General features: G+C 49.6%; 1 protein-coding gene across 2 annotated transcripts; it reads right to left on the reverse strand.

The window, feature by feature from the left end:
- Positions 1–50951: 50951 nt before the first annotated feature.
- LRRN2 (leucine rich repeat neuronal 2) lies at positions 50952–114214 on the reverse strand. Of its 2 annotated transcripts, none has more exons than XM_036834050.1 (2): positions 113900–114214; positions 50952–54007 (listed from the first exon to the last, which is right to left on the reverse strand). In XM_036834050.1, the coding sequence occupies exon 2, from the start codon at positions 53768–53770 to the stop codon at positions 51632–51634; it is 2139 nt and encodes a 712-aa protein (XP_036689945.1). In that variant the 5' UTR covers positions 53771–54007; positions 113900–114214; the 3' UTR covers positions 50952–51631. The 2 variants fall into 2 exon arrangements, with proteins under 2 accessions (XP_036689945.1, XP_036689937.1); XM_036834042.1 differs by lacking the exon at positions 113900–114214 and adding an exon at positions 60539–60674.
- Between the last annotated feature and the right edge of the window lie 28950 nt (positions 114215–143164).

Here is a 143164-nt window from a genome sequence, read left to right on the forward strand (position 1 = left end):
TTGGCTAGTAGCTACAACTGCCTTGCTGTGGTCTTGGTATAAAAAATTCTGTCTTACATGCACTTGAGTAGATGGCATAAAATGCAGTCGGTATACAGAAAGCATGCAATTTTCCAAATAACATATCTGATTAGGTAGTCATAATTAATAGGAGTAGGAAATGTGGTTTCATAAAATGGGAAGAAAAAGGCAATTTAAAATAACTGAATAGTGACCAGCCCACCAAATGAGAAAAGGAGATATTTTCATGAGTTCTTGCCTAATCTTTATAAGCACCACTAAGTTAATAGCTCTGTATCTTTTTGGTGTTTGCACTATGTAATGCTTTTAATATCTGTTGATTCTGTTGTGCTTTTTTTGTGTATTAAATATTTTTCATTTTGCCATTTAATGGTGTCATTATTGGGGAAATATGTAATTGTTTTTGTATGTAGCAAAATCTTGTCTTCTGTCTTTATATAGTCTTTGGTCTGACAGGAATGAAGAGAATAAATAGAAGTTATTGTACTCAAAAACAACAACTTTTAATCACCCCCCACCTCCAATCAACATACACACAGTTAACTATTAGAGTAATTGCTGTATTTCGTTTTTAGGCTCCCAATCTTGAAGGAAACCTCAAAATTTTGCAGAGTACTTTTAGCATTGAGCTAAGGCAGTGAGTTGTGGAGTTTCCCCCACTAGAGCCCTTGACAATTAGAGCAGATACAGTAGCACCTGCATGTCTAGAATGATTTAAGGCAAGCCCTCTTCTTGTCCCAAGACTGCCAAACTCTTCTGAACCCATGAATATATCAACCTGTCCACCACCCTCTTTGCTACTGAAGAGATTTCAAATGGTGACAATGGATTTGCCTCTATTGAGTTTATGAAGAGGTGCCAAGTGCAGAGTTCTATTTTGTTGTGTTTTTGAATTGGGGCTAGTGTGAAAGGTACTGAGGGCTTGTCACAAAGTACACAATGATTACTTGTATGCCTAGCATGTGCTAGGGTCTCTAGCAGTGGATCCTAAACTTTGGGAATATAGCCCTCCTTGAAAAGCTAATGAAACTTATGAAATCTCATTAAAAAAGTACAACATTTTATATTCATTTTCAGGAGCTTCATTGAAACTGGTCGGTGAACCCCAGGTTCTGTTCTTTGGAGGGATATCAAAGAAAAGCGAACCTTCCCATAAAGAGTTTGGCTAGCCCACATGCTTTTCAAAAGATCATTCCCTGGTAGCTGAGGCCATTAAGGTGGGTAAAGCATCTGGTCAGTTGTCCTGAGCTTACGGCTGTCACACAGTAGGCACAGATTGGTGCTCACTGCACAACTTTTGGGCGCACCTTTCATACGCTGCCATACAAATGATATCCCCCTAGAGGTAAGTAGTATACACCTGTATGAGGAGGCCTGGGGGTGGGGTGGGAGAGAGAGTGGAAAGAGTAGGGATGGCATTTTAAAAATGATAACAAAGCAAGAGGAGCATTAGAGACAAGGATGAGGCCAGCTTCTGTGTCCACACAACCATTCCCATGTTTTGTGACTTCTTAATAAAAGTTATTATTTTTTTTTAGTTTATTTTTTGGCTGCGTTGGGTCTTTGTTGCTGCACATGGGCTTCCTCTAGTTGTGGGGAGCAGCGGCTACTCTTTGTTGCGGTGCGCAGGCTTCTCATTGCGGTGGCTTCTATAGTGGCGGAGCACAGGCTTTAGGCACGCAGGCTTCAGTAGTTGTGGCTGACGGCTTTAGAGCGCAGGCTCAGTAGTTGTGGCGCTCAGGCTTAGTTGCTCTGCAGCATGTGGGATCTTCCTGGACCAGGGATCGAACCCGTGTCCCCTGCATTGGCAGGCGGCTTCTTAACCGCTGCGCCACCAGGGAAGTCCCAAAAGTTACTTTTTAATAATAACAACTGCATACCATGTTTTGTTTCCTGGGTTTTGTATCCTACTCACCTTGATTCCTGGTACTGCAGATTTATCATCCTTATTGAATGTAGTCTTGAGGCTAGAAGAAGGCAAGCTGAAACTAGTAACTGAGCTAATCTGTCATTAGCAGACGAATGCCTAGCCAGTGCTTGTTTGCTAGAATTTGCTCAAATCCAACCTCTAAAGATATAAAAAGCATTAGTGCTATTAGAAAGATTTCAGGTCATTACAAGTTTGGGGATACAGGGATAATCTTGCTATGTACATCTCCAACCCTAAATTCATTTGATTAATGTTTTCCTTTTGCTTTCTTTTCAAAATAAAGAATAAGAGTTAAATTCGTTCAATAAAGTTATTAAGGGTTAATAGGAGCCAGAGCCTGCCTGGTACTGGGAATACCACAGTGAATAAGGAAGCTCCCTCAAGTTGCCTAACAGTCTACCAGTCAAGTTAGGGACAGAAGACAGTTTCCACATGGGCTGAGGAAGCAGTAATGAAAGTACTGCAGGTAAGAGAATGGCTTGTTTGGGAACATAAAGTTGTTCCGCATAACTGGAGCGAACGATGTGACTGGAGAAGTGACGAGAGATGGGACTGGAGTGTTGCAGGGGCTGGGTAATGGGACTGGAAGATGTGATAAGCCAAGCTAACAAGTTTGAACCTTATCCTGAAGGCAGTGGATAGCCATCAAAGGATTTTAAGCAGGAGTGTGACCTGATCTCATTTGCATTTTTGAAAGATCATTCTGGCTACATTGTTGATAAGAGACTGGAGTGCTGGCTAGATCAGAGGCAGGGAGAACAATTAGGCTGTGGCAGCAATCTGGGCTGGAAATGATGATACTCCGAAGCCAATGGCAGTGGAACTGGAAAGAATAATAGGTAACATTTACTGAACACTTAGTATGTGCTGACTTGGCATCTATTATCCCAGGAGGTATTTAAGGCTTAGCAAAATTAATCTGTCCAAGGCAACTAAGAAGTGAAGAGTCAGCAGTTAAAACCATTGTGTCTGAGACAAAAACCCAAAAGAAGTGCACGGATTTGAGAGAAGTCAAGGTGGAAGTGACAGACTTCATGAATGAATGTGGATGTGAGGGAAAGGGAGGTGTCAAGGTTGGTTTGGACAGTTGGTGGATGGTGGTGCCATTCATTGAGATAAAGAATATGGGTAAAAGTGTAGGTTTTTGGTGGTGGTGATGAGGTAGGAAAAAAATCATGAGTTGGATGTGTTGATTTTGTGCATTGAGGAGATTCAAATGGAAAAGGAGCTCAGGAAAGCCCTGGGCTGTAAATATTAGGTATCTATTATGTATCTTATACTTTCTAGGTACTGGGGATACAGTGGTGAAGATGATGAATGTGGACCCTGCTCTCATGGCTTAGGGAAACTAACTAGTTAAGCACATACTATTATGTGAAGAATTATGTTGGAAAAATACATGCTGCTATGAGAAATATAGAAGAGGGGCCTCATTTAATCAAGGGTTTAGGAACAACCTCCTTGAAGAAATGAGAAACATCTAAAGGCAGGATAGGAATTTGAAGAGGTGGGGAAGAATGCCACAGATAAGAGGAGACATGCAAGGGCCTTTAGGTGAGGAAACAATGGCATCTGAGAAGACTGTAGCTGAAAGCATGGAAGGAGAGAGTTGAGTATGATAGAGGATGTAGTTGGGATAAGAATTTGAAGAGAATGGAGAAGGTCTGAAACCGATACTCTGGAGAACAGGAGAGAGAACAGAGTAGGAAACTTTTGCAAGACAAGTGCCTGAGACTACCCCATCTCTAGACGTGGGTTTCTCAACCTCAGCACGACTGACATTTTGGGTTGGAAAATTCTTTGTTGTGGGGAGGGGTGTCCTGTGCACTGGAGGATGTTGAACAGCATCCTTGGCCTCTACTCACTAGATGCCAGCAGCCAGTAGCACTCCCTGCCCAACCAATTATGATCATCAAAAATGTCTCCAGACATTGGCAAATGTCACTTAAGGAGCGAATCGCCCCTGGTTGAGAACCAGTAGGTCCAGCTGCTGAGTGCTTCAGGAGGAAAATCACACAACTTGCAGACTGCTGTTACTACACATTCATGTGTCCCACCTGGGCTTGCAATTCTGCGTGGTCCTTCGGTTTCCCTAATAGTTGAAGTGATGGTTCTAATCTATTAGACAATCATGAGAAGAAAGTGAAGACAGGTTATGTAACTTCTCTAAGCCCCAGATACCTCATGGGATAACAGATGTCAAGTCAGCACTGACTAAGTGTTCAGGGTATCTACTCTCACTATTTCCAGGAGGGGGCTGATAGGAAATGGAAAGCCTTAATGAAATTGGAAGAATGGCATAGTAGGAGTGGACCGAGAGCAGAAGAGACAGGTTGCCACGTTCTGAGAGAGATTGATGTCCTAGTAAGACTTCAAAGACGTCTGCCTCTTCTCTCCACCAGGCCTTGGAGAGGACTGTGCTTCCTGCCTTTCTCGCAGCAGACTTGTCAGTGAAATGTGAGTGGAAATGAAGCCTGTTACTTCTGAGGAGAGATTTGGGGACCATTGAGGGGGCCAGTCTGCTCCTTTCTCTCAGCACAAGGCTAGTGCACCCCAGAATGGGGGCTGCTTCTTCAACCTGCCTCCAAGATTGGCGAGAACAGGGAGTAGAGCTGCAGCTGTCCTGCATTGGGCAGAGAAACAAACGTTTTATTGGAAACCACCAAGATTTGGGGGTTTGTTACCACACTGTAACTCAGCCTTAGCCATCTGGTACAATCCCAGGTAAGGGCAAGTCCTAGGCCTGGCACAGTGAGTGGTTGAAGTGTTATGGGGGTGAAATTCTTTGATGTTGATGTGTCAATGACAGTCCTGTGAAGCTAGGGTGTTGGATGAATCATTCATTCATATGATGTTGATATCACCCAGGATGATGGCAGGACTGTAGGAACCCAAAGTCTATAATGAATGAGGGAAGGTATCTGGAAGGTCAGCAGATGACATAATAAAGGAGGAGAAAAGAGAAGAATACGTTGAAGTCTTAAAAGAGCAGAGACTTATGTGCAGAGGGATAATGGTCGGGGTGCAGTACAGGGGAGGCCCATCTCCTGTACTGAAGGTAGATGAGGTGTGGGAAAATGACCACTAAGATTCTTTGGGGTAAAGCCAGGTATCTTTTAAGGTAAAGAAGTGGAGGAAAGAGAAGAGTTTGTGGGTGCAAGCAGGAGGATGTTTACCATGAAACAGAGTTATAGGGTCGTAAGTAGTCCATAACTTGTTCGGGGTCAAGAGGTGGCTGCTCTGGATCCTCTCTCCAGAGGAAGGGTAAATACATATGTAAAATTTTACATGCAAACCCAAGGAACTTTTAGACCCCCTAACACTCTCTGTGGACCCTAGGTTAAGAACCCTGTTCTCGAGCAGTAGCTCTCAATCCTTAGCAAGCATCATAATCACCTGGAGGGCTTTGCCAGCAGATTGCTAGGCCTCGTTCCAGAGGTTCCGACCAGTATGTGTGGGTGGGCCCAAGCCCCTGCATTTGTCAGGTTCCCAAGTGATGCTGGTTTTGCTGGTCTAGGAACCACATTCTGAGAATCACTGCTGTAGTCTATAATTACAATAGGAAGTTTTGGGAGGGAGAGGAACAGTGGGCAATTGCTGGGGACAAGGTCATGAGGATAAGAATGGATTTTTTGCTTTGTCCTACTAGACTCCTAGATTTCAGTTAGATACTCAAATGTCTCTGCCACACACATACACACACACAGAAAACCTTTCAGGGGTGGAGAAAAGAAGGGAGAGAGGAGTAAGCAGTCATTTCAGGTTTAGGGCAAGGTGTGCAAAAAAAATCTTTTAGGTTAACGTGTCCTTAAAGATCATTTTCTTCAACACCCAAAGAGGGGGAGTGATATGAAGCATTGCTTGGCTAATTAACACATTTGGTCTGGGTAGCCCCATCTTGCTTCCTCTCCCTCTGCGGCTCTTTTCCCTTCATCATTAACCTTTAAAAGAAAAAGTGGGAAATAAGCCATGTATTCAAATCAATTTAAAGAAACATGAAACTTCTGGTGCACTGTGTTGAAAAACCTTAATTCAAACTCCAGCGAAGTACACTGCTTAAAACTGGATAAAGCTGTTACCTAAATATGGGACACATTCTGGGGATAACTGCATCTGTGTTCTTTTTCTTCTGTGTGTGTGTGTTGTCTGTATTTAAAACATTTGTGACCATCAGGATTTCTGGAATCCTTGGCATTGAATTAGGATTGCCAGTTAGCTATTTAGCAGGTGACCTCAGACAGTTCGCTTAGGGTCTTTGAGCCTCAGCTCCCTGATCTAGAAAACAGAGCGTTAAGGGACAAATGAAGTAATGCCTGTGAGATACTTAGCACCTGATATTTCCTCTTTCTCTTGCTTACCTCAGAACTGGGGGCTGCAGCTTCCTCAAACGTGAGTGACCAATCAAATCTGTGGCCTTTAACCAGCAGATGTAACCTTTATCTTCCACCAGGGGGCCCCAGCAATCTATAAAATCTAAGAGGAAGGTCCCTTTGCCATTAAAACAGCATACTTGAATCTGCCTGAGGATAACCCCCTAGGTTCCAGCCTTATTTGAATATTCTTCTTCCTGGTGCTTGGAGGAATCATTTGTAAGATTCCTCAAATATCCAGGAGGGAAATCTGAAGTAAGAAATTTGGAGTAAATGGTACTCTAACTCCACACCAGGCACGAAGAAGATTATATTTCTGATTTTTATTTTGTTAATTTCTACCATCCATGCTCCATCTCCTCATACTGTATGTAACCTAGGTACGAATTATTCTCTCAATAATAAGCGATTGCAGTTCCTTTCTTCCTGGTTTATTCAAATGAGCTGAACCGCTGTTTTTTCCCTTTGATGTCCTCTTGCCTCCAATCATGGTCAGCCTTCCTTCTAGCAGGCGGGAAGGGAGGGTGGGGGGATCTATTTCTGAGCCTCTGCCTCACTGCTGAGCCTCAGAAGCTGCTTCCCTGAATCCCTTTGTGGTGAGAGTCCAGTGATCAGCACAAAAGGATGTTTTCTGGAGAGAAAGCTCTTTCTCCATTTGAGGAAGGGAGACAACTGGAAAAAGTTGAGGCCACCAGCCAACACAGCCTCCCTCAAAATATCACAGACTTCAGGGAAGAAATGATATCCTGTGTGTATCTGTCCTGTACACACTGTTTCTTCTTTACCTGTCTTCTTTGTCCTTTAATCTGATGTAGGAGGAAATATAGCCTCAGGTCAGCTTTCAACATTGTTCCTGGGAGTGCTGGCCCAGGCTAGGAAAGCCTGAAAGAAAATCAAAAGGGTATGTCATGCATCATATTAGTAACACAGAACCATAGCATATTTGGGAAGAACAGGTCTCCAGAAATCTAGAACAACCCCTCATTGTTTGGAGAGGAGAAATGCCATGGTCAGAATTACATGGTTGGTTAATGGCAGACTAGCTATTCTAGTAGGACTAGACTCCAGATCCATGGGTAGACACACCTGTTCTTGTCTCACCACTCAATTTTGTAAAATCAGCCATCATCACTAACATTTATTATGTTCTCAGATGTGTCATGCATCTGTTTTGTTTTATCTTGTGTAATCTTCACAACAACCCTATGAAAGAAATGTAGTGTTATGCGAATGAAATAAGTTATCCCCATTTTAAAGGGGCATAGAGAAAGAAGTTAAATAAAAGATATAGGAAAAAAATTAAGCTAGTTCCATTTAAATCAGTGTTTCTCCAAGAGGGTTAGTGGCTTTTTTTTTTTTTTAATGGGACTATCCCTTGCACAGCAGGATACTTAGCATCTCTGGCCCCCAAGCATTAATTGCCCCAGTCATTATGATAACACCCCCGGTTTCCCCAAATCCCAGAAGGTAGGGTAGAGGTGATACTGCTGCTGATTGGAACCACTGACTTAAATGCACGTGCACAGGAAAAGGAATAGTAAAATTGCTCTGCTGGTTTGGTTGGTTTTATATTGATAAAGGTCGCAAGATGGAGATAAGAGCAGGACAAGAGGAAGGAAATCCCTGGGGTGAGTGTAGCTCTGGAAGGGAAGAGGCTAATTTATAAAGGAAGGGAATGAACACTAGACCAAGGAAGCTCTTCATATAGGGTCACTGCAAAAACCCAGAGTGTACCTCTGGAGACCAGCCGGGTCTCACAGACAAGGAAAGTGGCTGGGCCAGGGGACAACAGGGAGTGCAGGGGCTGGAGTAAATATTGGATTTAACAAAGGAGTTTTAAGCACTAGTTAGGCCAAGAAAAAAACGCCTGCAGGTGAATTTGAGTAGTCTGTGACCTGTGGGTCAGGTCATCTGAGGGGCCATTCCCATTTAAGGGATATACCCACCATGCTGGTTGGTGGAAGGGATGTGGGTTTCAGCACACACAAGAAGGAAATTTACTACCCATCTGAGCTGGCAAACATCGGGGCAGAGGAGTTGTGAGCATTCCCTGCGGCACTGGGCATCTGTGCTAGGGGACCATCTGTCCAGGGAGCTGAAGCGGGCATTCTGTGCCATCTCTGGTCCCCTCTGGATCTGAGATTCTGGAATTCTCGGGCTGTGATTCCTTAAAGGCAGAGCTGGGAACAGGAAAACTCTAGAGCAGGGCCACTGCCTGTCGTGCTGCCAGCCCAGGCCCCTGGCAATGGTTCCTTAGCTCAGTGCTGTCATTCCCCCTGATGTGTGGAAATGGGGAAAAGAGGTCGCTGAGTCCCCGCTCCCTAGAGGCCCTTTGCCTTGGTTCATAGCATTGGCAGTTTACAAACTCAAACAGCTTTTATTCTCTCTCAGCCAGTGGGCCCTGACACCGACTGCAGAGCTAAACAACCAATTTTCCAATCCAGCTGTTCAGCTGCACTATAGTCTTAAGTTTAAATGCACTTTTTAAGAAAACCTTCGGGAGCTATCTCCTTCCCTCTGCTTTCTTTCTCTGCCGTGAGTCCAACAGAAAGCAGGCACTCGGAAGAGCAGTGCTTGACACACAGAATGCTTGTGCCTGTGGATCCTCTTTCGGACTCAACCCGCCTTCCCCTCTGGACGGTGATGGGAATGAAACCCCAAACTCCAGCGCCTGCCCTCCCTGATCTTTGGAAAGGGGCCGCCAGGGCATCTTGCTCTCTGGCGGGCAGCACTGTGCCTTTAAAAGCAGTGGACATATATACATTACCAAACGTAAAATAGATAGCTAGTGGGAAGCAGCCACATAGCACAGGGAGATCAGCTCGGTGGTTTGTGACCACCTAGAGGGGTGGGATAGGGAGGGTGGGAGGGAGGGAGATGCAAGAGGGAAGAGATATGGGAACGTATGTATATGTATAACTGATTCACTTTGTTATAAAGCAGAAACTAACACCATTGTAAAGCAATTATACTCCAATAAAGATGTTAAAAAAAAAAAAAGCAGCGCCTCTGCTGTTTCCGACTTGTAGCAGCGGGGCAGGCAAATGTGGGGGAGGCAGCAGGGTTTTGCCAACGAAACTCCTGATATGGAGGAGTTGAAAACCAGGCTGCAAATGTTAATATCTAACATGCCAGGAAATCTCTGTTCCAGTCCTCCAGGTCTAGTCAGTCGTTGGCTTCAGAAGTCTGTAACCCCTCTCCTTCCTGACTTTGCTTACATCCCTATACCCTAGGCCTTAGGGTGGGCTCTCAGAAGGGAGGTGGTCCCAAGCCCTGTTGCCTATCCTTCCTGGACCACATCCAGCATAGGCCAGGTTTTATTGAGCCTCAAAAATTTCTCTGCTACGGGCAGGGAGGATGGTGTAGGTAGAGGCTGTTGACAGGCCTGCAGCACGACGCACAGAATGAATTCCGAGGCCAGCACCAGGGAAGGTGACTTTCTAGCTCTACTCCATCTTAACCTCCCTCTGGCATCCCTGGGAGTCAAACCATGGGTCATCATTTTCTTCTTCCTTCTCTATTCAGCCTCATATCTGGATGCCCTGTCCAAATCAGCTTCCCATCCTCCACTACAAGGAGAACTCTGATGGGCTAGGGGACCTCGGTAGTATTGCTCAGGAATCATCCTTTAAGGAATTTACCTACAGCACAAAATTTCAGAATTGTGAACAGGATCAGCGTTTCCAGAATTTTGGCTATTGCAGATGAATGGAATTAAAAATAAAACACAGCAATAAAAATGACGTTTTTTTTTTAAGATGGGGACTTACATAGGGTTGCCAGCCTTTATTTCATCAAACACGTACATTAAAAAAAGGACAACTACTCGGGACTTCCCTGGTGGTCCAGTGGTTAAGACTCCGCACTCCCAATGCAGGGGGCCAGGGTTCGATCCTTGGTCAGGGAACTAGATCCCACATGCATGCCACAACTAAGAGCCCGCATGCCGCAACTAAAAGATCCTGCATGCTGCAACGAAGATCCCGTGTGCCGTAACTAAGACACAGCGCAGCCAAATAAATAAATTGAAGAAAAAAAAAGAACAACTACTGCTACCATATATTACCGCCATCCTTTCATACAGGAAAGTACATTTTAATGCCACAGAAGTGTGAAGGAGATAATCTCTAATAAAGGACGGTCCTTTGAAACAAATCTTATAGCTTTATGAGAAAGTTATCTCATTCTTATTTTCCTAATTTCATCCCACATGTGACATCTTTGTCATGGACTTCCTCAGCACTCCGATGGGGCTGGCACTAGATGGCTTTTCCCTTTCCACTTTCTGTGCCCGTCTCTGTCGTTTCTGCTTTGTCATGAAAGGAGGATAGTCATCATGTTAGGAAAAGTTGTAAAAGACTTTGAAATGGGCAAAAAAGGTTATTGGGTGTCCTGTCTAGTTTCTCTTTGGATTATCTTTGCCTTTCATTGTCTTTGAGCTCTTTTACCACTCTGTAAATTGTAGAAAACTGATCATAGTGCAAATGATTTTGCCAATAAAAATACAAATTGTATCCAGTGGAGATGCAGTCAATTATTGCCCTGTGGATATTGACCAGTGTTGTGTCTGTTAAGTAAATTAATTGCAGCATTCCTGATGGCTTCCCGTACATCTGCTTTTTGGATTCTCTTTTGAGCAGTTGTAACATCTTACTAGATCCCTCATTAATTGATGAGTTAAATGATATCATTGACATGTGTTAATTTTATATTTGTACAAAGATCTTAATGTTACCTTTAAAAAAAATTACCGTTTTACAATAACTACCTCTGAGAGTTGTCGCCTGGCACATAATGTGCCTTCCATAGCTGGGGCAATCCTTGCTTCTTCTGGATTCTGAGCTGCAGGGCACCCTGTGTTTTCTCAAATGAAATAAACAAAATCATCTGATTAAACTTCTCACGTTACAGTATTAGTGACTTTGACTTCCCAAGGATTTTCACATTTCAAAAGAGGACCCTAGGGGAACAATAATGCTTACCCTGAAAAATGACTATAATGGTGAAAATCCAGAGGGGTGCTGTGCTATAGATATTTGGGGCCAAGTACCTTTAAAATAACCTGCCCTCCTGGCATTCAGCTTCAGAGGACAATTTGATTCACCTCCCCTCACCCCCTCTCCAATGCCAGAAGCACTAGCCTTACCATGCAAAGGGGAACAGTTTCAAACTTGTACCAGGTTCTTAAAATAAACATTTATTAAATCCTCTCCTTGATCTGTGAGGTGCGTATGTTTGTACCTGTTACTGATGAGGAACTAGAAGAGGTTAGATGACTGGCCCAAGGTTGTACAGCTAGGAAGTTCTTGTGCCAGATTGAAATCCAGGGTCTGAATCCAGAGCTGTGGATTTGAACCATGAACCAGCCCTTATAGTCAAGACTATTTCCTCCCCCAAACCGTCACCACTGCTGAGATCCGCTGCCAAGTGTCACATCTGGGCAAAGACAGTGCTCCCCTTCAAATGGAAATGCCCTTTAAGGCTTAACACACTTGCCACGAAAATAATGTCAGAAACAAATTGATCTGAACCTGGGAACCAAGAGATTTGACCAAGAGGTTAGGGCACAGCCAGAGAGGAGCCGGGGAAGGTAGGCAAGGAGCTCCCTCCAGCAGGGTCCTCTGTGCTCTGCGGGACTGAGGGGTAGGGATGGACCTGACAGGAGAAGGAGGAAGCTGGGAAGATCAGCAGAGTGAGTTGGTGGGAGAGCAGTGGGCAATGTGCCCTCTCTCCCTGCCACGTGACAACCAGGAAGATACAAGGTGTAGCAAGAGGAGGATGCAGACTTCGGGAGCTGAGGAGGGCCAAACCCCAAAACGGCTTCCTAAAGGTTTACTGGCCAAAGCCATGCCCTCCTCTGCACTGTGCTGGCCAAGGGGACCCCGTGGCCTGTGCCAGGTGTGGCAGGGCATGTGGATGCTGGGATGGCCCCGAGGATCAAGGACAATGAGCCAGGTCAGAGCAGCATCTCTGCTGAGCCAGAAACAGGAGGCCTGGGCACATGGAAGCCAGGTATGTGGGTGTCTTGGTGATGCATGGAGCAAGTGTGACCTTTCCCTCTGTCAAGTCCAGCTGGACAGACCCAGTGGCTCCAGGGCCCCTTGTCATCCACTGATTGCTTTGTGATTAATGCACAAATCACTTATTCCCACTTCCTGTCCCTGCTCTGTGCTCTCCTAGCTCCCATGTTAGACCCTCTGCACTTAGGTAATTTACTCAGAAATTATTGTCCCTAGAATCTCCCAGCATGCTCGATGTACAAGTAGTAACCAGGATGTGCGTGTGATTCCCCTGTGGAACCAAGGACAGACAGACCGGTCACAGCACTAGGGAGAGCCTGAAATATCTGTAATGAGTAAAGCAGGGCCCAACTGTGGCCAGAACGTGTCCTGCCCGAATCTCCCCTTCTTTCCTGCACACTTCTGTGCTCAGCTGGAATGAGGTCCCACATCGCGGTCATTCACTGGAGCTGCCTGTAGGGTCCCACATAAGGATGGGTGGCCTAACCCTGGTTTGTCTGGAAACCAGGAAACTGCATGTGGAGGAGAGGGAGGCCACCCTTCAGTTCCCAACACCAAGCCAGGTAGACCCTCCCCCTACCAAACACAGACAGTGAATGAACATTCTCACCTCTTTTCAACAAATATTTTCTTCACCTTGGCCTGGGGTCCCAAAACAAAAACTGCATATAAACTAGGTTTACTGCTGACTTGGCTGCATGGACTTTATGACTTATCAGAGCAAGGAAAGACAGTCATTCTGTCTTATTTACTGAGTACCAGATAGGAGAGAGGGATTGTTTGTGTTAATTCACTGGGAAAAGCAGCACATTAAAAATGCTTTATGGGGGCTTCCCTGGTGGCGCAGTGGTTGAGAATCTGCCTGCCAATGCAGGGGACACGGGTTCGAGCCCTGGACCGGGAGGATCCCACATGCTGCGGAGCAACTGGGCCCGTGAGCCACACCTACTGAGCCTGTGCGTCTGGAGCTTGTGCTCCGCAACAAGAGAGGCCGCGATGGTGAGAGGCCCGCGCATCGCGATGAAGAGTGGCCCCTGCTCGCCGCAACTGGAGAGAGCCCTCACACAGAAACGAAGACCCAACACAGCCAAAAATAAATAAATAAAATTTATTAAAAAAAAAAAAATGCTTTATGGGACTTCCCTGGTGGTGCAGTGGTTAAGAATCTGCCTGCCAAAGCAGGGGACACGGGTTCAAGCTGTGGTCCAGGAAGATTCCCACATGCTGCAGAGCAACTAAGCCCATGGGCCACAACTACTGAGCCTGCGCTTTAGAGCCCGCGAGCCACAACTACTGAGGCCTGAGCGCCTAGAGCCCGTGCTCTGCAACAAGTGAAGCCACTGCAATGATAAGCCTGCGCACTGCACAGAGTAGCCCCCACTGGCCACAACTAGAGAAAGCCCACGCACAGCAACGAAGACCCAATGCAGCCAAAATAAATAAATAAATTTTTAAAAAAAACTTTATGCTGTTCCTTCTTTCACGTTGTAGCAGAATGTATTTAATTATCCCTCACCCTACCCCATTCTCTTGTCCAGCATTCCTCAAACACTCCCTCACTCCCAACTCTCCTCTCTTTCCTCATCTATTTTTTTGGTTCTCCAAGTTTTTTTTTTTGCTTCTGGCTCCCCTGGAGAGTGTGTGCTCCACAGATGGAGCTTTGATCTGTTTCAGCCCTCCAGGAGGGGCAGTCTCTGGTGCAGATTAATTATGTAGCTTGACACCCGTCCCCATGTAAGTCTGGTTCTTTTAATCAAAGATTCAGTAGGAGGGGGTGTTGTGTCAGGCTCTGGGAGCTGGCAGGGGGCCGGGGGCGTGTATCAGTGGGTCTGAAGCCTCCTTTCTTTAGGGTGTGTGGTCTTTGATTTATCTTTTCCCCCTTTGCCACTCCTCACTGGCAGTTTTGAAATTTGAGTTCTCCCTGAATCCGCACAGCAAACTGAGTTACAAGACAGAGTTCTCCTCCCCCATATCTACCCAACCACCATACTGGGTGAGGCTATGGCGGGGGTGGGGTGGGTACAGGGGAGGCCTGGTGTCCTGGCCAAGTGCCTACCAGGCACTGAGTGAGCGGCTTCCTCCTCCTGCTCCTACCCTGAACTTGAGCAAGCCGTTGAACGTTCCTGGGCTTCTGCATCATCCTTAATGTGTCAGGCAAGGTGACTTGTGACTGCTCCTACCAACCTCGTGCACAGGGACAAATGGAACAGAGAGGAGACCCAGTAAGCAGAGGCCCAAGTCGTCTTCTCCCTGAGATGTGCAGGTCAGAGGGCTCCCATCCCCCCAGCAAAGGGTCCAGCTGCAAGGAGCTGTTGACCTGGGAATTTGTTAGGCTCCTGCGGTTGGGGCATGGGGTGCAGGGAGGAGAGGGGTGACTGGAGATGATACAGTTGCAGAGTGAATGGGGAGGGTGGGGGTATCTATCTACTTGGTAGATACAGGCAAGGCTGTTATGAATCCGGCCTCTTCCTTCCCTCCTCGCCAGCCAGCTGCAGCACTGACAACCAGGGGACTAGGGACAGATCCATCTGGGAAGCAGGAGGCAGGGGAAGAGGGTGGGGCCGGAAGTAGGATGAATGGCCAGATATTCCTAAGGCTTGTGTCCTTTGAAAGACAATGAGGTCAAGGCTGGAGATTTGGCCTTACACCCCCTCTGAATGCTGGGAGCCCCTGAGAGTCAGGGGACAAGGCATCTTGGGGACTTCAAGGAAGATTGCCTCATTCCACAAGGAGGAAGGGGGGGGGACCAGGAGAGGGAAAGGGACATGCTCAAGGTCTCAGGGCTTTAAGTTGCAGAGCTAAGAGCTAGATCTATTTGCTGAGGGTTTTAGACATTTCTGATTAGCTCCCAGAAGTATCTCCCCCAAACCTAACCAATCCCTGAGTTAGGTAAGGTGGCTCTAGGTGTGACTTGTGTTTGCTGGGGCCTTCAGCCCTGGCATCAAGCCTGTTAGATAGTAACTCTACGTGGTAGAAGCAGGAGTAGATTTGGTTTGGACTCCGCTGAAAGCTCCCTGTGTGACCTTGGCCAAGTCATTTCCCTTCTCCAGACCTGGTTTCCTCATCTGGGGTAATTCCGCCTGCCCTCTTGTGTTTCACAGGGTCAGAGGCTCAGATGGGACCATTCTCTCTTTTCAGACATCTACAGTTTAATTACAGGCTAATTCTTGACCCAGCTGATGGCAGAGATTCTTAAATGTACCCGTAAAATTTAGGAGGTCTGGGCTTTACTAGCCTGCATCATTTTCCTGGGATCCCAGGAAAAACCTGAAGACCAGAGGGAGGGGCAGGGCCTGTAAGATGTCTGAGTGACACACCCATTAGGCCCAGAGACCCACCCTGGCTGAGAAGTACTGCAGTTTGATGGATCCTAGAGGTAAAAAGATGTTACATTTATAGAGGTTTTTTTTTAATGTTCCAGGTTCTTTATATGTATTGTTTCATTTGTGTCACCATCTCACCAGTTACAATTGTTGTCCTCATCTTATGCATGAGGAAACTGAGCCTTGGGTAAAGTCAACATGTCAGGCCACACAGCGGTGAGTGAGTGGCAGGGCCAGGGTTTGGTATCGCCAAAGCCTTATTCCACCACCTTCTGCCTCTGCTGGCCTTGAGGCCCTGGCCAGAGGGGGCGCTTCAGAGGTCTCAGGCGAGGGCTCCCTGTGGTCCCGGGGTGGCCTCCCTCAGGGAGGCAGGGCCAGGCTGTGAGACTGAATGGGCCAGGGCTGGGGGAGGGTTGGGTCCTGCCACAGGCTTTGCCGAGGCTCCTTGACAGGCAGCGCTCAAGCCACCCCCTCCTTCAGAAAGCCTTCCTGAAACCCCCCCCCATCCCCCTGCAGAGCTGTTCCTCACTGTACTTCCACATGTCGCCTGGGCCTGTTTCATAACACATCTTTATGCTAATATATATATGCTATTGTAGTTTGTAGGGAATAAAGTTACACTAAGGCTTCTCCCACATTCCCCTGCAAACTCCTTGAGGGCAGGGACTCATGTGCATCGCCTAAGGCACCTAGTAGAGGTCTTGCAAAGAATAGCAGGTGATCAATGAGTATTTGTGGAATGAACTATTAAAAATAATCATTCTTAAGACTGTCAAGAATGATTTCATATACATTACATTATTTACCCATTCATTCAAATACATACACATTTGCTGAGCCTACAATCATATGCCTAGACTTCACCAGATTCCAGGGACACAAAGACACACTGGACACCTGTCTGTGCACGGGGAGCTCATAGTGGTGGGGTCGGGAGAGGGGAGGGGAGGGGAGGGGAACTGGTGAGGGCAAGAGACTAAAAAAAACACAAAACAAAACAAAAGGTGAAAACAGAAAATTACAGCATGTTCAGCTAAGAGCACAGGTGCTGGCAAAGCCCAGAGAAAGAGCCCCTGGCCCAGTCTGGGGGTGTCAGGGAAGGCTTCCAGGGCAGAGGAAGCAGAGCGGGGCTTCGTGGGCCAGGCAGGAGCAAGTCAGCCAGGGTGAGGGGGTCTGAGCCAGCCAGGGTGAGGGGGTCTGAGTCAGCCAGGTGAAGGGGTGGTCAGATTAGGGAGAACATGGGGCAGGGGGGAGCTCAAGGCAGGTTTTGGGGTGATTGTACTGGTCAGTAATGCAGCTGCCTGGTGTGGAGAGGGACTTTTTTTTTTTTTTTTTAATTTTTATTTATTTATTTATTTATTTTTAATTTATGGCTATGTTGGGTCTTCGTTTCTGTGCGAGGGCTTTCTCTAGTTGTGGCAAGTGGGAGCCACTCTTCATCGCTGTGCGCGGGCCTCTCACTATCGCGGCCTCTCTTGTTGCGGAGCACAGGCTCCAGACACGCAGGCTCAGTAATTGTGGCTCACGGGCCCAGCTGCTCCGCAGCATGTGGGATCTTCCCAGACCAGGGCTCGAACTCGTGTCCCCTGCATTAGCAGGCAGATTCTCAACCACTGCGCCACCAGGGAAGCCCAAGAGAGGGACGTTTTGAGGACCCAGGTGGGAAGAAGGAAGAATGGAAATAACACCTTTTATTTGAACATGGAGTGCTTTGTGTTTCTCAAAGTACTTCCACATCTATCTCAAATTAGCCTAAAAACAGCAGCAGCAGCAGCAAAGTCCCTCTGCGCCAGGCTTTTTCTCAGGGCGGGTGTTATGTGTTACTTCGGGAGAAGGAGGTGCTGTTATCACCTCCCCTGTACAGAAGGGGACACTAAGGCCCCAAGAGAACTGGCTTCTTCGGGAGGGGCAGGGAGGGCTCTGTGATTCTCTGTCTGCAGTTGAGGACAAGAGCGCTCAGGGGGTTATGTGACAAGGTCTGGTCCTTTGACATGAGGTCCACCTGGGGTTCCAACTCAGGCCTCTGGGTTCCTAGCCTGGGGGTTTTTCCTGGAAGTTTCTCTGCCTCTCAGGACAAAATATCTGAACCAAGGAGCCAGACTGTGATTGGAGATCAGCTCAGGCTGCCTGGTATTTCTCCACTTCTGCCTCTGCCACCGAAGGCGCCAGGACGCCCCCGCCAACCGCAGTGACCTGGGCTTTGAGGGGAGTGTTTTACCCGGTCAGCCAGCTGTTGGAAGTGCAGATACCGTCCCCTCTGTCCTGGGCACAAACCAACCAAGTTGCTCCACTCCAGGCATCCACTCTTGTTACTTAATTCAGTTCACAAAGTTAACCCAGTGATCCCAAGCCAGCAGCTTCACTGCTGGGGCTTCCCAGTCTCTGCACTCCCACCTGTCCTGAGCTTCTCCATCACCAAGGAAGAGGGAGATGTTCATCCTTCCTTCCCATGGGATGCTTCAAGCACCACTGTGACAGTGTTGCTGACCCCTGGCTCTGCCGCCTTCCCTGACACTACAAACACCTGACCCTTGGCCCTTTAGCCTGATACCTGGTCTGTGGCCTACTTTGCATGTCCCTTTCTAAAATCTCCTTGGGGACCCCCATTTGCCACCTCACCTGGTTCAGGCTCACAAATGCTCAGTCACTGAGGAAGGGAGCAGAGTAGACAGGTAATTTGTTTACAGCATAAATGGGTCTGGTTTGAATCCTGGCCACTGCCAACAGCCACGTGACCTTGACCAAGACTTGACCATATTTCTCTGGGGTGTTGTGCAGAGATCATGAGATCCAAACTGTAAGACATCTAGTACTTCCACAATAATCTCTCAATAAATGGTAGATATTTAACTATTAATAATGAAGTCTTTTTAAAGGATTTCTATGAGGGTGAATTTGAAAGTGGTTGGAAACTCCAGGCTGCTTCCCCTTCTCTACTAGAAACCCAACAATGGCAGGGGCCTTGTCTTTTGTTCACGATGTCTGGTACATGGAAGGTTCTTGATGTATATATTTATTTTTGGATAACGGAATAAATCTACGCTGTCCTCAATTCTGACTTTAGGATTCATTTTTGGTATTAATTTTTCCTAATTATAAAAGTAATGCATGTTTCATTGTAGAAAAATTGGAAACTATTTCTTAAAATTAAGAAAACAAAACCTAGCTGTGATCCTACTCTCTAGATATAACCATGATTAATGTTTTGATACATTTCCCTGCAGCATATATGTATCAAAATTTTTATATTCTTGTTTTTCAGTTAACATAATGAGCATTTCCCTGTTATTAAATAATCTTTACAAACATAATTTTCAGTGCTACATATATAATCCTGTGATAAGAATGTATCATAATTTATGTAACCAATATGCAATGGTTGGATATTTAAGTTGTTTCCATTTTTCACCATTATAAAGCTGCAATAAACATCCTTCCGTATAAATATTTGTGTATATCTCTGAATTAAGATTTTCTACCACAAATAAATTCTACAAAGGCAATTACTGGATCTAAGAGTGAACATTTTAAGGACCTTGATATACATATCGTTAAATGATTCTTCTGAGAGGTTGCACTAACCCACACTCCTCTCACTCTCAATGCTTGAGAATTCTCACCACCAGAATTACCATTTAAACTGAGACACAGAACTTACTTTTATAGGATGATGCTCTTGCCTTAGACATACATGGTACATTCAGTCACACCAGGGTTTCTCCACCTTGCTACTATCAACTTTTGTGCTGGAAAACTCTTTGTTGTGGGAGCTGTCCTGTGCATTGTAGGATGAGTAGTTGCAGTTATGATAACCAAAAATGTCTCCAGATATTGCCAATGTTCCCTGAGGAACAAAATCACCCCTGGTTGAGAACAACTGAGTTGTACTATATTAACTTTTTATTGGTTGCAATTAACAGAAACCAACTGTGAGCAAAATGGTGCCTTTGTTAGAAGAATCTTAGGGTATCAGAGAACCCAAGGGTATAAATGCTACTGGGCCTTCTCTTTTCATTTTCAGGTCTGACTCATTCTTTTCTCCTGATGCAGACTGGCTTCCTCTGTATCCTTGCCTATATGGAGGAAAATGGCCAGCACCAACATTCTTGAAGTTTATATCCCTCTTGTTTATGAGAAAAGCAGACCTTGCTGGGATCTCTCGGTTCTAAATCCAAATTCTCAGGGAAGAACTCTGATTGGCCCAACTCAGATGGGCTTCCACTGCTGGTCCAATCATGCAGCTGGAAGTGGGGGCTGGGGAGAAAGGCACATGACCCCTGGGACACTCGCTGTAACCATGTGGATGTGCAGTTTCTAGAAAAGGAGCTGCTGGGCGGCCAACCCTCTAGGATTCACCTACATCTGGTGGGGGTTTCCCAAGTGTGCACATGCACAACTGTACAGACATCCCAACTGCACATTTTCCTGAGAGGGCAGGGACTGTCTGTCTCATTCTGTGCCCCCTCCCAGCTCAGCCTGGACTTACAGGCGTGGCGGTAAGGCTGCTGTGCCACCCAGGCTCTGGTTTCAGCCACATTCTGGGTGGAGGGGCCAGTTTCTCTATGACAGATTGACAGAGTTACTCAGGCAGGTCCCACCGAGCAAGCCCACTTCAGGGTCTGGTGTTTGCAAGTGTTTTAGGTGGGTAATAACTGCTGGTCCTCCTTCATAAAGCCGGCTTTGCAGGGTGCAGCCACTGAGGCAAAGGAGGCCTGTGCCAACCTGGCACCATTCTGAGTGCTGGCAATTTAGCCTCTGCCTCCAAGAAGGGAGCAGGCTGGTGCACGGGCAGTGCCGGGCCTGAGACCTGGGCCCTGAGCGCAGAGGCGTCAAGCCAATGGCAAATGGCAGAAGGAGGGCTTCTTCCCCAAGTAAAGACGGGTGCCATCCCATTCTGAAAGGCTTTCCAGCTCACGGATGCCGTTCCTGCCCTCACCATGCTGTGACCTTGGATAAGTCCCCTCTCTCGGGGCTTCGGGTTCTTTACAGAAATAGAAAGGACGCCTGCCCTGCCTTCTTCACAGAACATAAAAAGAGATTTGATAGGAAAGTGCTTTCAAAAGTTTATGTAAAAGCAGTGCAAGTCCTATTGTAATAAAGGTATTTATAATCATTATTTCACCTCTGGGGAAATTCTAAATCCTTTGAGGCCATCTGTTGCTCAACAGAGGCAGAGCTGGGGGCAATGTTTCCTCTGAGCCATCCCTTCCAGACCTGGAGCTGGCTCCAGATTTCTGCTGCTATATGAATGTTTCAGGGAAGTTTCACCTAGAAACTCAGGAGCCTGAAAATGAGTTGGGTCTCTCTTACCCATATAACTGTGGGCACGTTAATTAACCTCTCTGGGCTTCAGTCTCAGCATCAGTAAAATGGGCATACTAGTGGCTTACCTCTTAGGTTATTAATGTGTGTAAGGCACTTGTGCCTGGCAGAGAGCAAGTGCTCCCTTCGTGTTTGCTCTGTGTATTCATATCACAACGTGCCCGGGACTGAGCTGAGGGCTGGGCAGAGAGATGAGGAGAACATGGCCGGCCCTTAGGGTCCTCGTGGTGACCAGAGGAGGGAGGATCCTGAGGCATGCTATAAAGCACTGTGGCAAATCCAGCGGTAGTGATCCAAGTGTCCCTGGGACTGAGACCCTCTCCAAGGCTTCCCCTGGGGCTACAGGGAAATAGGTTAGATAAGGCAGGACACGGGTCAACCCCACTGTCTCGGGCTTTCCACAGAGCAGACAGTTCTAGGGTGTAACTGCCCAAGGATCGCGAGAAGCGCGCCCCTCCCCATCTCTCAGGCTCATAGGGAACGCTTTCGAGGGGAAAACCCTCCCTTTTTGAAAAAAAGTAGTTGCCCAACATTTCCAACCCTAGGCAATGGTTAGGTAGAGGACATGCAGTCAGTAAAACTGATACCATACCACACAGATTGCACATGACATGGGAAAGCGCTTACATGAGACATTGTAGAGTCGCTGGCTTTCCCAGCTGCTCAGAGCAGGAAGGCAGAGCAGGCATTGCAAAGGAACCATCAGCTGTGGAAAAACCTGCCCGCTACCTCGGATGGAGGAACCTAGGGCTGGGGGAGGCAATGCAGTGCTGGGGAGGAGTGAGTGACTGGAGCCTGGGGGGAGCAGTGGACACTCAGAGGAGGAAGGATGGGGAAACTCAAAGCCGAGGCCAGGACAAACGCAGAGCGGCCCAGCTTGGAGTGGGGTTGGGGCTGGGGTGGGGGCGTTAGGAGGGGGAGGGGACTTGCCAGGAGGAGATGACACCAGGAGGAATTTGCTTTCTGGTGTCCAGGACTTTGCTGGGTGAGGCACAGCTTTGCTTCCCTCAGCTGGTAATTGACTCTAATGTTAGAGTCTGAAACATTTGGCCAAAGCAGATGACTGCTGAGGGGCTTGCCTCTCAGGTGTGTGTACACGTGGGGGGGAGCAGAAGGGAGAATTCCGTCTTCATTAAGATTGCAGGGAGGTAAAATCTTATGCACACATGTATATGGACAGGGAAGGCACACAAGGAAATGAAAACAGATTTGTTAGGACGGTAGACTGGCGGTTTGCTTATTTTTAGCCCTTTTCCCCAGTGCTCTTTTCGTCGTCAGGATGCGTACGACATCCACGCGTCCCCATCTCCATTTACATCTGCATCCACATCCATTTCTATGTCCGTTGCTATCCATATTCATACCTGCACTTACACTCGTACCTGCATTCATATATTTGCTAAGAAGCTTCCTTTCCCACTATAGGTAAATGCTAGCTTCCAGGAGATTTTTTTTTAAAAAGCTATTTATGCTGGTGGGTTTGGTCTTGTCTTTCCTTCTCACCTTAGCCCATCCTTTCCTTCCCCTCAACCACCTCTTTCCCTTTCTGTTTGTTCTTCTCCCCTCCCTCCCAGCTGGGGCCACATTTCCCTTGTCCCTCAAGCATCTCCTCTCCTCCATCCCCACTCTCAGTTGGTCAAACCCACTCCGCCTAAACTTTGGGCCCTGAAGTCTGACCAGATTTCTTTTCTAGAGATGGGGGAGCCCCAGCTGCCTGTGCTTTGATGGGGACTGGTAATAAGGCACAATTTTGGGGTTCAGGGTGTGGCTTGGACGCATAAGAAGGGCCATGCGTAACCTCTGCAGAAATCAGGCCTCCTGTTTTTCTGTCTTTTCATGTTGCCCTGGGCAATCTCTCCACTCTCCACTCTCCTGGCTTAAACCATCTTTTATATGTAGATGCCTCCCTCATCTCTGAACTTCAGAGCCATAAATTTTTTAATTAAAAAAATTTCTTTTTAATTAAGTATAGTTGATTTACAATGTTGTGTTAATTTCTGCTGTATAGCAAAGTGATTCAGTTATATATATATATATATACACACACATCCTTTTTTAAAAAATATTCTTTTCCATTATGGTTTATCATAGGATACTGAATGTAGATCTCTGTGCTATACAGTAGGACCTTGTTGTTTTGAGCTATAAATTGATTAATTAATTTTCCTCTTTATTGGAGTATAATTGCTTTACAATGTTGTGTTAGTTTCTGCCGTACAACACAGAGCCATAAATTTAAATGCCTGCTGGACACCCCTGCCTGGGTGTTTCACACACTTTCCAAACCCAGCATGTCTAAGGCAGAAATGATCCCATCACACTCCCAGGCTGGCTCTTCCCCCAACAGACCCTCACCAAACCCCCAGGGCCTGGGACCAAACGAGGGAGTCACCCTCAAGCCTCTTCTCTCCCTTAACCCCAGTTCATCATTCACATATTTCATTTGGCTCCCTCTCACTTTCCCTCTCCACTGTTGCTGCCTTGGTTGACATTTTTCTCCTTTTTCTTTTTTTAAAAAATATTCATTTATTTATTTGGCTGCGTCAGGTCTTAGTTGCGTCACGTGGGATCTTTGTTGCAGCGCGTGCAGTCTTCTCTCTAGTTGTGGTGTGTGGACTCCAGGGCACGTGGGTTCAGTAGTTGTGGCACATGGGCTCTAGAGCACAGGCTCAGTTGCCCCGAAGCATGTGGGATCTTAATTTCCGGACCAGGGATCGAACATGCGTCCCCTGCATTGGAAGGCAGATTCTTAACCACTGGACCACCAGGGAAGTCCCCTCCTTTTTCTTTTTTAATAGACTATTTTTTAGAGCAATTTTAGGTTTACAGCAAAACTGAACAGAAAGTACAGAGATTTTTCCAAATCCCCCCTACCCACACATAGGCATAGCCTCCCCACTATCAACATCTCTGACCAGAGTAGTGATTTGTTACAACTGAGGAACTTAACTTGATACATCTTAATCACCCAAAGTCCATAGTTTACATTAGGGTTCCTTCCCTCTTGGTGTTGTACATCCTGTGGGTTTGGACAAATGTATAATGAGATGTAGCCACCATTGTGGTGTCACACAGAGTAGTTTCACTGCTCCCCAGATCCTCTGTGCTCCACATATTCCTCCCTCCCTTCCCACTAACTGCTGGCAAGCTCTGATCTTTTTACTGTTTCCATAGTTTTGCCTTTTCTAGAATGTCATATAGTTGGAGTCATACAGTATGTAGCCTTTTCAGATTCACTTCTTGCACTTAGTTATATGGATCTGTTTCCTCCATATCTTTTCATGTCTTGATAGCTCTTTTTTTTTTTTAAACATCTTTATTGAAGTATAATTGCCTTACAATGGTGTGTTAGCTTCTGCTTTATAACAAAGTGAATCAGTTATACATATACAATATGTTCCCATATCTCTTCCCTCTTGCATCTCCCTCCCTCCCACCCTCCCCATCCCACCCCTCTAGGTGGTCACAAAACACCGAGCTGATCTCCCTGTGCTATGCGGCTGCTTCCCACTAGCTATCTATTTTACATTTGGTAGTGTATATATGTCCATGACACTCTCTTACCCTGTCACATCTCACCCCACCCCCTCCCCATATCCTCAAGTCCATTCTCTAGTAGGTCTGTGTCTTTATTCTCGTCTTGCCACTAGGTTCTTCATGGCCTTTTTTTTTTTTTTTCCTTAGATTCCATATATATGTGTTAGCATACTGTATTTGTTTTTCTCTTTCTGACTTACTTCACTCTGTATGACAGATTCTAACTCCATCCACCTTATTACAAATACCTCCATTTCATTTCTTTTTATGGCTGAGCAATATTCCATTGTATATATGTGCCACATCTTCTTTATCCATTCATCTGTCGATGGACATTTAGGTTGCTTCCATGTCCTGGCTATTGTAAATAGAGCTGCAATGAACATTTTGGTACATGACTCTTTTTGAACTATGGTTTTCTCAGGGTATATGCCCAGTAGTGGGATTGCTGGGTCGTATGGTAGTTCTATTTGTAGTTTTTTAAGGAACCTCCATACTGTTCTCCATAGTGGCTGTATCAATTTACATTCCCACCAACAGTGCAAGAGTGTTCCCTTTCCTCCACACCCTCTCCAGCATTTATTGTTTCTAGATTTTTTGATGATGGCCATTCTGACCGGTGTGAGATGACATCTCATTGTAGTTTTGATTTGCATTTCTCTAATGATTAATGATGTTGAGCATTCTTTCATGTGTCTGTTGGCCATCTGTATATCTTCTTTGGAGAAATGTCTATTTAGGTCTTCTGCCCATTTTTGGATTGGGTTGTTCGTTTTTATGTTATTGAGCTGCATGAGCTGCTTGTAAATCTTGGAGATTAATCCTTTGTCAGTTGCTTCATTTGCAAATATTTTCTCCCATTCTGATGGTTGTCTTTTGGTCTTGTTTATGGTTTCCTTTGCTGTGCAAAAGCTTTTAAGTTTCATTAGGTCCCATTTGTTTATTTGTGTTCTTATTTCCATTTCTCTGGGAGCTGGGTCAAAAAGAATCTTGCTGTGATGTATGTCATAGAGTGTTCTGCCTATGTTTTCCTCTAAGAGTTTGATAGTGTCTGGCCTTACACTTAGGTCTTTAATCCATTTTGAGTTTATTTTTGTGCATGGTGTCAGGGAGTGTTCTAATTTCATCCTTTTACATGTAGCTGTCCAGTTTTCCCAGCACCACTTATTGAAGAGGCTGTCTTTTCTCCACTGTATATGCTTGCCTCCTTTATCAAAGATAAGGTGACCATATGTGTGTGGGTTTATCTCTGGGCTTTCTATCCTGTTCCATTGATCTATATTTCTGTTTTTGTGCCAGTACCGAACTGTCTTGATTACTGTAGCTTTGTAATATAGTCTGAAGTCAGGGAGCCTGATTCCTCCAGCTCCATTTTTCGTTCTCAAGATTGCTTTGGCTATTCGGGGTCTTTTGTGTTTCCATACAAATTGTGAAATTTTTTGTTCTAGTTCTGTGAAAAATGCCAGTGGTAGTTTGATAGGGATTGCATTGAATCTGTAGATTGCTTTGGGTAGTAGAGTCATTTTCACAATGTTGATTCTTCCAATCCAGGAACATGGTATATCTCTCCATCTATTTGTGATAGCTCTTTTTTTAAAAAAATTAATTAATTAACTTATTTTTTGGCTGTGTTGGGTCTTCGTTTCTGTGCAAGGGCTTTCTCTAGTTGTGGCAAGCGGGGGCCACTCTTCATCACAGTGCGTGGGCCTCTCACTATCACGGCCTCTCTTGTTGCAGAGCGCAGGCTCCAGATGTGCAGGCTCAGTAATTGTGGCTCACGGGCCCAGTTGCTCCGAGGTATGTGGGATCTTCCCAGACCAGGGCTCGAACCCGTGTCCCCTGCATTGGCAGGCAGATTCTCAACCACTGCGCCACCAGCGAAGCTCTCTTTTTTTTTTTTAAAGCACTGATTTATATTCCAGTGTCTGGTTGGACCACAATTTATCCATTCACCTATTGAAGGACATCTTATTTGCTTCCAAGTTTTGGCAATTATGAATAAAGCTGCTATAAACATCCGTGTGCAAATTTCTGTGTAAATGTAAGTTTTTAACTCTTTTGGGTACCAAGTAGTGCGATTGCTGGATCATATGGTAAGAATAAATTTAGTTTTGTGGGAAACTGCCGACTGTCTTCCAAAGCGGCTACACCATTTTGCATTCCTACCAGCAATGAATGAGAGTTCCTATTGCTTCACATCCTTGCCAGTATTTGGTGTTGTCAGAATTTTCCATTCTAATGTGTAGTGTGTAGTGGTATTTCATTGTTTTAATTAGCATTTTCCTGATGACATATGACATAGAGTATCTTTTTTAAAAAATTATTTATTTATTTATTTATTTGGCTGTGTGGCGCGGCATGTGGGGTCTTAGTTCCCCGACCAGGGACTGAACCCGTGCCCTCTGCAGTGGAAGCACAGAGTCTTAACCACTGGACCGCCAGGGAATTCCCTAGAGTAATTTTTAATGTGCTTCTTTGTCATCTGTATATCTTCTTTGGTAAAGTGTCTGTTCAGATCTTTTGCCCATCTTTCAATTAGATTATTTATTTTCTTATTGTTGAGTTTTAAGAGTTCTGTGTATATTTTGGATAACAGTCCATTATCAGATACATCCTTTGCAAATAGTTTCTTCCAGTTTGTGGCTTGTATTCTCATCCTCTTGATTTGCCTTTCACAGGGCAGAAGTTTTTATTTTTAGTGAAGTCTAGCTTATCAATTATTTCTTTTGTGATTCATGTCTTTGGTGTTGACTCTAATTTTACGTGGCCCACACCAAGGTCTCCTGACTCCTGACTCCCTCAGGTTCTTCATCTCCTCCCTGCCCTGCTCTTTGAGAACTCCATTAACATAGGCCTTTCACTTCCTCAGATGCTCCTCCCCACCTCAGGCCCCCCAACTGTTTGTCCAGCCAACTCCCACCATCCTCTGAAGTCAATTCAATGAGGCTTCCTTGGGGAGGGGAGAGCTCAGCTCAGGTGCCACCCTAATTACATCTCTCCCAGCCCGTGTACTTCTACTTCCTTTCACTTGTCACAATCATAAGATGCGGCTCCCTGCTAAAGATGTAAGGTCCATGAGGGCAGGTGGAATTTCTTTGTTGGTCACTGTTTATCTCCAGAGGTAGTGCTATGCTTGGAATATAGTAATGATTATTATAATAGCAAATACATCTACAGTGCTATGTGCCAGAAACCCTCCAAAGCAGGTTACATATTTAACTCATCTGCTCTCTGCAATAACTCCATGAGTGGGTAATTGATTCCGAGGTACAGTTTGCCCAAGATCACAGAACTAGTAAGTGGAAGAGCTGGGGTCAAACCCAGAAAATCGGGCTCCAAAGTCATCTTTGTTGAATGAATGACTCAGAGAGAAAGAAAAGGAGACAACTAGGAAATAGTATGAGAGAGAAGGTGGTTAAAGATCAGAGTGAATGAAATAGGCATTTGCCTCAGAAGGGCTCCTTAATGGTTGTTGACTGACTGATGAACGGACTCTGGAAGAGAGATGCTATTCAGCCCCAGCCCCTCCTTCCTTCTGGGTTGAGCAGCACAGGCAGATAATTGGCGGGACAAAGCCTGAGTTCTTTGCGAGGGGCTGTTGGAAGGCTGCCACAGGGCACATTAATACTGAGCTGCCTTGGGTAGAGACAGCCTAAGCTGGAGATAATTACTGCTGAGATGTCTAGGACGTCAGTTTGAAAGATTCAATCCCTCATCCCCAGCAGCTCTGGCTCAGCCACAGCCCTTTTTAGGGGAAGACAGTGGAGCATCCAAGAGGCCCCAAGGTCATTGCCCCCATTCCTCATCTGACCCAGTCCTGACCACATCTGGGGTCTCTGTAGTTGTAGACACTTGGGGAATCCATCCCCCCCACAACCGGCCCTGCCTTTCCCAGTCACCCTGTATCAGAAAATGTTGCTATCCAGTTGTCACGTATAAAAGTAATTTTTCCAGATGGTGAAAATATAATCGAGCAGCTTTGGGGCATGTTCTGCTTCTCCCTGGGGAACACCTGGATGTCATACCCACAATCAACAGGGCTGGTTCCCTGAGCTAACTTGTTCTGTCCATGAGTCAAGCCATTTCTGTGGTCCCTGCTCTTTAAGGGAGGCACTGTTCACATGGCAAACGGGGACCTGGTGAGCCTCCAGAAAGAGAACACAGCTTTGATGGAGACTAGAGGCACGAGGCAAGTTCCCACTCACAGAGAAGCTGATGTGATGCCAGGAGCCCCTTGAAAAGACGGCATCCACTGTAGAGGCTGCTTGGCACCTAGAAAGCTGGAACCAAGATGGCGCCCAGAACCTCTAGGGAGAGGGTGGGAATCCCTGAAACAGTCTGGATTCCTGCTTCATGGAGACACGAGGAAGGTGTGGCCAGGCAAGTACAGGACAGCCTAAAATGCAGGGAAGGAATCTGGAGGCCAGATAGGAATGAGCCCTTCTTACCCAGGAAGCTGGGGTGACTGCTGAGGCCCAGGGCAGAAGAAGAGCAGATGGTCAGCACAGCCCAAGTGCGCCCCAGGTGCTTGCACCTTAAGAAGAGGTAAGAGGACAGGCCCAGGAGGGTCAGAGGCTCCCAGAATGTTGGGGGCCTGACCGCTGAACTTCTGTGGTTAATACCCACCCTGCAGACGATTGAGGCAAGCAAATGGAACTAGGGATTTTGAGTGGCCTGGGCAGTGCCAACCAATCTAGCCTTTTCTGCAGTTCAGTCAGAACTTGGTAATATGTCACTTCATTGTGTTGGATATTTCTGAGGGATTCCCCTTAACTCCTTTAAAAAGTCCCTTTTTAAAACTTTCTCTTATTATGCTAAGGGAAAGAAGCCATTTATACATTTAAGTCCATTTATATGAAGTTCAAGAACTGGCAAAATCAATTTATGGTGAGAGAAATTAAAACAGTGGTGGCTGCTGGGAGGAACTTTCTGGGGTGTTGGGAATATTTTATATCTTGATTTAGGTATTGGTTACATGGTTGTATACATCTGTCTAAGCTTATTGAACTGTACACTTGAGATCTGTGCATTTTACTGAATATAAATTATATCTCAAGTAAATAAACAATATAAACTTGTCTTGCTGTTCTTAGTGGGAGGAGATTTTCCCACTCTCCTTCACTGTAGATGGGTGGCTGGCTAGGCCCCCTGGAAAGCAGTGAGTGTAGTAGAAAGTGCATTGGCTTTGGAGTCAGGCAGTCTCTGGTTCTAATTCTATTCTGTCACTACCACTGTGATCTTGGACAAGCTGATCTCTGATTTCCTAATCTTTAAGATGGTCTGGGGGATTGTTATGATAAGTAAAAAAGCCATACAGCAAATTACCTGACATATAGATGGTGCCTAAACATCACCTCCTACAGGAAGGCTTCCCTGCTTGCTTCTCCAGACCATTTCGGGTACCTTCTTTGTTCCCATACACCAGCCTCAGGGCATGTGTAATTCTAATCTGTGTCTCAGCAACAGTGCACATCTCTGACAGTCACAGACATTTGTGGTTGTTTATTGAATAGTCAAACTGCAAGTATGGAATCTGCAAATGCCAGGAGTCTACTATATTGCCATATTTTTATCTTTCTGGTCTCCACCCATCCCCCAAAACTAGGTTCTCAGATCTTGAGGGTGAGGACTGAGTCTTGCTTAGCTCCGTATCTCCCCAGCTATAACAAGTGCTCAATAAATGTTTGACCAGTGAGTGAGTAACTAATAAGTAAATTAGTGTATGCATGAGTAACTGAATAAATGTGTGAAAGAATGCACAAACTAGTGAATGTATGAATAAATGAATGAGTCTATTAAGGAATAGTGGGGGGGATAGGTGAATGGTGAATTAGTGGTTAGGGAGAGAATTGAATGAATGAAGGGGTGCAGGCTTCCTTCCTTCTGAAGGGTTGTGTGGTGGTGACAGCCCAAATGGTCCAGTTCCAGAGCCTCAGGAAGAGTCAGGGCTGGGGTAGCTTGAGGGACAACGATCCTGGAGACTATTCACTCTCCCTGTCCTTCCGGCCACCATACGCCGCCCCTTCATGGACACAGTGGCACTGAGGGAGTGTGAGGCAGGGCACACCTCTGGGAGGAAGGGAGCTAAGTCCATGCTGTCCTCTCCCCTGACACCCCTGCCACAGGCAGGAAGGGCCTCTCCCTCCCCCGACACCATGTCCCCGAACAGATATCTCTCCTGTCTTGTCAGCAATAGAGCTGCTGTCAGGAGTTTGCATTATGTATGTGCTCGGTAACATCTACTGGGATTTAGTATTTAATAACTGCCACTTCAATATATCTTTTCTTAATCCCTTCAGATCTGCTGCTGTAGCAATTTAAAATATTTATCAACACTGTTCCTGTGTTCACTGGTTGGGTTGCAATTTTCTTGTAATTAAAGATTTAGAAGACATTGCTCAAGATTTACCAAGGATTGGTAGAGATCAAAGGGGGAGGGGAAGAGAGATCTGGTCTTGGAATCTGCTGCTCAGAGTCCGAATCTGACTCAAAGGTGGGAGGTCACTCAGTGGTTCCCATGGCCCTCTCCTGCCCCCTTTCACACAGCCCGGAGCTGGCGGTCCAGCCAGTGGGCCTCGGGGCCTGGCAGTGAGACACAGGCCGCAGTGTGGCCCTGCCTTCCTCTGGAGTCCCTGCCTGCGCCAGCCTCAGCCTCGGGCTAGGTGCTGGGGGACAGCAGGGAGCAAGACAGAAAAGGCTCCTCCTGACATGGAGCTTACATTCTAGTGGCGGAGACAGACGATAAACATGTCAACACATTTTAAAAAATCATTTTGGATTTTGAAAAATGCTATAAGAGGAATAAACAGGTAATGACTGAGGATGGGACACTAGTATCAGGGTTCTTTACTGTGAGCAGTAGAAGCTGACTCAGCAAAAGGAAATTTCTGGAAGGATAAGAATATTTCACAGGATCAAGGGAAAGAGTAAAAGAGAGAAAGAATAACGGAAAGCACAGGAACCAGGGTTATTTTGTGGCACCAATAGACAGTCTCTTCAGGGGTAGCCTTTGGGAGAGAGGTCCCCCAACAGTGTTCTCTTGTGAGTCCAGGGACAGAAAGTCCTCAACTCTTTGGCCAGGGGAGACCAAGCCACCTTGATTGATAGCTTCACCAGGACTGGATCCACTGGGGGAGGGGTGGTTATCCAAAACAAAATCCCAGTGATGATACTAAAAGATGGGGTTAGAGATAACGGGCACAGAAGGCCCTTCTGAGGATACGAACTGAAACCAAAACGGTGAGAAAGAGTCAGACACAGGAAGAGCCGGGGGAAGAGGGAACAGCAGGTACAAAAGCCCTGTGGTGGGAAAGAGCTTGGTGGGTTTTCAAGGGTCAGTGTGGCTGGCTCTGTCTTGCCTCACAGACTTGGCTTGGGAATGGGCCCATTGCCAGTCCTCAGAGGCTCCCTGGGCCATGTTATGGGGCCAGAATTTTGTTTATTCCAGGTGGAACAGAATAGAAGGCCTAGGTCCAGAGGCATTCTCCTAGCTCCCGTGACAGGGAGACCAGTGAGGGTGGAGTTTTGGTCAAGTCATGTTTCTGGAGGCCTGTGGTGGACCAGGCGCTGTGTTAGGGTCGGTAGACTAAGGATGGATACGATACATGATGCAGTCCTCAGAGCACCTACTCTTGTGGGGCAGATACCGGCAGATCACGTGATAGAAGTAAGCTTGGAGCATGGATTTAAAACCTTTCTTCTTTTTTTTTTTTCATTCTGAGTTTTTTTATTTTTTTATTTTTTAGGCCGCATCGTGTGGCATGTGGGATCTTAGTTCCCTGACCAGGGATCAAACCCGCGCCTCCTGCAGTGGAAGCTTGGAGTCTTAACCAGTGGACCACAGGGGAAGTCCCCAGCCTTTCTTCTTTTCTGAGCTATGTGTTTAGTGCTGTATATTCCCCCGTAATACTGCTTTAGCAGCACCACAATGATTATTTTTAGTTTCTCTAAGCCTTTGTTTCTTCATGTATAAAAATAGGAAGAATAATAGTACCCTAGTAATATGAACTTTTTATAGGGATTAAATGAGATAATATATGTAAAGTTCTTACATACGCCTGGCACAAAATGGTAACTGCTCAACAAATTTTAGTTGTTATGATTAATAATAAAAATCATGTAGCTCAACAAATTTTAGTTGTTATGATTAATAATAAATATCATGTAAGTCCCACTATCCTGAAACCAATGATTTTGATAAGTTGTGTTTTTATTTTCATTCAATTCAAAATACTTCCTAGTTTTCTTTTCTTTGGCACAAGGATTATTTAGAGGTGTGTTGTTTCATTCTCAAATATTTAGGGATTTTCTAGGTATTTTTCTGTATTGATTTCTAATTTATTTCTTTTTTTTTTTAATTTTTATTTATTATTTATTTATTATGTTTATTTTTGGCTGTGTTGGGTCTTCGTTTCTGTGTGAGGGCTTTCTCCAGTTGCGGCGAGTGGGGGCCACTCTTCATCGCGGTGCGCGGGCTTCTCACTATCGCGGCCTATCTTGTTGCGGAGCAGAGGCTCCAGACGCTCAGGCTCAGTAGTTGTGGCTCACGGGCCCAGTTGCTCCGCGACATGTGGGATCTTCCCAGACCAGGGCTCGAACCCATGTCCCCTGCATTGGCAGGCAGATTCTCAACCACTGCGCCACCAGGGAAGCCCTCTAATTTATTTCTATTGAGGTCAGAGAACATACTTGGTATGACTTACAACCTTTTAAATGTATTGAGTTTTATTCATGGCCCAGAAGATAATCTCTCTCGATAACAGTTTCCTGTTTACTTGATCCATGCTTGGTTGTGGTTGGGTGGAGTGTTCGGTAATTGTGGATTAGGTCAAGTTGGTTGATAGGGTTGTTCAAATCTTCTATATCCTTGCTAATTATCTGACTTGTTCTATCAGTTATTAAGAGGGGGTATGAAAATCTCTAATTGTGGGCTTGTCAATTTCTCCTTACAGTTCTATTAGTTTTTGCTTCATGTATTTTGAGGCTCTGTTATAAGATATATAATGTTTAGAATTATTGTACAATAAAGCACAATATTGTATATTGCTTTATATACAATAAAGCAATACAGCCCAAAATGTCAACTGAGAAAGCTAAGAAATCATCTCTAGATACTGAAGCAAGACGCTTTTATGTACTCTCTTCAATGCTCAGGAATCACGGGCTTTTCCGGTCTGACCTGTGGGAACCAGCACTATTCCCAGCTTGTGTGAGGGCTCAGCCCTGTTCCCTTTAATCTTCGGTTTATTCTTCCGCCAGCCTCGAAGAGGTTCCTCACGTATACGTGCTGATCAGTACTCAGCTGAGTACCTGAAGGGGATTCGCTTTAGATCTCCAGAGTTCTCCCTCTGCACAGCTCTTTCCTCTCCAGTTTTCTGTCCTATGAATTCTCCCTGCCTTGTACTCTCAGCATCAGCTCCTTAACTCAGGGAGCCCATCAGGATCCATCTGGGTTCCCTCTCCCCACTTGTGGCCTGGAGATTCTCTTAAGGTAGTGAGCTGGGGCAATTATAGGGATGACCATATTTATTTCCCATTTCAAAGAGATCGTTGCCATTCATTGCCTGGTATGCCATGTCTTATAAACAGTTGTTTCATATATTTTTTCTGGTTTTTGGTTGTTTAAGGTGGGCGGGTAAATCCTGACACTGTTACTCCATCTCAGCTTGGAGCTGGTCTCTGGATTTTGGGGACCAGTTTTGGGATGCACTGTGGAACCTGTGGCCAAGTCAGTAGCACAATCCCAGTGGAGGTCCTGAGGCCTTGGGAACAAGCACACTCTGTCAGCTCACTATTCTTTTGAGAAATAGTTTTGGCTTGTTGTCAGCCCTGATAGACTACATCTCCGACCACTGGGTACCACATGACCTTGCAACCAAAGCTACTCATGATGATTGACAAGCCATAAATTCAGCCTTCCCAGCGGCACTCCGCACGTAATCAGGTACGGGTGGTATCAGCGGGACTGAGCCAATACCAGTGGCGCATCTAAGTTCTCATCACAAGTCACTCAAACTCTGAGGGTGCCCACTCCTGATGCTCTGCTCTGCCACCTCTTCCTCAGTCGACACCTGTGGCCTCAAGAGGAGGTGACTGAGGAGGAGAACAGCCCAGACTGCTCTGCAGAACTCTTCCTGATACACTGACACCCACCCGAAGGGAACTCCCCTGGCACTGGAGCTCTTTCTGGAGTGCCCCTGAAGTGGGGAACAGATGCTGCCCAGTGGGAGTGCTTTGAGCAGGACAACTTGTTGACAACTTTACTTGGAAAGAGAGATGGCCTGAGGTAAGTCTCTCACTAATTCATGTGCTTTACTAATGGTTTGGCCAGATGGTCAAAAACTCGGAAGGGGTAAGATTCAAGAATTGGTGACAAGGAAGGTTAGAAAAAAGATGTGTGGACAGGCCTCTTAGAATGGGCACAGAATATGAAACATTTGTGTTCCGTGTGGATTTCACCAAGCTCCTACTGGTAGCCATGTGGACAAGATGGTCCACTTTGTGGATGTTAGTTAGGATTCTCCCTCAGCACCCCCGGGGTTTGCTCAGTGGACTTGCGAACAGAGTGGCCATGGTGGCCAGGCCGAAGGCTTGGCATAGCTCAGTCACATCCTCTCACCAAAACCAAGCTGGTTACTGCCATTGTTAAATGCCCAACATTCCAAAAGCAGGAGCCAACCCTGAGCTCCTGACTTGTACCATAATCTAGGGAGACCTGTCGGCTGCTTTAGACCACGTTGGTTAATTCAGATAATTGCCTCAGATTTCCTCCTAATTAAGATATAATGTAGCTCCTGATCCATGGAGGGGCTACGGTTTGTTCTCTTGGAACAGATACTTATTCCTAGTGGAATGAGAGTCCCTGCAAACCAGGGTCACATTTGTAATGGTGGAGGTCTGCAGCCCTTTGTTTGTTTACCCAAGGAATAGGTCTCTGGTGAACCAGTTTGTGGCAGAGGGTTCTTACTGCCATGGCTGGGCCATCAGGAGGGTCCAGAGACAGCTGTGACGTGGTATATGAGCCAGAGCTAGCTACAGGAATGAAAAGCCAAGTGTAGAAACATCTATGCTTTGTGTAGGACTCAGTGTTTGTCATGTTGGTGAGGGCAAAGCAGTGTGGTGGTGGTGGTGGTGGGGTGTGTGTGTGTGTGTGTGTGTGTGTGTGTGTGTGTGTGTTGCATGCCAACATCTCCTCCTTCTGACCAGCTGGGGAGGGCTTTAAGGCAAGAAATGATTAAAGAGCTCTCAGAGGGAAGGAAGAGGGTGAGACATCCTCTGATCTTTGTCTATTCAGGGTCTATTTGTCTATTCTGTCACAGAGTAGTTTCATTTGTTGAATGAGAAAAAGGAAAAGAAAAAAAATGAATGAGTGGATCTGTATATCCTTTGAGTTGGAAGGGATCTCAGAGATTATCTACTCCCATCCCCAGCCATTCTGAGACTCTCTTTGTTGGCATCCCCCAACTGGTAGCCACCTAGTTTTTGCTTGTTATTATATATAAGAATAGATCTAGCTGAAATTTATCAAGTGCTTACTATTGTGAGGTATTCTACTTTACATGCACTAACCTCACATAGGCCTCAAAATTTGAGGGGGTAATTATTATGCTTATGTACCAGTGAACAAACAGTTTCAAGTAACATTCTCAAAATCACACAATGAGTAAATGACAGTCAGGAATTGAAGCCAGATGTATCTGACTCCACGGCTTAAGCTCCCAAACACTACGCTGTACTGTTTGAATATGTATTGTGACAGAGCTCTCACCACCTTACAAGATGACTGTGTTATCATTAGGCAGCTTTGACTGTTACAAAATGTTCTCCCTTTGAGTGGAAACCTACCTCCCTATAGCTCGCAGGCACCATCTGAGAACCATTCTCTTCTGCCCCCAGCCATCTAAAGATGGCTCTCCCAGGCTGCAACTGGGGAAAGCTCTCCTCTAGACCCCCACCCTGATCTCTGGAGCCCTTGCTGAAGGGGGCCGAAGTTACCAATGCCCTTTGTGTGTGGCTCTCAGGCTGGGCTGGGAGAGGCCTGACCAGGGCAGAGAGTTTCCGGACCAGTGCCTCCTGTCTAGACACTATACTGTTATTAATGCCATTTCACCTCCCATTAGCTTTTTTTTGGCAAGACAAATTCTTCCACTGCTCTGGCCTGCGTGGCTGAATTACTGTGGAGCTTAGCTCAAAGCAGGAATTATTATGAGAGAGCAAGAACTGCAAGCCCCCTTGGGTCTGGCCTGAGTCATCTGCGATTCCGGTCTCTGGGTCTATGTATTGGGCAGAGAGGGAGGGAGGAGAGGTTGCACGCAAGCTGGCTGGTCCTGGTTTGTGAGATGATGCTAAGCAACACTGTCTGGAGTGGAGCTGTGGGGTGTGTGTGTGTGTGTGTGTGTGTGTACATGCATGTGTTTGTGTGTGATGTAGCAGAGTAATCTTTTAGAACAGCTGTTGAGCACCTGTCTTAACCTCATCTATCTGGGCCTTTTCTTTCTCACTTTGGGTGTAACTGAATCTCATTTCACTGGAAAAACCCTCTTCCAGGCTGAGCTGAGCTCTGCACATGAGATGGCCTTCGGACTGTCCCCCCATCCCTCCAGCCCCCAGTGCAAATAGATAACCAAGGAGGCTGCATTTGCGTGGAACCCAGGGGGCCCCAAAGCCTGGCTCTTGTAACCTGGGCCAAGGCTGCAGGCATTGGCTGGCAGCAGCTTCATGCAAGCCCAGGTGGAGTGCTCTGGGGCCCCTGCGTGTGTGGGGGTGGTTGTCACTCTCAGTTACTGTGCTCCTTGCAGGGGACCCCATACTAATTGCCTCGGATTTCTTCCTAATTAAGATGTAATGTCGGGGGCTTCCCTGGTGGCGCAGTGGTTAAGAACCCGCCTGCCAATGCAGGGGACACGGGTTCCAGCCCTGATCCGGGAAGATCCCACAGGCCGCGGAGCAACTAAGCCTGTGCGCCATGACTACCGAGCCTGCGCTCTAGAGCCCACGAGCCACAACTACTGAGCCCATGCGCCACAACTACTGAGCCCACGTGCCACAACTACTGAGCCCATGCGCCTAGAGCCTGTGCTCCGCAACAAGAGGAGCCACCGCAATGAGAAGCCCGTGCACCGCAACGAAGAGTAGCCCCCGTTAGCCACGACTAGAGAAAGCCCATGCGCAGCAACGAAGACCCAACTTGGCCAAAAATAAATAAATAAATAAATATGCAAAAGTAATATATGCTTTAAAAAAAAAATGTAATGTGGCTCCTGATGCACAGAAGAGGACGAGGGCGAGAGGTCTTGGACACTCTGTCTGACCCTCCCAAGTCCCAAAATGGGTAGCGGTCGGGGAGCCAAAGGTGCCCACGGGATGAGGAAGGGCGGTGTGGGCTCTGCTCGCCCTCACCTACCACAGCGCCGTTGGTGAGTGAGGGCGGGCATCTTGGGCCTTTGTCCCGACGTTGCCCTTGGCTAGCTGTGTGACAAACGAAGGGCCACATTTCACCCACCTGCCACACAAGAGGATGGCACTGGAGAGCAGAAATGGCGTGGGCTCTGTGATAATGACAGTGGTATGTACACAAACTTCCCTAATACTAGTGTTCCCAGGACGGCAGCTCTGGGGGCCCTGGGGAGAGAACGGGCATGGGGGTGGACCCCTTTCTGTGCTCCTCTCCCCTGAATCACTGCTCTTCTCTTTTGATTGTTCCCAGGTCTGGGACTTGCTGTTTATCAGCTACAGGGGGAAGATTCAGGATGCTGTAGGGTAGAATTTTGTCTTGCTAGATCTCTGCACTTCATGGGGAATGGCCAGTTAGAGCCTAGCTCCAAGAGTTGCATCACTTTTGTACCTGGGGCCTTGGGTCCCTCAGCCAGGCTGGCTCCCTGGGTGAATGGCCACAGATCACAGCTGTCTCCTAGCAATGGGGGGAGGATCAGAGGGGGGCAGGAGGTGGTGACTGGGAAGAAGCTGGGAAGCCAGGGAGGGTGGAAGAAACCATAAACTCTTCATTGCTCAGTGTCACGGAGTAGGGGACAGCCAGATAAATTCAAATATCCTGATAATCCAGGGCTTTGGAACAGCTTCCCAAGGAACTCCAGGGTTTGTGCTTCATTTGCATGGTCCCTGCCCCCTTTCTGGCCTATCCTCATTTCCCCATAACTCTGGGGACACTAAAGGCCATAAGACAAGAAAGAGGTCAAAAGGTGGAAGGTGGAAGGTGGAAACTGCCAGCCCCTGCGCCTCCCAGGTCTCATCAGCCACAGGAATCAAGCCTTCATGCCTTCATTCACACATTCATTCACTCATCAAAAACTTGTAATGGGCACCTACACTGAGCCACGCTGTGTTCTAGGTGCTGGGAGGCCAGGTTGCAGGCCGTTGCTCACAGAACCTAGTGTCAGGAACACAGGCGAGTCTCCAGGGAACACACCAGTGACAGAGTCCTGCCATGACCCCCATGGTAATACTGAGACTCAGAATCCGGGAGGTAATGGGAGCCTTCCTGGAGGAAGCGACATCTAGGTTGGGACCCAAAGGATGCCTAGAACTACTTAGATGAAGAGAGGAAGGAGGGTGATGTGAGGGAGAATGTTCTAAGCTGAGAGAACATTGTGTACAAAGGCCCAATAGAGACAGCGAGTGTGGTATGTTCTAGCAGTTGGAATGCATTTGTGTGGCTAAATCTCGGAGTAGGAGGGAGTGACACAGCAGATGTACCGAGAGCTAGGCAGGGCTTGGTCGTGAAGGGCAGTGATTTTGTGTCAAGGAGTTTAGTCTGAGGGCAGTGGGAGCCATGAAACATTTTAAGTAGGGAAGTGAGAGGACCGGATTTGAATTTTTGAAGGAGCCCTTTGGAGGCTAGGTTGCAGGCCGTTGCAGTGGTTCAGGGGAGAGTTGACGGTGGCCTGGACTTCCATGTTCATTGAGAATAAGGGGCTCCCCAGCCAGCCTCTCCCCCGTCGCCCCCTGCCCTGTGCTCTGCTTGCCGGTGCAGCGAGCTCAGGGTAGGGGAGGCAGCTCACTCCTGCCTTCACCCAGATCGTCCCAGTGCTGAGCGCTCCAGTTACTTGAGCGCTATCGTTCTTGGGCGTTTGCTTGCTACCTTGGAAGACTTTGTTTTCTTTGTTCTTCCCTGGCCTGCTGGAGAGCAGGGCTCCTCAGGGGCTGAGGGATGACCATGAGACCTGTGAGAAGAAGGCCGGGAAGGGTAGGACCGCAGGCATTCTGAGGTCCTGGATTCTCATTTCAAGTCCAGAGATTCTGGGGAGCCCCTCGTTCTCAGCAACTCCTTAAGAGCAAAGCAGGGTGGAGAAATTGGAACCCTTGTGTGCTCTTGGTGGGAATGTAAAATGGTGCAGCTGCTGTGGAAAACAGCACAGCAATTCCTCAAAAAAATTAAAAATAGAATTGCCATATGATCCAGTAATCCCACTTCTGGGTATATAGAGGAAAGAATTGAAAGCAGGATCTCAAAGAGATGTTTGCACACCCATGTTCACAGCGGCATCATTCACAATAACCAAGAGGCAGAAGCAACACAAGTGTCCATCAACAGATGAATGGATAAACAAAATGTGGTGTATACACACAGTGGAATATTATTCAGCCTTCAAAAGGAGGGAAGTTCTGACGCGTGCTACACATGGATGAACTCTGAGGACACTATGCTAAATGAAGTGAGCCAGTCACAAAAGACTGTATTGTTGTGGTATCTAGAATAGTCAAATTCATAGAAGCAAAAAGTAGAATGGTGGTTCCCAGGGCCTGCAGGGAGGGGGAGGTGGGGAGTCATTGCTGAAAGGGGATAGAGTTTCCATTTTGCAGGATGAGGAGGTTGTGGAGGCAGTTGTACGAACAGTGTGAGCACCTTGGACCGCTTCCGAGCTGTGCGCTTAGAACTGGGCACCATTTTGTGTTGTGTGTTTTAAACCACAATTTCAAATGAAAATTTTAAAAATCAGGTGATTTAAGTTTAACAAAAGGCAAAGCAGGGACAAGCGGGTGGGGGTGGTATAAGCAGCTCCCCCTTTCTGAGGGTGGTAGGAAGTGAGAGGTCAACCCAGATTCTGACTCTCCTCCCCTGAGCGGCCCCAGGTAAGGACATTTGATTCCCAGGTGTCCCCTTGCCCTCACGGGATTGGTGAGGACAACAGGCAGCTGTGGGGGCAGCAGGAGGAGAAGTACTGAGCTTTGGCTGGTACCCAAATGGCCAAGGTCACAGCTGCTGTTTCCCCTAATGCACCCCACACACACACACACACATACACACATTCAACTTACTCTCTCCTCGATATTAGTAAAAATAGTGGGGAGGCCGAGAGGTGGGACACATGAAGTTACCTTGGTTCCACACTCATCTAGGGGTGTCTCTGCCTCCCTGTTTCTCCTACTTTCCAGAAAACTGTAGCTGAGGTCCAGCTGGAGGCCAGGGATGGATGGGATGATAAATAGGAAGCCCTTTTCACCCATATGGGGAAAAAGCAGCACGGAGGGGAAGGCCGCCACTGATTTCCCCTTTGCTCAGATGCGCCGTTGCTTTCCTCACGTCCCCCTCGGGCTAAAGCAGCCAGACCCACTGGGGTCCTGGGCATGGGCCTGCTGGCAGCACACCCAGCTGGGCTGGACTGAGGTCACCCAGGGGCTTGAGTGTTTTCTCCGCCACCTCAGGGGTTCCTCGGCCTTCCTCTGCCATTTGGTGTGGTCCATTGCATGTTTATGTTCCCGGGCTCCTGACCATAAACACTGCAGTGTGCTGGGTAGGTTAGATGTACGCGTCTTTCCTAAGCTGTTGGGCCTCTTGACTAGGACATGGTGAGTATCCAGAGGACTCAGGAAGGAAGACGGGTTGTGTATGTGTGTCTTTCTTGAAAAACAAGCCTTTTCTTGGCAAAGCCTTCACTGGCCTTTCCAGTCTCCCCTGGGTTGTCCTCTCCTAATCTCAGAAGCTGTGTGCCCCTCAATTCAGCTCTTGATCATCGCTGTCTTGTGTTATTGGCATAATATAGAAACTCTTTTATTAGCTAAGACTTGACTCCTTAACCAAATGATAGATTCCTGGAGGGAAACACTCTTCATTTCTTGTCTGACTTTTGAAGCAGGATCTTAAAGAGGGTCTTCATTTTATAAAAACATTACAGTGCTTCGTCCATTTCCCATGGGCCTCTCTTAATTTTGGGTATCCAAATCATTTACTTTTGAGGTGACTACTGTGTATGATCCTTGTTGATTTTCTCTTCTTCCGTTGTTAATTGGTCTCCCCACCCCAGTCTTATTTTTTCAATAGCTTTGTGGGTGATTTAAATACTTCTCTAACATTGATTTGGTCAACATCATTAGAACCTGCATTTGGGGAGGCAAGATATGCAATTTCACTTTGCAATTGGTTTGTCTATTTGTTTTGTGTGGTAGTAACTGCCCACAGCCAGCAGAGGCTGACGAAGACCTTTGCCACAGGTGTTGGGTCAGGCTGAGACTGCACTGAAACGGGAAAGAACAAAATTGAGTGAGGGGTTAAGGTTAGAGGGTGGTTGGTTCATTAGTAAGTATTTTTGTGTCATGTTGACTTTTGTGTCCCAGCACCACCTGTGAGAACTGGCGGGCTAATACTCAGTTAACAAGAACCTCTGTATTGCCCTTCTGACACTTTGATGGTAATTAGGAACAAACTCTCAGTTTGCAGTTGTAATTTCCCCTGACCACAGAAAGCATCTCTACACAGCTGAGCCTGCATGTGGAAGGGATAGCTTGGGGTGAGTTTCTTCCAGAGTTTAGAGCTAATGAGTGGGAGTCACAGGGCTGTGGTTTCAGTTCAGTCTAAGGAAAAACTTTTTAAAACGTAGAATCGTTAAACTTGATGGGCCATCTTGCGAGGTAACGAGCTCTCTGTCACTTAAAGTATTAAATCTGGGATGAGATGATGGGGCCGTTGTGGAGAGAACTCCTGTGGTGGGTGGGAGCTGAGGCTAGAGAACACTTCCAAACCTGAGAGGCGATTATGCTACATCTTTTGTGCTAGGGCACAAACTCTTGTGGACAGGACTGGATTCTTTTCACCCCCACGTCCCCAAACACCTCATAAATACAGTCATAGCAGCTTGGTTGATTGTTAGTGAATGAATGAATGACTGGGTGGATTGAATGAATGAACCAGTTCTCATCTTCCAAATGGTCCTCAGCACCTGGCCACTCTAGCAGCCAAAGCCAAGGTTAAGTTTCCCCCAGTCCTTCCCAGGGGAATCAGAGTGGGCAATGGGGCTCTGAGGAAAGATTAGAGGTCCTGGAAAGAGGGGCAGCTGGGCAGCTCATACAGTGTGTTTCAAATGCATTGAGCTCCTGCTACAGTGGCTCTCAACCTTGACTGTACATTTAAGTCACCGGGAGACTTTTTTAAAAAGTAGTAATGTCTGTATCTCACCTCTAGAGACTGATTTAATTGGTCTGCAGTTGCTGGGCACCTAGTTTTCAAAGCTCCCCAGGTGATTCTAATGCACAGCCAAGGTTGAGAACTGCTACCTGACTAAGTGCCAGGTGATTTACATCTATTTTCTCATTTAATCCTCACAGGAACTCATGAGTTAGGTCACTGTTTCTCATAGAGTGGTCCTGGAGCAGCGGCACCCTCTTGGGAGCTTGTGTTAGAAATGCACATTTTCAAGCCTCACTCCAGATTCCAGGTTGAGCCCAGCAATTTGCGTTTTGACTGCCCTCCAGGTGCTTCTGATGTGTGCTCCAGGCTGAGAACCACGGAGGTACTAGCAGCTCTCATTCACAGATGAGGCAGACAGGTGTAGTCAGCACCCCAAGGTCTCAGGGATAGTAAAGATCATGGCAGGGATTTCAATCCAGGTGTATGTCTGTGTGTAGACACACCACACTGCTTATGGGCAGGAGACTGGGATCTCTTGCTGATCCTGGGTTGATTCTTTCTCCTTCTCTTCACTTGGTGCCAACACATAGCTCCATCTGGAGCCCAAATGCTTTTGCCCTGGGGAAGCAAAGGGCAGAACATCCGAGGATTCATTCTAAAACAGTTTTATTAGGTGCTTAAAATAGCGTCAGGCAAATGGCGTGTAGAATGGGGACTGGAACGGAGCTGCAAATGACATTTACAAAGTTGTGTGTGTTTGTGCAAACACATGGACATGCACGTGTGCACACAGCTCATGTGTGTGAGTGGGGGGTCAGAGAAGTTGAGGAATTGGGGAAGGGGAGTAAAGGAGAAATAGAACAGGATGGATGATTCTAATCTACTCAAGATTAAAGAGAAGGGCTTGAGCCTGGGTTTCCCAAGGCACTTGGGTGAATCCTGTGCCCTCCCTGGGCACATGCTTGTCAGACGGAAGTTGTTAAGTGGCTGAGTGAGCTCTCATGTGTCTCTCGGGGCTGGGGGACCCATGGGGCTGATGTGGGAGGTGCAGTGGAGTTCTAGGGAGCTTGTAGGTTTTGAAGGGCTAAAAGCTTGAAGCTTTGATTGAATGTTAGGAGCAGACATAGGAGCCCCTGCTTTGCAAATGAAAACAATGAGACTTCACTTCATCTTCCTTATTTTAAAGGAAATGTCTATGGAAGCAAATCTGAATCCATTTAGGTGCAGAAATGGCGAATGTTCATCAACCTAATCCTCCCTGACAGACCTGCAGATTGTTGTGGGTGGCTCTGTTTCCCTTGGCAACTCCCAACTAGAGTCTCGAGTTCTACAGCTGTGAGTGGGACACTAGTACCCTCTAATGCAGTAATTCTTGATCTTTCTGGGGTTTTGGACCCATTTCAGAGTCTTATTAAATCCAAGGTGCCCTTTCTCCAGAAAATGTCACGTATGCATGTGCACAGAAAAATTTGCTAGCCTTCACAGCAGCCCATGGACTCTCCAAGTCCATCTTTGAATGACTGGCTCTAGTCATTCATTCAATGGAGGGCCCTAGTCCAGCCCTGCCCTGAGCCAAAAGGTTGAGATTCTGGTTCCCCACCTCTTCTCACTGTGAAATCAACAGAGATAATGATAGCCAGGCCATTTAGAAGGCAGGGGCCTAAACCAGATGACCCTGTGAGGCTGGCTTCAGCTGTGAGAGGTGGGACGTCGCCAATCAGTGGCCTCTGAGCCCTGGAGCCAGGCACTGCCGCCGCTTACCCTTCTCAGCTGTGGCGCCTCTGCCTGGGCCAGCTCCGCCTCCACGGTCCTGGAGTCCATCTGTGGGCTCTTGCTCCTGCCCACCCAGCTTCTGTGATCCTTGTCAGTACAAGTGATTCCATCTCCTCTCTATTCTCTGTAGTCAGTACCTGGTTATTTCCACCCAGCTTCACACCGCGTCCCCCCGCCCTGAGAGGAGTGCACGCCACTCACTCCTTGTTTCTGGTGGAGAACATGGTGTGGGTAGGTGAGCAGAGCATGGGAATTCAGAATTAGAAGACTTGGGTTCAAATTCCAGTTCTACATTTATTGGTTGTGTGACCTTGGTTAAGTTATTTAAAATTTCCAAGCCTCGATCTCCTTACCTGTAAAATGGGAATAATAATCATATCTGTACAGCATAACTCACTGAGTTATTACTAAGAGCAAGAGAGAGTAAATATCAATGAGCTTAGTAATGTGCCACCAAGTACTGCCCCTTATTCTTATCATGTAGGTTGAGCCTAGGTTCTTTCTTCCCTCCTCACAGGCTGATAGCCTGATCCTTTTTGATTTCTGAGGGTAGCAATGAAGGAATGAGGAATAGTGCCTTAGCACTTCCTCAACCTACTTGTGTTCTCTTGTTGCCAAGGGAGCTGCCATTCCCAACACTGGCTTTTCGTGCTCTAAGACATCCACAAGCAAGACAACCAGGTCTCTTTTTGTGCACAGTAGGGGTGGGGACTATGGCAATTGGAAATTTCTACAAACAAGGCAGAGGGGAGCTCTGGGTTCCCTGGCTGGGGACTATAGGAAAGGGAACCTGGGGGGGCACAAAGATTTGGAGTGTGTGGTGGAGGCGGAGGGTGGGGATACTGATTCACAGCTGTAGCAAGGCAATGGACGTTCACAAGAAGCAAAACCAGATTTTGGATGCAGATGAAAGGAGAATGGCTCAGGAGGGCCCTGTGGTATGAGAATGATACGGGCCACTGGGTCAGAAGGAGGCCATGGGGACCGTGTTTCCTAACTGATGCTATAAAATGGGCACAGAGGCCAGAGGAAGCAGTGACAGGACTCCTGCCACCTAGATACTTGCTTGGTGCATTGCTCGGCTCAATGTTGAGCCTCCGATGAGCTCCTGACTTGGCCAGCCGACGTCTGAGCTCAGAAGAAAAGGAAGCCCGTGAGCAAGGGCTGCTCTGGATGCAGTTCTGATCAACAAAGAAGAACCAGTTGGTGAGGAGAGAGACCAGAACCTCCAGAGGAAGCCGCTGTGGAACTTTAGAGTTCACAGTATCTAAGGAAGGAAAGGATGAGGGGGCAAAATCAGACACCCAGGCTTCTAAAATGCATGTTCCAAAAATTCAGAGAAAAGAATTATAAGCTATGATTCCCAAGAGAATACAGTTCAAGAGGTTTTAAAACTGAAGTCCTGACAATAAAGCCACAAATTATCCTGAGTTTAAAAAAAGAGGGCAGCATCTAAAAATATATGTGGCTGCACAGAGAGTGCTCTAAAATCTGCACACAGATTTTAGAAGTTCTCATGTTCTTGAAAACTATTGACATACTTTTAAAGTGTATAAATTTGAATATAGCAGAGCAGTAGTTAGAAAAGAGCTTTTGGAATCAGACAGCGTTTGAATCCTGACTCTGCCACCTACTAGCTGTGTGACCTTGGATAAGTCCTTTAGCCTTTCTGGGCTCTGATATCTAAATTTGTAAAATGGGGGTAATTGTACCCACTTTATAAGGTACCTGTGAGTGAAATGAAGTGGTGCCTGTGAAATCCCCACTAGGGTGGCTAGCACATAGTAAATGGTTGACTTTAGGCATTATTACCATTCTATAAAAATTACAAGGAGATACTCTTAATCAAAGGGCATCTGTAAAAGGATAGCCCAAATGGGTAACAATCGTACTGGGAAGGCTAAGGACAGGTTGATCTGACATGTGTGAAACTTATGAGGAACACACAAGAGTTCTTTTGGTAAAATCATCAAGAAGGAAGGTAGACGTCAGGCCTGGAACAGCCAATGCGTTGTCAGCACATTGCATTGGCAGTGTCTTTGCAACACTCCACGGCAATGCGCTGTCAGGGAAGAGGCAGGATAAGGACTCCTGCCACTGCTGTTTCTCCCTTGGAATGACTGACTGCTTGAACGACAAACACAATTAAGATGGAAATTAAAGCCAGTGAGGATCATCCCTCACTACCTTACATAAGTTCCGGTCTCTGTTATGAGGCACTGACACAACTAGCAGATGTGATGGAGGAGCCTTGATCTACATGAGCTGCCTTGAAGAACCGTGGGGAGAGAGAGAGCGGTCAGGATCCTGCGAAAGAGTAAATGTGCCTTTGATTTTCAAAAATAGGGGAAAAGATAGATTCAGGAAAGAGAGGTACACTTCATGTCCAGCCCCGGCAAAGTTCTAGAAGCGATGGTTAAATGGAGATGATTATTGCAGTGGTCTCCTAACTGACCTCTCCACTTCTGCCCTCGGCCACCACACACGCCCATGCTCTGTTCTCAGTCTAGCAACCAGAGGGATCTGCTTGGGCCAAATCATGCCACGTCTGCTCAGGACCCTCCAGTGTCTCCCCTCTTACTGGAAGGAAAAGTCCAAGTCCTTCCAGTGGCCGATGAGGCCCAGCATGATTGCCTGGATACTTCTCTGCCCTCAGGTCTCACAGGTCCTCTCCCTGCCCCCCTCCCCCTTGCTCTGGACACAGCGTCCTTGCTCTTGGCGTTCTCCCTTACTTTCCTCTCTTTCTGGACCACTCTTCCCCCAGATAACTGGTTGGTTCCCTCCCCCACAGCATTGCTCAAATGTCAGCTTCTCAACAAGGTCTTTCCTGAACCCCGCTATGTAAACCCCCCTATCCCGACTCATCCTCTTCCCTGACTTATGTTTTTCTCCATAGTACTCACTACCGCCCAACATGCTATATATTCTCACTTATTTGTCCGGTTCATCAACTTCCTTCCCTCACTAAAATGCAAGGTTCATGGGCTCAGAGATTTTTATCTGCACCCCTAGTTCTTAGAACTGTGCCAACCGCATAGTCACGTTCATTAAATATTTGTTGATTGGGAGGCAGAAGGGAAAATGGGAAGAAGGAAGGTGACTGGTACACTTAGAAAGAGGTCACTAGACCAGGGTGACCAACCGTCCTGGTTTTCCCGGCACTGAGAGAGGTCCTGAAACAAGGGACTTTCAGTGCTGAGACCAGCAAAGTCCCAGTTGGTCACCCTACACTAGATCAGCCAACCTCATTGACTTCTGCGATACAGGGACTAGTGTGAGAGCTGCCAGGACTGCCTCACACTCACTCTCTCCTATTGGCACAGCCCTCCAGGAAGTCCGCCTCCTGGGAGAATGCAGGAATGTGGGCTGCAAGAGAGTGTATTTAAGTGGTTTGTATTGACAGTTGGCTGAGTGGCCACCTCAGATGGGTTGATTGATGGGCCCGTGTCAGGCTGATGGGAAGGCTGCTGTGGTGAGCCACAGAACTGTGTCCTGGCCCGAGTCTGCTCCACAATCTGTCTGGGCTTCGGCTGAGGACAGAAAGGCAGGATAGGATCCTGCAGTGGCGTGCTCCCGCCGGGGACATATACAGTCAACAACTGAGCTGGGTTTTGAAATCATCTCAATAGATGGAAATGACAGGCTCTCTGTAACAACTTAAAATTCAAACAGTGACAAATACTGCTTTCTATTTAGGGTTTAAAAAAAGCTACCTTAAATGTCCAGAAGAGACCAGGCTAAATAGCCGTTTTGTTTGTTTTAAACCCAGCATGTTTAGTTGCCCACGCACTCAGACTAGTTTGAAAGCTAAGACTTCGAATGCCACTTCGGCTGCGTTAACAGACATGCAGGGCATGGTCCCACTGTCCTCTCACCTGGTTGCAAAACACCTGAGCCACGTGCCCAGCTCTGTACCAGGGGAGAGGCTGCTTGCTCTCATTTGCTCAGTTTCTAGCTATTCTAGGACACAGCAACCCCAAAGTGCCATTCCTCCCCCTCCGCAACTGGCTACGGCCCTGCAGCTCAGCTCTCTTTCCAGGAGAAAAGAGGCCACTCACTCACATCCTTTCCCCAGCTCACCTCACTTCTCTGGGGCAGCCACATGCTCAGGACCAGGGAATTCAGCTGAGAGAAGGGCTAAATCACCGTAACTGCGTTTCCCCACCAAGAGGGGATTCATTTTCAAGGGCTCGGTGCAGGGAGCCCCTGAGGACATGGAAACTGGGAGCCAGAGCTGCAGCGCTTTTCCTCAGGGCTCACAGCTTCCACGGTTCCCTCAGGGCTTCCTGCCTATAACCGAGGAGTCTTCGGGAAAGGAGGGTAGCAAAGATGTCTTTCAACTTCCAGCCTTTCCATCCTCCAACCACAGGTACAAGTATTTCGTGCTTGCAGGATCTAAGGTGTGCTGGGGTCACTTTTTGGGTTGCTATGACCCAGCCCTGAGGTCTTAGAGGAGTTCTGGGGTGGTAGGGGAGGAGTTGATGGGAGAGGGTTGCAGGGCTCACAGGCTTTACAGGGCTCTGGGTGCTTAGGGGACCAGCACCAGGATGCTCTTTGCCATGTGGGCCCATCAAGAAAGGCAGCACCTGCCCTTCATCCTAGACAGGAGAGGCGTTGATTTCTAACTTCAGTTTTCCATGATCAGCACAGGCCCTGGCCTGCCTCTTCCCCACAGAGCCTCTGGATGACAGAGGATGAACCCTCACCAACGGCAAATAGTCTGGATCCCACAGGCCAGCCCCAGTTAGTTGGCGTGGCTGCCCGGAACTTGGCTATGATGGCCCCAAAGCTTTCCCAGCTCCCTCCCCTAAAGAACACGTAAGTTGCCCATGGGAAAGAGCACATGTGGATGGAGCCTGGTGACTCAGGGCAGTGGGCTGTCATTTTGAAATGGGGCCGAGTAGCCCAGCAGTAGAGGGGGGAGGAGCTGAGGGACCATCCTCCAGCCCCTCCCCAAGTCTCTCACGGGACCATAACCTGTACTGCTGTCTACAAAAAAGCCGGGACCCTGAGCAGAGGAAGTGAAACGTTCTAGCCACCGCAGGCTGGAGCTCCATGGTTCTCCACGTGGGGTCCCCAGACCAGCAGCATCGACATCAGCCGAAAACTTGTTAGAAATGCAATTCTCAGATCCCACCCAAATCCGGATCAGAAACTCTGGGGGTAGGACCAGCCGTCTGTGTTCAGCCAGCCCTCAGGTGATTCTGATGCAGGCTGATGTGTGAGAACCCTTCTGCCCAAGAGGAAAAGGCTTCCAAAGTGGCTGTTTGCTGAAGGTCTTCAGAGAACCCTGGTCTCGTTGTGCTTACCGAGAGAGAAGCAGCATCCTCTGGCTTGGGGTGAGTGTTCTCTTTCTAGGTTCCATGGGGCCTGATGCTCTATTGGTCTGGCTTCCACCTGTGTCTACATTTGCAACCTTAGGGTGACTTAGACCCCGCTTCCTACGAGTCTGCTAAACGTGTCTGTAGCGCAGGAGACGTCAGGTTCACGTGTTGCTTCTTTTTGGTCTCAAGAGACCCATCTCAGAAACAAGACCTGTGGCCCAGCGGCCTTTTGCTCTGGAACCGTCCTTCGGCTGGCCACAGCAGCCCCTCCCCATGGCTCTTCTGCTTTTCCAACAGATGTTTCTCTTCACATTTGGTCCTAAGAAGTCAATCCATGAAAAAAAAAATACTGCAAAAGCAAACCAGGCTCATTGCAGATTATACTGAAATGGACCAGAAAGATAAATGCAGCAATTTTCTTGTCCCACAGCCCTCCCCTCCCCAAATCCTCCATCACCCCACAACCCCCTCCTGCCCCAGTGAGCCCAAGTTCTTGCTGTCTTGATGATCTGCAATTCTCTGCATGACTCTGCCTCTTGGGTTTGTTTAATTAGAAATAGGATGGGAAGTGCTTCCTATGCACTGGCATGTTAATTGCTTATCACAGAAAGAGAAGGGGTGACAACATTGGGTGATGGAAATTTCCACTCTCTCCATCTCCAGGTTTTCCTCCATTTTCCTCTCCCACCCTCTCCTTGTCTCTTCTTTCCTCTCTTGTCAGCCTCTCCTGCTCTTTGTCCCTCTTCTCCAGGTCTCCAGGCCCTTTGGGGAGCAGGCCCAGAGGCGCCTGGCAGGTCAGAATTCAAACCTAAAGGGAAAACCTGTGCTCTCGCGCACCACGTTCCTCTCTCTCCCCTCCCTCCTCTCCCAATCCAGCCCCTCTTTCTGTCACCCTCAGGCTTTGAAGAGATTCAGAGCAGAGAGCTCTTTAGTTATACTCAGTATTCAAAGGATTATTTTTCTTTTGTTTCCTTCCCCTCCCCTTATTATTGTTATTCTTATTTATTTTTATTTTTTACAAAACAGGAGAAAAGAGTGAATTGGGTTGGGGGGAGGTGACACATTTCTCCACAAAGGTACAAAATTGCCTATAGAAAGTCAACCTCAGAGTGCAGACCGGAAGGGTGCCGGGAAGAGGCTTTCCTGGGCATCCCTCTCCCATATGTCCTTCTCATCCAACTGGGGCCCCACTTTGGGAGCAGTCCCCCGAGGTGGGGAGGAGAGGCCTCCTTCAGCTCTTGCCCAGAAGGGGAAAGAGCAAGCAACTGAGACTGTACAGAGACAGAGAAGAGGAGGGGCTGCATCCTGTGGGCCAAGGGCCTGAGGACACAGGCAGGGGACATCCAGGCCCAGGAGCCTCTGGGCACACAGACAACTGGGGAGGTGGGCAGCTTTAGCCACAGTCCTTCCTGTTCCTTGGAGATGCTCCTCAGAATGGCAGCGGAGGAGCCCCCAGAAGGTAAGGGCAGTTTCTGGAGGCTGCAGGAGCACCCCCCCTAGGGCCACAAAGCTGGCTGTCTTGGTCCAGCTGCCAGGCCTCAAGCATGTGGGTCCATGTTACTTTCCGGGCAGGGTACCTGGCCCAGATTGCTTCCCTTTTGGTAAAAAGTAGTCCTAGTTATTTCTCTACTGCTGAGAACAGGCTGAGCTTCAGGAATTTTGCGACAATGGTGGTGACAGCGTCTCCCCTTCTGAGGACCTGGGCAGCTTCCTCCCCGGATTCCAGTGCAGGACAAGGGGTGCAGATACCACCCGGGCTGAGGGGGTGCTCCAGCCCCAGAAAGCCCAGGCTGGAAGGAGAGGCCGCCCACCCACTCCCTGCCTGGGCTGGCCACTGCCAAGGTGGGCTGCCAGCCCGGCTGCCAGCAGGAGGATGGTGAGAGCCAGGATGGCTATGAGCCCAGGTTGGTCCCCTAAGGCTCTGTGACAAGGAGTGGCCTCTTTAGTCCTGGCCCATACACATGCCAACTGGGTGTGGGCATCAGCAAAGGCCACTTGCAGGCAGGCCCAGTACTCCGTGGCCTGAAGGAGGCGGGTGATGTTGTAGCTGTGGGTACCCCGTGGCAGGCGGGCCAGAGCAGTGACCCTGTGGCCCTGGAGGGTGGAGGCACTGGACCAGGTGAGGTTGGTGGAGACTGTGTTGGGTGGGGAGACCCAGGACAGCAGGATGTGATAGGGGTGAGTCTCCTGCACCTGGAGTTCCAGACCCCATCCCTTGCCTCTGCCTGGCTGCAGGGGAGCCCGGCCAACAACCACACTAACCGTCTTAGTGTCAGCCCCTACCAGGTTCTGGGCCACACAGGTGTACAGCCCTGCCTCTTCCGCTGTCACCCTCCGCAGCTCCAGGGTCCCCTCAGGGTACACCCGGTACTTCCTGCCTGCCCGGGCAGCCGTCAGTCGAACCCCAGCTGGAGTGACCCAGTAGATCTCGGGTTCTGGTTCAGCCAGCGCCCGGCAGTGCAGCACCAGGCTCTCTCCACTGGCCACCTGGAGGCTGGCGGGGAAGCTGCGGGGGGAGATGAGGGGCAGGCAGTGGTCCGTCATCTCCCGGAAGGGCACCTCCCGCACTGGGCGGCGCTGGAGGTCTGGTGGCTCGGCACACAGGGTGGACTGAGGCTCGATGAAGCGGACGTGGGTGCCCGTGGCATTGGCCCAGCGGATGACACAGTCACAGCGGATGGGGTTGCCATGGAGACCCACCTCCTGCAGGTTGGGCAGGGACTCCACTGTCTGCTGGTGCAAGGCACTGAGAGCATTGTTGTTGAGCATGAGGGTCTCCATCTGGGGCAGGTGATGGAAGGCGCGGGGGTGGATGAAGGACAGCCGGGGGTTGTTGGTGATGTCCAGCTTGGTCAGCTCAGGGAGGTTGACCAGGGCAAACTTGTCAATGGAAACCAGTTCCTCCATGTTGTTCAGCCCCAGCTCCTTGAGGTGCAACATGTTGGCAAAGTCCCCGGGCCCCACCCGCTGGAGCGGGTTCTTGTTCAGGTCTAGGAACTTGAGCCCAGGCACCTGCTCCAGCGCCCGCCGGGGTACCCGGGCCAGCAGGTTGTCATAGAAGGAGAGGCTCTCCAGGCTTTGAAGCCCCTCCAGGGCGTAGTCAGAGATCTCCCGCAGGTTCATGCCCGCGAGCACCAGGCTGCGCAGGTTGGCCAGGGGCCGGAAGTTCATGTCCAAGATGGCGTCCACTTTGTTGCCGCCGATCATGAGGATCTCCAGGCTGGGCAGCATCTCGAACCAGCGGCTGTCCACGGCCCTCAGCAGGTTGGAGTTGAGGTGTAGCCGCAGCAGGTTGCTGAGGCCGGCGAAGGCCCTTGGGGCGATGCGATAGAGCTGGTTGTGGTTGAGATAGAGTTCCTGAAGGCTGGCCAGCCCTGCAAAGCTGTGGTCCTCCAGCCGGGTCAGCTGGTTCTCCTCCAGGTGCAGGCTCAGCAGCTGGGGCAGGGCACGGAAATCACAGTCTCGGGTGTCTGAAAAGCTGTTCTGGGACAGGTCCAGCTCTGTGAGATTGGCCAGGTAGCCGAGCTCACTCTGGTCCACACGGACGATGCCGTTGCTCTGTAGCAGCAGGGTCTGCGTGCCTGCGGGCAGCGCCGGGGGCACAGCTGTCAGGAATAGGTCATTGCAGTCCACGGTGGTGGCCTCGCGGTAGGACGATAGGGGTGTATACCAGGGCCGGATCTGGCAGGCACACCGAGGGGGGCAGGGCACATGCCAAGGTACCACGGGCACAGTGGCAATGGCACCAGCCACCCAAGCTAGCAAGAGGGGGGCCACAAGCAGCCTCATGGTGGAGCTGCAGGGCAGGGGACCATCCACAAGAAGAGTCTGGAGTCCTTGTGCTCTTAGCGGTTTGCAGGCTGAGGGTCAGCAGCCCTGCCAGGGCCCGGGGAACCGCTCTCCCTGGGCAGTCATTCTATGCGGGGATGGGTGGGCACAATTTCCTGCCCTCCTGGGTGCGGCTGCCCATCCTTGTCCACTGGCGCTCGGTCTGCTCACTCATTGCCATGCCCCATCGGGGCAGCCCTGGAAGAAGAGGATGCAGAGTTAAGGAGGTTGCAGAGAAGCAGAATCTACTCCCTCCTCCTGTGTCTCCCCTGTTTGACTCAAGAGGTCAAAGGAGCTGAGAGGGGTGGACAAGATCAGAGCCAGGGCTCCTGGATTCTGTCCTACAGTCCTTAGGCTTTGCTGTCCTTTTCTTTGATCTGCTGGGGGAGTGACTGGGAGTCTTCAAGGAAAGGGCAAGAGATTGAGCCTTGGAAGCTTCCAGGATAACTCGCAGAAGGTGTGTGTGTGTGTGGAGGAGAGGGGATGGCTGAAATTGTCATCTTCAGAGTCCTTCTGAGCCCAGAGAGATGTGGAGTAGATTCTCCAACCTTCCTCACATCTCTCCTCACTGAGTAAATGGGAAATAAAGTGACAGTTTTCAGACATCCCTCTGAGCAGTGTGGGTAGAGGGTGGTAGAAACAAACGTGGCTTCTAAATTCCAGGGTGCGCTCCCAGGACTTTGAAAGTTGAAAGGCAGTGGACCCTGACCCCACACCCAGACAGGCTGGGGAAGTGAGGTGGTCACCTGGGGTCTGCTTAGGCTCTCCGGGGATAGGGGACAGCTTTGGCTTTTGCCAACTTCCCTGCCTGGAGGCAGGGGCTTTCCCTTCCCCTGTAGCCTACCCAAACTGCCAGGAGGAGGTGGTGGGTTTAAGAAGCCTGGGTCTGAGCACCTCAGTCCTGACCATATGTGATCTGGCCTCAGCCAATTCTCCTGGCTTTTGCCATCCTACTGACTCACTGTGACCAACCTTTCAGGTCAAATTTACCGTACACCCCCCATCCTGTCTCCCAGACAACTCCCAGTTGTTCTTCAAGACTCAACCTAAGGTCAGTCCCCTCCTACAGAAAGCTGCTTCTAACCCTCCCCACCCCTGGATGGCTAAGGGGCCTGCCTTGTGCTCTCGCAGTACCCCATGCTTTCTTCTGTCACAGCCCTGATCACATCACGTGGAAATGTCTCCCCAACTGGGGACCTGTCTCGCTCATCATCATGCTTGTAGCCCAGGACAGGTGCCCAGTGAGGGTTTATCGTATAAATCAATCTCTATGGTCCTAGGGCCCCTTCCTCCAGGAGGTTGGGTCCCTACCCCCACTCCAATCTAGAATCCAAGCCCCTGCTGTTCCTTCCTCCCGGGTATGGACAATCAATCCTGGTTCTCTAGAAGAACCCATGGCTAGGATGCTTTGCCCTAGACGAAAGTCCAGCCTTGGCCTAGAACCAAGATGGGGGAACCAAAGGGGGCCCCTGGGCCTAGTCTGACTCCTGAGTGGAGGTCTGACTGGGTAGTTTTCCAGCTGCAGACATCAGGGGAGTGCACAGTTATTGAATGCCTGCTATTTGCCAGGACCTTTCAAAGACTATGTCTTATTTCATTTAACCCTCATAAAGAGTCTACAAGATAAGCATTAATACCTCCAGTTTGCAGATGAAGAAACTGAGGTTTGGAAGAGGTTAAAGAATTTGGCTCAAGCCATACAGCTGGTAAATGTCAGGAGACAGGAATTCAGAGGTTGTGCCATTTACACTGTACTTCTCTGCCCCCAGATCTGGCTCGACCCTACCCTGGGTACCCTGAGCTGTACTGGCTGCTGAAGCAGCAGGCTGGGTGCCCATTCTTGTCCCCTGAGGAGATGACTCCTTATCAGGGAGCTGCAGGAAGCTGGGAGCTGTGTCTTCCACCACCTTCCAGGCAAGTGCCTCTCAGCTGGCCAGCGGGGCTCTTTGCCCACCTCATCCCACTTCCAGGATGCTGGGGCCGGGGAGGGGAGCAGTTGGAGGCCTCCCTTGAGCAAGGGAGCGGCATGCCTGTTTACATTTGACTACTTCCCACCTTCCTCTGCAGCTATTTCTGAAGGTGGGAAAAACAACATGACTTAAAATGCACAGAGGTTTTGCGTGGGGGTGTGTGTACACTGACACGTAAAACTCAGGGCAAACACACGTGCACACACACATGCACACCCGCATCCACGTGCAGAGGGGAGCCTGGAGTACTCCGCCACCCAGGCCGGTGAGCGGCGGTCAGGAAGAGTGGTGGGGTTCTGCCATGTGCTATGTGAGTGGAGAGGCAGCAGGGACAAGCTGAGTCCTGGGATGGCCCTGTCACGGAGCTAGGGCTGGGGTCCTGCCACACGTACACACCAGAGGCTCCTGCCTCCTGCCCAGGTCTCACCCAAGAAAGTAGAACCCACCAGCAAAGAGATCTTACTATTACTTACCACTTCCTACCAGAGCACCCTGGGGAAAGTTCACTGCTCTGGGCATCTGTTCCTTATGTGTAAAACGAGCTTGTCATTGGGATGAAAGGAACCGGGTGTGGTGCACACAGAGAGCTCAGCAAGGCTTAGTTCTCTTTCATCTCCCAGGGTTGGGAGGCTCCCCAGCTATAGGACTTCTTAGGGGGGGATAGAAGTTGGATCCCAGGGCTCAACAAGCCCCTATTAAGCTTGCCCACTGTGGGCCCAGTGTCGCCCCCAGGTGGGATGGGGAGCTGTGAGCAGGACTAGATAAAACGTCACACCTTTAAGAGTGCCACTCTGGCAGGACCAAAAATGCAAAATGATTAGGAGAGCCCAAGACAGTGCGTAAGGGGAGAGAGGCTGCAGTGGGTGGAGAGGGCCTTCAGACCTTGCCCGAGCCCCAGGCTCCTCCTCCAACACCTCTGTCCTGGCACCTTTGTCCTACCGATGCTCAGCTGTATGGATGGGATTGAGAAGCCATTTAAAAGTTCATTAAAAACATCCAGAGACACCGCGATGAAGAGTGGCCCCCGCTTGCCACAACTGGAGAAAGCCCTCACACAGAAACGAAGACCCAACACAGCCAAAAATAAATAAATAAAATTAAAAAAAACATACAAAAAACAAAAACCAAAAACATCCAGAGATTCGCCTTTCCCTCCACTCCAGGCTCACCCTCTTCCTTGCCCCTGTGGCTGGGCTGGGGGGCGGGTGGTGAGCCAGAGCTCCAGCCCCTCAGCCAGGAGCCTCGGGCCGGGGCTCGGCATCCAGAGGCCCAGAGATGGGCAGCGGCTGGATGACTCATGTTTGTACGCACCTCTGGTCCCAAGGCTTGGCAAAGGCCCAGACAAGTCCTCCCCCTCACTGCTGAGCACACAGCCCCTTCCAAGATAGAACTCAGAGCTGCCCACTCACCTGCCATCACCACTTAAGGCTGTCTTGCACATGGCCCACTCATGCAGGCTTGATTAGCAATTTCTGCTGGGAGCGGGAGCTGCAGAGAAAGCTAATTGTCTTTTATCTATAATCTCCCGGGGTGAGCGGGAGTTCAGACTATCACGTGTACGTTTTCCCCAACTGGATTTCAAGCTCTTTGCAGTAGGGGCTATGTCTTGCATGCTTTTTGTGTTCCCAGTGAGCCAAGTGTAGGATTGAGCATGCAGAGGGTACTGGTGAGTGGATACAAATTGTGAAGTGTGTAACTCTCCCATCAACCCTGTGTGCAGACAGAGAAGGGATTGTTTAGTCTCATTTTACAGGGGAAGCAACTGAAGCAAGGAGAGGTTAATTGACACGTCAGAGTTTGCACAGCTTCTGACGTGGTGGGGTCAGAGTTCAAACCCAGGTCTTTGACTCTGTAACCTGCCCCACCAGCCCAGCCAAGGTTCACTGCCTGGCAGCTCAATGCCCGCCTTACAGGAGCAGAGTGCAGGGCTGGTGGCCCCAAATGCCTACTTCAGGTGCCATCCTTTCACAGATGAATGGGTCCTCTGCTCCTCCTCCCCGACGCTACCTGTGGGGGCCCCTCAGACACCATTCCTTGATTTCTGGCTAGAGTGACTTCCCTGGGGGATACACGGGGAAGACCCTGTTCCTCTGTGTGTGTGGCTGGGCCTGGAAGCACGGGACAGACAGAGCCAGCAGGCTGCACAGAGACCTCAGCCTGCCTTCGGATTGGGGGCTGGGCGCTCCTCTTTGTTCAGGGACAGCTGGAGCCATGACCGTCAGTGGCAGGGGAAGCAGGGTTGCCCACTGCAGGAGCAAAGTTTCTCTTGGAAGGGCTGGCTCTGCAAGCCCCAACGGACCCACCTCCTCCCGGCAGCAGCTCTGGATTTAGCAGAAAGTATGGAATTGATCCTGTACACTCCCCATTAAACTCCAACCCTTGGCCAAGCCCTAAATGAAGAATTTTGGAGAAGCTGACGTCAGGAGCCGGAGCTGCTCTTCTCTCTTTCCTCCATCTCTGGCCCTGCCCCCAGGACAGTCCCGAGCTCCTGCCAGCACTGACAGCGTTGCTCCTCCAGGTGGCTGGTGGATGCAGAGCCTCTCCCTCCCCCAACTCCTCTCCCCTCCCCACAGCCTCTGCCCAGCCGCCCTGAGCTGGGAGCCCTCCGGAGGGAGGAACAGCTCGGCAGTGATCAATTGCCTGGCCTTCCCTGCTGCTTCAGTGCCAGGTCCCCCTGAGCTGCGGAGACAGATGGGCAGCATAATTGAGTGTAGCATTGATAAACTCCAGCCTCCTCACCAGCAGATAAGCGCTGGGTTGGGGGATGCAGAGGTGGGGGAGGCCATCGCTCCATCTGTACACCTGGCCTCCGGCTCCTCCCGAGAGGTGAGCATGGCCCCTCACTCCCACCTCTCATTTAATCACAGACAGCCAGGACCTCAGAGCTGGAGGAGACCTCAGCGTTTATCTAGTCTTCCAGAGTCTGAATTCCATAAATAACTTATGCAAAGGAGGAGTGGTGGAGCGGAAGGAGCCTGGGCTCTGTGATCAGAGTTTGAGTCTGGCTCTGCCGCTCACTGCGTGACCTTGGACAAAGTTAGACGACCCAAGCTGGGAAATGAGGATGAGACCCTCTCACAGAGCTGCTGTGAGGAGCCAGGATGCAAGGTCTATGACGTGCCTGTTAGTTGCCTTCATTGCCCCCTTCACCATTGCCTCTCCTCCCATCTTAGCCCCTACTTCTCATCTCTCACCTATCGTCGGAAACTTTTTCTTTCTATTATGGTATAACTTACGTACAGGAGAGTATATAAATGGCACGAATCCCAAGTGCGCAGCTTGATGAATTTCTACCTTAGTAGATACCAGTACAACCACCACCCATAGCAAGATATTAAGTATTTCCAGCCCTCCCGAGGTTCCTATGTGGCCCTTCCCAGTAAATGTCCAGCCCCCACCTGGAGTTAACCATTGTCCTGACTTCTATCATCATCAATCAGTTTCATCTTTTAAACCCAGAATTCCCCTTCCTTCTCCATCGCAACTTGGAACCAGGGTCTTTGGAAACAGTTGACTCTGGCTTTAGGGAACACCAGAACCTCAGACCTGAAATTCACTTAATTCATCCTCCTGCTTCATAGTGGCTATAGCTTCTCAGGGTCTCACACTTAATCAGTGATCTCCAGGAAGGGAGACTGATTCCTCTTATTCCTCTTTCTTGTTTTACCATTCCCATATCTAGAAATTGCTCTACGCCCTAGGCTCCCCTCTCCGGTTGGAATCCTATGACTTGGGCCTGTGAGTGTCATGCTGCCTTGAGGCAAGAAGATGGCAGGATAACCTCCTGGCAGCCCTTCCCCAAAGCCCTGCTGGGTCTTGGCCACCCCCTGGGGCAGCACTGCTGGCCCCTTTTTGTTGCCAGACCCCTAGGTAATCTGATTACAGAATCTGGGGCACCAGGCAGAGGACAAATGGGGGAGTGACCAGGAAGGAGAGACCCAGACTCACTTCTAACTGCCCCAGACCTCTCCACTTGCCCATTTCAGAGGCTCCTCGCACTCAGCTTGTCCCAAGCCCAGCATCTCCCACCAAACCTGCTCAGGAGGCACTGCCATCCACCAGTCTCCAAGACTGGAAATCTCCGCCATGGTGACGCGTCCCTCTCCCACCTCACACACACCCACCACAGTGCTCACGCTAACGTGCCCTTTTCATTTCTTGTCTTGACTCTCACAGCGGCCTCCTCACCCTTGAGTGACCCGCTCGTTCCCAGGCACCTCATGCTCCTCCTAGACTAGACTTGCTATTTCCTTCTCCTCCTCGGGCCTCTCACTCAACCAGCAAAACCTCTCCCCAACTTAAACTATCAAACTCCTCTTCAGCCATAAAAACCCATCCCAAATGCCACCTCCTCTGTGACATGTTCCCAGAGGCCCTCCTAGAAGGGTGGTGACACCCACCGCAGTCCCAGAGACTCTGAACAGACCTCCACGGTAACAGCACCTTCTTTATTGTCATTCTTAGAGCCTGTGTTCTCAACCAGGCTGTGAGCTCCTGGAGGAAAGGATGGTTTGTTATTTATTTTTGTCTTCTCAGAGCCTAGTGCAGTGCAGAATTTCCTGGTAAGGGTGGGAGGTGTTCTACAGCCATGAACTATGAATCGCAACCCATTAGTGCGTCATGAAAACAGTTTAAAGTGGATAACAATATACATTAAAAAAATGAAATAGAAAATAGAGTGCATTGTATGTAGCTAGACTAAGCGTTGTTTTGAGAAATTTTTCCCCTCTGTTTTACACACACATACACACACACACACCTGTGTACAGACGGATGTGATGCAAAATCGTGCATTTTTGCCCTTGAGTCGCAGCTATAAAAGCTTGAAAATGATGAGTCTGCAGAGCCTCTCTCTTTGAGTGAGGTGAGTCCCTTCAACTCTAGTTGATGCCGCTGGAAGGATGACATAAATCAAAGTGTCAGAGGGAAGATACGACGCCCCCGAGTGCCTTCTATGTGTAGGATTTCTATTTGCTGGCCACTTTAGAGATACCTCATCCCATCCTCCCAACAACCCTGTAAGTAGGTACTTTTTAGAAGAGAAACCTCAAGGTCAGTGGAGACAAGGGATCAGACCCAGGTGCCACAGCTAGAATGTGGACGAGCCTGAGTGTGAACCCAGCTGTGTCTCATACACCAGCCCTTTCTATTTCCATGATTCTGGTGCCAGAAGCTGAATTCCAAGAGTGGAGGATACTGGGGAGGCTGGAGGAGAGAAGGGAGAAAAATGAGAGGGCATCTCCTGGTGAAAGGATGAGATTTCTCTTGTCTACCCTTGCCCTCCCCTCCCCTCTGGAGTGAGAAGAGTCACTTCCAGTAAAAACCCTTTCCTGGCCCGGGAGGGAAGGGACTTGTTCCCAGGAAGAAATATCTACATTCCCAGGTCTCTGGACTGGCCCTGGACAGAGGGTGTTGCAATTCTACTGCCTGGAAGGGAGCCTGCCTCGTTATTTCTTAAGTAGGAGTGGAGGGCGCCAGTAGGTAGCCCACAGTCATTTTTGTCTGGTTGCACTGCACCAAAGAGGCTTCAGGGGAGTGGAGCCAGCTTTGCAGGGGCCTGGAGAGCAGCGCCAGGCTGAGCTCCACCGCCACACGCCGCCAGCCTTCTGCTGACTATCTGCCCATCCTCAGGAAACCTTCTCTGACCCCTCCATGCCTCTCCTGGGCTCCTTCCTCTGGTGCCTCAGCGTCCCTCCATCATCCACTGGCTGTTTACTTGTCTGTCTGTCTCTCTCTCCCTCCAGACTGTGAGGCCCTCGGGGGAAGAACTGTGCTCCAAGTTGCCAGTTCCTCCAACAGTCTGGCACACAGTAGGAGCTCAGAAGATACCTGTGGAAGGAGAGAAAGAAAGGCAAGGAAGGGCAGGGCACGAGAACAGAAGGGGGCTGGTTGCTTCGGAGCTCCGTAAGAGCAGGTGGACCTGAGTCTGGCCTCGTGAAGGAGACCCAGAACGCACCTCCTGTAGGCACACACCCGGGCTCCCCTGCCCTGGCTCTGGCCGCTGCATGGCCACTGTAGCCCTTCCCTTGATGCAGAAGGCACTTCTGACTTAACTTTCTGCCTCTGGATTCCACCCTACGATGATCCGCCCCCTCTGGAGCTCCCTCAGGCGCCCCCTCTGGAAATCCTGTGGACACTCTGAGATCTTAGGTTAGCGGTTCAAAGGAGGGCTTTGGAGTCGGCTCTGCATCTGAATCCTGGTGCTGGCTGTATGACCTCAAGCATCCTTACTCAGATTCCTCCTAATGCAGGGAGAGAGCCTACCTCATGGGGGGAAATCTGCAAGAATGATGCCTGCTAAGTGCCTGGCGCTCACTGGAGCGCTCTTCCCTTTTCATCTACCTCGGTCTGTCTGAGGCACAGTCCCTGGCTTCCAGGCCACCTGTGTACCAGGCCCGCACCAGACGGCCTGTCCATGGTCATGTGGCCTCTCACGCAGGCAGCCTCTCCTAGGAACCCTTCCATCTCAGTCTGACACTCCTTCCTGACGGAGCTGCCCTCTCCTGGGTCAACTTTAAGCACTCCCCGGGGCCTCCAACCAGGGTCCAGTTCTAGTATTTAGGACTCGAGAAGGCTCTAGAACTCAGTTCATTTACAGATCACCAATGTCTGACACACTCTCACCCAACAGCTCACTCTTCCTGGCTTAGGTGAGCAGCTCCTCTGTTTGCCCAGGTGCTCCTTGGAAGGGTCGAGAGGGCCCCCTCCTAGCAGAGCTCTAAATGTCCCAGCTTGACCGCAGCCTGAGGACATTCCACACTGGCCATAGGCGCAAGCCAGAGGGGCAGCCAAGCCCAGCTACTGACCTCGAGCCTCTCCCGCCTCTCTCCCTATAATTCTCCCTGCCCTTCCTAGAGTTAGCCGGGGGTGCTGGGCAGACCCTGCAGCATTCTTGAAAGGCTCCCTCCTGCAGCCCTTCAGACACAGTGGATCCCTGGGAGTTAGGTGCAGCGGAAGGAGAGGGAAGGCTTCAGAGAGATGCAAGCAATGCTCTTTCCTGCCCCCGTGCCTTTGCACATGCAGGGGCCTTGCCCATAAGTCCCTGTCACCGCTTGTGTATTCCCATCTCTGAAGTCTCAGCTCACACTGCCCCTCTCTGAAGTCTTCCCTGACCACCACCCACGTCCCACTAATCAATCCCTTGCTCCTTCCCCCATCCTTGAAGAACCCATATCCACTGTGATGCTCAACTCCTCTCTCAGACTGTGAGCCCCTAGAGGGCAACTCTGTGACTCAGGAGCCCAGAACTAGTAGTGAGAGAAGCACCAAGGCATGGTGGGTGTGGGTGTGGGAGGAGTGCCTGGGGAGAGGGTTTGGGGCCTGGGGGGCTGAGGAGAAAGAGGCAGAGCAAATGGGGAACAGACCAGTTAAACAAGGAGAAAGGCCAAAGCTCTTCTAATGGAAAAAGAAAATGAAATCAGAATGAAAATTGATGAGGCGGAGAGAAAAGGAGACTCGTTGCATCAGCAGGTTTGCCAGATGAAGCTCAGAGATAAATCAAGAGGCGGAAGGAGCCTTGGTCTCGGAGTGGCTCACTGCCTTCTCCTTCTGTCAGCTGTCTCGGGCAGGCCTGAGAGATAAATGGCTGCAGCTGAGGCCCCGCAGTGGGTTTTTTTCCATCCCCAACTGCAGTAAGAATGGCCTGTCAGTCCTCATCGCCTCCTCCAGGCCTGCCCTGCCCACGCCTTCACGCGCTCCCCCTCCCGTGGCCCTCCTCTTCCCCTGCTCCCCTCCTCGGCCCCGCTGGCCTCTCCCTCAGCAGCCCCCCCATCATCCCTCCCCAGCTCGGGGTCAGGCCTGTGGAGAGCATTTGTCAGAAGCCCTGTCTGACCTTCTGTGCCCCTATCCAGCTTCTCTGAAGTCAGGGTGGGAAGGAGAGGTCAGGGCATGAGAACTGGTGGTAGAGGACACGGGACAGGACAGGGCTGGGTTCTAGTTCTGGCCTGGGACAGACCTTGGAGTGTGTCCTCTTACTTCTCTAGCCCTCGGGCTCCTCATCTGTGAAATGAGGAGGCTGGGCTAGAGCAGTGGTTCTAAAGCTGAGGTCCCTGAACCAGCAGTATCAGCATCACTTGGAAACCTGTTAGACGTGCAGATTCTCAAGCCCACCCCAGACCTCCGGAATCAGGAACTCAGAGGGCGGGGCCTAGTTACCTGTGGTTGAGCAAACCCTCCAGGCGAATCTGATGTATGCGCATGGAGAATCACTGGGCTAGATAACCTCCAAGGACCCTCCAGATGAGATTAGAATTCTGTAAACGAGAACAGTGCCCGCTAGGAACGCTCAATTAAAACTACGTGGGGACTTCCCTGGTGGCTCAGTGGTTAAGAATCCGCCTGCCAATGCAGGGAACACAGGTTCGAGCCCTGGTCTGGGAAGATCCCACATGCTGCAGAGCAACAAAGCCCATGCGCCACAACTACTGAGCCTGCACTCCAGAGACCACGAGCCACAACTACTGAGCCCACATGCCACAACTACTGAGCCTGTGCACTAGAGCCCGGGAGCCACAACTACTGAAGCCTGAGTGCCACAACTACTGAGCCCACATGCCTAGAGCCCATGCTCTGCAACAAGGGAAGCCACTGCAATGAGAAGCCCGCCCACTGCAACTAGAAAAAGCCTGCACACAGCAACGAAGACCCAGTGTAGCCAAAAATAAATAAATAAATAAATAAAAAGTTATTAAAAAAAAAAAAAACCTATGTGTATGATGAACTCCTTATCATTATCCTGATAGATAAGAGTTGAGTTTTCCAGACCCCTCTCACCTTCTCTGTCCCGGCCACAAGGAAGCTCTCTACCCAATGAGCATTAATAGAGCCCTGACTGTATGCTGGCACTGTGAGGGGATAGGGATACAAGGTCATGGGGAGGGCAGGCGGGAGTCACAAATTTAAAAACAAAACAAAACAAAACACTCTACTAAAGTATGATAAGAATTGTCACAGAAGTACTTACCAAGGACAACAGGAGCATAGTCTGGAGGAGAAAACACAATTCTGCGAGGAGATTTCTAGAAGTCATTGAATTATAGATGATTTGATGGTATGCAATGTACTTCAATAAAGTTGTTGTAAAAAAAACCTCCCAGGGAGGTGTTGCCTAGGTCAGCAGATGCACAGATGGTAGAAGACCATTCTATACATACTGGGGACACCAGGAGCAAAGGTCCTGGGATAAAAATGATGAAGTGAACTCCAAGAACTGAGTGGTCCCCCTTAGTTTCCAAGAGTGTAGGTGATGTGAAGAGGCTGGAGCAGCAGGCTGGAGCCAGAACAGTCTGGACATGATATTGAGGTAGAGGGCAGCCAAGAGGGCATCTAAGGCAATGATACTATAGCCATCAATAATATCTATTATGACTGGATGCACCTTGCAATTTAAATTCTTCCATCTCCACGATCCTGTGTGATATTCACAATAGCCTTGCAAGGTCATAGATGCCATTATCCCCATTTTAATGGAAAAGATATTAAGTGACTTGCCCAAGATCATACAGCAAACAAGTAATGGAGCCAGGGCTAAAAGACAGTGTGCTTCCAAGTCCAGACTTACTTTCTCAGTGGGACAGCAATGTTAAAAATGGTAGCCATTGGCCAAGGACTGCCTATGAGCCGGGCCTTGGGCTGGGCTCTGAAATGAGTGGTGGCACTCAATGCTCAAAACCACAGTAAGATACGGGGATTACTAGCCCCATTTCACAGATGTGGAGGATAGGTAGGTACCTTGCACAAGAACATCCAGCTGGTAAAGCCAGGACTCAGACAAGGTCTGGCTGGCTGCCAAAGCCCATGCTCTACACTCCGACCCCACATCACCCTCCTCCAGCTCCCACTGCCCAGCTCTCTTCAGGCCCAGAATGGAATGGGAGATTTCCAGCTGACTTCTTATTCAAATTCCCTTGAGCCTGGGCCAACCCAAGAGAAAGAAACTGGCCCCCAGCCTAAGCTGAACAGCCCTTCTTTAAGGGAAGGCCCTTTCCAATCTGGCAGGGGCTTCTTTCCTCCAAGCCCATCAATGCCTTCTGAGCCCCATACACCCACTGGGGGACCAGTGCCTTCCAGGGCCCGGAGCCCAGTGGATAGAAGCACTTCCATCTCATGATCAATAACAGGCATAATTCAGTGACTGCAGCAAGTACAAAGGAGTGTAGGTTAAATCAATATTTAGAAGCTTCGAAATGAAACTAATTAAGAGCGAGCCTTAATGATTTTTACTGTCTGGGAATAAAAAGGACAAAAAGCCTGCCCATATTTCATGAGTCCACCTTAGTAGCTTGTAATCATTTGGGAAGAGCAGATGATGAAAAGTGCTCCGAGCCAGAGCCCCACTTTCTGCATTGCAGGAGAGGGGAGCACCTCGTCCTTGGTAGCAGAAGACGAGGAGGAGAAAATGAATGGGATGGAGCACAGGATGCAAACTGCATTGTGGAAGGCCACTGGCTTAGGTCAGGGATCGTTATGTATTGAATTGTGCCCCCCCCCACCCCGCCAAAGATACAGTGAAGTCCCACTCCCAGAACCTGTGAACGTGACTTTAATTTGGAAACAGGGTCTTTGCAGATGTAATCAAGTAAAGATGAGGTTATACTGGGTTAGGGTGGGCCCTAATCCCATGACTGGTGTTCTTATAAGAAGGGGGAAATTTGGACACAGACACAGAGACACAGGAAGAATTCAATGTGGTGATGGAGATCGTGATTGAAGTGCTGCAGCTGCGAGCCAGGGAAGCCAGGACCAGAGCCTGGGAGAGGCAAAGAAGGAGTCTCCCCTCCAGGTTTCAGAAAGACCACGGCCTGGTCCTGCCGCCCTTCTGACACACTGATTTCAGACTTCTAGCCTCCAGAACCTGAGACAATTAAGTTTCTGTTATTTAAGCCATCCAGTCCAGTTTGTAGTACTTTGATACGGCAGCCCCAGTAAACTCATGCTGGGATCCTGGATTCTGGTTCCCACTCTACCACTTACTAACTGTGCAAGGTTGGCAAAATGCTTAACCTCCATGAACCTCAGTTTTCACCTCTGAAAAATGGGGATAAGACTAGTTCCTTCCATCTTTTCTGTCCAGCGATCTGGTTCAGATCTAATGAAAACATGAGTGTGAAATACGCTATGAGCTGTGAGTGCTACACAAATACCACCTAGGCTCACTGCTAGTGGAAACGATCTGGGATCGACTCAGGAGCTGTCAGGTGGGTAGGAAGGAAGTTCCTTGCCAGCTCACAGGGCTGTGATCCAATCAGATCACAGGTGTGAGGTGTCTTTGCCTCATTAGAGATATTACATACATGAAGAGTATTTTTATTGTCGTTCTCAACAGAGATTTTATTTGTTGCCCACTTGGCCCTAGGTTTCTCATCTGTAAAGTGAAAGGGTTGGACAACATTATTAAGGTATTTTTCAGCATCAATTCCTGGGCTTATTCATATATACATATTAATATATATTTGATATATATACTTAAAGTAGTATATCTTAGCATCCCAACCTCATTCTCATCCCAGCAGCCCAGGACAATGCAGAGGGGTGCCAGCTAAGTACTGTGGTGAGAGATAGGAGTGCTGGGGTTTTGCATTCCTTTGCTCTCTACTGCCTGGGTTAAGAGAGGAACCAGAGCACTTTCCTCTCTCCTCCCTCAAGCTTACCAGGCATGAAAGGAACAGGAAACCACGCAGGCAGCAAATAAAATCTCTATCGATCATGGGATGGCTGGCATCCCAAGTCCGGCTGGCTCAGAGCTGTTCATCTTAAATAAACGTTCCTAATGATCCACTCATACTTAATGCTGGAGCTGTCTTGTTAAAGTGCAACGGAACAGGGTGGCTAAATGTGGGGCTGCTGCCTCTCTGTCGGGCCTCTTCCAGGGCTCCAGGGGGGAATAAGGTTCTCAGGTGGCCTCTCAGGATTTTGGAAGGAGCTGCACCTTGCAGCAGTGGGGTTCTCAAATGGGGGGACCAAGCTAGCTTCCTGCCATACGACAACCAACATTCTTCCCAGATGTGTATCCGCGTGGCGAATGAGCATCTGTTTGCACGCCGCCCTCACAGGAAGGAAAACATCAGCAGCATCAACATGATAACCGCCACCATGATGCTGTCACCTGAGATTTACCAGCACGGTGGTCACCCCACCTGCAGCACACCATCTCCATCCATGTCACCACCCCATTGTCATCATTGTCCTCAGCTGTGATCACTAGGACCCCCTCGCTCACTGTCATCACCACACATCACTTTGAACACCCTCCACTAGCATCATTATCCCTCATCCACTGCTGCCACAATCCTGGTCATCATAGTACCCTGATCATCATAAGAGAACTTGTTTGGCTTCATCTCTGTGACTTATTCAATATCTGAAACAGAAATGGATTTTGCCATTGGGACATATGAGACCTTATAAGTCTAACATGAGAACGAGTGGATTCACATGTACACAGAGATCCATCCTAACAGAAGCATAAACATGGACATGTGATGTATGCACGGAGAGCGCCGGGGGGAAGGGGAGTGGGGTTGGAAGGATAGGCAGGGGACAGGTCAACCAGAGCTCCACATTCTCCTTAGGAGAAAAAAATTACAATCCTTTGTCTCCTGTTATCTCTGTTTTCCAACTCTGGCTGCACCATAGATTCATATGGGGATCTTTTAAAATATACTGATGCCTACATCCCACTCCAGACCAGTTAAAATCAGTCTCTGGGGGTACAATGGAGGCATGGAATTAAAACTCCCCAGAATTTCTTTGTATGTAAATTTTACATCAAAAGAAAAACAAAACAGTAAAATAAAGTTGAACTCCATAGTTGTTAAAGTATTTAGGGAAAAGTGTACTAATGTCTGCAATTTACTTTAAAATGCACCAAAAATAAGATGGATTGATGGATAGATGGAAAGAGATGTGATAAAGCAAGTCTCATAAAAGGTTAATGGTAGAATCTAGGTAGTGGGTATATGATTGCTCACGGTAAAATTCCTTCAACTTTGCTGTATATTTGAAATTTTTCATAATAAAATATTGGGAAAAATATCCAACTGGTGTTACTGTGAAGCTAGGGCTGAGAAACACTGCATCTAAAGGAAAAATCCATAAGCAAGTGAGTTTCTTTCCTCCGCCCTCCATGTGTGAAAAAACATACCCCCTTTCTCATCAAACCAATCAGACTCTCGTCCAGTGTTACCCACCCTTCTTGGGTCTCATCACACATAGACAAGTGGATTTGGATGGTGCACCGGGGGAAATGGAGGTAGCTGCTTGCTGTAGGAGCGGGCGGCTAGGGAGACACCTGGCTGCCCAGCCTCGCAGGGCTGGGCCTGGGACCCACTGCCATACCAGTTGGCCAGCTCTGCTCTGCTCAGATGGCCCCGAGTCTCCTCTTTCTAAAGCCTCGGCTCAGCATTCTTAGCAAGGATTAAATCCTTTCCCAGGAAAACCAGACCAGAGTCTATTGCAGAGAGAGAGAGAGAGAGAGAGAGAGAGAGAGAGAGAGAGAGAGAGAGAGAGAGAGAGAGAGAGTGTGTGTGTGTGTGTGTGTGTGTGTGTGTGTGTGTTGGATACCGCGGGCGGGGCCAGGCCCCATGTCTCATCTGCATGCTCCTCCACAGCTGGCTCGTCCTGTCGGGGGAGTGCCATGGCAACACTGTGCTCTTTAAACACAGGAGTTTGTGCTGCCATCGCAAAGCAGCATTAGGCAATTTAATTAAGGAGCTGGCAGCAGACAAACTTTGTGAGTTAAAGGCATTTTATTAAATCCCATTGTATTATGCAGCTCAGTTCCCCCAGGAGCTGCCGAGCTGGGGGAGGACAGAGGAGAATTTGCTGGGGTTTCTTTTCTCTTCTTTGCTTTTTTCTGGCCTCCTTGCTGCTTCATGAATGCATTCACTGAACATAGGGGGACCCCAACTGTGATTGCCTGCTCCCCCTAGCCCAAGCATCAGGCCCTGGCATAAGGTCTGCTGGCTGCAGTCTGGGCGGTATGATCGCCAGCACTGACCCCGTGTGTGTATCACCATTCACAGGGCACTCTCAGCGCGCTATCTCAGGGCCAGGCCTCCAACCCGAGCTTCAGTATCTACTCGGCACCAAGCTCAGTGTTTCCCATGCAGGGTCTCACTGAATCCCCCCACACCCTCAGAGTAGGAACTTCTGGCAGCCCCATTCTACAGATAAGGAAAGTGAGGCTTACAGATATTATGAAGCCTGCCCAGGAGGATCTTGTAAGTAGTATGTAGCAGAGAAGCAAGCCCAGACAGGCTGACCGCAGAGGCCGAGGGTCACAACACTGCTCCCTGTTACCTCTTAAGGTTGGTGATTTTTTCCTGTTTCAACCTTCGGAATGGGTTCCACTCCAGGCGCCCAGCTAGGAAGATAATTCCAGGGTGAAGCTGGGGTGGGACTAGGCATTCTCCAGGACCCTGACCTCCTAACCCATCACACCTAGAATGTGTGAATGTGCCTCGTGAAAGGTCACACCCAAGCGCTGAGAACATGCTGGCATGTTCAGGGGGTCCAACCTGTCCTCCTGGCCGCCTCAGGGAGAGTGTCTGGTTGGGACCTGAAGCCAAGTCCATCTCCTCTAAGGACCAGAGGTCAGGAAACCAGATGAAAGACCATAGGCTGCTGTGGCTGGATGTGGGGAAGAACTTCCTGGGTGAGAGAGAGGTGGAAATAAAAAAGGCATGTCTTCCCAAGAAACTGCATTTTAGCTCATCTGCCCCAAGAGGGAGCCCACCCAGGCTCCTGCCTCCCGGCTGCGGAAGTGTGTCTGGGGCTCGCGTGCCTGCCAAGGACCCCACCCTGAGGCCTCCCTTCCCTGGCAGCCCTCTCAGCTCCTGGCTTGTGAGAGTCCCTCCCGTGCGAGCAAGCCTAGGGGAGTCCAGCCCAGCCCCAGCGGTTCTGGGGAGGCCCACGGTCCCCCTGGGATCCAGCTGGCCCCTGGGCCACAGGGCCTCCCTCCTCAGCCTCTTCAGGTGCCCAGAGCTGTGCCAGCAAGGGGCGAAACGCCTTTCACTCTGCAAACGTTCACCGAGCTCTACCCAGTGCCTGCCCTCCAGACCTGTAGACAGTTCTCTTGGGCTCAGTTTCCTTAATCCTAAACTAGGGGCAATGGCATACACCTTGTCCAGCTAAAACAGATGCAAAACAATTAGCTAATTTCATTAAGGGCTTTTTCTCTGCCAGGGACTTGCCACTCATCACCTCTTTTAATCCTTAGATGAGGGAACTGAGACTAAAAGAAGTTAAGCCTTGGGCCCAAGCTCATACAACTAGGAAGGGGCAAGAACCAGTGTTCTTGACAACCCCATTTTATATATATATAAACTTATACATATGCATGTATATGCATATGTAGGTATATATATATATATGTATATACATGTATATATAATTATTACATAATTATATATAAATAGCAGCATTGAGATATAATTCATGTACCATAAATTCAATCACATTATGTTTGAAAAATAAATTTAATGGCTGGATTTGCCACCAAGCTTAAGGATGTTTTACTGTTACCCAACAGGAAGCTCCTCTTGGAAGGTGCATTCAGTAGTCTCAGCAAACGGAGCCAGACGAGTCCAGCCATGGGGCTCCTCAGGAGCCAGCTGTGGGGTCTGTGTCTTCTCCCAGCCTCCACCTCTTTTCTTAACGCTCCCCCCTCTTCTCACCCCGCCTCCACTTTGCTCTCATCCATCACCATCCTCTCCCCGCCCCCACCAGGCCCTGATGCTTCCTTCTGGCTTCCGGGTCTCCTCTACCCATCCCCACTCCCTCACCCCCACCTGGCAGAGACTGAGCCACAGCTGCAGGTGCTGTCCAGGTGACCCCTTTGAGAAGTCCCCAGAGGGGTGGCCATGTGTGCAGGCAGGCCAGGGAGGACAGAGCTGGCAGCAGCGGGAGGGCAAAGGGCCAACTCGACGGATGCCCAAGTCCATACTGCCACCATGTAAATCTCCCAGGGAAACAGCAGCATTCTAATCCCAGCTCCACCACTTACCAGCGATGGGACTATCTCACAGAGCCCCAGTTTCTTCTCACTTGTAAAATGGGGATAAGAATATCTGCTCTGAATTTTAGTAGGTAAACTTCATTGAATACTTACTCTGTACTGGGCCTTTCACAAAGCTTAATTCTTATCTGACCCACATAACAACCCCCTGAGAGTGGCAGTTATATTTACTGAAGAGGAAATGGAGGCTCAGAGAAGTTAAGCAACTTGCCCAGGTCCCACAGCTAGTACATGTAGGAGCCAAGATCCAGGTCCAGCACTGTGTGATGCTGAGCCCTCACTCTTCAGCACACCAACTGCCAGGCTGCGAGGGAGCCTATGGGATGGATGTGTGCAAAAGTGCTTATCAACAGAAATCTCCAGAACAACTAAAGCAGAGGGTCTTTCCCCCAACTCTCACAGGGCTCTGCTATATAGCCTGGCCAGTTTTCTTCCACCGAGATAAGAACAAGTGCTCCAGGGGCTATGTACCCTCCCTTCTGCTGGAGCAGCGTGGGCTGCACATGTGTTTGTGTGCATGTGTCTGTGTGTGTGCACTTGTGTGTTGGGGAGAGGCACGGTGCCCGGCCAGGTGAACCAGCTAAGAGAGGAGCAGATTTGGAGGCTGTTATTTTGCCATTGCTTGCTCTCCTGGGCTCAAGGCCTGGGTGGTGCCAGCTCATTTTCAGTCATTTTCCCAGGGAATTAACAGGGGAACATTCTTGTCTGTAATAATGATAAAAATAATAATAATTAACTCAGCTGTAGCTTATATTTCTCCAGCATCTCTCTCCCCAGATCTCAAAACTCTGGGCAAATAGCAAATCTGCTGGCTTTCTAGCCATACCCCAGAGCCTGGGAAGCCTAAGGTACTGGCAGATTTTCTGTGTCTTCCAGCTGGGTGGCAAGTCAGGTGCACAGGAGACTGGTCCCAGAAGCTGCCCTTGGAGTGCCCCTAGCAGAGCTGGGAAACAACCCCAGGTGCTCTGCCTCTCCACCTTCTCATTCCATCACATTCTGGGATCACCCTGTGTCCAGGAGCAGGAGAAGAGGTAAGGAAGGGAGCAAGGTGTCAGCTGTCTTTGCCCAAACTTAAGAAGTTCCCCCATCTCTGGGCTCCCACACAGTGGGCACTGCCTTAGGGAGAACGACCCCTTGCTCCTCCAGCCAATGAAACCACATCCGGCAGGTCTGGTCCCTGCAGAGGATGGCTGATGGCTTTTTCTGACCCCAGCCAGGAGTCATTACGCACCAAATGTCTAGTTTAAACAAGTGATTAGGCAGCTCTATTAAGAGCGCACGTGCTTCCCGCCAGGGAGGGACAGGAACTTCCAGAGGAGGCGGAGGACCTCAGGGCCTTGCAATGGGCTTTCTCCTCCAAAGCATTCTCCAGTGAATCCAGTGCAAGGAGGAACTCCCAGGGTTCCGGGAGCCAGCATCCTGGCAGATTTTTAGACACAGAGCCCACTCCTCAGCGTCCAGGCAGCCCACCCACGCCCTGATAGACATGAAGGACTCTGAACAATTTAAATACATAGAAGCCAAATCTCTCCTGTGGCCTGGGGCTTCAACCTCTCCAAAGACATTCTTGAAAAGCAATTACTGGATCTGAGTTATTGATATATTTCCTTTGCTTCCTCCAGGAGCTGCAGGACATGGAAAGGGTCAGAAGGGTAGACACAGTCAGCAACTGTGCTTATCATAAACATATTCCCCCAGCATCTCCAGAGAGAAAAAGTCTACTTAATCTCGAGTCCACAGATGTAATGAAGAGCCTGGAAAATACCTGAAATTGTGTGTTTGTGTGCACATGTGTGAGCGTGAGCGTATGGGTGCATTTTTCGGGAGAGAAGGTCCATAGCTTGTATCAGATCCTCAGTGGGGTCTATGACCCCCAAATGCTAAGGAGCACTGCTCTACTGATTCCTTGGTCAGTTCTAAAGATGATGGGTTGGCCCCTTTCCATAAAGGTCTCTTCATCCTTCAGAAACAGCAGTGGATTTTGAGGCCTGGATTCTACCTGCTTGAAGAGGGGGGCTAGGACGAGTCTGGGGACACAGCTGAAGCAGAGCTATGACAGGGAGTCTTTTGCCAGGCGGAGCTGTGGCCGCCTCTAATCTAGCTGCAGTGATGAAGTGCCTTCCTCGTCACCTCATTTTTCCCTTTGTGACAGCTCCATATCTGCTGTTCTCTGTCACCCCAGTGACAGCCTTCTAATGATGAAGGCAGCAACAATGTCATATAAATCCCTCCAGAACCCCAGGGGCTAGAAGGAGATCAGGTTCAGGAAGCTGGGAGCCAAATGCTCTACACAGCAGAGTGGAGAGAACAAAGTCTTTAGAATAGGAAAGACTTGAGTTCAAATCCTACTTCTGCTTCTAACTAGCTGTGTGACCTTGAACAAATTACTTAACCTCTCTGAGAGTCAGTTCCTATATCTGTAAAATGGGAATAACACCTCAAGGGTTATCTTGAGGATTCAATGAGGTAATACTGACAAAGAATCTGGCATAGTGCTGGCACACAGCAGGAGATCAATAAATGAGTTCTTTTTCACAGCAGGCATGGATAGGGACGTGCACACCTACACCCTCCTGCTGCACTACTGCAATATCAGAGAAAAGGGACCCCAGGGGAGAATGGCTTCTTGGTAACACGTGAATGGCAGTCAGAAGCCACGTCTGCCCACACTGACCCGAATCTCCCAATCCTTCATGGGTCGCCAGAAGGCCCCTTCTCCTCTGTACAGTGCTCTTTCCTGACATCCCATAATTGCCATCTAGGTTTTCCATCTGTATCGTGCAGCCTCTCCTCTCCATCTCTCTGCTTGTGATGAGGGAGGCCACTGGCTCTCCTTGACCCCTTGGCTGCTTTAGCAGCAGTCCCCCACATCCATCCCCACCCACCTCTCCAGGGCCTCCCCTCCTCTTCTCTTTCCCTGAACTGTATAGCAACTGGCTGTTCTCTTTTGTGCTTCCAAGGCCTTTGAACTTGTTGTCTGGAATGCCCTTCCACTCTCTGCTTGGGGAGCTCTTAATGATCCTCCGGTGCCAGCTCAACTGTCACCTCCTTTGTAACAATCCCTGTCCTCCCTCCTCTTGCTCCTCCAGAACCTACCCTAGTTCAGCAGGAGCCATGGAGTGCCTGCCTCCCTAGCTTGAGTTTCTCCAGAGCAGGGGCTGGCCCTGCTCTAGCCTGGCTTCCCCTTTGCCTCGCACAGGGGTTGGCACATGGTTGGTGCTCAACAAATGCCAGTTGGGGTAAAAGAACAAATGGTGTGATGGCCCATGGCGGGCAGTGGGGTTGTCCTTAACAGGAGGCTTCCTGTAAAGGGGGCAGACCCACCCCATCTGTAAAAGGTGGCTAGCTTGGGTCCTGCTGGAGAAGGCCTAACCCTGTGTCTAGACTAGATGAGTAGCAGGTGACAATGAGAAGGCTGATGTGCTCATCCCATCTGGATTCTGCACTTGTCTATTTCAAGCCACGGGGTCAGGGCAGAGGGCTTCTGCCAGTCACCCCAGAACCTTCTCTACCTTGCACCTGCACCGGGAGAGGAGGCGGATGGAGGGGAATTAACCATCGTGAGCACTGGCAGTGTTAGGGCGATCTCTGTGAGGCTGGCGTCCTCGACTCATTTCACAGATGAGGACACGGAGGGTCAGAGGTGACTCACTGGCCCAGAGCCAGGCAAGAACCTGCACAGAGCTGAAACTGGAGCCAGGTTGGTCCAGCTCTAGAACGAGATCTCTTTTCTTCACAAGATACTGTCTTCTGCAGAAATCATAACACAGCATCCAGAGGGAACAGGAATGGAGAAAGGCTCACACTGAAAGATTGTGTGTATGCATGTGTGCGTGCGTGATACTTCTTCACCAACGACAAAGACAGAGAGAATGGATGGAGGAAGGTTTGGACAGCCTTTCCTCCCACATGTCTGGATGCGGGTCAGAGGATTCCACTCTGGGGTTCAGGTTCACAAGGCAAGCCTCTGAGCAGGTGTCAGTCTCCAGGTACCGGTGGGGAACGGCTCTCTTAGCACAGCAATAAACAACCCAGGGGGCTTCAGCCCACCCCTGTTTCTATGCCGCCATGTTTGGTTACTTGCACTACTTGGCCGAAGTCTCAACCCCAAAATCATGGGAAGGAAATGCGGGGAGGGGGAGCAAGCCCTCCACCGTGAGAAAAGAGGGGAGTCCAGACACAAGGGTGAAATGAGGGGAAGGAGCTGGGGACAAGCTGCTTGGACTGAACCAACCCATCTCAGAGATTTAAGTACCTTTATTTTTGATCAGAAATATGTGATCTGGAAAATCTTGGGACTTCTATGCTTTTTGGGTTTTTGTTTTTGTTTTTTGCATGTGTGTTATTGTTTCTCTTAAATTTTTAGTGCTCCTTTTCAAAAATCTACTCTTGTTTCCATTGAAATTGAGAGAAAATCGGGATCGTAAGCACCTGGGTTCGTGAGCAGCTGGGGAGCAGCACAGTCTGCTGGGGACTCTGGAGGAGCTGGGGGAGGGCAGGAAGGAGAGAGGGGTAAAGGGAGGGAGGACCAGCAATCACACCCAGGAATGAACAGTGGCTGTGAAGAAGGCTGGCGCTCCTTGCACACGGGAACTGTTTCAGGTCCAGGTGAGCTTCACAGGCACCCCCCGCACCTGGATTCAGAGCCAGGACCCTGCAGCAGCCGAGCAGCTTTTCCGGCTCCTGTACGGGTGCCTGGAGGGCAGCTGGCTTGCCTCCTGTTGGAGTGGGAGAAGGTGCCAGGGAACCTGTGGTGACGGCAAGATTCTGAATCCAGGTAGCCAAGGGAGCAAGAAGGCAAAAAAAGAGGCTGGAAAGTTAAGGGGAAAGGAAGGCCTTGAGGAGCCTGGTGTGGCAGGGTTAATAGTTTCCCTCAAGAGAGATTTCATGCCCCATTGAATAAACGAAATACTACGCAATTGCAAAAGAGCCGTCCCGCAGCGTATTAGGTACCACCACACTGCTCTCTGTCAGTCGCCATCACGGTGACTGATGACTTATCAAAAGCCACACTGACATTTCCAAATGAGATGTTTTGATAGAGGTGCCATTCAACAGGGCCCAAAAAGCCAGAGAGAACTTGAATGTAAATGAGGAACATTTGTCACCTTTGTCTCACTTATTTAAAGGTTTCTTGTCTGACAACAAGTCCTCCAGGAGAGAGCTATGGAGAGAGGTGGACTGCACGATGGGCAGGTGAGAGGGAAGGGAAGAGCACGATCCTGAAGGAGCCCAGAGGAAGAGGAGGACCGCGCCCGGGAACAGCAGGAAGCCAGGGGCAGCAGAGGCCGGGGAGATGGCTCTGATTTCTATGCCGACTCACTCTGTGACTCAGCAGAAAGGAGCCGCAGCAAGAACACAGGCCTGCACCGTCCAACACGGCAGCCCCATATGCGGCCAGTGAACATTTGAAATGTGGCTAGTCCAAACTGAGAAGTGCTGTACACGTAAACGCACACCAGCTTGTACAGATTTAATGTGCAAAAAGAAGGCAAAGTATCTCATTAATAACTTTGTTACGCTGATTACATTTTGAAATGATAATTTGGGGGGATATATTGGGTTAAATAATGTTATTAACTTCACCTGTTTCTTTTTACTTTTTTAATGTGGCTACTCCATATGTTAAAGTGTGGTTTACATTATATGTCTATTGAACAGCACTAGCATAGACTGTGGATCAGAAAGATGTAGGTTCAATCCCACCTCCACCACTTACTCAAGGCTCCCCCGTCCCATTCCTGGGAGCCAGGACTGAACACTCTCCTAGCCTCATCACTTATTAGTTGCATGCTCAGCTTTTCCACTGGCTCTCCATGAGAATCTGGGAAACTATTACCCCTTGGCACCTTGGTTTTCCCAAGTGTAAAATGAAGGGATTAGGGCAGACGACTTCTGAGTGCTCCCCAAAGCTCTATGACCCACAGTATGAATCAGCCAACCTCGGCGCACCTGTTTCCTCACCTGAGTCTTTGCGAGGGGCAAGCAGCAGCAGCGGGTTGAGGGGAGGAAGTGCGGTAGTGATGTTCCTGACCTCCTAGGGTGGCTCGATGTGCCTGTGCCTTATGGCAGACACCGCCGCCCTCCGGGCTGGGATCTGGGCCATGGGGTGCTGCGCCGAAGCCCCCACGCCACCAGGGTGTGGAGCCTGGGGCTGTGACCAGCCGAGCGAGCCCAAGTGAGGAATTCAAAGCGCTTTGCTCGTGAAGTGTGTCTAAAGAAGGTGGGCAAGGCCTTAAAATCTTTACCCAGGAGCATCACGGCATTGCCTAATCCCTGGGGAAGTAAATATCCTTCCTACAGAGCTGGCCTGGGCTCCCAGCTGCTGCCCACAACCAGCCCCTCTCCTCTCCTGAGGCTCCCACCTCCCCAGGCCAGGGCAGGGGTAGGGACGAAGATCCGGACTACCAGGGGGACCAAGGTAAGAAGAGGGTGCTGACAGCAACCTGAAGACCTAGTTAGCCAGTGCTCCAGGCCTCTGACCAAGTCCGGCTGGGGGCTGATGGCTTCTCTCTCGGACTCTGAGCTTCAAGGCCTTAAAGAACAGGGGACAGAGCTCTTCTTGTCACATCCAGATCAAACAACCTTTCACAGAGGGTGGTCCATGGTCCCCTTAAACCAGAGTTAGGTTCAGAACAACCATACAGGGTGCTTGTTAATCCTGCAGATTCCTGGAATCCACCCAGACTTCTGGAATTGGATTCTCTGGAGGTGAGACCCAGGAACCTGCCTGCCTAACACACTCTGGAGGTGGTGTTTGGTAAGCACTGATGGAGATCCCAGTGAGGGTTAGTGTAATGACTTCCGGGAGGGGGAGAACCCTCCCTACCCCCAGCCCGGAGCAGGCTGCATTTCTGTCAACCCCATCAGCAGGCGAGCGGGAGATGTTAGAGCAGAAAGTGAAGGACCAGGTATGCGTTGCAAGGGGAAGGGAAGGCTGGGGTCAATGCACCCCTCTTCTCGCATCTGTGCAGCCCTATACATCAAAGACGGTTCCCAGGCACCTGAGGAAAATGGGTCAAGCTGCAGCAGCAGGGGCTGCGGTAGGAATGTCCTGCCATGAGGAGCCAGCCACCCTGGAGCATCTGGCTTCTTTTCTTTAGAGACAAGAGACAGGCCTATGAGGATGAGCTCTAAGCGCCCTCCAAGGGGAAGGGGTCCTGAGGCTGTGGACCCAACCTTCCCAGGCCTTTCCCTCAGGTCAGGCAGAGGAGAGAGATCTGGCAGCAGGTGGAGGCAGACACGGGTGGGGGAGGGAGAGGAGGAACTCAGGCAGGTGGCCCAGCTAAAGCCAAGAGGAGCAGTGGGGAAACAACACAGGGCTGGAGCTGGTTGGTCCGGGGTTGGGGGGGGGGGAGGGGGAGGGGGAGGGGAGGGGGAGGGGGAGGGGAGGGGGGGGGGGGGGGGGAGGGGAGGGGCAGGGGGAGGGGGAGGGTCAGGCCATGGGGAAGATGCAGAGAGAATGCTGGAGAGGGCTGCCGTCTGTGTCTCCCTCAGGAGGCGGTGACGGAGGGGCCTGGGTGGAACCCAGATGAAGCTGTGGCCTCTCCCAAGGCTGCCCTCACTTGGGGATAAATCTCAGCTGCTGACCCGCCTGTTAGCAGTGGAAGCCTGGGAGAGGACGTGACCCAGTGGCCTGGAAGCTGAGGCTCTGAGAGGAAATCCCTTCCCCTCCTGATTCCCACCTCCATGCGCTTTTCACCTCCCCACGAGCCTCCAGTCAGCGCTCCCACCAAACTAAAGGATGGCGCTCAGATGCGGTGGCACCCACCAAAGACGCCCTCTCCTGCAGCGCCACAGGCTTTGTTCCAGGGGTCATGCAAGGTGCTCCATGCCTGCCTGCTGACGTGCAAACCTTCACCTGCCGGCCTCATACCATCCGCCCTGCTTTATCTACGAGGAATGGGAGGCTCACAGACTCAGGTTACCAGGTGGTGGTGGCAGCCCTAACCCAGGCTGCCCCTGACCAGACGGGAGCCTTCCACCAGCGTGGAGCCAGGTGAGCTCCTGCCAGAGTCACCAAAGGCGGCGGTGGAGGCACCAGAGCCAAGGCCCTGGCTTCAGGAAGGAGGAGGGGACTTGTGGAAGGTCACAGAGAGAGCCAGTGGCAAAGCCAGGATGAGGACCCTGAATTCCTGGTTCCAAACCTAGCTCCTCAAGCAGCAGCAACTCGACGACATGCGTGAGCTCAGGGTCGCTCCGCAGCCAGAGGCGGGGGCCAGGAGCCAGCAGCTATTCCCTCACCTGCTGCTGCTCAGGATTAGTCAGTTCTCACTGAAAAGTGACCTACTGGAGGCTGGGACCCAGGGCTGAACAGCTCCACACAGGACAACTACGAGGCTGTGAAGTCCTGGAGGGCAGGGATGGGTCTTGTCTTTGGATCCCAGCACGTAGCATGGTTCCCAGCACACAGTGGCAGTGATGGATGAATGAAGGAATGTGTGAATGAATGAATCAAACCAGCCTAATGTGTGAGGCTAAGTCGGGGGAGGGGCTTGGTAGACTCAGGACTCTGCATGCGCCTCATTTCCTGCCTCTGGGAGGATGCCAGGCATTGTGCTGGGGGTAAGCCATGGGCAAGAGAGCAAAGAAGCACCCAAGGAGAGGAGAGACAAGTAAGCAATAAGAAGCATGATGGGCTGCGTGTTCCTCCTGAGGCCGGACCCCTGTGTGACCTTGAGCAAGTCCCTTCCTTCTCCAGGCCTTAGTTTGTTTAGTAGGAGCGGGGCTGAACTAAATGATGCAAAGTCACTCACACTGACCCCATGAATAGCAGGTGGTGGGCATTGGATCCTCTCCCAGCTGCAGAGAATCACAGCTTCACCACAGGGGGGCACTGAGGGGGTGGGGAAGATCAAGGCCAGGCAGAGATGCCCCAGCCCAAGGGAGGCAGACGCTCCTGGAAGCTGGGTCCCCAGAGATTGCGCAGCCAGAGGTAACTGGCTGTGACAGAGGAGCGAGTCAGTAGTCAATTCCATCAATAAAACTTTGATTGCCTAGGAGCCTTGTAAACAGGCAGCTCCCCTGTGGGCCCGAGGCACTCTCTTTCCTTCTCCCTCCTGCCAGCACCGGCTCAGCCCAACCCCAGCCTGTACCAGCCACCAAACATCCCTCAGTCTCTGGTGCAAGGTGGGCAGCCAAGGGTTAAACGCCCACTGGCAGGTGAGGGCCCAGGGCCATGGGACAGTGGGAGGTGGAGGGAGCCAGAATCACTTAGCTCTCAATTAGTCCAAATTAAAATCAGGAGTAAGATGACAATTACAACTTGCAGTGGGCTAACTGTTTTCCCTCAGAAGCTGATCGTTTTGCAGACTGGGGAAATTAATTGTTTGAAGTCCCAGGTGGATTGGCTTTGAAACCAGCTGAGGCAAGCAGTCCCTGCCTCCTCCTGGACTGGTCCTCCACCTCTCCACCACCCCTCAGGGCAGCCACCTAGCCTCAGGCTTCTGCCCTTTGGGATCCTCGGGCAGGGACAGACTGAGGGTCTGGGGGCTCTGGGTAGGCGGAGGGGGGACACTGGCAGAGAGGCTGGGCTGGGGAAGCAGCTGCGCAGAAGGTGCAGCTGGTCAGAAGCCAGCAGTGCTAGGGGCATCCAGCCCAGCTGCCAGGAGGGCCCACTGTAGCTGCAGGTGTCTCCCTACCTGACCTCCTGCCGTCTGCCCAGCTGAGGGGTGGGCTCTAAGAAACCTCTTTGGATTTGCCAGAAGTTGCCATATCCAATAGTCATTAAAACATTCATGCAACAAACACCAATGTGCCAGGCACTAAAAAAGGACGAGGGACACTGCAGTGAACAGTACAGATACCACCCCCTCTCTCGTGGAGCTTACATGGGGAGGAGAGGGATAGACAATAAATGGAGAATAAATATGTAGGTAAATAAAACACCCGATAGTGACAGGGTTCTGAAGGAACATGGTAAGCAGAATGGCCCTCCAACGACCTTCACACACTAATCCCTGGAATCTGCTGAATCTGTTACCTTACATAGCAAAAGGGACAGTGCAGATGTAACTAAGGTTGTGGACTTTAAGGGGGAGTGTCCCGGATTACCTGGGTGGGGCACATCTAATCACATGAGTCCTTAAACACAGAGGACTTTGTCCAGCTGGAAGCAGAAAGGAAGTCCAAGCATGCAAGGATTTGGCGTCCTGTTGCTGGTTCTGAGATATAGTGGCTACACACAAGGACTGAAGAGAGGCCTCCGGGAGCTGACAGCCAGCGAGGAAGCAGGGCCTCAGTCCTACAACCGCAAGGAACTGGGTTCCACCTGCCACCTGCATGAGCTTGGAAGTGGATTCTCCCTAGAGCCTCCAGATGAAGCGTCCAGCCTGGCTGACACCCTGATTTTGGCCTTTTGAAACCTGGGGCCGAGAGACCAGGAGAGCCATCCCAGATGGACTTCTGACCTACAGAGCTGAGACAACAAATACGTGTTGTTTTAAGCCGCCAAATTTTTGGTGATTTGTTACAGCAGCATTAAAAAACGAATTCAGGAACTAATCGTATAGGATAGTGACTTGGTGCTGCTGTACCCTGGGTGGCCGGGAAGGGCTCTCTGAGGAGGGACCTGTCCTGAGACCTGAATGAGGAGGAGGAGGCAGAATATGATGATCAATCTGTCCCCATTTCCCAGCTTTAACTCTGAAGTCCTGAATATCAAAAAGCCCTCAGTCCCAAGCAAACCAAATGGTCGGTCACTGTAAGGCAGAGGGGACAGCAGGGCAAAGGCTCTGAGGTGGGGGGCTTTCGGGTGAGTCACCACTAAAAGCATCCTGGGGGAAGGGCTGTCAAATACAGGAGCAGGTGATGGAGCTGTGGGGACTCTCGCTCAGAATGGGGACTGAGCAGTTATAGCTAAGGTGTGGGCCTGCCCAGAGGTGGGGCACTGGCTCCTTCCAGAACACTCTCCTTCCAGCTGCGGGGCTTAATTATCACTGCCTTTCCAGTCCTGTCCCTGGGCTACTTCCTCTCTCCCCTGCTCTGCCTCCTTCCCCAGCTGGCCTCTGCCAGTGCCCAGGTGTCTCCTCAGTGCCAGGGTACCAGGTGCTTACTGCTGCTTTCCCTAGTGGGATGCTGGCGCACCACCAGTGGCTCACAGCAGGGGGAATTATTTGAGGTGTCTTTAATTAGTGAGACAATAGAAGGCTGGAAAGAAGGGAAGACAGAGGTCATGGATGGCTTCACGCCCCGTCAAAACGTGCCTGGGGGCCTGAGAAAGCCTGAGAAGTAGAGGGAAAGGGAAAAGCAGAGATGGGCAGGGGGCTCCTCTACACCCTCTGTCCTGCTGTCCCACGGCAGCCCCACCTTTACACGAACCCATCCCCCTCTCAGTGCAGGTCACCTCCAACACTGGAGGCATGCAAGCAGCAGCTGTTGGCCTAAGCAAGGAGCGAGAGTTGCGTAGTGTGAGAGTAAAGAAGGACCCCAGGCAAAATTTTGGCTCTTTGTCTCGTTAGCTGTGTGATGTCTGGCAAGTTAATTGTTCTGGGTCTCAGTTTTCTCTTCTGTACAATTAGAGTAATAATACCTACTTTGTAGGGTGGTTGTTGTGAAGATTAGAGTTGTGGAAAAGTGCCCCACATGGAGTAGGTACTGGATAAATGGTAGCTATTTCGATTATGAGCACTGAACCTCCCATCCCGAATCCCAGACCCCTGAATCCAACATATCTCAAATCAGAGTGCGCCCAAGAATCAGCTGGAGTGCTTGTTAACATGCAAATATCCACCCCACTCCTCTGATCCCTGATTCTGCAGGCCTGGGGATGGAGCCCAGAAACCTGCAGATTGACTCAGTTCCAAGCAGGTGAATCTGATGTAGGTGCCTGGGTCTGCACTTGCTGTCCCAGGCCAGTGTCTGCCTCCTGGGGGGAAAGAGCTGGCCCCAAACTGTCCAGCATCATATCCATTTCAGAAGCTGCCTCCACATATGAAAAGAGCTGGCTGGGAGGTAGAGCCTTTCCCCCCATCCTCTACCCTCACATGGAGGTGTGTGCCTTAGGCAGCCTCCACACCTAAGCAAGGTGAGTTGGTCCTCTGCCTCCTGGGACGTATGCTGTAAGAGCCTCAGGTGGTCAGAGCTCACCTAAGCCACCTCATTTTGCCTCCTTGCTTTTCAATGGAAGAAACTGAGGCCCAGAGCAGGAAGGGACTTACGCAAGGGTACTTACCGGAACTCGGCTTCTGAACCTGATCTGCAAGATAAAAGTCCTTGGTTATGGGACCACTGGTCCCTTTCAACTCTAATGTTTAGGGGATTATTTACTCCAGGAGTTGGCTCCACTCGCCCCAGGTTGAGAATGCCCAGGGCTGATTGCCTTCTTTGATCTCTAATCAACCTCTCTGACTTCCAGGCCAGGAGGTCTGTAAAACTTTGATTGCATCCCAACTCCCAGGTCTCATTCACTTTATGGTCTATGTTTGGTGGGCATTCTCTCTTTCCTATTTTTGTTTTCCTCCTCCCTTTCTCTTTCTACACATTCATTCAAGCTTTGATTCTGTGCCTGCTCTGTTAGCACTGGGGATACATGAGATGAACAAGACCCAGCTCTGCCCTGGGGAAGCTCTCAGCCTAGCAGGGCAGACAGACAGACAGACACAGGTCTCATGTAGGCCCAGGGGCTGTGAGATGTGTTAGACAGGGGCACCCACAGTGGGGGCTAATGAAGGTGAGAGCCAAAAGGGCCCTCGGAGAGCCATATCCTTCCTCTCTGTCCTTTGGACCTCTCTCCTGCCTTTGGCTCTCTGCATTTGCCAACAAATATAGTCATTTAGGTACAATACAGCACTGTTACTGAAAAATGAGAAAAACACATGGAAAAAATTTAAGTAATCTCCTTTCCCACCTCCCAATTCTAACTAACTGCTATTAACATTTTGGTGCATGTCCTTTCAAGCTTTTTCTTACGGTAGTAAATATTCTTACTGTATGTCCCTCTGCCTGGGTTTCACGTCATCTTACTCGTTTTGGTGGAGCACACTGTCAAGGTACTTTTGAAAAAGAGGTGAGTTTCTTGAAAATGTGCATGTTTGAAAACGTCCTCATTTAATCTCCGTAATTAATTGATAGACTGACTGAAAATATAATTTCAGATTAAAAAAACCTTCCCTCATATGTTCGGAGGTATTTTTCCATTACCTACTTGCTGCCGGAGTTCTATTGAGAAGTCTGCTGTTATCCTAAAGCCTGTCTTTTTCTTTCAGATACTTGTAGAATCTTCACTTTATCCCCAACGTTTTGAAATTTTAAAATGTGTCTTTGTGAGGCTCTTTTGTCATTGTTCTGGGCACCTAATGGATCCTTGTGATCTGGAAAGTATGTAATCATTTTCGTTTAAGGAAATGGAATATATTTTAAATATCTAAGAGTTCATTCTTGTTTTCTGCATTTACACTGTCTGCAAATCACCCAAATGTCCATCAAGTGATAAATGGATGAATGTGAAATATCCATACATACAATATTATCCAACCATAAGAAGGAATGAAGTACTGATAATGCTGCAACACGGATGAATCTTGAAAACATTATGCTAAATGATAGAAGCCAGACACAAAGGCCACATATTATACGATTCCACTTAGGAAATGTCCAGAATAGGTAAATGCATAGAGACAGAGGGTAGATTAGTAGTTGCCAGGGTCTGGGGAGAAAGAATGAAGAGTGACTGCTTATGGGTATGGGGTTTCTTTTTGAACGCGGTAGACCGAACAGATGATGTAACTAGAAATACATAGTGATGATGGTTGCACAACCCTGTGAATATACTAAAAACCACTAAAGGGCTTCCCTGGTGGTGCAGCGGTTAAGAATCCGCCTGCCAATGCAGGGGACAGGGGTTCGAACCCTGGTCCGGGAAGATCCCACATGCCGTGGAGCAACTAAGCCCGTGCGCCACAACTACTGAGCCTGCGCTCTAGAGCCCACATGCCTCAACTACTGAAGCTGGCGTGCCTAGAGCCCGCGCTCCTCAACAAGAGAAGCCACCGCAATGAGAAGCCCCTGCACCGCAACGAAGAGTAGCCCCCACTCGCCGCAACTAGAGAAAGCCCGCGCACAGCAACAAAGACCCAACTCAGCCAAAAATACATAAATAAATTAATTAAAAAAAAAAAACCCACTAAATTGTTCATTTTGAAAGGGCGAATTTTATGGTATGTGAGTTATACCTCAAAGTTTTTCCTTTTTTTGGCCATGCCATGTGGCTTGCGGGATCTTAGTTCCCTGACCAGGGAATGAACCTGCGCCCTCAGCAGTGAAAGCACCGAGTCCTAACCACTGGACCTCCAGGGAATTCCTGATATCTCAATTTTTTTTAAAAGGCCCTTTGCTCTGTGAGTATAAAATCCTCCCTTATTTCTCTGAGGATATCAATTGTGATGGTGGTAGTGTTTACGTTTTCTTTTGCTCCCTGCATATATTTATCTTCTTCAATTTGTTTTATTTTGGCTAATGCTTCTTTTTTTAAACATCTTTATTGGAGTATAATTGCTTTACAATGTTGTGTTAGTTTCTGCTGTATAACAAAGTGAATCAGCTATATGTATACATATATCCCCATATCCCCTCCCTCTTGCATCTTCCTCCCACCCTCCCTTGGCTAATGCTTTTTTATATTGGATGCCTTCCTTAAAAATCTTGTAGTGCTTGGCTGATGGCTCGTATTTACGAGTGAGGCATTTAGAAGCCGACTGGAAGCTCTGTGTGCATGTGTGGGTCTCGCCATGGGAGGTTTCAGTGGAGTCCCCCAAATGTCACTATTTGCCCAGCTACCAACATTCCTAGAGCCAACAGGAGGAAAAGGTCAAGGGGCTCCCCCTCTGGCTTGCAAACATTCAGCAAATCCCCATTTTTCAATATATTGCCTCATCTCCACCCATACTTTGTACCCATGTTCCCAAGCCAGCTTTTCTTGGGTTCAGTCTCTCTGGAGAATAAAGTTCTCTCCAAGATGCTGTTAGGGTAAAGCAGGGACAGTTCTGTGGTGAAAAGGGGTGAGGAATCACTCTCCTGTTTTTGGCCCTACTCCACATTCTATCCTCAGATGTCATTGATTTCTGAGCCTATGTGTCGTTCAATGGCAGGAGTCTGTCCATTTCTCATTGGCTTCTCCACTGCGGATCTCTAGGTTTTACTTTCTCTATCAAGCCAAGTCAGTTAGCTTCTCAACTTCCAAAGCTGCACAGACATCACTGATTCACCTTGGTCTCCTCTCCTTTGCCCTTGTGGGCTGGCACCTCTTCTCCTTTACTCTTGTTTACGTGTGGTAGTGGAGACAGAGAGTGTTCAGTCTACCACGTTCAATCGCAGTCCCTCTCTGCTTTCTGTCGTTCGAAAAGCAGCAGACACTTGGCATTCTCAAGTTTACCATAAGGTGGTTTCCACTGCAACAACCAACCCTGATCTGACATGAAATAGTGCACAGTGCTGACTTGCAGACTGTGAGTCTGATTCAGGAAAACCTCCTGGCAAGCTGAGAGTTAGGTGACTGCCCTCACTAGCCATCCTCATTACATTTCTCAGCCATACTTTACTACATTTTATGGGGGAAATTATAGGGTAGTCTCTAATCCATGGATTCATGACAGGCTATCATGTCTCTCTTGAGAATGTCAAGAGTCTAGTGTATCTCTGTCGCTATGGAAACTAGTTCCCTGGTGACAGTCAGGCTTAGAGACATCACAGTGGTGGGATGCACGTGGATTCTGGCTCTGGTAACAGGCAGAGAGCAGTCCCTGGAGAGTTGGCTACACTCACCCTAATGACCAGCTATATCCTTCAAGATGTCTCCTCTCTTCCTGAGCACCTAGCATGGGGCCTGGCTCGAAGCACTTCAGCTCAGAGAATGAGGAGGCAGAGGGTGAGCCTGTCTGACCCACCAAGATCTGGAATCGTTCAAGTACTTCTGGAACTGCTCCCAAATCCAGCCCCCCAGGACTTCTGCTTCATGCTCACCCAAGCGAGGGAGAGTTGGCTCAGAGTTCTTTCAGTGGCCAACAGTTCTTTTTTTATAAACATTTTTTATTTCTTTAATGTTGTATCTATTTTATTTATTTATTTATTTTTGGCTGCATTGGGTTTTCGTTGCTGTGCGCGCGCTTTCTCTAGTTGTGGCGAGTGGAGGCTACTCTTTGTTGTGGTGCGCGGGCTTCTCATTGAGGTGGCTTCTCTTGTTGCGGAACATGGGCTCTAGGTGCGTGGGCTTCAGTAGTTGTGGCACATGGGCTCAGTAGTTGTGGTGCACGGGCTTAGTTGCTCCACGGCATGTGGGATCTTCCCGGACCAGGGCTCGAACCCGTGTCCCCTGCGTTGGCAGGCGGATTCTTAACCGCTGCACCACCAGGGAAGCCCCTGGCCAACAGTTCTTAATCAACTTTCAGAGTGGGGAGGAAGGAAGGAAATGGATAATTTTAAAAAGTCACTAGTGTTTGGCTTTGAACTACTCCTCCGCCCCCAGCGTATTTACTATGCAAATGAATTAATACAGTTAAGTGCTTAAAACAGCCTGGCTCCTGGTAAGTGCTTTATAAGTGTTTGCTATTATTATTATTACAAAAGTTGTATTTAGCTTGAGTTCATATGAAAACAAATTTGCATTGCCTGCCTTTCTGCAACTCCCTCAACTCAGAAAATGCATAAGAGAGAGACCCAGGGATGGAGAACTCCTGGGTGTTTGACTCCTGTTCACACAAGAGCAAGTAAACCATCATCCAAATATTCTGCTTATTAGTTCTCCCCATTCACTAGATTGGTGAGCTCATTCCGTCAGCCCTACTCCTTGACGCTTTACCAAGAACCAATTAGTTGATGTCTGTAAAGCCATTTGTGAGAGCTCCCTTTCCAGGCTGTCCTCATGGCTGCTGCTTCCTGGTCCAGGGGGGGACAGGCAGGCCCAGCTCCTCCCCCTCCCAGTTTGTTCCTCCCTGCTTTGTACCTACGGCTCCAGTACATCCCTGGTCTTGAACCGGCCTTGGCTGGCCGTAGGGCTCTGGCTCCTCTGTTCAGCTCTCCTGCCCATCCCTACTTCTCTCTTCCAGCGCCTCCCCCCCCTTTTCCAGATGTGTCTTCTTGCCTTTTCTGTCACTGTCCCCATCATCTCACCTCCTCTCTTTTCATCCCCTGGGCCGGGAGCCCCTTAAGGGCAGATCTTCTCTACCTTTACAGTCTGAACACCTAGCATGGGGCCGGGCACATAGTAGATGTTCAAAATATTTTTTTTTCTTTTTGGAATGATGGAATCTTCTTTCTGTATTGCCCTGTTTCTGTATCTGCTTTGCATCCTCTATCTGTACGCCCTCACCCCACCCCACTCACACCCTGGCTGGCTTCCTCTCAAAGCCTCTCGGGCCGCCCCTCTGCCAGGCTGGGTGCGAAGGAGCTAGTGTTCCCAGCGCTGGAAGAGCCCTGCTGACCTCAGCTGCAGGGAAAGGCCTGAACAGGTTGCATAGCTCAGTGTGTCAGAACAGATCCCTACTGATGAGGAGTAGGCTTGTGCTGTGCAATTTCCATCTCATTTGTCTCTTCATTTGTAGCTTAAGTTGGCGAATTTCGTCTGGAATGTGCCTGGACTCTGGCAATCCGCACACGACAAATGCGCGTCCCCTGTAGCTGTGACAGAGAGTCTGGCAGGGGAACAGGCTCAGGTCCTCCACGGTGGCACAGCCCTGGGTCCTGAGCCTCCAGAAGTGCTAATCCTTGAAGGAGGGTGACCAAAAGTGATTTCTCCAAGGCCTGGGGTGGTGCAGGGACAGGGAGGAAACTGCAATGAGGGGGGTTAGGGTTAGGCCCTGGAAAAATTTGTTTTCTTTTTTTCTTTGTTCCTATCTACCTACCTATCTTGAGGGAGAGAGTAAAGTGCAGGGAATGGAAGATACGTTGTTTGGGCCTTTAAAAGTGGGCAGCATAGGCACAATGTTGAGTGAAAGAAGCCAAGAAATCCGATCATATAAATTCAAAAACTGGCAAAACTAAAGTATGTTGCTAGAACTCTGAATGGTGTCAGAGTGTCAGGGGCATGAGGGAGGCTTCTGGGGGGCTGGAAGCGTTCTACATCTTGATCTGGGCTGTGGTAACGTCGGGGGTATGGTACACCCTGTGGACAAATTCATCAATTTGCCCACTTATGATCTGTGTGCTTCACTGTGTGAGTTCTACATCAATAAAAATGAGAAAAAAAAAGTCACACTAACGGTTTTCCAACTTTACTATGCATAAGAATTACATGGGAGCTCATTTAAAATGCAGATCCCACTACTGGGCATATACCCAGAGAAAACCATAATTCAAAAAGACACATGCACCCCAATGTTCACTGCAGCTCTATTTACAATAGCCAGGACATGGAAGCAACCTAAATGTCCATCAACAGAGGAATGGATAAAGAAGATGTGGTACGGAATATTACTCAGCTATAAAAAGGAACGAAGTTATGTCACTTGTAGAGACGTGGATGGACCTGGAGACTGTCATACAGAATGAAGTAAGTCAGAAAGAGAAAAACAAATATCGTGTATTAATGCATATATGTGGAATCTAGAAAAATGGTATAGATGATCTTATTTGCAAAGCAGAAAAACAGACACAGACGTAGAGAACAAACAAATGGATACCAAGGGGAAAGGGGTGGTGGTGGGATGAACTGGTTGATTGGGATTGACATATATACACTACTGATACTATGTATAAGATACAGAACTAATGAGAACCTACTGTATAGCACGGGGAACTCTACTCAATGCTGTGTGGTGACCTAAATGGGAAGGAAATCCAAAAAAGAGGGGATGTATGTATATGTATAGTTGATTCACTTTGCTGTACAGCAGAAACTAACACAACATTGTCAAGCAACTATACTCCAATAAAAATTAATATAAAAATGCAGATTTCTGGACACTGGAGTGCTGTCTGGGAATCTGCACTGTTAATATCCCTCTCCCCACCAAGAGTGATTCTGAGACAAGGGTCCACAGACAAGACCACATGGGGATTGGACGTTTGTCCAGTCATGACCTAAGTGCCATCCTGCTGGGAGCCATGAGGGGCAGCTGGGTGGTTAAGGGCTCCCAGACACCCGTGGCAGGAAGGGCTAGGGGCTGCCGTGCTGCGGCACAGAGGGAGCACTGTCAGACAGAAGTGGTAGTGGGAAATGAGGGGCAGCTCTCTGAGCTAACTCAAATCAGCACAGGGAGTAGGCCCCCTCATCAGGGGAGGGAATTACTCTGAACAAGGAGCCCTCTCCAGCACTCCTGTCCCCTGGGCACCCTGTCCCAGGATGGCCAGGCAAACGTCATGGAGATGCAGTGGTGGGGAAAGCTGCTCCCCAGCAGAGATGGAGTTCCACAGAATGGCCTAATGACTCCATAGGGACCAAAGACTGTGTTCGATGAGTCATGCATTCCTCAGCAAGCACCTGCTGTTGGACAGGAAGAAGACACCCAAGACTGAGACATGCAGCTAAAGAGGGGACCCTGGAGAGGGTGCAGACAATGTGGCATGTCCACAGACAGACGCAGGGCAGGAGTGTCTGGAAATGTGTGTAAATTATGTCTTCTGAGCCGTCCTTGATTTGAAGGCCTGGGAGGGGAGCTATTGATAGACAGGGGTGTGGGGAAAGTGAAGGGAGCAATGTTTGGGGAGCATCTACCACATGTCAGACCCTTTCCAAACACGTCATTTGATTTATGAAGAGAGCCAGGCAAGTATGTAACCTGGGTGCAGAGCAGACCATTCCTCAAGAATATCAGACAGTAAGTATAAAAAGTATATAACGCTACAAGCTAACATATTTAAGACAGTTATTTTTAAGCTTTAAGTGTGTTAGGCATTGTACTGGGCCATGAAAAACACAATGTGCCATAAAATATGAGATCCCCCCACCCCCCTGCCACCATTTTTAAACTGAGTATGTATGTAAAGTAATTTTGCTCAACGAATTTTCTTCACTATACTCAGACTTGGACACCAGTCAGTCTTATTGCTTCGTACTAAGCAATAAGTACGTACATGGCTTACTCATGTCCACTTTACGATGATGAAACCAAGACTAAGAGATGTTCACCAGCTTGTTCAAGGCCACAGACTTACAAACAGTTGGAATCTGAACTCGGGTCCGTATGACTCAAGCCCCATGACCTTTCCATATTCCCTGCTACCTCTCCCTCTCAACCTCCAACAGCAGTCAGACATTTAAGAATTTGCAAAATGCTTTCTCACACGTTATCTTGTTTGATTTTTCACAAACACCTGTGTCAGGCATGTATAAGTCCCACTTTATGGATGAAAAATTGACCTTCAGGTAAAGAATAACCTGCCCAAGATCAAACAGTTGGTAAGCAGCTGGGAACTGGGCCTTAAGCACAAGTCATATGGCTCTAAATTTGCCACAATCCCTTGTCTGGACACTGAGAAACACAGTCCAGCCCTGTCATAAGTCTCAGAGAATCTGGGGACACCACTGCTTAGAGCACAGCTTGGTTTCATGACGACTGGTTTTACTAAACCCCTTTATGAACTGAGAAAAATGTCCTAGCAGAGAAATGGAGGACCAGAGAACTCAAGATTATACAGGACACTGAGACCGGAGCTGAGACTAGAACCCATGTTTCCTCAAACAGATCATTTCCAGAGGCCTTTTGGGATATTCCTTCAATCTCATTCATATTCTTTGCCTCAGGGGCCCTCCCCTCCATCCTTCACTTGGACCATGAAATGATGCCACAGGTGCAAAAGAAGCATTAACCATCCCTGACGGTGGGGTTGGGAGGGCAGGGCAGCAGCCCTGGGAGTCTTCAAAGTTCCTCTGGCAAAGAGTGTCTGGAGGCATCAGCTCGAGGACTGGGGGCGTGTCAGTGAGGTGCAGGTAGGCACAGGGATGCGTCATCTTGGGCACCTGCCCTGACTCCACCCACAGGGGTTTTCCCAGGCATTCTCCCCGGTACACCTGGTCATCAGAGGCCAACACATAACACATGAGGAGTACAGTGCTCTGGGGTGCCCCGCAGTATCTGGACTGCTCTCATGTGCTGAGTGTTCACATAGGGGCAGCCATCATGGACCCTCCATTCTGCTTGGGTGTGCACCGGGGGATTATTCACTGGGTGGCTTCTCCCCACGATACCAGCAATCATTCTTTGCCCATTCTGGTTTCTCCTTGCTGCCGCCTCTCCTCTAGGCGATGCAACCAGTGCTCTCCAAATCAGACCTAATTAGACCAGCAAATCAGTGTACTCAAGTCATCACAGCACACTCCAAGCACAAGTGGAAATGCTGTTTGGATTATCCTGCAAGGTGCTTGTTGTGTCTGTTGGTGTTTCCTTGGATTATCCGTTCTCTGCTTACCGCCTTCCATCACCTCCCTAATGGAGAGGCAGCACGCAGTCCCCCACAGGCCAGCATTCATCTTCCCAGTCTGACCCTCTTGCAGGCTATTAAGCTGCTGTTGCAAGATCGAGGAGGGGAGAAAAATGAAAACAGTGCACAGAGAGCAGCGAGGGCAAATGGGACTCTTTTAGAACCGGATCCATTGATAAGTCAGGACAAGAAGAAATAGCCTTAAGCTTTGAGAAGTGGAGAGCTCCCCAGATGGCAAGGCCATGTGAGCGGACCTCCTGGCTGGGCTGTTCACAGGAGGAGGCCAGGCTGGGAGGGTCTCTGTAGAAGGCTGGGCCTCCTAGGATCCCAGGCCCGAGGAAGTGAGGCAAAGGTTACTGACGTCAGCGCTGCCCCTGCCTCAATTAAAAGATTAACTATTCTCCCTATGCCACCCCGGTCCTCTCCTTCCAAAGCACTGTAGGAAGGAAAGAGAGAAACCTACAGACCAGCCATGTAATAGACCCACGATACCAGCCTCACCAGGCCCTCTCTGCTGCAATCCTTTTATTCTTCTCTTGCTGCCGCCCCGGCACACTCTGCAGAGCCCTTTCCTAGACCTGCTTCTCACTGTGCCCCCGTCTGCACCCTGTCCTCTGGACAGGTGGCCTTGCCGACTCGTGGGGCTGACGGGATGGGCAGGCATGACCTCCTGGGCCCTCCAGCACTGTGCCTCCCTCCCCACACACACCTCTGCCCAGCTAGTCCTCTCTTCCTTCCCTCTGTCTTAAGGAAAGAGGTTTTCTCCTTTTAAAAACCAACCTCGTCCCTTCCCACTTCCTCAGAAAACTCAGTCCCTCACTTACCCTCTCGCTGCCTTTAAAACCAACAATAAAAATGCCACTTTTGTCTGGTCCTCCCCTTAAGCAGAGCCTTCTTGCTTAGCCACCTGTGAGCTGCTTTTCAATCTCACAGCTCTTCTCAATCCAGCAGCATTTTCTCTGCTTTCAGCCTCCGGGAGCTCTTGATGGACTCATCCAGCACCGCTAGAAGCCCTTCCTTCTCGGAACTCTCTGCCTGTCTTCTGTGCTCTCCTGTGCTCACCCTCCCTCCGGGACCAGCCTCTCCTGCAGGCTCATCCCCCCTCTGCCTTGGCCGCCTCCCCGGTACTCTCTTGTCCCATTGGCAGCACCACCACAGTGACCATCAAGTCCTTTCTCTCCATTCAGTCCCTAAGCTACAAAACTTCAACTTGAGCCCTTAGAACAGTGGCCCTAAAGCAGACACGCCACACCCTCTACCCCAGTATTGGCTGCACCTCCTAACAAGCCCATCCTCTCAACAGTCCATTCTGCCTCCCCACCCATGACTCCGCTCTCTTTAGGGAGAGGAGTCAACTCTCCCTTTGAAGTGGCCCTAATGACAGAGAGTGGTCATGCATTCCCAGGGGTCTGAGGACATAGTCCCAAATGGCCTGCAGAAAGGTCAAAATGACTCTGGAGTCTTGGTTAAACCTCTGTGAACTTCCCACCAGACTGTATTTGCTTTCCTCTAGTGTTTCCTCCCTGAGCCTGGGAGTCAAGGAGGTACCGCTCCCGAGAGGCAGGTCCCAGGCCTGTTCTTCCATGTCCAGCTGAGTCGCACCTCCTCTAGGACACCTTCTCCAGGAAACATGGTCTCTCTTTCCACCAACTACCACTGGCTTTAGGGCCTATACCATTTAGTTTGGGGTTTAATTAATTGCTTTGAGGCTGGGTCAACACCGTTAGCAGTTCCTTGAGGGCAGGGCCCATGGTCTCACCCTTTTTGTCTGTCCCTCTGACACATGGCCCTTGCTAAGGCCTTGACTGGACTAAAATCACAGGTTCCCTCTGAGGCCACGGGACACGTTTCCAAACTCCCTCCGTGAAAGTCCCGCCCTGGAGACCCCACTTGTCCCCACTGTGTCCCTGGAGGCTGAGACTGGCTCTCTTGCCACCTCACCTCTACAGACAGAGGGATGGCACAGGGGCTCAAGCAAGCCGTCCCCGGGGTGCGGTGCCTGGCATTGAGACCGGTTAGCTCCTGGGGCCTTTCCAGTCACTTAATCCCATGTGGCTCCACACCTGAGGTTGAGGATTCCAACTGCTCCACAAATCCTCCTTAATTAAACCTCCCGAGGCCCCTGCCGAGTGGCAATAACTCAGCTCCTCTTCTACAGGCAAAAACGCCCTGGTGGCCTTCCTGGCTTAGGGCGGGCACTTCCTGGACCCAACCCATGCTCTCTGCAGCCTGAACCAGCACAGCCTGCCTGGAGCAGCTGAGAGGGCGGCGGTGACAAGAAGCAGGCGCTGGAAGTCGGCTTCTCTGCACTGTGCTAAAATGAGCAACCTGCAAATTAGATGCAAAATACCATGCAAATATGGCATATAGTAATTTGGAACCAATAGCTTTGGGCATTTTAGGCAATAAAATGCCAGCACTGTATGTGATCATATTTACTGTCCCAATTTTCCTTTTCTGATATTCCAAGTAAAACTGAAAGTGCAGTTATGTAAGATATCGAGAGGGATGTGTTTCTCTCTTGTGAATGTCTAGGCACAGGGACAAGTTAGACATTACTGCTACCTATGTAAACACAGATGCTATTTCATCCACATCCTCTCTGGCAAACATTACTGAGCACCTACTGTGTGTAAAACACTAGGCTGGGCACTAAGAGAAGAGCATGAAGCACCATCAGTTGAGCTCAGTACAACAAACAAATCTATTAGGTGCCTATTACTAAACACTTATTAAATGCCACTTACTAGTTGTGTGACCTTGGGCAAGTTAGTTTTCTCACTTGAAAATGAAGTAATGCAAACGTACTTCAGTGGGTAAGTAGTTAAACTGTAGCACATCAGGGAACACTACTCAGCAACAAAGGGGAACAAACTACTGATACAGGGGACAACTTGAATGAATCTCAAGGAAACTATGCTGATAGAAAAGAAGTCAATAGCAAAAGACATAGATCGTATGATCCCATTTATATAACATCTGTGAAATAACATGATCATAGAGATGGAGGGCAGATTAGAGGTTGCCAGGTGTTAGGGATGGGGGTGTGTAGCTATGAAGGTTAGCACCAGGGAGCCTTGTGATGGTGCAGTTAAGTATCTTGATTGTGGTGGTGGTTACACAAAGCTACACACACACAAATGAAATTTGGATAAGCTCTATGAATTTTATCAACATCAGTTTCCTGGTTTTGATATTGAACCATAGCTTCATAAGATGTGAATGTTGGGGGAGGCTGGATGAAGGGTACTCGGGACTTCCCTTTACATTTCTTTGCACTTCCAGTGAATCTATACTTATTTCGAAACAAAAAGTTTTTCTAAAAATAGGGTATATAGTACCTACAAGATAAGTTTATTCTTAAGGTTCAGTGAATTAATATAAAGCACTTAACATATCTAGCACACAGTAAGCCTTCATTACATGCTGTTGTTGTTGTTACTACTACCTGCCAGGCGTTGGGAGCACCAATGTGAGTAAGTCACGGTCTGTGTTCTCAAGGAGCTTCCAATCCAGCATTATAGGAAGACGCAGCAAAGACATGTTTAATACGGCATGCTGAGTGTGCTCAGTACATGGGAGGAGGTCTCTGGGCTTTGGGGAAGGTTTCCCGGGAAAGATGTCACCAGAGCTGAGTGTTCAAGTACAGGGAGAGTCAACCAGGTGAGGAGTGTATGAAGGGCACCCAGGCAGGAGGAACAGTCGAGCAAAGCTTACCGGTGTGGAGCAGCATGGGAAGGCCAAGAGGCAGTTGATTTTACTTGGGCATTTAGAAGGCAGAGGGTGGTAGGGTGAGAGGCTGCAAAATAGGCAGAAGCCACTCCAGGGAGGCTGTGTATGCCTCAAGAGCCCAGGCATCCTCCCTCCGGAGGTGAGGGTGAGGGGCCACTGTCCGACACCCTACTCAACCACCCTCGTTCTTTCCTCTGGATTCTCCAGGCACTCCTGCTCCTGGGACCCAGACAGCCTGATCTGTCACTCTGTCCTGGCGCTGAATGAGGGACTCTAAGTATCTGAGAAGAGTGAGAGGCCCAGTGCAGGCTCTGCAGAGCCCACGTAGACTGGTCTTAACCGCACAGGAGGTAAATCTACACAAACCAAACTACACATCACGTTCCACCCACCTCCTCCTTCCCACCCCATGTAGGGTTTTTTGCTTTTTTTTTTTTTTGGTACCACTCCTCCTTCCACTACTGTGGATAATCCAGAACTTGGGGCAGCCTCTTTTCTACAAGCATGTATATGCAATGGTGCAGAGAGCACAGAAGTGGGGCCACAAGCACCAGGTTTGAGCTTAACTCTTTGTTGACCAGTCCCGTGGCTGCAAGCAAGCCACTAAACCTTCCTGAGCGGTAGTTTCCCCCACTGTGAAACAAGTGATCATAACACATACCCCAGCTTCTTCATAAGGGTGGCTCAAAGGACATTAAAAAAAAAATCAAAACACCATGATATATGTGAAAGAGCTTTGTAGGTTGTGAAAAATTATTGGTACTGTTCCTGAAAGAACTATTGGTAAGGAGGAGTCTACACCTCTGATTGGAAAGTCAGAGTAAACCTCCTTTGAAGCTGGGCAGAGTCTTTAGCTGGGGAAGGACAGCGAAGGGAAAGGAAAGGGGAGAGGAGAAGCAGCCCTGCTTCCTTCTACTGCAGAACACAGGCAAGGCAGCGGTCATCTGGTCACACTTGGGCATGGCTTTTCCCTTCAGCTTTTTCCATGAGATCCTTTTTGTATTTAAAGACCTTTCACTAATTAATTCACTCCCCAAATATTTTTTGAATGCCTAATCTGTGCCGGTGTTACAACAGTGAACTAAACAGACAGTGTCTCTGCCCTCATGGGGTCACAGTCTAGTGGCAGGGACAGACATTTATCTAATAAGCACACCCAATTATATAATTAGATATCATGATGTGTGTTATGAAGGAAGCATATAGGGCATTATGAGAGTGTTTAACAGGGGGCTGATAAAATTCTGGAGGCACCCTGGGGAAGCTTTTTTAAAGAAGGGTTATTTGAGTTGAGAGCTGAAAGCTAACTAGAATTGAGGGAGAAATATGGAATAGGAAGAGTGATTAAGGGACAGGGAACAGCATGTGTGAAAACCCTGAGGCAAAGAGCTTAGCAAAGAATGGTAAGAAGCCAATGTGCAGAGTGTAGAGCATGACAGTGGTGGGCGCGCTGGGAATCGTTGAAGAGTTTTGAGAGTATGGGAGACTGTGACCAGATCAGATTTGCGTCCTTAAAAGATCATTCTAGGGACTTCCCTGGTGGTGCAGTGGTTAAGAATACGCCTGCCAATGCAGGGGACATGGGTTCCATCCTTGGTCTGGGAAGATCCCACATGCCGCGGAGCAACTAAGCCCATGTGCCACAACTACTGAGCCCGCGTGCTGCAACTACTGAAGCCTGCGTACCTAGAGCCCGTGCTCCGCAACAAGAGAAGCCACCACAACAAGAAGCCCGTGCACCACAACGAAGAGTAGCCCCTGCTCGCCACAACTAGAGAAAGCCCGCGCGCGAAGCAACGAAGACACAACGCAGCCAAAAAAATAAATAAATAATAAAAACACTTAAAAAAAAAAGAGCATTCTAGCAGCTATTTGGAGACTGAATTGGCAAGGGCAGATGTAAACACGCAAATTAGAAGGGGATTCCAGGGTGCAGGCGAGAGGTAAGGGCAGCCTGCAGTGGAGGCTGTGAGGATGGGAAGGAGTGGATGGACATGGGTGCTGTTCCAGAGATCAGACAGGACCTGGGCATGGACTGGTTATAAGGGGGTAAGGGGAAGAGTTGACAGTGACTCCAGTACACAGAACTGGCTTGAGGTGGTACCATTCAAAAACCAGGCAATGCTGAAGGGGGATCAGGCAGCGGGTGGAGAGGCAGTGGAAGATTAGGAGAATCATGACTCTGTCTTTAGATATGCCAAGTCTGAAGTTTCTTGAGACACCCAACTTAGTCAACTAGGCAGGTGGACATAAGGATATGGAACTCAGAGGGAAAGGTGCAGGCTAGAGATGTACTTTTGGGTATCACCTGCACGTGGCTGATAACAGAAGCCTTTCATGAGATGGCCTAGGGACAGCTATCCAGTCAGAAGAGAATTCCTTGAACCAGACCATAAGCAATGCCAATGTTTAAAGATAGAGAAGGGAAGGATGAGTCAGCAAAGAAGACTTGGAATAACCAGAAAAGACAGGAATATGGGGTCAGAGAAGCCAAGGGAAAAGAAGTGTCAGAAAGGAGTAAAAAATGCTTCTGAGAACTAAAAAATGTTTCCTGCTCTTAGCGATACGGAAAGCTGTTTCAGTAGAGCGATGGGGGAGGAGGCCAGACTGAAGTGGGGCAGAGGAAGGAGTGGGAGGTGCAGAAACGAAGACAGCTAGTAGAGCCAGCTCTTTCAAGAAATCTGGCCCCTAAGAAGAAAGGAGATAAGGCGGCAGGCGGTGGAGTTGGACTTGAGGAAGGTTTCTGTTGTTGTTGTTGAAGATGGGAGAAGCTTGAGCGTGGCGGGAAGGACGTTCCTGAGGAGACCAGAGGACAGGATCTGGAACACAAGTGGAGGAAGAACTGCGCTGCAATGGAAGAGCTGCCTCCTCTGCTCAGACAGGAGGGAAGGGGGAGAGGACTGGTGCACAGGCAGCTGGGTCTGAGGCTTTGGCGAAACGAGTTGAGGGTGTTTTCCCGATGGCTTCGATTTCTCTGTGAAGTAGGAGGTGAGGTCCTCGGCTGAGAGTGAGGGCGTAGGTAGAGTTTTGGGGAGGGAGGTGTGAAACAGTCATTGCGGAGAGTCGGGAGGGAGATAACCACAGGAATGTGGTAGGAACACCAGGCACTTTTGAAGAATAAGTTGGGTTGGTAATGGTGAATTTTTAGAGGTCCCAACCTGCCTCATTTTGTCTTTTTCTAGCAGGTTTGTTGTCTGGATGCAGGCAGAAAGCAGCAGACAGAGCGATTAATCTGGAACTGGGATTTTGCCAGACCAGGGCAATAAAGACAGAGGGTCAGGAGAGTTTAGGATATTGGCAGGAGAGTTCTTAAAGTGATGCAACATGGAATTTATCTGGACTCAGAGAAGTCAGAGGAAGGTCACGGATGGCAAGAAAGTAGAGGTGCCAATGGACCAAAGGATCTAGAACATAGGTCTCAATGGACCTACGTCTATATGGACCAAAGGTCTCAACGAGGTTAAAAAATGGCTATGTGGGAGTCTGAGATAACAAGCTGGGGAACCAGGAGGTGGTGACCAGAAAGCAGGGTGCTTTATTAGGTGATTTCCAGGTGATGGCAAGATCTAGGGTGTGACCTTGGGAGTGAGTGGCTGAGGTGGGGAAGGTGGTGAAGGGGCTGATGGGTCTGGGGGTAGAGTGAGTTGCCCATCTAGTCTTTGATCTCCCCCAGAACAATGGACAGACTTGGAAAGGGAAGGATGTCTATGGGCAGATGCCAAAGGCTTCACTGAACAAGAGGGTGGTTGGTGATGATAAGGGGGAAACAGAAAAGCAGCCTGACTTTTATGAGATTCGGGGAATAATGGTCTCTTAGAGAAATTACATTCCCTTGTACCTTAAGTATGTTCTCCAGAGTGAAAGGTCAGAAAAGAAAGTGGAAGGAGTCTTGAGAAGAGGTAATAGATATAGCGCATGGTCAGAAGTTGGGAAATGTATACCTAGTCCTGATGACACTTACAAGCTATGTGACCTTGGACAAGTCTTTTCCCCTCCCTGGGCCTCAGATTTTGTATCAGTAAAGATAGGTTGGGGGAACCGGCTAACCTAAAGCTCCCCAATCGATGTTAGGGTGCCACAGATGGGTTACAGGTGTGCTGAGACATTGACCCCCTTAGCCCTCGGGTCAGAGTCCCTGAGCCGCTATCATTGTGTCTGTGTGCTATACTGTGAACAAGAGGGCGGGGTAGCGTGGGCCAGATACTCTCCAGGGCCCCAGCCGTCTCTGACGTTCTGTTTGCGCATCTCTGGCACTCGGTCTTGGAAGAGGCTGCGGGGAGGCTGATAGAAGAACAGACAGACTCCTGCTGCAGGCAGAAGTCCATCTGCTGGCAGAGATGGAAGCCAAGTTCCCAGCTCCCTCTTGCTCTCCTCGCCTCCCTCCCAGCACCGGCTGAGCGAGCTGTGATCTGCTCAGCTGCCCAGGTGAGGGGCAGGTGCATCTGTTCCTCTTCCGTCTGGTGGCTGGGTGGTCGCTGGCAGCCCCCTCAAGCCTCAGCAACAGCTTATGAAAGTGGAGGAGCACTTCATCCACTTTCCAGTTCTAAAAACAGACTCACCATTTCTGAGGAGTCGGGCAGAAGGTCTCATTGCACATGACCCAGACAGAGCCTTCATAATGCTGACCTTTCTCTTGGGGCCAGCCACTTCTCAGAGATCCATGGAAGATCCACTATGTGGCTGACCTTGGGCCACCCTCTCTCTGCCACTAGCCCTCCCTGGCCTCTCCCTCCACCTCCCGTCAGATGCTATATGCTTAGAGAATGCACAGGCAACCTAACTGCACCTTGATCATAAAATATTAGGAAAGACCAGCACCTGGCCCAGTACTTTGTACACAGTAGATACTCAGCAAATATTTACTGAATAAATGAAGACCATTCTCAAATACTTAAAAAAAGAAAACCCTACCAAGCCCACCAGAATTTTTTAAATTATTGATCACTTTGCTCCTATTTATTGGAGTAGATAAAAGATTACTTTTTAAATTCTTTAATATTTATTGGTGCCTACTATATGCCAAGTATTGAAGTGTGAGCTGGTTTCACTTCCACAACCCTGTGAAATGGGTATGTAAATCCCATTTTACAGATAAGCAAACTGAGGCTCAAAGAGAGGTTAAGAGACATGTCCAAGGTCATAGAAGTGGTAGACAGCGGCCCCAGGATTCTAACCGAGATGTATCTAACTTCAAAGATGGTGCTCTTTTCAGCACACTGGGCTGCCTCTCTGCCTAAACAGAGACCAGGATGGAGACAGAAGCGAAGGAGGAGGCAGCGAAGTGTGGAAGACTGCGTGGCACACAGGCGAGGCTCCCCGCTGCCTTGCCCTGGGAAAGTGGTTTTGAGGTTGGGTAAGCTTTGCTGAAGAGAAGTGGAGAGGGTCAGGGCCTCGCTCATCTCTCCGCCTTTGATTGCTTGGCTGGTTCACCCACTGCCTATGCAATCTGGCATCCCGCTCAGCCACCGCCTAGCTTGGTTCTCTGAGCGTGTGAGGTCAAGACGTGGCAAAGACCTGTCCTGTGGATAGACCTGTCCTGTCCCCTCCCCACAAGGTGGGACGACTACTGGGCCCAGGAGAGACCCCTGTTCTCAGGGCCCAGGGAGCAGGCAGGAGACGTCAGAAAACACGAGTGGTCTGACCTGCACGGATGAACACGGCTGTCAGCCCCCCACGCCTGCCCGCTGCTGCCTGACAGGTGAGCAGCTGTGCTCGACATCTGTCTGTCCATCTGTCTCCAACTCAGGGGCCTGGAGAGAGCTGATGCTCCTCAGAGAGGGGAGGCCCTGGACCTGAAGCAGCTCCTTTACTGCCGATATTCATCAGCAGGGAATAGGAAGGGTGGGGAGGGAAGAAAAGTGTGCCTCTATCACCATCCCAAACTTGAACGTCCTCCCCACTGCCAAGCCCCCCTCACTCCCCCCCCCCACTAGCTCCCCTAGCTCTGCCTGCCAAGCTCTGCAAATTACCACACATGCCAATAAGTCATTAGAAACCAGAACGGCAAATGTGGGGTTGCCATGGAGACCAACACCGGGAGACGGCAGCCCTGGGGGCCGGCCAGTGGCTCAGGTGTGCTGCGGGGGAGAGCTGGGTAGGCCAAAACGCCTGGCAGAGGGGAGATAAGGCACTAGCGGAGTGCTGACTTCAGGTGGGGCACCGGGCTCTGCCACCTCCACTCCCCCCTCCCCCAAGGCCCTGTGTGCTGCAAGAGGGCAGGTGCAGCAGGGCCAGCGGGCCAAGCCCCCTCCCTTCATAGAACTGCATCTCTGCCCAGAGGAGGTGGCTGTGACCAAGCCCACCTGGGGACCAGCCGCAAGGTGAGGGAGGCTGACAGCCTTGAGCAACCTGAGCTGCTGGCCTATGTCTAGAGGAAGAAGCCCCTCAGTGAGGGGCTGAGGGCAGGACCAGCACTCAACCACTTTCTCCCGTATTCCTGAACGTCGAACTCACTTGTGCTTCTGCCCAGTGCTGAGCATAGCACCCGGCTCTTCATAGGTAAAAGCACACACATCATTTGCTGCAGATGGATAAGCGGATGAGAGAACGAACGCGGGTAAGCACCCGAGATCTCTGACAGGACAGGAGCAGGCCCTGGACTGAGTCTACCAGTTCAGTGTGACCTCTGACAAAGCCACTTCTCTCTGGGCCTCGGTTTCATCATGGTGAAAATAACCAGATTGTGTTTCAGACACAGTGTATTTCAAACTGGTTCTTCAGAGCCTCGGAGTTCTGAAAGCGATTCCTCCAGGGTCACAGGTCAGGAGGAGCCGAGTAGTGGGGTTCTGGTCCGCTGGCTCTGCTTCAACTACAGCACCCTGTATTAATTTCCTGTTGTTGAGGTAACATACTACCACAAATTTAGTGGCTTAAAGCAACATAAATTTATTATCTACAGTTTGAAAGGTCAGAAGTCCAAAATGGGTCTCACTGGGCTAAAATCAAGGTGTTAGCAGGTGTGTGTTCCTCCGTGGAGACTCCAAGGGAGAATCTGTTTCCCTGCCTCTTCCAGCTTCTAGAGGCTGCCGCATTCCTTGGCTCACAGCCCCTTCCATCTTCAAAGCCAGCAACGGCCAGTCAAGTCTTTCTCATCACTCTGACACTGACTTCTGCCTCCCTCTTCTACATTTAAAGGACTCTTGTGATTACATTGGGCCCAGGTGGATAATCCAGGATAATCTCTTTATTTTAAGGTCAGCTGATTTGCAACCTTAATTCCCTTTGCCCTGTAACATAACAAATTTACAAGTCCTGGGGATTAGGAGGTGAGCATCTTTGGGACGCCATTATTCTGCCTACCACACATATAGCTTTGTCTTGAAAAATGGATCAATTTCTAGAAATGTTTGAAAGCCGCATGACCAGAGGACTCAGTTGCCATCAGTTTTAAATGCTATGGCCTGGACTCCTCCTTTCCTCCCTGGAGGATCCTTACAAGGAAATTCAGAGGAACTCTGGGATCTGCCCATTGAGTGTGAATGCTGGCAGGCTTAGGCTGTCCTGGTGCGGTGTGCAGAAAGGTGGGTCTCTGTGTCCACCAGAAAAGAGGTCTCCAGGGAGGAAAGCACGAGGGCTGTTTTGGAGAACCCACCAGTCTCAATTTTCTCCTCTCCCCTCCCTCTGTACCCACATATTCAGATTACCCTGCAGTCACCTGTTCTTGTTTGTACTTCCAGGTAAGGTCAGATGGAGCTGTGTATGCATGTGAATGATCTTCCCCCATCAGACTGGGTGATCCCTGAGGCCATGTCCTTGTTTTTTTTTTTTTTTTTTTTTTTTTTTTTTTTTTTTTTTTTTTATTTTTATTTTTGGCTATGCTGGGTCTTCGGTTCGTGCGAGGGCCTTCTCCAGTTGCGGCAAGCGGGGGCCACTCCTCATCGCGGTGCGGGGACCGCTCTTCATCGCGGTGCGCGGGCCTTTCACTATCGCGGCCCCTCCCGTTGCGGGGCACAGGCTCCAGACGCGCAGGCTCAGTAGCTGTGGCTCACGGGCCCAGCCGCTCCGCGGCATGTGGGATCCTCCCAGACCAGGGCTCGAACCCGTGTCCCCTGCACTAGCAGGCAGACTCTCAACCACTGCGCCAGCAGGGAAGCCCCATGTCCTTGTTTTCCTTTGCTCCCCATTACCCATCCCCATCCCTTGGCACTGCACCTGATGCAAAAGGTGTACTGATTTGACAGTAAAAAAATTGAGACAGTGGCCCTTCTTCCCACATCGTGACCTTCAACACTGTCCCTTCCTAAATCCATCCAGAGGAGCCCCCAGATTATTTGTAATAAACTTCAGAAACAGTACCCAAGTTCAGAAGGCACAGGTTTTAGAATCTTCCTGCTAGCACGTTTCTAGGCCCATAGTGATCAACACTTGCCCCTGGGGGAGATGGTGGCCTCGCGTTCTCCTCCCACATAGCATAACTCTGTTCTCATCTCTGCAAGATACTCTCTGCTGACTGCCTGGAACCCAGTGGGGTTGAATAACCAGATTCTTATGAGAAAGGTGCCCTAGGTATTAATCACAGCCCTAGTGTTTTATGATTTTATGCAAATTACTCACCCTCTCTCAGCCCTTTTTTCCCCCTTGGTGTAAACCATTCCCATTCCTACTTCTATCATATGTCCCAAGGGATCCTGGAGAAGAAATGTGATGCAGGAGGGGAAAGCTATTCTTTGGAGGTGCGGCCCTGGGGAGATTGAGGAGAAAAGGAACTAACGTTTACTGAGCTTCTACTTTGTAGCAGGCACTGTACTCAGATTAGCCCATTTAACGGGGTGGTTGAGAACCAGGGCTCTGGAGTCAGAAAGATGTGGGGCTGAATTCTGGCTCTGCCACTTGCTGGCCTCGGGCAAGTTACTTCATGTTTCTCAGCTTTGGTTTCCTCAATGGTAAAATGGGGGAAAATAACATCTACTGCACAGTGTTCTGTGGATTAAGTGAGATAAATGCAGTAACGCTTTTGGCACATCATAAGCACTCAACAACTTAACTCTTATCATTAGCAACCCTATGAAGTGAGTGCTATTAACCCAGATGTATAGATGAGGAAACTGAGGCTCAGAGAACCTAGGAAACCACGCAAGGGCGTGTGGTTACAGGAGGGACTCTAATCAGCTCCGATGCTGGCTCCGCTGGATCGCGGGCAAGCCCCAGGCTCAGGCCTGCATTGTGGAGGTGGCCGTGCCGGGAGCCTCGGGGACACAGCTGGTGGGCCCTCCTTCCTCAGGCTGCTGCGGGCCCAGCGGAGGGAGAGCAGACTGTCGAGCAGAATGCTTAGCCCTTGTGACTCTTGGCTCCGGCTCTTTGGCTGGGGGCCGGGAAGGCACCACCAATGCTCCCACCCCACCTCAGGGCAGTCTCTCTCCACCCTCCAGAAGGAAGCCCAACCCCCAGGACCCAGGCGGCCTCTCTAGGGGAAAGAGAGACTCACCCCTCATGGCCGATGGATGCTCTTTTGGGCAGAATTTCATTTCCATTTCGCTATACACGAAACTAATTGGAATGTTCCAGGAGAAACCTACCAAAGAGGAGCTCAGGCAGTGAGAGGAAGGGAGAAGAGAAGCTGGCTGCAGACAGGGTAGAGAAATGGAGCTCAAGGGAGTTCCAGAGAACTGGGCCCCAGACAACGGGGGCTGAGTGGGGGCTGGTGGATGGCACCAGATTAGAAGAGAGCACGTCTGTGAAAACAACCCGAGAGCTGGAAACGGGACCTGAGAAGAGCAAGAGGGCTTCAGGGGGCAGGGATCAGCCAGCTCTGCAAAGGAGAGGCCCGAGCACCGGCCGACGCTTTCCATTCTCGAAAGGGCTGCTCTCCTGCTTCCTGAGAGAATAAAGGGGACACGAGAAACCTGGGTGATGGGGAAGGGGCTGCTCCAGAGACAAAATGCCTGCCCTCGGCAGCTTACGCACCTGCTGCCTTACTCCCACCCACGTGCCCTCCCCGGGCCTGGCCGCCCTTCCGCACACCCACAAGTTCCCCTCCTGAGAATCCTCCCCTCTGCAGATCCAAACCCCACCCGGTTTTCAAGGCCCAAATCAGCTGCACCTCCTCGGGGAAGCGTTCCCTATATACTCCCACACAGAGCTCACAGTTCTGATAACATTTATAGTCTAAATCACACAGTTTAGCACTTGGTTTTAAATACTGTCTGGTATTATTCCCTCCTTATTTCTTGTGAGTATAAGTTTTGCCTTTCCAGCTGATTGGTGGGTTTCCTTACCAGTAACGCGTGTGTCTTATGCTTCTTTTTATTCCCCCCTATCCACCCCCCACCCCGACCCTGCCTAGGAGGCAGTGCCCATCATGTGAGGACTTGGTGGGTCAATACTGATTGACTAAATTCGCTTCAATGCCTGGAAAACTTCTTGACCAGCCACCTAAGTAAAACGCAGAAATGGATGGCCCAAACCTTGGGGTTTTAAAAGGTCAGATCATATCACCCCTGCCCTAAACCCTGCAAAGCCTCATCTTACTCTGAGGAAACAAACCCCTCACTCCAGCTCCAGGCTCTTCAAGATCTGGCCTCCTCAAACCCACCAGGCACAACCCTGCCTCTGACCCCTTGCACCTGCAGTTTCCTCTGCCAGGCGTGCCCTTACCATCTGCCTCCACTTCATCTTTACTCATGTCATCTTCTCAGTGAGGTTGCCCTGTACAAAGCTACAAAGTCTCCTCTTCCTAACAATACACTCTTATCCCCCTTCCTGGCTTTATTTTTCTTTTTAGCACTTGCCACTTTCTAATACACAGTTGACACTTGAACGATGTTGGGGATCGGGGCACTGACCCTCTCTCTGCACAGCTGAAAATCTGCGTATAATTTACAGTCGGCCCGCTATATTTGCGGTTCCTGCGTATCCACATATTAAACCAAGTGTCGTGTAGTGCTGTAGTATTTACTATTGGGAAAAAAAACCACACAGTTGAAACCCGTGTTGTTCAAGGGTCAACTGTACTATTTACTCTACCGTCAGACAATAAAGTATAATCTCTAGAGATCTCTGGTTGCTCACTGTTATCTATACGCCCAGTGCCTGGCACAGATGCTTCATAAATACTTGCTGAATGAAGAGACCCCAGCCCCACCCTGGGTCTGAGATGGCCAAGGCACAGTTGTGCTCAGAGATGGGCAATGGACAGGAAATTCTGTAGGTTCCCCCTAGACGTGGGATTCCACCATTTCACCCCTGGGCCAGCTCTGGGGAAACACTTTCTGAGGTTCGGAGGCCTGGAGCTGTGTGAGCCCCAGTGACCTTCATCCCATTGGGAGGTCTGTCCAAGAAGTAGAAGGTGAGGGGGCAGGGGTGACTGCCAGGCAAGGTAAAATGTCAAGTCCCTCCCCTCCGTGTGCACAGCTTTTAGGTTCCTAGCGTGCCCGACAGCCAGCCCTCTGTGGTCTCTCCATCTCCTGGGCATCACAACCTCTGCCCTCCCAGGCCAAAGACAGACACTTTCGTCACCTGCCTCTGATGCTCATTCTGAGAACGCTTTGTAAAGGAACACGACCTTCCCTGACTTTCTTCTCTCCTCGCCCCTTTCCTCCCCCTACCCACCCCCCCGGTAGAATGAGGGAAGACAGACCCGCCTTTCCTGGGGGACCTGTGCTGGTTGCCTAATAACTGCTTCCCCTTCTTCCACATGTTTGCTCCTGAAGGATCTGCCCCGTGAGATGTTTGTAAATAGGAACAATTGTACTTGTTCTTCCCAAGACACAGGATTCTCCCTTGTTAGAGACACCCCACTGACAGTGCTAATCTCAAGCTTTCCCCACCTCCCTCCGCCTCATCTGGGGTCTGCAGCCCACCCTCCCAGAAGTCACTGGGACATCAGTCACTGGGAGAAGACATCTCCCAGAAGTCACCTGTGCATTGGTTCCCACTACTGTGGCCCTGGGGACTGACTCTTAGGGTCCAGCTTCTCTGAGGCCACTAGCTCCACGTGACCTCCGAGGCATTTAGCTGAGGCAGAGGAAACAATGTTGGTTCTCCAGGAGCTGTGACCTCTGGGAGGAAAAAGAAGGGAAACCCTCTCTGAAGGTCCCAAAAGGGGGACAGGCAGCCCCTGGCTTGAACAGGACTTGGGGAGCTTCTTACTGTAGGGGCGGGGAGAATGGGCAGGATGCCCCCAGAGCACCCTCCAGGCCCAAGGGACACTGGATTCTGGGGGTGTTAAGGAGAGGAGCCCACCGGTCAGAAAGAAGGTTAAGTCCTCCCTCGGTTTTTTTGCAGCTACATGTCCTTGAGCAAGTTATTGAACCTCTCTGAGTCTCAGTTTCCTCATGTTTAAATTAGAGATAATAAGAGGACTTACCTAATGGGGTATTTTTTGAGGACTTAATGGGAAAATGTAGGTAAAGCCCATAGACAGTGCCTGGCACATGGTAAGTGCTCAATAAATGCCAGCTGCTATAATTAGTGCCATTACAATGTGCAAAGTGGAGGCTGAATAACAGTTAGTGCCCCAGGAACCCTCTGCCTGCTCTTCGTCTTGGAATTCACTTCAAGACCATCAAATGCTGAGCAGCAGGGAAGGTGTGGGTGGAAGAAATGTACAGAGAAAATGAATTCTAAACCAAGCCTGGGTCAACTCACCCCCTAAAAGGCAGGTCCCTCAGGCCAAGGTTTCTCCTGGGTCCCCAGGAAGCACAAGAATCCAGAGGACAAGGGCCATGGCAGCTCTGGGTTTGGAGCAGAGACTGCTCAATGATGGCTTAGAACATTTAGGAGGCCAAGGTCATGAGACCAATCCCAGCAGGGATGTACCAGGTCCCCTGCCCAAAGGCCAAATGTTTTAGGCTGGAGAGTGTGGGGATGTTCTGGGCGACCTGCCAGCCCCACTGGAAGCTCAGCTCCGAGCACCGGGAACAAAGAGGCTGAGGTAGGATGTGTCCGAGGTGCTCCTGGTATCTACAGAAGGCAACACACACACAACACAGCCCCTTTCCACACATGATTCCTGAGCTCCAGGGTTTCCAGGCCCACCACCTCTGCCTGGTTGACTCCTTTTCAAGGCTTGCCCCAATATCATGTCCTTTGATGACCATTTCCTAATCTGCCGACAGAGACAGTCACCTCTTTATCTGCTTATCCCTACATTATAACACTTGTTTCATTATTGTTAAGACTAACTCCCCCATTTAAGAATAATATTTATCTGGCACTTACTAAACTCAGTGCATGTATTAACTCATTTAATCGTCACAACAACTCTATGAAGTAGGTACTAGTATTATCCCATTCATAGATGAGGAAACCAAGGCACAGAGACGTTAGATAACCTGCCCAATGTCACCCGGCTAGAAGTGGTGGATTCGAGCCACAGCTGTGTGGCTCTAGAATCTGTACTCTTACTGTGGGCTCCTAGAAGGCAGGGGCAACACCTGATTTGTCTCTGTCCCTAGCACCTAGCACAGGGCTGAACGCACAGTAGGTACTTAGAAAAGATAGGCTGACTGAGTAAGCACACGCCTGCATAAGGCTAACATAGTGAATGTTCCAGCCTCTAAGCTGCGGGACAGAGAGACCAACGCCCTCCGGAAAGTATCAGATAAAGGCATCCTTCTTATTCACCCTCTCTTAGCAATCCCACCGCACGCTGCTGTCTGTCCTGCCCATTGTGTCTTTTTGTGCATGTCTCCTGCCTTCTGGTTTTTGTTTCTGTTTTATCTCCTGCCTTTGTCTGTTCCTAGGTCACTCTCCCCCTTTCCTGTCCCACCCAGCCTCCATCCATTGTCCCTGTCCTTCTCTGTAGTTCTTGCAGGCTTGAAAGCCTCCCACCCCCATTCTTTGCCTTGGAGCTTTTCTAGAATCCAGACTTGCCCAAGGAGGCTGAGAACACCAATTACGTTGACTCATTAGACTGGCCATGGACCAAGCTCCTACACACTGACCCTGAATGGAAACGGCAATTTCTCATCAACTCTACTTAGCTGCTGTGTGTGTATGTGAGAGACTGCCTGCCTACAGTTTGTCACAGACCTGTGTGGGATCAGGAAGATCCATTGCCGTCCCTGCCTCCTCTCCCAGGTTCCAAACTCCTCCAGGAAGCTTTCCCGGATCCCATGAGAAAGCTTATTCATGCAACCATTCATCAAATCCTTATATATTTTAATATTCTGAGGAGACAAGGCATGCTCCTGAAAAATTCGGTTAAAATGTAATCTTCAGATAACTGTGTAAGTTACCAGGTGTCACAGACATAGGGGCCAAGTGAACTGCAGATAATCAGCGATTTCAATACGGAGACCTTTGTGACCTGGGACAAGTGGTTTATCCTCTCTGGTCCTCAATTTCCTCAGCTATAAAGCAGATGATAATCCAGAATTTAGAAGGTTATTAGGAGGATTGAATGAGATAATTTCTGTAAAGCTCCTGACAGGCTGGTGCTTATAGGTACTCAATGACAAATATGTTTCTTTCTCCCTTCTCCATCTAAAGCACTGGCCTTCTACTCAGCCCTCCCAGATAAATGGTAAGATATGAACTGGTCCATCCTTTGAGGTCAGAAATGTCTTAAGGACAGGATGACCCTGGGTCTGTAAGCTTTGCAGTACTTGGTTCACTGTAAGAAGATGGGCCTGTCATGTTAGAGGTCACTCAGTATGATAAAGATGACAATTTACTAGGATTGTTCACACGCATCCCCCACCGACCCCACAAGTAGTGGGTCTTTGAAACAGCCTGGTGATCACAGACCTAATCAGCTGGGAAGTCCAGATACAACTCTGGTTCTGCCCTGAGATATAAAGGTTTGTTTAATTGCTGTATCCTCAGCTCCTAAAATAGTGCTAAGCACAGAGTAGGTGCTCAATAAATTGTTGAATGAATGAATATTTTTTTTAAAAAAAAGCAATGGATTTCCTTTCCCCTTTCTAATAATAATAATAATAAAAAAGAGGGTAGGTAGGAGGGGCAAGTGGTAAGGCACAGGAGTCATGCAGGGGGAATGCAGCTGCAGGCCCTCCACCCAGGCTCCTCCTCTGCAAAGGGGGTACAGCAAAGCTAACAGTGCATGTGTTCCCACCATCACGATGCTCGGAAGCCAGGAGCCAAGTGCACACGCCTGGCTTGAGGTTGAAGCTGCAGTTTATAGAAGAGACCGGGAAAAGGTGGAGACAGACCTGGAAAGGAGGGAGGGAGAAGTCTGGGGAGAGGATGAGGGTGAGAGAAGAGTGAGAGCAGTCTGAGGGGAAAGGGAGAGGAAGAGATGCTTGAGGAGGAAGTGAAGAGTGAAGGAGAAAGAGAGGAGGAGGAAGGAGTGGGGGAGGCACAGGAAATAAAGAATGGGGAGTGGAGAGGAATGGTGGAGAGTTACAGAGGAAACTTGCTGTCTCAGCTTGGGTGGAATTTGTCTTAGCAGACCTCTGAGTTCCCCCTGCCATTCAGTGTCTTCTTTGGGTTGGGCTGTGCAGGGGGAGGCTGTAGATTTGGGGGTGCTCCTAGATGCCAGGTGTCTGCCAGACCGTGGGGAGGTCTCAATCCCTGAATCCTGAGGCCTTTAGTTCCATCCTTTCCAAATAATGAGGTCTCAGCCCAGGTCTAGAGGGACACCCCCTTCCCACCCCCCACGGGAAGAAGGAGACTCAGTGTGAGCCAAGCCCAGGGGAAGGAAAGTGGTCTAGAAGGCTCAGACCCCTAACTGTGTTCTCTTTCCGTCTTCTCCCCATAAGGACACCTGGCCAGCCAGGAAAGTGGGTCAGGCCACCCACATGTGACTTTTTTCTAATAACAGCAAGGCCCACAGGCAAGGGGGCCTCAGTACCCTGTACATAGCCCTGCCCATCCCGTGCCCAGTACTCTTGTTGGAGGGACCTTTAAGGAGCAGTGGGCAGTGGGAGGGGATCCCTGCCTTCTCATTCAGGAAGAGGACATGGGCCAGAGCCCACCCCAAGCTGGCGGGGAAGGGGGAGCCTGCCGTCTGCCAGGGTTCATGGAAAGACCCAGATCTCCCCATGATGATGACCAAGCTGGCAGGGAGCCGCCTCTACTCCCCTGACCTGGGGTGTCTGTTTTCTCTACCACCGCACCTTCTGGGGTCTTTAAGTAGAGGGCCCGATGGGTCCATTTCTGGCAACTGAGCGCTGCGCCCAGCCCACCCCCTCCAGGCCCTGCAAGGTGCCCTATTAGAAGCTGCGTTGGCTCCAGCAGACTGGAGCTGCGGCAGCCTGAAGAACAGAGCACAAAGCCCAGCTGACATCCTCCTTCCTGTTCCTTTGATGGGGAAGGAAGGACAAGGACAGAGGGGGAGCACAGCAACAGCCCTAGGGCCCACTCTCAGGGTCCAGGTCTCCCGCACCTCTTTAGCTTCTCAGTTCAGCCCTAATGGGGCTCAGGTTCCCCTCACCCGGAGGCTCCCCGCTGGCTGGGCCGCCGGAGCCTGCGCCGCCCTTCGCCTGCAGGACAGACGCACCACCTGTGGCTGGCCAACCCCTCCCGTCGGCGGCTGGGTGCCGCGGTGGGCTTGAGCTGGCCTTCCACTCCCGGGGCCCGCAGGCTGAGCCCGGGGCCCGCAGGCTGAGCCCGAGGCCGGCCCATCCCCCACCCCGAATGTCCCAGCCCAGGCTGCGCGCAGACCCCTGCCGCCTGGGAAGAGGCAGGCTCCGGGTTCCACATACTTCGGACAGACGCCAAGGCCACCTTGGACACCCAAGCTCCAAGGAAGGGGAAGTCCCCGGGCTCTGGAGCGCTTCCCCTGGCGAGTCCGCCCCTGTCACGCCCTCCCTACCCTCTCTGCCACCTCGCGGCTCCGCGACATCTCAGGGCCCCGCTCTGCCCAGCAACAGTTTGGGGCAGTTCGGGCCTCTCCAGGTGGATTCAGGCCCGGACGCCCCATCCTCGGGTCCACCCTGCGCAGTCGGCAACCGTCTTTCCAGTCTCCAGCCCTCCTTCCCTCTCCCCTCGCGGCCGCCTCCCCGCCCGAGTCCCCGGCTCCCTTACAGGCATCGCGGCAGAAGCCCGCCCCTCCCCTAGCGCCCGCCCGGCCCAGCGGCCCCCCGCTCGTGCGCCCGGGGTCGCGAGCCGCACACTCACCCCCGGCCGCCGGCCGCCGCCTGCGCCGCCGCGCACCGCTCGGCTCCGGCCCGGGCTGGGCTGAGGAAGACCAGTCCGCCCCTCCCTCCGCGCGCCGCCCGCGCAGGCCGGGGTGGGGTCGCGGGCGCCTCCCCACCGCGGAGTTTTCCTGGGAGTGGTCCCGGGGCAGAGCCGGGTTAGGGTGCCGGCAGAACAACCACCTTCCCACCCGCGCCGCGCCGCGCCCGCGCGTCCGGCGGGAGGCTGGCGACCGAGATCGTGCGCTCCTTCCGCTCGCCGCCCGTTCGCGAGTGCAGCGAGCAGGCCTCCGCGGCGCCTCGCGCCCCTCCGCGCGCCCCTCCCCCCGGCTTCTCGCTCGCTGCTCCGCCGCTCTCCCAACCTCCCCAGCCCACTCCGGTCGCCTTCTCCCAGTCTGCCTGCCACGCCATCCCCCACCCCCTCCAGTCCCGCTGCCATTTTAACTCCAGAGTGGCCAGAGGCCCCTTTCCCTAACACACCTAACACACACACACACACCCACACACACACCCACACACACACCAGAGGGAGGAGTTGGGTGGGGCAAGATGCTGAGGCTTGAGCGTCTGGGGCCGTGGTGTTCTTGCGCTTTTACACGCAAGGCTTGTCTGAAAGAGGAAGGGGGCACAACGCGCGGATCTGAGAGGGGAAAGGGAACGGCTCTTCTGATATTGCCTCTTACTCCCTTGTAAGGGCCAGGAGGACGGAGGAGAAATTCAGCAGCTTTTAGAGCACAGGTGCAACTCGTAAGCATAGCATTTTTGCTTTGCGTGGTGTTATCCTCCCCCAAGTTAACAGCAGACTAAGGAATGCAGAGAGTGGGTTAGAATTTGTCCATGTGTACGGGTACCGCTCATCCTAAAGAATGGTATGGAATATCCACCCCACCCCCACCAGTTCTCATGCCCTTCCAGCATTGCCCCCTGAAATGGGCAGCTCTGGCTTTCTGGAAGATTCCATCCTGGCCCTTAGCAAAGATATCAATCTCCATAGGTGTTAGGCAGGAACTGGCAAGCCCACTGAGGGGCTTGGCTTTGGGGGATGCCCCTCTTGCAGGCTGGACGTTGTGAACGCTGGGAAAGGAGTGCAGGATGCTGAAGGTGGGTGCTGGGCTGCTACCTGGTGGCTTAGAAAGGCTAGGACACCGCCACTGGTCGATGCTTAGGAGAGTGCGTCTCCTGCTGGAGCCAGGTGCCTGAGGCCCATGCCTTAGCGGGGCCTTGAACCTGGACCACTCAAAATGGACGTGACAGGCTCAGGTCCATGACAGGCCACACCCTACTGGTTCTGGTTCTGACCAGAGCCTGCAGAAGCAACCATAGGGGAGTAGGTGGGGTGGAGCCCAAGGGATGGGGAGTCCTGCCAGGAGTGGCATCTGGTCTGCCTTCCTTCATCCAGGGCTTGAGCTCAATGCCTCCTGTGAGCTGAGTTTCAGAGAGAACAGGGACAGAGCTTTCTGGCTCTGTCTTCTCCAAGGGCACAGCCGGTGGTAACTACGTGCCTGGAGGCTTTTATCAAATCGGCTTGAAGGTCTGTGTGTTCTGTATGCACAGAGGGGGTTCTCACCTTCATGTATTCAATAAGCACATATTAAGTTCTCATTGTACCTCCTAAACCACTCCCATGCCCCCACCCTCCACCCCTGCTGTGGGGTGTAATGGCCTCAAGGAGCTTAGAGGGACAAGTTGGAACTATATGAAACACATTTTAACATTTCAAGGCAAAGGAAGTGCCGTAGAAATACAGAAAGAAAAGGCTGTTATAGGTTAGGGTTATTCATGAAAGCTTTTACAGAGGAGTTGAGCTTCAAGCTGAGCCCAGATGGAGGGACAGGTGAAACTGGCAGAGAAAACAGGGACTAGCAAATGCAGGAAAGTGGAGACCAGCAGAGCAGAATGGATTGCCTGGTAGGTAGGGGGCAAGGGAGGGAATTTATAGAGCTACGATTGGATGCCAGGCCTTTTCACACATCTCCCTCATTTTATCCTCTGAGTTGACTCTTACCCCATTTAACAGGAGAATGGAGGCTCAGAGAGTTTAAGATCTACAGGCATAATCTGAACCCTCTTCTTGGAACCACAGTGCCCTTGCTATAACACCATATTGGGTCTGCAGAGTGGGAGTAGCTGATGAAGAGCCTGAGTTTCCAGGCTGAGCAGTTTAGCTGTGGCCCAGTGCACAAGTGATTTGGGATGAAAGAGGCTGGAAGATGGGAGGCTAGTGAGGAGGCTGTTGTAGGAACAAAGGGCAAGGGAGCAGTGAGACGGGAGAGTAAATGCAATAGGCCTTTGTAAGGAAGACTTGGTAGAACTTTGACACTGACTCACTGAGTGAAAGGGGTCAAAACTTGACTGTAAGCTTTTGAGCATGAGTGTTGGGGGCCCTTGTCAATTCACCATCCTGAGGGACGATGTCAGTGTATTCAGACTGATCATGAAAAGGAGGAAATGTTACCAGTCCTTTACCAGCTCAGTGACACTCCAGTGCCCCAGCCCCCCAGCACCTATGCATACTGCATAGTGTGTCTTAGCTCCCAACCCAGATGGTAAACTTCTGGAGGGCTAAGACTGTCCCACACAGCATCGAGTCAAGACTAGTGCCTTATAGTAGATGCTCAATAACTGATTATTGAAGAAAAAATGGGGTAAAAGTAAGTAACATTTGCCAGTTGGCTGGTTCCTAAGTGGCAGACCCTGTAAGACACGTAAGGGATAAGGGAATTGTATCGTCTGTGGGCAGAGAACTAGGTAGAGAGTGTGGCCCCAGAGCAGTGGTCCTCAGGCTTAAGCATCATCTAGAGCGTGTGAACAAATGCAGACTCACAGGTCCTACCCCAAAGTCAGATTCTGCAGGAATCTACAGTTTGACAAACTCTCTAGGTAATTCTGATTCAAGTGACTAGATGAACCCTGCTTTGAGACACACTGGCCTGGTGTGCCCATCACTCTGATCTCTCCTGCCTGGGCTCAGCAAGTACAGAGCCCCGTATTCTGGATATTGGGGAACCACAGTGAAAGGAGAACACAGGGTCCCTGCCAGAGGCAGGTTCACGGTGAAGCTGATGAAGCTTAAGCTTTATGGTTGTTCACTTGTGGGGATGAGGGGAAGGGAGGCCGGTTTGCAAACAGGAAGCATTTGTATGCAAGCATTTCTGGTGAACTGAATGAAGAGGTGTCATAAGGAAGGGATCTGAATTTCCAAGGCTTACATAAATTATTTTGATCTTTCTAGTTCTAAAGAAATATCACCATTGGGCCTAATTTTGTATTTGTTCTTTTTCTTAAGAGGACCCTACAAAACCTGGCTCTTCCCCTGGCCCCTGCCTTCAGGGAGCTCCCAGGATCCGCAGACACCCTTGGAGCACAGAGAACCAGAAAGGCAGGAGGACACTGCAGATGGCAGAGCTGTGTGGAACTGCAGGGAGTCCTCAAATTTATCTTGGGTTATATTCCTGGAAAAGGTACTGCAGGTAAAATGATGTAGGTTGAATCTGGTTTTGCCCAGAAACAATGTGATAATGGAAATTACAATGCTCACCAAGGTCCTGGTGCCCAACTTTTTGTAGGAATAAGTATAAATACCATATTTAATCAACTGTAAATGATACACCTGCACTCTGTATTTGTTAAATTGAATTTGAATATATAAAACAGCTAAACTGGGCAATATATGGTAACCAAATCCCATTCTGTTTAACGTAACGTATTCAAAAGATTCCTGGGAGAAATGCTCTTTTGGAGGGAAGGAGGGAGCCATGGAGAAGACTGGAGAGACTCCCCCTTCCCTTCATATGGAATCTGTTTAGGCAAGAGGGAGACTCTCAGAGATCTGAAGCTGGGGGACAAGGGTTTTGTGCCCCATGGCAATCTGAAAACAGCCCAACCAGGCAGCATCATTTGTGGGTACACCTGGCCAACTCTGAAGTGCATATGTCTCTTAAGACAAATTAAGGGCTGCCTACATGCACAGCCCAAATGGGGGACATTTGAGTACATGAAGTTGGATGAGGGTGATCTGGGATGGCTTTCTTGAGGAGGAAATTTTTGAGAAGATACTTGAAGGCAGGAGAGGAGAATGGTTAGGCTTCCTGAGAGGTCAGTGCCAGGGACCCTCAAAGACCTTTTCATTTGACTCTTAACCCACCTCATTGTGTAACCCATAGGCTGCCAAGAAGACTTTGTCCCAAGATGCCCGTCTCTCACCTCCCATCTACTTCAGTGTTTCTCAAACTGCAGGTGGAGACCCATTAGTGAGTTACAATAAGAACTTTAAAAAAAAATGAAATAGAATAGGATAGAACATATTTCATTAATACTTTTGTTCCAGTTTCATGAAATCTTATGTGTGTACTATGTCATGGTGTTCAATGTATTTCTTACCATGGGTCTCCATAAAACCTTGGCTATTTATTCCCAAAGTCTGCAAATAAGATACTTATGAGGTATCTCACATGTTAAGAGTAAAGTATTTTCTCAAATCCAGCCTTTTCACATGGCATTACGTCTGTGATTTTCTTCTTTTCCAATCAGACTCTGTTCATTTCTGAACATTTTATTTCAGAAATGGTTGACAGGGCAAAGAAACCGGGACTCCATGTAGCCTAATCCTGTACTTTTCTCTTTGCACTGTCTCTGACCCCTATATTTTCTTTCATATTTTCTCTCAGAGAAGGAAGTCTGTATGGTCTTACTGCCAATATCTGAATTAGTTCCAACATAGGTCTTAGAGCTCACAGGGCTCTCCAGAGATCATTCCTAAGGCCTGTCCCAGCAGCCAGCGCCTGGGTCTATTTTTGCTTTGTAAACTCAAGCTTCTGAAACTGTGTGAGCAAAAGAATTACCTGGGGAACTGATTAAAATGCACTTTCCTGGATCCCATCCATAGATCTGAAGTGGGGCTCCTGAACTGCAATTTTGACCAGTTCTTTAAGTGATTCTGAGGACCACACTTTGAGAAACACAATTTATAAACCATGGAGAAAATTCAGCTCCTTCCAGGAAGCTTTCCCCCATTCACTCCTGATTCTGATCCCTCCTCTGTTTCCCTTCTGCAGGAATAGTCTTGTTTATGCCACTTTATGTTTATTTGCAATCATTTGCACTTTGTCTGGAAAGTTATTTTATCTGGGCATCCCGCCTTCCTACTTAAATTATTAGCTCCCCCAAGGAACTGTATCATTCATTACTGTTTCCCCAGAGTACCCAGCTGAGGACCTTGCTCATGGCAGATTTCTCATATGCTCTCTGTGCATAGGACAAAATCCTCCCATATATCCCCCTGCCCCTCTCAGCCCCTAGCCCCCTGGGTGGTAGTCTCTATCCTGGAGTGCTCAGGGTAGGGGTAGGTGTCTGAGTTGTTCCCTGGATCAAACAGTGTTATTGATTGGGTGATTTCAGCTTTGTCTGACTTTGTCCTTTCCATTTCACCTCCATAGGTTTAGAGAGAAGTGAATCGGTAAAAACTAATGAGTCCAGATGACCCCCCTGGGATAGTAGCTTCATCAAAGGCTATTACATGCTCCCCACCCAGAAACACATTGAACAGCAAAGGCAGAGGGCTGAGCAGCAAGGCTAGAACCAGAATGAGGCAAGCTAGCTGCCTAGGGAGCAAGATATAAGGCAGCACTTACCCTCAGGTGCTGACCCTGCACATGCAGGACCCTAAGAGTGGACACCTCCTTAAATTTCAGCTCTAGGCACCTTTCCTCACCCTAGTGCCAGCCCTGCTAAGCAGCCTAAAGCAAGTATCCTGGGCCCCAAATCTTGACACTTAAGCCTTAAAATGGATGGAAGGAAAGGGGGCTGAGGAAGGCGTGGCCTGGACACTGTTCTATTCCTAGATTAAATGGTTCTTCAGGCAGAGGTCAGCTTGGTCCATTCTCCTGTCCCAAGGCATTGTCCTGCATGATAAGCAACTTGGATAAAATTGACTCTTAGCTCCTGATTCTGCGCAGGGAGCGGTCAGCGTGTGGTCTCACTTGGTCCTTTTGAGCTCCACAGCAGCTGGTCTCCAGCTAGGAAGAAGCTCAAACCCGACTCAGTCCCATGTCCTCTGGTCGAAGTCCACTGGGTTTTTCTGTTGTTGATCTTTCCTTTTCTTCCCCCTCGACAACTCCTCTGCCTCTTGTGGAAGACATCCCACAATCCCCGAGAGCCACTTGTCAAAGGGATTAAAATCTTCACTGTCAGAAAACTCATCCTTATGTTTTATCCTTATTGCTCCTCCTATCACAAACCACATTTCTTCTGTTTCAACCTCAGGGGGGATGAAGAACAGCCTGTCACTGGTCACCAGCCTCTATGTGGGAATCCCGGGTCCTTTGGCTTTGTGAAGTCTTTTCTGTCTTCTTTTCCTCAGGCACTGTAAACTCATCTTCTTTGCTGGGGGGTTTCTTTTCTTTTTTGGGAGAAGAAAAATTATAAGGAGAGGAAGGAGGAGAAAAGTAGGAGAAAGAAGAGAGTTGAGGATGTAAATTAGCGCCACCTCTTCCTGAGCTGAGGGAGACTGATCTGCCTGGAGGCAGGACCCGAGGAGGTGACCAAAATGCTGGGCTCCTTGCAGGCCAGGACCCTGGCAGAGAGCCTAGTGCCTTGGGCCGCATCTGTGTACTTCTGCACGAATGGCTAATGGTCCACATCCCTTCACAGACCCCAGGCCCCTGTCTCTGCTGGATGGGTCCCACCCTGGAAGGGAAGATGGATGAAACGGCTACTGGAAGAAGTTGCACCTGGCTCACCTGGATGCCCCCGTCACAGAGGAGGGGGACTTTCGGACTCCAGATGGGAGAACAGAAAGCTGAGGCCCCAGTTCGGGTACCCAGCCCTTCTCCTTCCCTGTCCCCCTGCAGTGTCAGAGATGATCTCCCCACACACTGAGTAGGGTGGCTGGAGTGGATGACTAATGCACGTCATTTTCAAGATGCTCTCTCTGCACAGGAAAGTACATTCAGATCCAGGTTTTAATTGTGTGTGATTTTAGCTGAGATGGTGTTAATTTATTTCCTTTGCTACTTCAGCGGTTCTTCCTCTTTCATCACGGTGAAAATATCTGGAATGTATCTTTTTTTCTTAAGGACAAAGAAAAGAAGCTGATCTTGCTCCTTTTGCACTGATTGAGGTTTAGAACATTCTAGGGCTGCCAGATGCTCTTTAGTGGGTACTTCAGGACGGAGGCCCTACGGTCTCCCACTACCCAGCCTTCCTGTCCTCCTGCTACCAGATTTGCCAAAGGGAATGCTTGATGCGGCAGGACCCTTACCACCCAGACAGACCCTCTGACAAGTTCACCGAAAGAGGGGACTTTTTCAGCCAGGGCCGGCTCCAGTTAGTTTCCATAATGTGAGGTGCTTTTTTCTTTTTAGAACCTTCAGAGAAAAGGGGAACAACTTGCCATCTGCAAAGGGCTTCGTGGAGGAAGGAGACAGTGTCAGTGAAAGAAAGATGGGACAGGAGGCATCAAAGGTCCCCTGGTTGGTGGTCCAAAGCTCGTGCTTTCTGACTTTGGTTGGAAGAGGGTCTATTTGAGAAAGTAGGCAGGGTCAGGGTAAATGTGATAACCCACTAATACATTTTTTTCCTTTTCACTCAAATTCTCTTTGTGATGAGCATAAAAATAGCACACACACCTTCAGAGATTCTCTAGCATCTTGCCCCAGAACTTTGCCCTCTTTGAGAATTATTGTTTTTCTGTGTATCTGTACTAGCTAAGATCATTTTATCAAGCCTTACTCACTCTAATTTTTATTATAAAAATAAAATAATTTTAATTTTCCAAATGTAGAATTGTAGTATCATTTTGAATATGTTCTTTCAATCTGTATGTAAGTCCCAAATTGGAGATCAAACTTCCCCACCCCTCTGCACTGGAGAGTCACTGAATCACTGCCCTAATATCCAGCACAGGATAAGCAGAAAAGCCTCAGCCATACCAGGCTGGGACTATTCAAGGACACTTTTGCCTCTTGTCCAAGTCACTCCCCCCATCTCGTGAAATCAGTGTCTTCTTCGGTCATTTGGGCACATAGTAGGAAATTAATTAAGTATATATTGCATGAATCTTACACTATTAAAGTCCAGGTCTTCCTTGACTTACAGTGGGGTTACATCCCAATAAACCCATCATAGGTTGAAAATATCTAAAGTCAAAAATGCATTTAACATAACCTACCGAACAGCATAGCTTAGCCTAGCCTATCTTTTTTTTTTTTTTAATTTTTTTTAAAATTAATTAATTAATTTATTTATGGCTGTGTTAGGTCTTCATTTCTGTGCGAGGGCTTTCTCTAGTTGTGGCAAGTGGGGGCCACTCTTCATCGCGGTGCGCGGGCCTCTCACTATCGCGGCCTCTCCCGTTGCAAAGCACAGGCTCCAGACGCGCAGGCTCAGCAATTGCGGCTCACGGGCCCAGCTGCTCCGTGGCACGTGGGATCTTCCCAGACCAGGGCTCGAACCCGTGTCCCCTGCATTGGCAGGCAGACTCTCAACCACTGCGCCACCAGGGAAGCCCAGCCTAGCCTATCTTAAATGTGCTCAGAACACTTAACAGTAGCCTACAGTTGGGAAAAATCATCTAACACAAAGCCTGTTTTATAATAAAGTGTTGAATAGCTCATGTAATTGATTGTAACTGTACTGAAAGTGAAATACAGAATGCTTGCAGGGTAAGGACTGGTTGTAAGTGGATGGGTTGTTTACCCTTGTGATCCTGTGGCTGACTGGGAGCTGCCGCTCACTGCCTCTGCCCAGCATCATGAGAGAGTATCATACTGCATGTCACTAGCCCGGAAAAAGATCAAAGTTCAAAAGCTGAAGAACGGCTTCTACTGAACGTGTATTGCTTTTGCACCATTGTAAAGTCAAAAAATCGTTAAGTCAAACCATCGTAAGTCAGGGACCATTTGTATTATCAAGTGCTTGGCACCGTGCTGGCACCTGGCAGTGACAAAGTACTCAGTAAGAGTTAACCACTTTCCCTAAGGTCCCCAGCAACCTGCCTTCTCCACATATCCTGTAGCCTGCCCTCTGTTAAGAAGTTCTAGCTGGTTGAGATGCTAATTTTCTTAAGGTACCTTGGGACAGCCCTCAACCTTCTCTCCAAATGGTGACCACCTACTGGTTTCTTTTGGTTGAATCAGAAGCCTAACACAGTGCTGTACACATAGTAGGGCCTCAACAAATGCCTGTTGAGGGAGTGACTGAATGGTCTGGTGCCTTCCGCTTGGCAGCCCCTCTGGTCGAGGGAGGCAGAGCCGGGGGAATGGTTGGGGCTGGACCACAATGCAGCTCCTTAGTGAACAAGTAAGCTCTTCTGATTGTGCAGGGCTCTGACTTACCAGGACACAGCTATGGCTTGAAAATCATTCTGGGCAGCCCATCTTTCTAGCATGTTTAGGGGCTTGTTGGACGCCAGAATTATTTTGCTGTTTAAAATTTGTTTCTGAGTTCTCTCTAGATTGCTTGGGATAGCTTTGGAGTCCAGATAGCTCTTCCTTCCAGTTGCTTTTGGCCATTTCCCGCTGTGTCACCTGCAGTCTCAGTCTCTGTAGGGCAATAAGTATCGGTTCCTTTCCCACCTGGGCCCGGCCTGGACTTAGTGGACACCTCTGACCACGAGCTGAAGGTGCTTGCACTTCCCAGATGTGCCTGTTTATTTGCCCCAGTTGCCATTTCTTAAAAATTAAACATATACTTACCGTATGATCCTGCAGTCATCTTCCCAGACGTGCGTCCCGAAGAAATGAGAACTTAGGTTCACATAAAATCTTGTACACGAATGTTCATAGCAGTTTTATTTGTAATAGCCCCAGAGTGGAAACAGCCAAAATGTCATTCAATGGATGAATGGTTAGACAATCTGGTACATCTGCACCGCAGAATACGATTCAGCAACAAAAAGGAATGAACTAGTGATACAACAACTTGGATGGCTCTCAGGGCATTGTGTTGAGTGAAAAAAGCCAATTTCAAAAGGTCACATGCTGCATGATTTCGTTTATATGACATTCTCAAAATGACAAAATTGTACAGATGGAGAACTGATTAGTGGTTGCCAGGGTATGAGGAGGAGGGGTGGTTTAAGAGGAGAAGAGGGGTATGATGTGACCATAAAGGGGCAGCACGAGGGATCTGTGTGAATGGAACAATTCTGCATCTTGACTGTGGTGCTAGTTACATGAATCTACACATGTTATAGATAAAATTGCGTAGAATTACACACATACATACACACGCACACAGGAGTGCGTGTAAAATTGGTGAAATCTGAATAAGGTCTGAGGATTGTACCAATGTTCAATTCCTGTTTTTTGATTTTTGTTTTTTAAAATAACCTCTACCCTTTGTTACCACTGTTTGTCAGCCCCTGGGCTGCCTTTGATCTCTAGCATGATGTTCAGGATAGGTTTGGAAGTACCAGATTCTCCTGGCATTCTTAAGTATTAGGAATATAGCTAAAATACTTCAGTTCTCCTTCTAACCTATAATGAATCCATTTTCCCCAGAATCATTATAATCTGGTTTGGGAGCTCTACCTATTTCCAGCCTATGCCTCCTCTTGGGGTATTGTATTCTAAGTGGTTTATCTACCCTGTGAAGTAGGAGTATAAACATATTTTGTTTATTTGATTATTCTAAGTCTAAGCAGCTTCACTTTCAAGTTTAAGGAGGATCCTGAATTCAATTGCCAGAGGACTTGCTTCTTCTGCTACTTTATTTTGGGGCCAAGTCTGCATTTTCTGAACCCATGGTGTGGTCCTGGTGATCCGAGGCTCCACCCTGCTGTTGGCATGGGATACAAAATGTGGCTTGCTCTGGGGGAGTTGGGGGTCCAGGGTAGGGGGGCCTGAAAGAGCCATCCTAAGACTTGATTCATTTAACCACCCTCACCCCTACCCCACATAAGCAGCCCCAGGAGCTCTGTTCTCTCTCCCCACCCTAAGTCTCTGGGAGGGAAAGACATAGGCTTGTCCTGCCTCGGTCGCACACCATCTCCTTACTGCTCATCTAGGCCCACCTTCATCTTTTGCATCCTGATCTTGTGGGGCTCCCAGGAAGGTAGACAATCATCCAGGAGTGCATGTCCCCCCTTTCCTGTCTCCTGTCTAGGCTTGCCTGGACAAAACCCCTCATTTTGTGGGTGAAGACCCTGAGACCTTGCAGCAGTTAATGGCAGAGCTGGTCTATAGCCCACTGTGGGACTCCATGCTACCTCTTTCGGAGAATGAGTTTCATAAATTTATTTCTGACTGACAGTTCTGGTTTGTTAATTGGGGGAGTTTGATGACAACGGATGTGGGACTTCACCTGAGCTGCTCTGGCAACAACTCAGAGCCAGCTCTGTGGCTCTGTGCCCCCACCCCCTACTTCTCCTGGGGCCAGTTCTTCAAAAGGGAATGAAGGGATGGGGAAAGCTCAGGAAAAAGGAGGAGTTGCCTCTGGCTCTTCTGGAGGCTCCTTTGCTTTTTGGTGCTCTGGCCTTTTGGAGCACCAGGTTTACACTGAAGGATCAGCCCAGGCCAGAGGCAGGAAGTCTGAGCTTAAGGGTGTGGGCGGTTGGAGTGATGCTGGGGAGTACTGTGGGCAGACTGGAAAACATCCTCCAGTGGCCTAAACAAACACCCTTCCCAACCGATACCCACGCACACACGCACATGCACACATGTATGCAAACATGCATGCCATGGGATTTAAGCATACTTCTTCTTGACCTCTAGTATGGTACATGGTTAGGGACATAAAGGTTAAGGCTCACCTGACCTAGTTTGAATCCTGACTCTGCCACTTCCTGGCCATGTCACTTTGGGCAAGTCTTGTAAAAACTCTTAGCCTGCATTTCTTTATCTCTAAATAGGGGTAATGAATAGCATCTAGGGATGTCACAAGTATTGGAAGAGAATATATGTAAAGTACTCAATCTAGCCCCTGGCACTTAGTGAGGGCTCAATAAATGTAAGTTATTTTGACAATGCTGATTATGATAATGGTGAGTATGAATGTTTTTTAAATCATTCTATATTTGCGTCCCTCATGTTTCAGCTTAGACACTACTTCCTCTAGAAATCTTGCCTGACTCCACGGGCATGGATGGAGGACCACTCCTCTGGGTCCCCTAGCACTCAAACTTGTCTACCTTACTATTTTCACATTGTATTGTTGGTCTTGCCAACTAGACTGTGTTATTTGAGAATAGCATCCACACCCTGTTCATTTCTCTATCCCCAAGGTTTAGCACAATGCCTGACAAAGAGTAGGTGCTCAAGAAATATTTGTTGTGCTGGAGAGGGTGTGGAGAAAAGGGAACCCTCCTACGCTGTTGATGGGAATGTAAGCTGGTGCAGCCACAATGGGAAACAGTATGGAGGTTCCTCAAAAAACTAAAAATAGAGTTGCCATATGATCCAGCAAACCCACTCCTGGGCATATATCCAGACAAAACTATAATTCAAAAAGATACATGGGGACTTCCCTGGTGGCGCAGTGGTTAAGAATCCGCCTGCCAGTGCAGGGGACACGGGTTCGATCCCTGGTCCGGGAAGATCCCACATGCCGTGGAGCAACTAAGCCTGTGTACCACAACTAATGAGCCCACGTGCCACAACTACTGAAGCCCACGCACCTAGAGCCCGTCAGCCACAACTACTGAGCCCACGTGACACAACTACTGAAGCCCACGCACCTAGAGCCCATCAGCCACAACTACTGAGCCCGCGTGCCACAACTACTAAAGCCCACCTGCCTAGAGCCCATGCTCCGCAACAAGAGAAGCCATGGCAATGAGAAGCCTGGGCACTGCCACAAAGAGTAGCCACCCCCACACTCGCCGCAGCTAGAGAAAGCCCGCGTGCAGCAACTAAGACCCAACACAGCCAAAAATAAAAAGTAAAAAATAAATAAATTTATAAAAAAAAGATACATGGACCCCAATGTTCATAGCAGCACTATTTACAATAGCCAAGACATGGAAGCAGCATAAATGTCCATTGACAGATGAATGGATGAAGAAGATGTGGTACATATATACAATGGAATATTACTCAGCCATTAAAAAGTATGAAATAATGCCATTTGCAGCAACATGTATGGACCTAGAGATTATCATACTAAGTGAAGTAAGTCAGACAGAGAAAGGCAACTACCATATGATATCACTTATTTGAGAAATCTAAAATATGACACAAATGAACATATTATGAAAGAGAAACAGACTCACAGACTTAGAGAACAGACTTGTGGTTGCCAAGGGGGAGGGGGGAGGGGAGGGAAGGATTGGGAGTTTGGGGTTAGTAGATGCAAACTAGTATATATAGGATGCATAAAGAACAAGGTCCCACTGTGTAGCACAGGGAACTATGTTCGATATCCTGTGATAAGCCATAACTGAATCACTTTGCTGTATAGCAGAAATTAACACAACATTGTAAATCAACTGTACTTCAATGAAAAGAAATATTTGTTGAACAAATGGGTGAGTAAAGGGATGAATGAGTGAATGAACAGATGGTATGTAAACTCAGGACTCAGTATGCTCTCTCCATACTGAGACACACACAGCCTGCCTCCAGGTCTTTGCTCATCCCATTTCCAACTTTTGGCACGTCTGTTCCTACCTTTCTGTTTTTCTTGAACATTTCCCTCCTTCAGGGCCCATCTGGAGTGCCTACTTCCTCTGTGAAGCCTTCCATGATTACCCCAACCCGCTGTGATCCCTCCTGGGTTAGAATTCACATGGGAATTATTTGGCATTGACTTGGACTATCAGTTATCTTTTTATATTTATGTTCTTCCTCCCCAAACTATAAGTTCCTAGAGGGCAAAGATGCCACCTTATTCTGCTCTGCATCCCCAGAGTGTTTTGTAAACCTCCGGGGCTCAATAAATGTTCATAGGTTGAGAGTCAGAGGAATTGTATATGAGGCGCAGGGACCAGGAGAGCCACAGGCAGGCCTGCAGGGTGGACCCCACAGTGGTGCTTCTCCCACCTGCTAGCTGGCTCAACTTGGGCAGTTTACGTTCTCTCTCGGAGTCTCATTTTCTTCAACTGTCCTGAAAAGCAAAAGTGTTTACTCTGGAGGATTGATGGGAGAAAGTACACAAGGAGTCCCTGACACACTATCACCTTCGCTGCCGTTACTGTTCTGCCTTCTTCCACTGTTTGCCTCCCGTGCGCTACCATCTGCTGAGTTCATTCTATTGCCCTGCACTTTGCTTCATCTTACCCTGATAGTTATGAGAACCCTGTAAGCAAGGCATTCGTCCCCTCATTTTAAACAGGAAGAACCTAAGATTCAGGCACGTTGGGTAACTTTTCAAAGGTCATACAACTAGAAAATGGCAGAACGGGGAGTCAGGTCCAGGTCTGTCTGACACCAAATCCATACATATCACAATATAATTCTGGAAAGAGCACAGAGGTCTAGCCCTTGCTCTGCCACCAGCTTGCTCTGTGACGCGATATTGAACAAGTCACTAAATTTTCCCAGTTGCCTCACAATGAGGTGGTCAAGCTAGATGGTCTGTGACATAACTCCTGCTATCGTGCCAGGATTTTCTACTCCCCTGTGAGCCCCTCAAGGGCAGGGATGAGGTATCCCTCAGGGTTCCTTCCCTAGCATCTCTCATTCTCCTTACTCAGAGAAGGCCCGCACAGGTTGCTGAACGGAAGCTAGACTAACTGGGGCTGTGGCAGGTGGGTAGGAAGGTAGGGGGTGGTGCTGGTTAAGAGTGAAGGACCGTGGTGCGGGAAGCCGGCGGAACACAGTGCAGTTGCCATCAGCAGAGAGAGCCTGGCCTGGGCAGGAGGGAGAAGGAGGAGGGGCTCTGATCTGACCTCTGTCTGGGTCTGGGTCAAAGGATGGCGACAGGGGAGTTGCTTAGGTCGGCAGTTCTAGGGAGAGGGATTTCTGAATGGTTTAGGTGAGCCTGTGGTTTGGGTGGCTGTAGAGAGAGGGTGGTCCTGACTCAGAGCCGTGGCTGGGCCTGGTTATCTGTGCTGAGCCATGGCAAACAGGATTCAGCAACGGAGTAACCACGACCTACCCAGCTTTCCGTGGCTTGAATAGCTGTCTCCCCTTCTCTAGCTGGGAACCTCAGTTTTCAATACTCAGCTGGGTGACACACTCCTGGATGCCCCGGGAGACACCATCCTTCTCCTCTGCTCGTCCAGCGTGATTAAGGAGAAGAGGCCAGGCCTTAACACTTCTCTCTGCAGGGGAGACCGGCTGGGGCCTCAACATCTAACCAAACACATCCTGTGTTTGACCCACCACAGAAGAGCGGCTGTCAGACGTGGCCAGCTCCCCAGCCTTCCTCCCCAGGGTCCAGCAGGAGTGTGGGGAGTGCTCCCAGCTCTTCCCTGGCTGGTCCCTCACGCTTCACACTCAGCACCCTCATGGCTGCCTGCTGCCTCCTGCACATGCTCTTGTTCCTTCCCCTCCCAGAATCACACCGTTTAATCCCTGTGTGTACCAGTCACCTGCCCACTATGGGCCCAGCACAGATGTGCTAAGAAGGGGGCCCCAGAGCAGTCTAAGGGATCATTTTGTAGAAGACATCGTTCCCCATGAGGGCACAGTGCCCATAATCAAGTGCTGTCGCCATGGGCCCTGAGGGCTAGGGGTGGGCAGAGCAATGGTCGGGCTGTCCCCAGGCAGCATGGAGCCCCGGGCGACAATGTCATCACGGCCTTCCTTCTGCCACACATCGTGCTTGGCACTTCTGTGCCCAGCAGCACCGGGGAGAAAGGGCGGCAGGGCAGTCCAGGTATGCTGAGCCAGGAGGCAGCAAGGTCTGGGCACGTCCTCATTTGTCTGGAGGGGCTGAGGTGTCCAATGCAGGGAGCCAGCTTTCAATGTGTTTCCCACCAGCCCCCTTGAATGTGTCTCCCTCCTCATTGGGGCTTGGGGGGGTCATTTTGGAGGGTCTGTCACAGAGCACCTCAACTCCCCAGCCCTACAGACAGAGGCCCTGACCCTGCAGAGAGACTGGGAGGGCCCAGGCAGAGGGGAGACATTGTTCCTCTGGCTACTTATTTCTTTGGTTTGTGGCTGTTTGACAACAGCGGTAAAAACAGCTTATAAATTAGGAGCCCTGCTATAAAATGCAGAAACAGCTGTGGTGCAGGGGGCAGGGAGCTTTCCTCCCCCTGGTCTCCTGGCGCTCCCCAAGCAGGACAGGACCCCATCTCTCCCAGCACCCCTGGCCCCGGGCAAGGCAGGGGGGAGGGCTGGTGCCTGACACCCCCAGTGCTTTCCCCAATCACAGGAGGGCCAGGGAGCGGCTGTGGCTCCTCAGACGTTCTTCAAACACAGAGACGTTTATATCTTTTCACTATGGTCCAAATTACAAGCAGGAAATGAGCCTAGGGAACGTAAACCAAGGGGTACAAGGTAGGAATTTTTCTGTGAAGCTTGATTTAAATCAGCCTCCAGAAGATCTCAAATGAGGCCTATGGGGAGGAAGAGCTGCAAGAAGAAGGCAGGGAGGCCGGCCTCCAGGAGTTCAGTGACCTGCTGCGTCCTTTAAGTGTCCTCCTTTGTGCAGTGGCCTCTCTCCCAGCCTGTTCAGAAGGCCAGTTACTCTAGCCCAGAGGAGCCCCCGACGGAACTGAGGATGGGCTCTCAGTGCAGCTTTCCGCATGACCAGGACAGGTAGCCGTGCTTCTCTGGCCACAGGAGGTCGCTGGCCCAGCCCTCTAGGGAAGTGCCTCCCCTCTACCCCTTGGCAGGGACAGTATCTGGTCTCCTGCGGCTTTTCCTTCCTGCCCCAGACCCAGTGAGAGCCTAAGGACCTGGGTCAGAGCCTGGGGGTGCCTAAGCAACCACCCAATTGTGCTCAATGCAGACTGTCTGTAGAGGGGCCTCAGGACTTATGTACCGACTAGAGCTCACCCTTAAAGTTAGTTCCTGAACCCCAAACACAGCTGCCTGGACTCAGCACCCCCAGTTCTATGCTCTGCTTGTGCTATCCACCCCCCTGGCATGGCTGTGTAAAGCTCCTGCAGCTGGGTTACTCCTCTGCATTTGTTTATGTGTTTTCTTTGCCGGTGTCGAGTCACTGTGTGTGTACAGCCAGCCCCCGTGAGGAGAGCCTGGAGAGCAGGAACGGGGCCGCTCCCTCGTTCAGATCGAGGATTCTGCTCTCAAGCAGGCCTGGCCACAGGATGCCAGTAGGCAGGGAGAGGACACCCAGGACACCCAGGGAGAGGGCGCCCAGGTGATGTGTGTGTGTGTGTGTGTGTGCACTCACATAAGCAAATAAACTGACATTGAGGTGCAGTACACAAGTCTTATAGGCGCTGCTTTTTCCTAGGCATTTTAGTTTTTTACTTACTCTCTTGTCCTGCAAGGCAGCTGCCCACACATTCCACTCTGGCCCAAGCCCAGGAGGTCTGAGGGGCAAATTCCTGGGCTGTATTACACCAATGTTAGACCTGATGTATTTTAGACCAGTGAGCTACCAAGCAATGTGCCATCTCTTTTCGAGAAATAAGACATTTCTGACCCACTGGAAACATCCGGGAAGTACTTTATCGAATCTAATAAGCTGTGTGACCTTAGGCAAGTCAGTTAACCTCTCTGAGTTCAGCTTTTATCTTGGAAGTTAGGAAAGTGATCCCGGTAAAATTGCTTTGAGGATCAAATGAGATAATAGATGAGAAAGAGCTCTGGAAGGTCAAAGTTCTCTAGAAGGTCTAGAATTCTAGAACAACCACAACCACTGTTATGATCAGCAGGTATAGACTGTGGTGAATGCCAGAAAGCTAAGTGCTCCATGAGGCCTTATTGAGAGTATGCTCTCACCACCTGTGCTTGCTATCCTGATCTTCTCTTTTTCTCTTTCTATGTGGTATATGTGATCCAGTCATTTTACACACACACACACACACATGCATGCACACACAAGCCTCAGATGCTGTTGATTGATGCTTGACCACCCCTGCTGCCCAGCGTACCCAGGATCCCATATTTCCCCACAGTGTGGGGCCCTGGACCAGGAGTGAAGGCTCTCTGCATGACAGTCCCTCTCCTCACTACCCTTCGTCCATACTCTAGGACCCTGGAGACTTAAAGATGACTCTGGATACAAGTCTGCATGCATCTGGAGGGGTCTCTTGGGCCAACAGTTTCTACGAGGGGCAGGGTGACACCCTGGGACACCCTTTGGCTATCCTGTATCTAGTGTAGCTCTCCAGTGTCAGGGGGCTCCTTGGTGGGTAGTTGTCCCCCAAAGATAAGGATCTGTAAGCTTCAGGAAATGTGTTTACGGGTCATTAGGAATAGCTCCCATCTCACTGGGTGGGTTTACAACTTAAGGAGTATTTCTATTTTAGCAAAATGGGAATCAAAGGACCTTCCTCATTACTGGCCTTTAGTTTCAATTCCGGAGAAAGTCTTCCCAACCAAGCTGTCCACATCAGATGTTCAGACCGACCCGCGTCCCCCCTGCCAGGCCCAGCTGGAGGGCCTTCCAGCACAGAGGCCTGGCATGGGGGTTCCTTCAACTCTGGGAGCACCCGCAGCAGAGACCTGGGCCTCCTCCCCCTCCCATGTTCATCAGTACACGACGCTGTCCACGAGGCTTTCGGTCCGCTTTGGCCAAACTGCAAATGTGGAATACCTAGGATTTCTGCGGGGCTGGTCCCAAGGTGAACCACGTTTAGGAAAGTTCCAGTTTTCCCATGGGTCTGAGACCGCAGTTAGCTGCGGGGTGGCGACACAGAAGAGGGGGCTGGGTGTGGCCCCTCTCTCCTCCGCTGAGTCTTGGTCTCCTGCCGCCCAGGCCACGACGCTGGTTTTGGGGTGGGGTGCGTAGGTGACCTGTATCCTCGGGATAATGCCTCCCAGGATCTCTGCTCTGTTTCTACTGTGGTAGGAAGATGACACTAAAGCGTTCCTCCCTGCTGTCCCCAGCGCGGTGTTTTTCCACCTACTCTTCTGGCTTCCCATCGATTTAAATAGAGAGAAGGCAGGTTGGGAGAGGGAAGAGTGCGACCCAGGGAACAAGAGGCAGACTAAAGCGGAGAGGGGAAGAGGAAGAGGGAGAGCAGCATGGTGGGTGGGGAGGGTGGAGAGGGAGCAGGAAAGAAAATGAGAGCTGCAAGAAGATAAGCAGAGCCCAGGGAACAAGAAAATAAAAGGGGAGGAGGAGAATGGGGGAGCGAGGGGAAACTCAGCTTCCCGGGCTTTGGCAGAGCTTCCTCCCAGGCCTCCCCTCCTCCAGCCAGCTGAAGGGATCCACCTCCTGGAGCCGCAGGCCGCAACCCAGGGAGGACAGAGCAGGGCCACACCTCACCAGACCCCTCGTCCTGGTGATGAGCCCTGGGCTTCATGGGATATGCGTGGGCAGAGCTGTGCCACCAGCTGTGCCCACCTGATGGGACACCCCTCTTCTGCTCCCCACAGCCCCACAATTCCGGGTGCACAAACTACACCATTTGATCGCTTTCTGTAGATGAAGGCACTTTGCATGAGGGGCTTCCCTCTGTTCCAAGGGGAGAGTTGACCTCTGAAAGGAGGGCAGATGATCCTGCCCACTCCACACCCCTGGCCCAGGGCAGTGTCCAGACATGACGGGTGCAGGCTCTCTGGGGGTGATCCTCACACCCCGGGCTCTGCTGTCCCGGTCCTTTCTGTCCTGGGGCTTTGGCTTAGGAAAAGACTGGAACACAGTGGTGTTTACAGCACAGTTGGATTTGCCTGTGTTGCCATGACAACAGGGAGGCTTGCCCCTGTTCTTGTTCCCACCCCATCCTCTGCTCCTTTCACAAGCTAAACACCTCTCTCTGTCTCTGTTTCTCTCTCTCAATTCCCCCTCCCCCACCATTATTCCTAATTTCCATGGGACTTAAATCCCTGCCTGCCCCATCTCTCCCTTTGGAAGGATTAAAGCTGTGCATTTTTCTCTTCAGTCCTTCCAAGATTGTAGATTCCCAAGAGCTGGTTCCAAGCTCTGAAGGGAAAGTGTCCTATGCTGTAACTGGGAGGAGGGGGCAAAGGACCTGGGCGCAGTTTGTGGGAATGCTAGGGCCTCACGTCTCCAGCATCCTCTGAGAAATTGTCTTCTCCTTCCTCAGAGTACACCCCCAACACACGCCATCCCAGATCCCAGGCATCTGAAAGGACCCCTCTGCCACCTCTGACCCAGAGACATGTTGCCCTCTTTTTTCAGATTCCCAGTCAAGATTCACCTCTCCCTACAAGCATTCCCTGTTTAACTCCACCTGACCTCAAACGCCAGGCTCCCCCTCAGCATTTAAGTGCACTCTGGAGTATTGATCTGCACTTGCTTCTGCTGTACATGCCCACATCTATGTTCTGGGCTGGGTGTGGGTGGGTGTCTAGCTTCCTCAGCAGCCGGGGGCAGTGTTTTTATCTGTCCATCCTCCCACCTCCGTACCAGAGCCCTCTCCTATGGCAAACCTGTTCTGTGTACATCGGTAGGGCTGACCAGCCCACCCCCCTCACCCTGCCCCACCCACCAAGGGATGGACACCTGGCCAGGCCACACTGTGTCTTCTCTGAGAGTTGATATTAGGACATGGGACTCTCCCCCTGGACGGTGAACTGTAGGACAATTTAGCCTTGGACTTCTAGGGGCCACATTTCCCACCACAGGAAAAGGAACCCATAAATGGCAGGCAACAGTGTCATGACTAATATATTTACCCATTATACTGGGAACTTCCTGAGGGCAAGAGATGTGTTACTCCTACCAGATTGGTGTTCCCTGGGGCAGGAGCTGGGTTCCCCCATCTAACAGGGAGCTCCCCAGGTAGGAGTGTTTCTTAGTCAGATTAGGTGCTAAAGTCTTGGTAGTTTAACTGGTAAAATATCAGGCATCTAAGGCTCATCATTCAGGGTTTAATTCCTTATTTGGATAACTTTATAAAAATCGTACCTGATTATAAACTCCACCTGGGTAGTAATGGTCTCGTTCTCCCTGCAAGGGGCTGAACCTAAAGAGAAAGGCAAGGTAATCTTTGCCTGTTGGGATTTAAAGTATGGCAAAAAGGCTTGTCTGTGCGCTGACAGAAGTACAGATAGTGTCCAGTGGGAGCCTGGGAAGCAATGGCCATACCATCACAGGGCAGGTCTGGAAAATCTGAGAAAAGGTCCCCAAACCAAGTCCTCAAAGAGGCATAGGCACTTGTCATCTGGGTGGGGTGGAAGACGACTTTCCAGACTGAGGGAGCAGGCTTAGCAGAGACGGGAGGTGGGAAGTAGCCTGGGGGCTTGGAAGGTGTAGGTGGGTGTGGGTGCTGAAGGCGGGATGAGGCTGGGGGCACCCCTCGTGCTGAGGGGCATCTTTACTTCTCCTGGCCCGGACTCTCCCTTGCAGCAAACCTTCATGGAATCATCTTCAGCTGCATGGACTCTGCAGTCTTTCAGGGCAGGGTGAAGAAGCTGGGTTGCACACCACACAAGAAGACCTCCTTCCTTACCTCGCCCTCAGGTTACCATTAGTCAGAACTCTCAGTTGCAAGTACCGGTAACCAGTCTCTGTTAGAGACATAAATAAAATACGAAGTTTATCAAAAGATAACCGGTGTGATGTGCTTCATCAGCTTAGGGTACAAATCAGGTCACAGATTTTTTTAGTATTTAAGTTAATCCTCTAAGCATCCATCTGCCCAATTTAGTAGGAAGTCCAGAATCTCTTTCTTGATGCCCCTTTCTTCCTCCACAACTCCTGCCCCTTGTAATTGTTAGAAAAGTCCTAGGGCTTGTGAAGTGGGAAGGGATGGGTGAGTAGATAACTGGAGGGCCTGACAGTCCACGCTCCTGTCACTGCCTCATGACATCATGCTCCGACAGTGGTCTCCCACGGTCCAGTGGTGCTTTTCCACTGCTGCTTTGATGTCCTTGCTGATCAGGTTCCTACACAGACCAGCACAGGGATGTTCCACTCTCGGGCCCCTGATATACCGCAAATGAGTGTATACTCGTGTGCTCAGCCACTGTCCCCAAAGGTCACCAGCTAAGTAGCCGGACTGGGAAGAGTTGCTAGACACAGTAACACTCTGTGCCAGAACGAGCCACTCTGCCACCAAGATAACCTGAGCTCCAGCATTAAGGCCAGATGACCAGTCTAGACTAGTGCTTCCCAAACTTTATTGGGTACAGTATTATAATTCTGCAGAGCCTATTCAAGCACAGACTTTTGGCCACACCCTCAGAGATTCTGATTGAGCGGGTCTTCGATGGGACCTAACAATTTGCACCTCATCCCACAGGATACTGATGCCAGTACAGGGACCATACTGTGTAGCCCGGTCTAGACTCTTCTTTCCTCAGGATGAGTTCTCCCTTGGAGACCTCGGTGTCCATTCTCACCAGTGATGTCTAAGGTTATTACATCTCAGTCCATTACAACTTACTGAATTTGAGATCAGCAACTTGATCCTGTTCCTTTCAAGAAGTTTCATGGGCCCTATGCAAATTTGTCTTTTCCTTCCCCAGTTACCTTTGAACCCACCTTCTCAAAGTGGGCCAGCGGCGTCAGCATCACCTGCGAACCTGCTGGAAATTCAAATCCTCAGGGCTCACCCCAGACCTATTGAACTATGTTCTTTTATGTGATGGTGAGTCAGGTGCAGCCACAAGAAGAGACACAGGAGAGGTTCAGGAAAACATGTTTATTGTACTCACATCTTCTAGAAACAGGAAGCATGCCGCATAGGGCCACATGAGGAAGCATTGTCAGGAAGCAGAAGGGGCAGGAGGGAGGGGAGAGCATAGGTCACGGCCTTTATCGGAGCTTCTGTGGGAAAAGCAAGGCAGGGCAGGGTAAACAGTTTAGGACTGGCTAGTTTGAATAATTCTGGTGGGCTGTAAGCGATAAGGTGTCCCGAGTTGCCTGGTACCTGGCCTTGGATGATTAAGGCAGAAGCATTGTCTCTTGGGGTGTCCCAGCCAAACAGAAGAGGTTTGGCTCGGAATAGTTAGTTTGCATATCAAAGGAAGATGTGTTCCCAGCTGGGCCCTTTGCTACCTCTAAGAATTGATTAGCCCGGGAGACGCTCTCTCCCTAGCCAGAAGGGTTTTTAAGATTTCAAAACATCTTAAGATACAGAAAATAAAACATATAAACATACACTAGCTGATCTAGAAACTCCGGGGGTGGGGCTCAGCATTCCATTTCAACCTCCTGCAGGTGAGTCTGATGTACACTGAAGTGTGAGACGGTCCTACACCAAGAGATATCAGAGGGGTAGCATTTGTCAAGCCATAAAATAGGTCTGTTAAATGTCCGCTCTCGGGGAACCCCTTCCTGAGCTTTACCTAAGCTCCCCCCGACTCCGTATCCGCCACGTGCAGCCCGGGGAGGAGGGCACAGGGTGCCGTGACTGCTGGCCTGTCAAGCTCTTTCCAGTGAGCCCTGCCCCTGCCTGGCTGTGTGTCTTTGGTCTTGTCACTATCTTCCTTGTGTCTCCTCAGCAGCAAGTGAGGACTGCACCAGATGATCTGCCAGCCCTGTGTTTCCTTGCTTTTCCTTCTCACTCCCCATTGTCCTTATCTGTAAAATAGAGAGAATGCCCACCCCTGGGATTACAGAGACAATGAAATGGGGTGATATGTGCGGAAGCACCCAACATATGGTAGAGGCTTGATAAATGTTAGTTGAATTTTTAATTATTTTCTTGTCCTCCCAATTTTGCCAAGATCTCCCTTTTACTTCTTATTTCTGCCCTTACTCTGGGCTTTAATCAGGCCTCAGGACCCCTCTCCTCTCCAGAACTGTCTTCTCTTTATTAGCTTCCTTACACCTGACAAATCTTGTGGGGAGAGGAGCTCCCCTTATATTTCCTCAAGAATCAGGTGAAAGAGGGAAGAATTGGGGTCATGCAGGTTGTACCAGGCACCCGGGGGATGTATGAGAGAGCTGGCCTGCTCCACGCCTCTGCTTAGCTGCTTCCTGCTAAACCCCAATTCCCGTTCTTCTATCAGGCCTCCACCAGCCCCTCTGATGAGCGGCTCAGATCCCAAAGAAGACCCCCGAGTCTCTTCACTGCCTGTCCACCCCCACTCCATCTCCTCCCCCTGCCAGGGTTGCCTCTGCCAACTGCTGGCTATTTATATCCCCGAGCAGCTGCTGACAGACAGCTGGGAGCCGGGAGGCATCTGACAGGGAGGAGCGAGGCAGAGATGGCAGGGTGGTAGGTGGTGCTGTCACTCTCAGAGGACTGCCGGGCAGAGCCTCCTCCCTTTCACCCAGGCAGAGCTGACAGGGACATCTGGCAAGGGACACTTCAAAGGCAAGGGAGCAAGGGGTATGAACCTTGGGACAGGAGGCAACAGGGGTGGGGCTGGGGGAGATCTTTGCCCCAGATCTTTTTCAGAAGGGGAGGGACCAGCTGTAGCTTAATTATCTGAGCACTCGCCCTTGGCATCTGCTGCTCAGGAGCTGTATGACCTTGGGTAAGTCACTTCCTTACTCCAGGTAAAGTGAGATGGTTAAACACGATGTTCTCTAAGTTCTTTTCTAGCCACATTAGTAGAGAGGTTATAAACACAGATCCTGGAGTCTGAATCCTGACTCTGCCACTTGTTTGCTGTGTAACCTTGGACAATTTACTTAACCTCTCTGTGCCGCTCTTTCCCTCTCTGTAAAATGAAGGCTCTTAGAGCACCTATATCACAGGCTTTTTGTAGGGATGAAATAAACTAATTAACACATGTGACGGCATGAGAGTGGTGCCTGGCACATGGTCATTTAGTCTAAATAGAACTTCAAGTCTATGATTCTTTGGATGTGCCTCCTTGCTCTAAGAAGTTAACTGTATTAGAAAATATTAAGAAAAAAGGGTGGTACCCTCTTTATATATATATTGCAGGAGGAAGGGGAAGGTTTAATGGGTTCATGCACCTTGTATTATAAAATAGGTAACCTGCAAATTAGGAAATGTTTGGGCTAAGGCTACATTTGTTCTGAGTCTGAGACCTCGTCTTCTGACTATTCCTTCACTAGTAATCTCTGGGGACTGTTGTTTGTTCAAAATATCAAAGGGTCAAAAGTTATTGTGCTGTTTTTCCGACCCTGTCTGTCTGTCATTCTCCCTCTCTTTGCCTCTCTCAGCTCCTGTCTTCCGCTGAATCCTTTGCTGTCCTTCTATTTCAAAAACCAATACCTGGTCTGGGAAAGAACAGAATCCCAAGCGTGTAATTAAGTCTCTGGGCACAGTTGTGCCTACAGCAGCAGCCTAGCTATCAGGGTGGGGCTGTGCCTGAGCAGGAATCTGGGGGCTGGCGACCTTGGAGCAGGGAGCCCATCAGTCCCTCCACCAGCTCTGAGCCCCACAGGCAGACACCTCAGGTTTCCAGCAACACCTCCTCAGCTACAGTGTCTGTGAGCAGTTGAGGCCGGGGTGGATGAGGGTCCCTTCTCTCTTTTACTAATCTTGGCCCTCCTGTTTAGAAAAGGAGTATACCCATAACAGAGGAGGGGGAGAGAGGGAAGCAAAGGAAGCTGATGGGTTACCATGGAAACCAGCTGAACACAAACTCTTAGCTTCAGCTAATACTTGACTTGCAGAAATACTTCCATAACCACAACTTAAATGCACACACACACACACACACACACACACACGCAAACACATTCACCCCTGTAAAAGAAGAATAATTTTTGACTCATTCTTCTCTAATCACAGCAATTAGGCTTCTAATGATCAAGTCCAGATAAGAGATGAGGATGGGATGAATCTGTTCTCTTTTAGAGAGACCCCTTGCAGTTCACTCTCTTCTTGGAAACTTGGGACATTGGTTCCAACATCCTAACATTGCCCAGAAGTCACATATGGAGAATTACATCCCCAAGTCCCTTCATCCTTTGCTGAGTCACGCCAGTGATAGACCTAAATTGTCTGGTTTCAAGGAGTCCCCTGCCTTTGGTGGATGCCACAGCAGTGGGGAGGAAGGGAGTGTCAAAACTGGTTAGTCATTCATTAAACATTTCCTGATCACCCATAATGCACCGAAGTGCCAGAAATTAAAAGTGATAATAAAAATAATAAAAATCTGGTCTCTGTCATCAAAGGGCATGATAGTCCAGGCAGTGGGTGGTATAACACAAATTATCTGCTACTACTAATAAAGGATCCACATTTGCAAATGATTTTTATATATGCACAAATATTGCATTCAAGGTGACCCCTCTGACATTATGCTTTCTTCAGGGGAGAAAGTGAGAACTGGGGCTCAGCGAGCGAAAGGGCGAGACCACGTTCTCTAACACCCTCAGCGCTTCCAGCTCCTCTGTCACTCTGCCTCTGCAGTCACCTGCCCCAGCTGCACGGCTGCCAACCCCTTCGCTCCCCTGGGTTAACTGCCTTCTCAACTCAAAAGTTACCTCCTCCTGAAGGGGGTCAAACTTATGCCCTGCAGGAAGCAACACAAGTTTCTGTAAGACCTGCACTGAGAAGGTGCTTTTAAGTTAGCACACTGCCCACGGATTTAAACTCCACAGACGCTTACACAGTATCTCATTTAATCACCAAGTAGCCCTTTAGGTCCCATTTAACAGGTGAATTACTGGGAGTCAGTCGTGCACGAGGTCGCGCAGCTATCTGGGGTAGAGCCCGAGCTCCCCCCAGGCAGGTCTGTGGATCTTCAACACTTTCACCCCTGGGTCCGGACAAGTAGAAGATCTGGGTGGCTAGGGGGATTCAGGTCTGGACCTCCAGCCTCACTTTTTGCAAAATGCTCTGCTCAAATGTCCCTTGATCAGAGCTCTTCCTTGACTACCTTTTCCAAATTGAGTCGTCCCCCTCACTCTCTATCCTCTCCATCCTGGATTTTCTTCTTCATACTCCTTGCCACCTGCTATAATATATCCACCCATTTGTGTATTGTCTATCTCCCTTCATTAGATTGGAAGCTCATGTCTAATTTGTTCACTGCTATATTCCCGGCACCTGGAATATTGCCTGGCACATAGTAGGCACTCTGTGTGTTAGTTAATGAGTGAATGAATGAACAAATGGAACGTCAGACAGGGCCACCAGGAGATGGCAGCTGAGGAAGTGGTCCTGGACCATCCCAAGGGCAGTGAACTCGCCCCCTCCTAGGGACCCGGGAAGCACACATTCCACGGCCAAGTCTGCCAATAGATAATTTCAAGGCTGAAATGAGCCAGAGTTTCCCAAGAGTCTCTGCTCAGAGAGGGCCCAGAAACTTTCAATAAGACAAAATAGCAAATGTAACAGTTTGGGGTTTGGCGCTGCTTCCCTCCCCCCTCCCCCCCCACCCCGGCCCCCTGCTCTGCTTAGAATCAGTGCAGCCCCTGCGACTGCAGAGGGGCCTGTTTTCCCCGCAGTCTCTGCTCCTGTTCCCACAGCCAACTTCCTCCTGCCCCACACTGATGCTCCCAGAGCTCATCTGGAACCTTCTGATTTGCATCTGGAAAGAAAGAAAATAAATTCCACTAAATGCTGTTTATTTTTCCTTCTGTTTTTCCTGAGGCAGACCTTTTGTGGCTCCTGGGATCCGGAGTGGGTAATCAAGGTGATTTCAGTGGTTGGGGAGCTGGGGACCTCAGGGGCCTTCACAGTAAAAGATAAAGGGAACTGCAACTCCAGTTTGAAAGGGGTTGGGGGTATGGGTGGGGAGACACTTGGGAGGAAAGATAAAATGGCAACAAAACCTGCCTGACACAATTACAGCTACATCTGCATAACAGAGATAGAGAACTCACTTAGGAGTGGTAATTAGATTCTCCAGTGATTAGGGACACTTTCCAAACATGGGGAGAGGAGATGAAAATCCAACCTTGAAGTGGAAAAAGCGTGTAAAGAATTGAGTGTCGCTAGTGGGTGGCGGGACAGGAGGATGGCCAACCGGAGAGCTCATGGATTCCAGGCCTGACCCTGCTAGCAAGCAAAGGTTTTCAACCCAGATCTGCTTGTCCGGATCAAGGAGGATAGTGTTGAAGGCCTGCAAACCTGCTCTCTAGGTAAAGGGAACGGTAAGAGCACAGGCCCCGCTGAAGCATACCTGGGTGTTCAGGAACAGCAGGGAGCCTGGGGGCTGGAGCCGGGGCTCGAGGGGAGAGTGGGCAGAGAGGAGATCGTAGCTCACGCAGGCGTTGGGCATCCTCTATGGGTCCTGGATTTTACTCTGAATGAGAGAGAGGCCATTGGAGGGTTTTGGGAAGAGCAATGATGTGACAAGATTTTCCATAAGGGCAATTCCAGTTGCTGTTTGCCAGACTGTACACGGCAAGGCTAGAAGCAGGGAACCCAGTTCCGGAGGCAAATGCAGCAGTTAGAGGGCCTAGGTGGTAGCCATGGACATGGTAGGAAGTGCTTGGAGCCAACAGAATTGGTTGCTGGATGGGATGTAGAATATGAGAGAAAGGATTCAAGGATGATGCCCAAGATTTTAGCCTGAGCAACTGGGGCTACTGTTTTGGGATGGGAAAGAATGGGGAGGGAATAAAAGTTCTGTTTTGTAGATATTAGGTTTGAGATTCCTGTTAAATATCCAGGTGGAGATGTGGCGAAGGCAGTTGGAAATTGGAGTCTGGAGTTCAGGGGAAGAGGTCTGGGCTGGAGGTATAGATTTGCATATAGATGGTACTTAGAGTAATGAGAATGGATGAGATCACCTAAGGAGTGAGCACTGATAGAAAGGAAGGGAGGGAGGTCTGAGGCTGAGCCCGAGGCTCTACCTATTTAAGTTCTTTCTGGCAGATTGGTGGTATAAGAACATGATCAGTCTGGGTAAACTGAGGCCTAGATTTCAAGCATTCTATTCCCATCCACGCCAACTCCTACAAACCTCTCAGGGCCTCAGATCCCGGAGATGGGTAGTGAGGCATCCGAGTGTCATTACGGGAAATGGAGACAGAACAGAGCTAACAGTGACCTGGACAAGTCCCTTCCCTTCCCCAGACCTCAGCTTTCGCTTCTGTAGAAGGCGTGGTGGATACTTGGTCTCTGAGGGCCCTTCCAGCCTGAACTCTCTGAATTTCACTCCAGAAAGTCTAGTGCACTCTGGGGGCATAACTGACCTCAGGGAGACTGTTGGGTTGATACCCTGTTCCCCTCATCTGGCTCTCATTATCTACAATATACAGTTGATCCCTGTTACTGTGGATTCTGTATTTGCAAATTCTCTTACTCACTAAAATTAATTTGTCACCCCCAAATCAAAACTCAGGGCGCTTTGTTGGTCGTTCACAGACCTGTGCAGAGTGGTGAAAAATTTGAGTTGCCAGAGGCATGTGTTCTCAGCTGAGGTCAAATGAGGCGACC

Source organism: Balaenoptera musculus, chromosome 1 (genome assembly GCF_009873245.2).
Source record: "Balaenoptera musculus isolate JJ_BM4_2016_0621 chromosome 1, mBalMus1.pri.v3, whole genome shotgun sequence".
NCBI lineage: Eukaryota > Metazoa > Chordata > Mammalia > Artiodactyla > Balaenopteridae > Balaenoptera > Balaenoptera musculus.

Coding starts and splice junctions, on each gene's coding strand:
- LRRN2 (XM_036834050.1), bottom strand. CDS start 53,770: ATGAGGCTGCTTGTGGCCCCCCTCTTGCTAGCTTGGGTGGCTGGTGCC.